This window comes from Podarcis vaucheri (genome assembly GCF_965113315.1).
Source record: "Podarcis vaucheri genome assembly, chromosome: 2".
In the NCBI taxonomy this organism is placed as follows: domain Eukaryota; kingdom Metazoa; phylum Chordata; class Lepidosauria; order Squamata; family Lacertidae; genus Podarcis; species Podarcis vaucheri.
The window spans coordinates 74,709,986-74,830,168 of NC_138760.1; the positions used below are offsets into that span (position 1 = coordinate 74,709,986).

At 43.5% G+C, this 120,183-nt stretch overlaps 2 protein-coding genes and 2 long non-coding RNA genes across 12 annotated transcripts; 2 read left to right on the forward strand and 2 right to left on the reverse strand.

The window, feature by feature from the left end:
* Window positions 1–563: 563 nt before the first annotated feature.
* On the forward strand, window positions 564–36,043 carry KDM3B (lysine demethylase 3B). Of its 4 annotated transcripts, none has more exons than XM_082213255.1 (24): window positions 564–863; window positions 5,265–5,456; window positions 5,934–6,047; window positions 7,450–7,555; window positions 9,096–9,220; window positions 9,821–9,889; window positions 11,069–11,644; window positions 12,960–14,205; window positions 15,165–15,366; window positions 18,194–18,408; window positions 19,588–19,740; window positions 21,212–21,319; window positions 22,154–22,281; window positions 22,967–23,246; window positions 24,531–24,787; window positions 25,517–25,783; window positions 26,924–27,095; window positions 27,341–27,431; window positions 27,542–27,672; window positions 29,079–29,198; window positions 29,920–30,059; window positions 30,395–30,571; window positions 33,749–33,883; window positions 34,811–36,043. In XM_082213255.1, exons 1-24 carry the CDS (start codon window positions 684–686, stop codon window positions 34,889–34,891), a joined length of 5,265 nt encoding a protein of 1,754 aa, XP_082069381.1. In that variant the 5' UTR covers window positions 564–683; the 3' UTR covers window positions 34,892–36,043. The 4 variants fall into 4 exon arrangements, with proteins under 4 accessions (XP_082069381.1, XP_082069383.1, XP_082069380.1 ...); XM_082213257.1 differs by having other exon boundaries at window positions 5,289–5,456; XM_082213254.1 differs by having other exon boundaries at window positions 565–863; window positions 22,964–23,246.
* A 4,573-nt stretch (window positions 36,044–40,616) lies between these two features.
* Window positions 40,617–64,950, forward strand: REEP2 (receptor accessory protein 2). 6 transcript variants are annotated; one of them, XR_014217015.1, is made up of 9 exons: window positions 40,617–40,793; window positions 41,390–41,462; window positions 46,717–46,793; window positions 48,183–48,303; window positions 52,855–52,968; window positions 53,421–53,568; window positions 54,509–54,669; window positions 56,781–62,195; window positions 64,588–64,950. XR_014217015.1 is itself a non-coding variant. In XM_082213258.1 (8 exons), the coding sequence occupies exons 1-8, from the start codon at window positions 40,762–40,764 to the stop codon at window positions 56,853–56,855; spliced, it is 801 nt and encodes a 266-aa protein (XP_082069384.1). In that variant the 5' UTR covers window positions 40,617–40,761; the 3' UTR covers window positions 56,856–64,950. The 6 variants fall into 6 exon arrangements, 1 of the variants encoding a protein (XP_082069384.1); XR_014217016.1 differs by having other exon boundaries at window positions 56,781–56,971; window positions 57,802–64,950; XR_014217017.1 differs by having other exon boundaries at window positions 56,781–56,971.
* Window positions 64,951–72,366: 7,416 nt separating this feature from the next.
* On the reverse strand, window positions 72,367–76,970 carry LOC309526769. Its single transcript, XR_014216911.1, has 2 exons — window positions 76,781–76,970; window positions 72,367–73,543 (listed from the first exon to the last, which is right to left on the reverse strand). It is a non-coding gene; the product is annotated as an uncharacterized lncRNA (long non-coding RNA).
* A 38,258-nt stretch (window positions 76,971–115,228) lies between these two features.
* LOC309526309 lies at window positions 115,229–119,253 on the reverse strand. Its single transcript, XR_014216718.1, has 2 exons — window positions 118,195–119,253; window positions 115,229–117,004 (listed from the first exon to the last, which is right to left on the reverse strand). It is a non-coding gene; the product is annotated as an uncharacterized lncRNA (long non-coding RNA).
* Between the last annotated feature and the right edge of the window lie 930 nt (window positions 119,254–120,183).

Consider the following 120,183-nt stretch of genomic DNA (forward strand, 5'->3'; position numbering starts at 1 on the left):
TCTTTGACATCTGGTGGGAGGGCGTTCCACAGGGAGGGCGCCACTACCGAGAAGGCCCTCTGCCTGGTTCCCTGTAACTTGGCTTCTCGCAGTGAGGGAACCGCCAGAAGGCCCTCGGTGCTGGACCTTTAGCTGGTGAAAGCTCCCTCCCGCACTGTGAGTGCGGGCTGAGACCTCGTCAGTACAGTAATATGACTCATAACACCCAAAAAGAAGAGGGCAGTCCTTCTTGTACCTCAGGTCAACCAAGGCACGGCAGGTGGCCATTCCACTTTCCCCATCAGGTGTGATGTGCCTTGTGGGGCGGGGGGGAGGCTTTAAGGTTCTGTGCTGCATGTATCGGGGCCTATGAAATGAGTCCCCTGCAGCGCCCCCTACAGGCTAAACCGGACAACAGGCACCTAGGACAAGAGCGCGACGACTGCGGTGCATGCCGGGAGCGGAGGAGTAAATAAATAAGGGCGCGCGCAGGGCACGCTGGGAACTCGAATCAGGGGCGGGGCCTGCTGGCTGGCCGGCGCGGGGCACGCCGGGATTGGAACGGAGGTTCTGGCGCGGGGCACGCCGGGATCAGGGCGGGCTGGTGTTCGGGGGGCCCAGCGCAGGGCCGTCGCTCACTCGGTGTCTCCGGCGGCGGCTGTTGGGCTCGGAGGCGCGACGGAGGCTGCTTCTGCCCGGCGGGGATGGCGGACACGGCGGCCTCCCCGGTGGGGAAGCGACTTCTGCTGCTGCTGGTCGCGGGGCCGGGCGAGGGCGAGGCGGCGGCGGTGGCGGGGCCGGAGCCTGGGCCTGCACTGCCCTCTCGAGCCTGGAGGAGCGGGACCGTGCGGGCCATGAGCGGGGCCGTGCCTCAGGACTTAGCGGTGAGCGCCTTCCTCGGGGGCGGGGAGCTGGGGTCCGTGTGCAAATGCATGTCCTGCGTACGTGTGTTTATGTATATCTCTCTCTCTGTGCCTGGGTGGGGGTGGGGTGTGTTGCTGAGCTTCTGCTTGGACTCCGGAGGGGAGGGGGAGGGGTTTATCCGCTTTCCTTCTTCGGCCGAGGTAGCTCAGCCTCCCTGCTCCGCCTCTTCCTTATCTGGTGGCAGCTGCCGCTGCCGCTGAAGGATCTCTTGTTACGCTTGGATCTCGGGTTTCGGTTGCCGCATCTATGGCCGTCCTTGGTGTTTCCCCCCGTCGTGAGACACTGCGCGGTGCTGCACCCGAGCCCATTTACCTCGGGGGTGGGATGTACTGAAGTGGCGGGTGGGAGAAGGAAGTATGCTGTGCGTTCCTGCTAAGGAATGTTTGTTCATGGTAGTTAGGATTAGATCCCTTAACGGTGGGTATCCTGGTCTCTCTCTAGCTGCAGCGCGTTTGAAGTCTTGGAGCTTTAAACGTTTCGTGTTTTACAGCTTGGATCCCGTACTTTCCTTAGTTGTTGGGATCGCTGCTTATGTTTACTTCAGTGCAGTGTTGTGTTTTCCGTATGCCTTGCAGTTTTATTAGGTAGAAAGGATAATCTAAACTTCGAAGATGCTTCCACAAAAGTACAAGGTCGAGGGCTGCCAAGTGTTCCAAATAGGGAAGGTTGAGGCTTGTGCGTTCATTTCTTAATGCAGCCTTCTATGGTATATATATATTTGTGTCACTGGTCAAAAGCCAGCACTGATAATGGGTACCAGTTCAGTGCTGTTGCTATTGCGATTATGCTGTTATTGTCTGTGAAGGATAGCTGCCAGTGTGATTATTTTTGAAAACCCCATTATCCACAGCACTTAGCTCTTGATTTCCAAGATTCAAAGTACTTCAGCTAAAGTGCATGAGGAAGTTGTGTTCCAAACAACTGTGAAGCAACTACTTTTTGTACCACTTTGTGCTATGCTAGTACTATTGCCTTTTTTACATCTGCCATCATACCTTGGTTGCCTGTTCTGGCACTGTAAAATAAAGATAGGATGTTTGGAGAACCCCTTTAGGCCATAAAAGCAGAGTTATTTTTCAGATTACCCCCAATTTTTAAAATTTAAGGTGACTTAATTATTCAGAAACGAAGTACATTGAAGACCCGGAGAAGGCTCTTTCCCATCTGGATGATAGAATCAAATTGATTTGTCGTTCTGTTGCTCTGTTATTAAGCAGGGTGCAATACAATTTGGAATAAATTATCCTACAAGTATGAAAACATTGAATTAGTTGCAAATAATTGCCTAGGAAAGAGATCTTGGGAGTTTCTAAAAAACCCTGAAAATATCAGCTGAAACTGTTTAAATAATCGACAAATCATGTGGGCTGTGTTCATATATGAAAATAAGAACTCTGCTGGAACAGATCAAACACTAACCTACGACTCAGCTATACAGCTGCAAATAAAACTTTTAAAGTCTGTTTTAAGTACAATATACCATGTGACACTAGATGGCAATGGTGAGCCTTGTGGAAAATTCAGTGTATTTTTAAAAATGCTTTTTTAAAAAGCATTTTCAGAACGGTTTTTATATGTGTATAGATTCCACCCTTGACTAGCACCCTTTGTCTGTAGTGCCCATTACTTATGAGACACCCACAAGCAGGGCATGAGAGCAAAACCCTTATGTTGTGGCTCTTCCCTGCAACAGGTATTCAGAGGTATACCTCCTCTTATTCTGTAGTTGTATATAGCCGCTGATAGCCTTTTTCTCCCATGAATTAGTCTAATCCCCCTTTCAACCCAAATTGGTGACCCATCAACATCTTGTGGAAGTAAATGTTGTAGTTTAACTGTTTGAAGAAGTCCGATTCTTTTTTCTGATCTTATTCTCCCACAGTTCCACTTAGCTGGATTCCCTGGGTTCTAATATTTTAAGAAGGGGGAGAGAAACATTCCCCTCTCTGCTCTATGTCATGCAAATTTTATTCACTTCTGTAATCTGCTCCCTTGCTCAACTTTTTCAAAAACTGAATAGCCCAAATCTTGTTATCTCTTAGGTATATATTCCAGTCTCCTGATATATTTTTTCCCTTTTCTGTACTTTTCCCAAGCTCTACAATAACTGGGCTCCTGAGCCCCACAGGGGTGCCGCAGAAAGAAGGTAGTTGGTCAAGGGAGCCGTGAGCTCACAGAGCCTCTGCCTTATGAGTACTTTTAATTTAGAGATAAGGCGATTAATTGGTGACATGAAAGAAGTTGATAAAATTAGGCATGGCATGGCAAAGTTTTTATCCTTTCATAACACAAGAACTCGTGGACATCCAGTGAAGCTGAATGTGGGAAGATTCAGGGCATACGTGGTGCCATTTGGTGATTAGCTTATATATTTTGAGTTTATAACACTGCATCGAATCCTCATTAAAAGTCCCAGTATAACTGACTAGATTTTCCAGGAAAGGCATGGTCAAATACAGATATGATTGACCTCCCCCTTTCAAGATTTCTGTCCACATTTTTACACTGAACAAACAGGGGCATCTGTACATGCTGAAAAAGAAGTAGCAGTAGATCCCTGTAGCAGTTTCTGCCCATATTGGAGTGTTGAACAGGGAATGGCCATAGTTGGTTGTGCACATGCTTAGCATGCAGAAGAACCTAGAGGTTTATTCCCCTTGCTGGGAAAGAAAGAAAGTCAATGTAGACAATATAGGGCTGCTAGATGGACTATACAGATTTCTGTGTTGGCAAGAACTAGGCCCCTGTATGATTTTTATGTGCAAACATGCTATGAGTGATGTTTTGCACTGTGTTTTGCGGATTTGTTTCAGTGGACCTCTGAGGGTTCCTCTTCCTGAGGCTTTCCCAAACTGTGGTTAATGGACCATCAAGCTTCAATCAGGTGGCCTATGGTGTATCTATGAATTTTTGGTTGAAGACGCAAGATGGCAGAACCCTTGCATTAAATATTCATATTGATTTTATTATTGCTGCTTTTATTATATTGCATTTTAATGTATTACAATTTTAATTCTATGGAATTAAAATTGTAATGCAAGGAAATTGAATATAAAAGAAATAAAAGCAGCAATTAAAATGCAATTAAAATCGTATAGCATCTAGCATGTAATAATTGCTGTAACAAATTGAAACATAATTTAAGTGTTGCACCAAACCCTTGGTAATTTTCAAGTGGTCTGTTTTATCATTCTTAACACTTTTCAGAGTTGTGTTGGTGGGAGTGATAGTCTGAGACAATTGGAACCAGGATGAGAAATTAAGACTTAGATATGTTCAAGTTTTCAGAATACCACGATTTATAATGGGGTGTCGTCTAGGTATTGTTACATAGGGCAAGTTACTTTAGTAAAAATGCTTTCAAAGAGATTTCACATGCTTAGCATGCCTTGTCATTATTTAGTGATAGTGAAAGGCTTACTTAATATGCAGTTGGCAATCTAAAAGAGGATATGTCCCTTTCCAGGGTAACGGTGTGCAATACAGTTACAGTGTGGAAGATCTGCTGGGGAGACTCTTTTTGTCCCATCAGCAGCTGAAGTGCAAGTGAGGATGTGGAAGGGTTCAGCTTAGACTGAGGAGCTCCCTACCTAGGGAAGTCAGTCTTGCCTGCTCTCTTTCTGTTTTCTGTCATCTGGTTAAGGTGATCTTGACCTGCTGGGTTTTTTGCTGACTTTGTGTATCTTATCTTCAAATTTTTAAAACTCTTGTTAGGATTACCAGTAGCTGTTTGGCTATTTTGAAGATGCTACCAAGTGCCTTGATTTTTTTTAATGGAAAGGTGGGATATAAATACATTTAATTATTAAGCAATACTAAATATATAATATAATCAGTATTAAACAGTTAAAAGCCAAAACTTTGCAAACTTTTCATCAAAAATCATATAATATAGTAATTTAATAACCCTCCAGCCCTTTTAAGAATTACAGGAGTCTGAAGTGAGGTGTAATTTTACTTGCACTGGCATTTGTTTGCATAAGAAAGCCATGCACTTCCCTCACTGTTTCCTACCTTATGCATACCTCCATGCATGTAGACAAGACTCTGCCTCTCTCCCGAGCCCTGTATGGGAAAGGGTGAAATCTTGTCACCCTTGCAGCAGAAGAAGAAATGGGTGGGGTGCAGAGGAACCTCTTGTTTTTTCTTCTCTGCACTGCAGCCCAAACTGAAGAGACCCTGGCCTCTTCCAAAAGCCCCCTTTGCTTGCGTCAGAGGTTTGGCAGTGGGGATAAGATAAAATTTGTAGTGAGGACAGGTAGAGGTTTATCTGGTAAGCCAAGCTGATATTTGTAGACCCCTATTCATGACAAGCATGTTGCTGACTGATTGTTGTGACTTTGCCCACATGTGTTTGAAAGAACCCATTCTGGGATCTGTTGCAGATATTTGTGGAATTTGACCGGTGCAATTGGAAGCAACACGCCTGGGTGAAAGTTCATGCTGAAGAAGTGATCGTTTTGATGCTGGAAGGGTCTCTCGTTTGGGCCCCTCGAAATGACCCAGTTCTGCTTCAGGGAACTAGAGTGTCAGTTGGGCACTGGCCTGCGTTGGTGAGTATCTTCATTTAGCTTGTTGCCCTTGATAAAATACATCCCTTATGTCAAAGTCTGAATGCTGGATTGTTTTGTTATGTGTCTCAAGGCCTATTTTGTCCAAGTTTCTTTGTTTCTTATCATTCTTATCTAGGCCATTGTGAAAATGTATTCTAATAAACTGAAACATGTAAGATTAAACCTTAGCTGAGGATTTTTATCCAGCTGAATGATACGGTTTTGGAAACTTTTTAACTTGAAGAGTTACTTGGTGTGCTGTTGTATCTATAGTAACACCCAAGTTATGAAATAAACTCGAGTTTTTCTAGATAGTTGATTGATTCCTTTCAGCAGATGATCGAGTAAGACTTTTTCTCGGAAGCATCTAAGGAGGGTAAAAAGTGAGGAAATACCAGTTATAATAAGCACTTTTAAGAAATAAGTATGCTACCTTCTGTTTTCATGCAGTCGTGTTTTTTATATTCTCATTCACAGACTTTCACTCCTTTGGTCGATAAGCTTGGCTTAGGTTCTGTGGTTCCAGTAGAGTCTCTTGTAGACCGAGACCTGAGATTCCTGTCTGATGCCACTGGACTACGTCTCTTCCAGGTATATTGTTTGTTTGTTTGTTTGTTTGTTTGTTTGTTTAGTTATTTTAGTTATTTTAATTTATTACCTGCCCTTCACCCTAAGGTCCAGGGTGGGTTACAACAATTAGCAGTGTTAGAGATACATGTGGTAGAGATATCATGACTTCAGCAATATGGTCCTGGAATTCTCTCGCTTTTAGCATTCTCTTCCATGCCAGTTAAGCAAGCAAAAAGGGAAGCAAGGCAATAAGCAGGCAGAACACTTACACAGCTAATTCCATTAGACCAAGAGGACTAAGGTCCGACAAAGGTCCGTATAGTTAAAGCTATGGTTTTCCCAGTAGTGATGTGTGGAAGTGAGAGTTGGACTATAAAGAAGGCTGATTGCCGAAGAATTGATGCTTTTGAATTATGGTGCTGGAGGAGACTCTTGAGAGTCCCATGGACTGCAAGAAGATCAAACCTATCCACTCTTAAGGAGATCAGCCCTGAGTGCTCACTGGAAGGACAGATCCTGAAGCTGAGGCTCCAGTACTTTGGCCACCTCATGAGAAGAGAAGACTCCCTGGAAAAGACCCTGATGTTGGGAAAGATTGAGGGCACAAGAAGAAGGGGACGACAGAGGATGAGATGGTTGGACAGTGTTCTCGAAGCTACAAACATGAGTTTGACCAAGCTGCGGGAGGCAGTGGAATACAGGAGTGTCTGGCATGCTCTGGTCCATGGGGTCACGAAGAGTCGGACACGACTAAACGACACCAACAACACATGGTCATTGGCTTTTGATTTCAAAAGTGGCTTGCAATATGGCATGAGGATCTGCAATGAAAACAAAGGCATGGGAAAATCCCACCTTGTTGTGCCTAAAATAGTTCTTTAGATTACGAATTTAATTTAAAGCACTTTAGTGCTAATGAAATGAAAAACAATTACATGTACCAAGCTTAGCTTTGTAGGCCTTCATAGTTTTTGATGAGGTAACTGACACTCAGGACTACTTCTCACATTATTTTGTGCTGGAAAAGTCTATTCTGTGTGATGTGCATTTGAGCAAGTTGCTTTTCTCTGTGATAGGCAAAGTACTTCCAAGATATTTAGTATATTTAAGACCATCTGGCTTTAAAATCTTGCATTATGGAATGTAGTAGTTTTGGGATTTGCACTGGCTGGGGTATAAATAATAAAAATTATAAAATTATAATGCAGTGGTGTGTGCTGTAGAAAAGTAGCCTGAGTACACTATGTTTCCTTAGAATTTAAATGCAGGATAAACATTAAGAAATAAATCCGTACATTTCTGTCACTATGGGGAAGGAACATCAAGAAACGGGGGAAATAAATCATAACAATCTAGGCCATATAAATTATGCTTTTACCCCGTTCTTGAACAGCTATTACATATATTAAAAAATTGTTTGCAGATGGCAACTGAAAGTCAGAACCAAATTCTCCAACAACAGCCAATATTGAGGGAAGCTGTCAATTCATTGGTCAGTGATCAGAAGCTTCAGGAGATATTTAGCAGAGGTAAGACCAGCTGGTTTTAGTTTTTTAAGGAACCTAATTGGTTCTCTTGGAAATTATATTCAGCTTACAGCTGCTTCTTAAGATCCTAAGACCTGTTCCAGCTTTTTCATAGGTCTGTTACGTATGAAGTTTCAAGCTCTTGAAACTGAGGAATTAATTGAGCTTTGCTGTGAAGGAGAAAGCTCATTTTTTCCTAAAGTTTCATTTCCTTAACACTGTTTTCTTGTTTGAATCAGTTTTGTTGTTTGAGTATGAACTTTAGCTACCCTTTCCAGGAGAAAAAAATGTTTATAGTCCTTATTGTAATAGTACTCTGGCATGCTAGAGGAATGCAAGAAATCAGTAGGGTAGAACAACTATATTAATCAAGTCAAGAGAGAAGAAGAGAATCAGTCATGGAGAACCACTATCATTAGTCAAAAATTAATGGCTAAGACAGTTATTATTAATCAAAGGTTAATAAAGAAAGACATTGAAGAACGACTATATTTAATTATATATTATTAAAATAAGAGTTGGAGAGAGCTATTCAGAGGAGCTTAAAGGTTCCTGACTGGCTTAGATTTGAAGGAGTTGATTTCAATGACTATCAAATGTCATATTTGAGCTATACGATTGACGACTAGTATTACATGTTTGGCACAGAAGGGATCCAGAATACGCTGGCCAGAATATTGACAAGGGGTACTGATCAGAAGTATGTGATCCTCTTGTTGGAGCACCTCTACTAGATTCCAGGTTGTTTTGGGGCACAGTTCAAGGTATTGGTAATGAATTTGAAAGGCTTTGAATACCAGTGCAAAAAGATCTGAAGGAGAGATCCTTCCGGCAACACTGGATTTGTGTTTGGTGGGGATACAAGAGAGTACCTTGCACCAAGGTGGCTGCACCAAGGTCCTGGAACTGCTTTCCTTTCTAGGAACAGCTATCCAGCCTGCTCTCTGGCCATTTTCTGACAGCTGGAGTCCTTGTTCAGACAGACCTGTAGGTTATTGAACTGAGGGTATTTTGCTGCTGCTAGTTTTTAATTTAACTGACTACTCTTACTCGCTTTGCTTCTATTTTTATCTGCTCGTATGTTTGTAACTGTAGATTTACAATGTTAGCCTACTACATTGGGCCACTTACTGTGGCAAAGGAGGGCTTTCTCCAAGCATTCATGGAGTAGTCACAGATATCGAGCAGCTATTGTGTTTGCACAAATGGTTTGTTAACTTGTAGGTGCAAAAACAAAAGCAAGAAGAATTCATTAAGTTGTTAGCTCTTGAGTTATATGTTTCCAATATGACGTAACTAAATTCAGAATAAACATGTCCACCCTTTACTGGAATTTTAGAAACAGACATGTAAATGAAGACACAGAACTCCACAGTATTGTGGTGATTACTTTTGTTATCCCTTCTCCCAAAACAAATCCTAATAAAGCTTTATTTGTGTGTTACATTAAGAAACCAATGCTTTAAGTCCATGCTCACTTTTAATTCTTGGTGCAGTGGCACTGGTTTGGCTGATAGCATTCTCGCTTGGGGCTCTTTCCCAGGTCCTTGCAGCATCCAAGGTCAAAGAGTGAAGGTGTACCAGCCAGAGGAGGAAAACAGCTGGGTCTCTGCTGTTGTGAGCTGTCAAGATCCTATCACCTGTCTGATGGAGGTGGTTTTGACTGAGGTGTGAAGCTTTTCTTGCGGTTTCTTGATGCCTGATTTCCTTTCTTCATTTAGCTACCAACAGTTATTTACATGGTCTTAGTTATGTTGTGTGGACTGTGACATTTAATACAAGCACACTCAGCATAAGCAGAACTCTGACAGTTTTCAGCATTTAAGCAAATTCTAGTCTTTTATAGTTGCAGCCAAGAAAAGCAGTCGGAGTGGAATATTCTAATGGTTAGGGAATGCATCATTTTCAAAGTACAAACATCACCTCCTGCCTTTCTACCCTCTTACATTTATTTCCAGTCCCCTAAGCTTATAGAGCCAGGCTCTTTTACAAGTCCTCCTTAAAGAAAAGATTGCGTTCCATATTTTGCCAAAATCATTTTTGCAACCATGAAAATGTATGTACTATTAAAATGGAATAAGTTATGTAAAATTACTTCAGTTACATTTATAAGACTGAAGATGATAAGGGATATCGAACGGGAGCACAGCTTGCAGGGAAAAGGCAGGTGAAGAGGGACATTGGGGAAGCTGCTTTTATGATCTTGCCAGTCTTTATGATTGACTTTGTCTTCTCTCCCTCTCCCCCTTTGTTGACCACAAAAATCAGACTGGTGAAATCAAGTCAGTGGATCCCCGACTGATTCATGTAGTGATGGACACCTCTGCACTGAACGAGGTACACATACTGTGTTGCACCAGGTCATTATATTAGCAATAATGTTTTAAAGATCTGATCTCAAAAACATATTATGACAGCTGTCTGAAATGTATCTATATTTTCATAGAGCTATTAGTTTGATTTCCCAGTTAAGGCTTCAGTCCGTTACAGACTTAAGCTGAGTAAATTCCATTGAATTCAAGGGACTTATGAATGCGTAGATATGCATACTATCATGCTATAAATCTTTTAAGTATCCTGGTCCCAAGCTGTATAGGGTTTTGCACACTAGTACCGTCACCTTGCTCCTTGCCTAGTAGCTAATTGGCAACTAGTGCCAATTCAGCCCCAGTGAGCAGTCAAGTCACTGCATTCTGCAGTAGCTGCAGCTTTCTGGGCCAACCTTAGGAGCAGCCCTACCCAGAGTGTATAGCAGTACAGTGGTACCTCGGATTACAGACGCTTCGGGTTACAGACTCCGCTAACCCAGAAATAGTACCTTGGGTTAAGAACTTTGCTTCAGGATGAGAACAGAAATTGTGCTCCAGCGGCGCAGCAGCAGCAGGAGGCCCCATTAGCTAAAGTGGTGCTTCAGGTTAAGAACAGTTTCAGGTTAAGAATGGACCTCCAGAACGAATTAAGTTCTTAACCCGAGGTACCACTGTAATAGAGGATAGCACTGTGTGGACAACAGTGATCATCATATCCTGGTCCAGAAACAGCCATAGCTGTCTTACCAGCCAAAGCTGGTAAAAGGCATTCCTACTCAGTGAGGTCACCTGACTCTCTAGTGACAGAGATGGATCCAGGAGCACCCCAAGACTATGAACCTTCCTCTTAGAGTATACAGCTCCATCCAAAGCAGGCAGCTGATGAACTATCTGGATTTGGGAGCCACTCATAGTGCCTCTGTCTTGCTTTGATTCAGCTCATTTTGTTGGCCCTCATCCAGCCCACAACAAAGTCCAGGCAGTGGTCCAGAGCTCTTGCTCAGCCTCTGCTGTTTCAGATGTTACAGAGAAATAGAACTATGTGTCATTAACGTACTAGTGACACCTGACCCCTAAGCCCCTGATGTTTAAAGCAATGTATTCATCGTTTCATGGCCAGGCTTATTTAAAACCTTTGGCACTGGATAGATGAAGTTAATTATTTTGGCTTCCTCTTTGTAGTGATATGTGCTTTTATTTGTTATAGGGAGCTTCTCTAAAGGCGAAATCATCAAAAGGAAAAAAGAAGAGAGAAAGTGTGGAAGGGAAAGATGGACGAAGGAGAAAAAATTCTTCTGATACTGTGTGTGATCATGCTACGAAGAAGCTAAAGGAGAGGGGTGAAGTGGATAGCAATGGGAATGATGGAGGTGAGGCAAATAGGGGAGCTTGGAAAGGATGCAGCAGCAGCGACGTGACTCTGGATCCAAGGGCCAAGCAACTTCCTCCATTTGTCCCTCAAGTTAATCGCAGTATTCGTTTTGCCACATACACCAAGGAGAATGGCCGAACTCTTGTGGTCCAGGATGAACCAGTGGGTGGTGAGCCACCTATGCCCTTTACTTCCTTGTCTTCAACTGCTTCCCAGGCACTGCTGAGTGGCAGTGGTAACCAAGAAATGGCAAAATCATTAGAGCAGGTCAGCCAAGTCCAGGTGCCTGCCCCTGCCATTATTGCTACAGCTGGGCCAACGCCAGCTACTGTGCGGATTCCAGAGGCTGGCTTGTCAGCAGCTACTGGACAAGAAAAACAGAAGGCAGGCCATTTGCCTGTTCAGGGAGAGGTAAGCCGTTTACAGTCAGCATAGTAGTGATAATACGTAACACACATATATATAGCACTTTGCATACCTTGTCTTGCTGTAACTCTTAGAATAGCTGTGTTAAGGATATGTACAGTTGTACAGTTGGAGCATTATAGCGGACTTGAGATCCTTCCCTGTTACGATAGATGCAGCCATCTAGCAGGATGTGGAATACTACGACTGCAGACTTGTGATCCGGTAGGGTCTTACGTTTTGCTCAGTGTACAGTGTGTTCCTCTCCAAATTTATACATTAGGGAAAGGGTGCTGGGTTTCACAGTAAAGAAAACTTGAATTCATAGCCTCTGGTTTAGTATATCTTTATTGTCCATACAAACATCCCCCCCCCAAAAAAAAAGTAATTTCTATAGCTACGGGGGGAAGCTCATGGGGAAAATATGGCAACTACACTTACAAGAGAGATCAGTGTGTTTATATTTTAATCTTCTATAGATAGGCAAAACAATCCTACTTGGTCAAGGGAGAGACTCAAAGGCAAACAAAGCACCAAATCCAAAGCCCTGCTGGGCTTTGTAGGAAAGGGGAAAGTGTCATTCCTCTTTTTTTCCTCTTCCACTAGAGGCTTTTTTAAAAAATGATTTTTCCTGCTATTTGGACCATTGGGAGGCAAAATAACTCCGCTAGCCCCAGGGGTAATGTACTTTCGTCCTGTTTCAGGGGCATGTCGGGATCCAGAGCCTCCCCCAGTCCACCTGCAACACACTCCTCAAATACCCCCTTTTTGCTTTCTCTGCCATCAGATCAAAAGCAAATGAATGACAGCCATGGAATTTTCGGCACTTGCAAGGCAGCCCCACCCATAGCTCTCCCTCTTCCTCACATAAAGGGAGATCTGCAAAGTCCTGGGACACCTAGGGACCATAAGATGGTAGCCTAGAGGGAGCAGTCAATAATTTCGGAATGTTTGTTTTGATACACATGTTGCCATTTTAGAGTAACATTTTAGAAATTGAATTAAAAATATTGAATTTCATTTGTTTTTCTTTTCCATTATACCCATTCTTGTTAGCATTTTGAAGCAAGGTTTGCAGAGATACAATAAACTCATTTAAAATTTTGAAAGTTTTAAATTAATTTGGGCAGCCTGCAGAATCTGGGCATTTTGTCTTATGCCTCGACTGTTGTTGTGCAACATGTAGATTTCTGATAAAGAACAAGCTGCCAAGAGATACTGCAAAGGCAGTATATTGGGGAAAATAAAGCAGCCTTCGGGAAAGTGTTTTGTCCTCTCTTGGGAGAGGAGAACAACTGACTGGTTTCCTGTTTTGTTTCAGATTTCCCCCAATTCAATGTTGGCTTCATCAGGGTTTGGAGTGGCACACTCAGCTGGCTCCCAACCTGTGGTGTTTGACAGCGGGCGAAGCCAGTCCAATGGAGTAATAGCTCCAGAGAAGAAGCCTGTTGGATTTCCATTTGGTAGTAGCACTGGTCATGAGGTCCAGAAAGACTCTGATTTATCAAATAACTTGTTTTTTCAGTGCATGTCCCAGAATCTTCCCTCCAGCAACTACTTCACAGCCTTGTCAGAGAACCTGGCTGAAGAGCCCGCTAGTCAGGACTCGTTAAAAAAAAATTCAGAGAGCCTGAGTGCGGGCATCTGCAAAGGTAAAGCTCTTGCAGGAGAAGCTAAAGCTGGGACTCAATTGGGCAGTTCTGTGGACCGGAAACTGCCAGCGGAATCTATGCCCACGCTTACTCCAGCTTTCCCCCGAAACATTATGAGTACTCGACCTCCAGAAAATCACGAGAATCTCTTTTTGCAACCCCCAAAACTCTCACGAGAGGAGCCCTCAAACCCTTTCTTGGCATTTTCAGAAAAATCAGAACTCAGTCCTTTCAGCAGCTTCGCCTCTTCATCTCAGCCAGGAGCAACTGCTACTCCTTCCTCAGTTCTTGGTTCCAAGGCAGCTTCTGGCTGGCCAGATTTGCACACTGGAGCAGACTCTTTAGCTAAAAAGAAAAGCTTGTTTATAACGACTGATTCTTCCAAGATCCTGTCCAGTGCACCTACTTCAACTCGCTTTCCCGGTGTTCAGAGTTCATCTACTGTGGGGAATGGCCGTTCCACCTCACCTATCGGAAGCTTGACACAACCCATTGAAATGCCCACGCTCTCCTCCAGCCCAACAGAAGAAAAGCCATCTGTTGGGCCTGGGCAGCAGGACAATCCTCTTATGAAAACCTTTTCTAATGTGTTTGGCAGACATCCGGCTGGCTTTTTCTCTTCACAGGCAGAGCTGGCACTGGAGAACAAAAACCCCTTTGAAACTGTGAAAAGGTTCTCTCTAGATGAGCGGAGCATGCCGTCTAAGCAGGATTCTGATTCCAGTACCAATAGCGACCTCTCGGATATGAGTGATTCTGAGGAGCAGCTGCACACCAAAGCTTGTCTGAAGGGAATCCCAGAGCATCTGATTGGGAAACTGGGTCCTAATGGCGAGCGGAATGCGGAACTACTAATGGGCAAAGGAAAAGGGAAACAAGCCCCTAAGGGCAGGCCTCGCACAGCGCCCCTGAAAGGTGACAGCTTTAAAGGAAGGGTTATTTGAGGAAGGCTGAAGGAGGGCTGCTTTTTGTTCTGTACTTCCATATTATCTGTGTGGTCAGCCGTGTGGTGTGTGACCTTCTGTCAAACATGTCCTCTGTGCATGTAGCCAGAAGCAAGGCATCAGAAGAACACACCACCAACCTGAGAGCCTTACATCTGTCTGCATGTACTTGCAGTTCATTTTTTGGGTGAAAGCATTATCTTGCACTCTTCACAGTATAGAAAAACATTTACTCCCCTATTTTCAGGAAATTATAAATGGATACAATCTGGTTGCTGGCAGAAGTATATGTATGAACTGAATGTTAACTTAGAAGGACTGCTTAGGGAGCACAGCAATGTATGTTACTGTACTACTGTGACTAGATGTTTCTGCGTCTTGAAACCCCTAATTAATATTGATACTTTAGAGCAAGTTTAGGAACCCTTGGTATGAATAATTAAGTCCCATGCAGACTTTTTTTTTATTATGGGAAACGCCTAAATGCAAAGTGGGAGTGGAACCATGCCTGCTCCTGCTTTTGCCTGGCTGAAATTAGGAGTGATAGCCATCTTTACTCAGTTCAAATAGAGCCATTGAAAAATGTGGACAGAGTAGTCCCATTAAATCAATGGATAAGTTACTTGAATTTCACTTAACTGATTACCTTATGTTTGCTGAAAGGCATGTAAATATGTAGGCCTGATTGAAGCACTGTCTTTGATATGTAGAGATTATCTGTATCAGGCTTGCATGCTCAGGCCCCTATGCCGATGCCCAGGTCACAAATGTCAAGTACAGACAAGTCCAGTCCTGCTCTCTATCAAACCTAACATCGGTACGGTGCTACATTCTACAGGAGTCAGCATTAAATAAATACTACTTGGGATTTGACATCCTTTCCCCCTGTTGTTCTGTTGAATGCCTCTAATTGTTAACTTTGCTTCATAGTTGGCCAGTCTGTACTGAAAGACATGAGTAAGGTGAGGAAGCTGAAGCAGTCAGGGGAAGCATTCCTCCAAGATGGCTCCTGTATCAACGTAGCCCCTCATCTGCACAAGTGCCGGGAGTGTCGGTTGGAACGCTACCGGAAGTTCAAGGAGCAGGAGCAGGACGACTCCACTGTAGCCTGTCGCTTCTTCCACTTCCGCAGGTAATAAAGCTCCCTGAGCATGTCCTGTTGGTATACTATGCTTGTTGCTGGTTAATGTGTCACTTGGCTTTTAAATATTTTAATGGCAGGATAATGCTAAGTAATTCCATCTCTTTGAAATTGTACATCCTTGTTGCGATGACAGTTGCAATTCCTGCTGTAGCTTCTGAGGGCTCATTGCACTCATAGAACTTTCCATTGAGCAGTGATCTCTGAACCCACTGGCACTTCTGTCCACCTGGCGCTTTTTCTTAGGATCATAGAATTGTAGAATTCAATCCCTTCAATGCAGGAATCACATCTAAATAATCCCCGACAGACCTCTGTTTAAAAACCTCCAGTGGAGAATCCACCACCTTCCAGGTTACTCAGTTCCACACATCATCTGGAAACTGGCCTGTAAAATTGCACCAGAATAACAGGATAGCCATTTAAAGCAAGATTTAAAAGCAAAAACAAAGATGGATTTTTAATTTTAATATTGTTTTTTATATTTTAAAATAACATTTCAGGTACATTGCACTTTAAAAAAAACCTTTCATTCATATTTTACTATAAAATCATTTAAACAAAGTTGTTGAATTTTACACTTAAAACCCAACCCAATACTCTTGTCAGGCATACTAAATTAAAACCTGCTTTTCTATATCATAGAACAAACCATGAGATGAAATATTGTATTTTTAAGGCAAGCAAGCATTATACTATAGGTACTGCAGTATATTAAAAAATACTGAGTTATTATCTGCTAATGTGAACATTTACTTTCCCTGTTACAAAGAGATGGTGTTCTTACAGTGGTGTTAGTGGTATCTAATAGGCCTCCACTGATAGGAGACTCTTTGATCTCATGTAGGTGTCCATCAAGGAACCAGGAGGGGGGTGATTTTTTATTATCCCCCCCCCCCGCACTAGCTCTCCTGCACCACCCCCAATCTGTTCTGGAGGATGGGAGGGTGCAAGAGAAAGGGGAAATTGCCTCCCTTCCCTTTCCCCTGGTAGAAGTTCTTGTTGGATCAGAGAGACTCTAGTAGTGATGGGATACTAACTGGATACAATCCATAGTAATTACCCCCCTTACTTTTAAAATGTTCTGAGGAATTGGTCCATGGACCAACATACCCAGCTGTATTGGATTGTGTCTCTTGTGTTAACAGTTTTGCTTGCATGTGAGCAGAAAACCAAACAGAAACCTATTATTGACAAAATATACCCTCTTCTCTAAACTGAAATAATTGTATGATACCAAAGGCATGTTGGTTGCATGACCAGAGACTTTGAATTATTCTCATAGATAGTACTAAGTACTGTAGTGTTTGAGCTACAAAACAAGATGTGTTGATTATTATAGCGAATAATAGGTGTGTACTCTTATTCTGGAAATGCTTGTATTTAGTTGGGTTGTGTCCAGCTAAATTATTGCACACACAGAAGCTTCCCCCAACCTGCTGGAGCAGATCTGGGTGTGGTGCAGGAAAGAGGAAAGCTCTGTTGTGGTTGAGGAAGCTGTTCCAGACATGCAATTATTTAGTTGAATGCAGCACCATGATCTACATCCATATTTTTTCTTGGTGATTTAAGCTGCATATTAAAATCACCTTAATTTAAGAAATCCGTTCTGAAAAATAGACATCTGTTTCATAAGAGGGTGGTTATATGCAGGCATTTTGTAAACTATGAGTCTGGCCTCACAGAGCTTTAGATTTTAGTGTGCATTCATGAAGGATGTTAATTGTATAAGACACTAATATATATAAAGGACTAAGTTGCTTGGCAGGATGTCAATGTTACAGAAATGTGGTTAAACTGGGTTGGAACTAGTTGAAGTGGCAAAAGATCATGAATTCATAAAACCCACAGTGATGCATACCCTGCTTTAAACCATACTTCTCTGTACGTGTGAGTGCATGTTGTGCTGTTGAGTATCTGTTAACTCATTTGTGATCTAATGAAGAAAAGCATGGGAAAAATAGTAATTATTATTACGAATTTTGCCTTCTAAAAATGGCGGTGTGCAAAATAAAGAAAATAGTTGATTATAATGTTTGTGCATCCTAAATAATGTTGCCTCTTTTTGTTTTGTTTTTAAGAATCCCTCTGAGGCAGGGGGAAAGCATTGCTCAATAGCAGGACATCAGCTGTACATGCAGAAAGTCCCACGTTAAATTTCCAGTTAAGACTAGCCTAGATTTTGGGGGTAGGAGCTGTTTATGCAGAGTGAGTGAGGTGTTGACCAAGGGCTAACCATTTTAAGGTAGTTTATATGTTCTCTGAAAGAAATGGTGACAATTTGACAATTTGTTTTGAAATTCAGATTTCCCCACTTTGTAAGGAGTACTTGCTTCCAAGCCCACTGTCCATTTATTCCCTGCTCTTTAACCAGTTACTGGACCATAATATGATCTGTCATTTTAATCCCATTATTGCTTTGGTTCTCAATAGTTGGTGTAGGGCTTTATCAAAAGTTTCTTGAAAGTGAGTGGACACATCCAGCCCCATGTGCTTATTGGCACTGTCAGATAACTCTAAAAGGTTAGTTTGCAGAAGCCATGCTTGTTATTCAGGAAGTCTTGCTCTTTTATATGCTTGGTAATTTTTATCTTTTAGAAATGCTATCTACCAGTTTTTTTTTCAGAACAGATGTTAAGCCTACCAGCCTCTAATGATAGTTTCTATCAAAGGTTTCTACAGCACCATGTCTTCAGGAACAAATCTATCAATTGTACTAGTTCTAAAGAATAGCCATGGAGGAAACCTCCATTTCATTTGTGTTTTGAAGAGATTGTAGCTAATGTGCTCTTTTAACTAGCTCATAGTTTTGTTTCAGACTGATATTTACTCGGAAGGGTATACTACGAGTGGAGGGATTCTTGAACCCCCAACAGAGTGACACTGACGCTTTGAGCTTGTGGATCCCGTCTACTGCCCCCGCAGAGGGAATTGACCTGGAAACTTCCAAATACATCCTGGCCAATGTTGGAGACCAGTTTTGTCAGTTAGTTATGTCTGAGAAGGAGGCAATGATGATGGTGGAACCACACCGTAAGTTGGTGTTTTCTTTTTAATCCGTGTGTGTAACTGGAACTCGATTATTGAAGAAAAGATACCCAACCCATTACTCTATGGTTTACTCTGCAAGTATAAGTGGATGGTGGCCTCTTTCTCACATATTAGTTTTGTCCAGCCAATGATCTAAAGCAGTGGTTTTCAACCAGTGTGCCCTGGCCCCCTGGGGTGCCGCGGGCAACACTGGCCTCTATCCCTCTTTCCTTCCATCTCTACTCTGATGCCGTCTCGCATCTCTGCTTCCCAAAGGCTTGCTCAGCTGTTTGTTGCAGCTGCCCTAGCTACAGGCTCCGCAGGTGAATGGTGCCTCTGGGGCTAGTCAGGGGGTGCTGGTTGCCAGAAGTTGAGGTGGCCTTGGAGTAAGCAAGCCAGCCAGTCCACCAGCCCTTACTGTTGGGAATGGACAGACAAGTTCTAGGCCCTTGTGGGGCATTGTGAGGAGGCGCACCTCTTTCGGGCAGGGGAGGCAGCTCAGACACCAAGGGCAGCAACTGCGGCTGCTCAGAGGACTCCCAGGAGAAGGGAGAGGGAAGGAGACTGAGGGAACACTCCACAAGGGAGGGTGTTCAAAAAAGGGTGAGAGGCTGCCAGCTCTGCAGGCAAGGGGTGACATAACTGGGCTCCGGAGCCCCACAGGGCAGGAAGAATGTAACTGGTCAAGGGAGCCGTGCACTGAAAAAGCTTTAAAACCTTTGATCTAAGGGATAGTGATATTCATTTTTCTTTTACATATCACTTCTCTGGAACACATGAAATTTATGAAAATGTCTTAATAAAGCAAACCTTGGCCTACTAATCTGTTAGAGGACCAATTTTCTTAAGTCCCATTTTTGCATTATATGCTGTTATGTAACTAGGTGTGAGTAGTTTCCTTAAGTCTTCATATAAAGGAATCTCTTAAAACTTGGCAATAAGAGTATAGGAAGAGCCCTGCAGGATTGGGCATTCAAAGAGGCTTTTTCTTGAGTTTCTCAAACTCTTGTCTCTCACTACCACCATCACTTCTTTCTCTCAAACACATGTTTTCATTTTGAATTTGAACAACTTTTAATAAATTATTGTAAAACCAGGAAATTGTTGTAAACCAACATTACAGCATAGTTCTAATGTATAATCTGTTAACATGTGCCTCCTTCATTTTATTTATTTTAATAGAGAAAGTAGCCTGGAAGAGAGCTGTACGCGGAGTGAGGGAGATGTGTGATGTATGTGAAACAACACTGTTCAATATTCACTGGGTTTGTCGCAAATGTGGCTTTGGGGTGTGTCTGGACTGTTACCGTCTCAGAAAAAGCCGTCCACGCAGTGGTGAGTACTTGATATTTGTCCAAGAATGCTGTAAAGTTTAGATGGGCATTCTGTTTTTGGTGGTAGGATTGGGGAGGAATTGTTCTGTGTGAAGGCTAAGTGATCAGTTTGCTGTGTTGCTAGATAAGATAAAGGATGATATGGATTGAGAGTATTGACCTAATTTCCTCGGCTGCTGCTTCATCCTCCTGCTTCCTCATGGCAGCATAATACAGAATTACCTTCTATGTTGAGCTTAGCCATGCCTTCAAGAACAGGGATGGCATGTATAGGATCATCATGTAGAATGAGGACAGTTGGAATAAGGAAGAACATAGGGAATCGCAGGTAAAATTCCTAATCTTGCACTAGGGATAGCTTAAATAATTCACCAATGCGTTCTTAAGGAACTTTCAATGTGACACAGTTGACCTTTGGAGTAAAGCATGTCATCTAATTGCTAAAGTAGGCCTTTAGTTGTTTTCCAAGTGTCAGGTATTACCATTAAAAAAAAACCAAGGTTTGGCATATTACAGACCCATCAGCCAGGAGCTAAGAAGGTCTTGTATTGAAATAACTTTGGGTTCTTCCATTTCATGTTTCTTTAGCGGGTGGGGGAGCAAGGGGGAAGGTGTGTGAGTCTCTCTCACCCAGCCTCCCTGGAGACAGTTCTGAAGGAAAATAACTTCTGAATAGGTTACAAAAGGCTTTATGGTTGTGATTCATATAACAATCCTTGGCCATGCATAATTTTGCAATACTCTAGGTGTGCTTTTGCTAGTAAAATTGAAGCCCTTGGTGGGGTAGTTTTTACTTCATTAGAGAATGCAAGCCCTTTCAATGCTTTGAAACTAAAACAGGAACTGTGTGCTGACTTAGGACAGATGGGAACAAGGGTTTCTGTCTGATTTTTCTATTTTATTCTGTGAACTGTCCCAACCTGTCATGTCTTTTGTAAAAAGGAAAATGAATATAACGTTTGAGGCAGGATGTTCCATCTTTAAGAGGTAATGTGATAATCTAGCGGAAAAGCAAGCACAAGGCTGCACAAATACATGTTATTGATACACATATAGATTATTGATGCACAAACACATTACTGAAAGGAGTTGTGGAGAGTTTCAAGAGAGCTTGAAAAAACATCTTCCAGTGTGGAAATAGGACAGAATATTGATTCTAGGTTTGTGTGCTCATGTTTTAATCTTGCATACCTAACGGTTGTTGTATTGACACACCTTCCATTAGCACAGCCTTCATTAGCCCTCCAGCTGTTTTGGACTGAAACTCCCATCCAGCTGCGACTGTCTCTGAAGGGTTTTAGTAGCACATTAAGCACCACAACAGACGGCTGTTGCATGTTTTGTTTGACTATGAAGAGAGTGCTCAGCAAAACCTGCCACCTATGAATTTATTAGTTTGAAGCTGTTGTAGTACTGGAACATGCAAGCAAGCATTTGGAAAGTTAAACAATCTAATTGTCTTTCTATTTCAGAGACAGAGGAGATTGGTGATGAAGAGGTTTTTTCATGGTTGAAGTGTGCAAAGGGACAGTCGCATGAACCAGAGAATCTCATGCCAACACAGATAATCCCTGGCACAGGTGAATCTATTTTCCGTGTCCTGTCATGTCTCTCTTCTTTGACAGATTTTATCCCGCTTTTCAGCCACAAAGGTTCCCAGATCAGCTTGCAAATACCAATAATAAGATGGCCTCTGCTCTCAGGCTTACAATCTAAAAGTCAAGGGGAAAGGGTTGAAGGGAGGAGGAGAACAGCAACCTTGGGCATGAGTTCATAGTAACAAATTTCTTATCACAATCAGCAGGAATGGAGAACAGTTTGCTGACAGGAACAAAAAGTTGCTGCTCTCCTAGCTGAGCCAGTGGCATGGCTCTGCTTCCCTCATTGTCCTCCTCTCTGCTACAACAGTTGGTAGGAGCAGCGGCCTAATGGTGCTGTCTTCTCAGCTGAGCTTTATAGGATCCTGCTTCCCTTCACTCCCTCTCTTACAGCCTGAGGTAATGACTGTTGCCACGTCCTTGTTAGGTCGTGGTTCGTTTTTGCCATCCGATCCAGCCAGGTGGATTCATTATTTGAATGCATTTTTGTAACAAGAATGCATCTGCAGTTGCAGAGTTCTCATCGCTTACAAGGATGCTTAATAGGTTATTAAAGCTACTTGAGGCAGTTGTTAAAGAGAGTGTCCTAACAATTAGTGTCATTAATAGTATTGTCACAACAAAGGTAATGATTTTTATACGGACAGAGGGTCTCCCTTCCCAGCCTAAAAGCCATACTCTTAAACATAGGTTCACGCTTGTAAAAAGCTAGAAGATCTACCATTTCAGCCCGTAAACAGGAAGATACCGGTCCTTGCATTTTAAGACTTTCAGATTTTGTTACAAAATTTGATACTAAGGTTTCTCACTTTTCAGCACTCTATAGTATTGGAGACATGGTTCATGCAGCCCGTGGCAAATGGGGAATTAAAGCCAACTGCCCATGTATTAATCGGCAGAATAAATCTGTGCTGCGACCTGCCGTCACCAATGGAATTTCACAGGTATGTGAACTTTTATTATGGCCGAAATCTGTTATGTGATCCTGATAGATATTGTCCACTTCCTCTAGGCATCCTGATCTGGGCTGTTGTTTTTAAAAAGAGTTGTTGGTGTTTTGTGTGTTCAAATATTTATTTGCTATTGCTTTGTGCAATTTGAAGTGCTATGTTAATGAAAATGCAGATTATAAAGAAAAAGCCATTACTAAAGATGTTGTATTTCATACTTATTTTGCCTTTTTACATGGCCTCAGATAGTGTGTCTGCCAGTAGAATACTTATTTTTTCTGAGTTTGGAATATACACAACCTGTTAGTGTCAAATGTTTTTTGTTTGTTTTTGAAATTTGATAGAATAATAATGTACCCTGGTCTCCTTATCCAATATATTGGCTTGTATCCAGAATAAGCTCATGTAATGGATTCATGGAAGCTAAGTCCCCCATACCACTATTCCCCATTGCAGCCCTCCACCCCAATGTTCTACGAAGGGTTAGGGAGACCCTTCTGATCTGGGGGGAAGATGGACTGCCTTAAAGTATTTTGAGTTTGTCTCATGCTTGTGTCTAGTCTTAATATTGCTAGTTTTTTTAAAAAAAACTTTACATTTGTCTCAGTTGTTTAAAGAAATACTTAAGTTTCAGTTACCACATTTTGACTTCCCCGTGTGTGATCCTCTGTTTCAGCAGCTGCCCAGTATGAATCCCAGTGTATCCACACCTGCCAATGAAAGCGCTTTCTCCAGTGGCACAGGGACAACAGAAGGAGGGCAGACGGACACTAATGTTATTCCTAAGTCTGAAGCTACGGAGGACAAAGCTGAGGAGCCTATAAAGACAGAGGCTCAAGGAACCAGTAACAGTGGGGAGACAAAACCTAATAAGTCACTATGTCCAGAAACAAGTCCCTCTTCAGCGCTGCATTGGCTTGCAGATTTAGCAACACAAAAGGCAAAAGAAGAAACAAAAGGTAAGTTATTGGGGAGCTGAAGATTTTTGCTAGAGAGCAGATTATCACCCTGGAGAGAGAGAGATGTTTTTGAAGATGAGAATTTAGAAGACTGAAAAAACCAGGGACACTCCAAGATGGCAGCTTTTTGCATGTCAAGACACATTGTTTTAATACTCTTGATGTTCATAATCCACACTGGGACTGGCAAACGGATAGTTCTGTGAAGTTTCAAGCATGCTGAGGGATTAATTTTGGGTATTTAGCAATTCAGGGATGTTTAAAAGATTACAGCACTAATAAAACAAATGCAGCATGTCACTTTCACATATGCTGCAACTGTATTGGAAAAAATACTTTTTAACATCTCTTGTAATTTCACAAGTGCTGACATCATTTATTTGATGTGAGGGGAGTCATATCACATGGAATTCCATGCCTGTCTGAAAATTTGGTAACTATCCAAACAGTAGTATTGCACCTGCATTTCACATAGAATTGTAGAGTTGGAAGGCACCACAAGGGTAATCTAGTTAACCCCCTGCAATGCAGGAATCTTTTGCTCAACATGGGCCCTGAACTCAAAACCTTGAGATTAAAAGTCTAGGTTATTCTGGACTAACCTATCTGTTTTGGCTTTGTAAAACTGATACATAAATACTTGGTTTTGTCCATTTCTTAGGCCATCTTAGTACATCTTAAACTGGTAAAGAACTTGTGTAAAGGTGTAGTTTGGGTTTTATTTTGCTTGGATTTCATACTGAGACCTCCTTACTGCATTTTTTCTCTCATGTGTTTAATGATCAAATGTATGAGTGGCTGGTATCTGGATAGCTACTAGGATTTTTTTGTAAATCTTCTGGAAGATTTGTGTCCTAACAAATTTAAACTGATGCCGGCTGGAGCATAGCTAAACCTTTGAAGGTCACACATAAAACACTGGCCCTTTGACATTAAGACATTCCATTCCATGCTGATTAAAAAAGCAGTCATAAAGTCTCTTGCTTATGATTACAAGAATTGTATCTACAGTTGAAGAATGTCCAAAGATACACATTAGTATTTATGCAATCTTTTATTTTCTCCTTCCTCTCATACTTGCTATCTTTTTCCAATTACAGCTGCTATTTTGGCTTACTTGTTTTGTCCTCATAAATATTGTAGCGGTAGTTATGATAAGTTTGAAATCTCTTGTTACAATTCATAGTCTCACTTCCCTCCTCTGTGATTGTCAAAATACTTCCTTGGGGGGGGGGCGCGCGGAAATATACGTCTTCTCATGGTGCCTTTTTTGCTCTTTTACAGAAGCTGGATCACTGAGGTCAGTGCTCAATAAAGAATCTCAATCACCTTTTGGATTGGATTCCTTCAACGCCAATGCAAAGGCCTCCCCTTTAACTCCAAAGCTTTTTAATAGTCTCTTATTGGGCCCAGTTGCCTCAAGCAACAAGACAGAAGGTTCCAGTCTTCGCGATTTGCTTAACTCCGGGCCTGGAAAGCTGCCTCAGGCTTCACTTGATACAGGCATCCCTTTTCCTCCTGTCTTTTCTGGAGCTTCCACTGTAAGTAATACTATTTTTGTTTAGAAGTATAGATAGTTGCTTCTTTAAAGTGGTACGATCTCTTTCTACAGTAGGAAAACCTATACTGAACTTTTCAAAATAAGATTTATTTAGGCATATTATTGTTTGTCCACGGGCCCAAAGGTGGGTTCGTGGGAGTGGTTTGGTTCAAGTATACCAAAGAAAGATTTCGAAAATGCCGGAGTGGTCTGGTACTTTATTATAAGAAGGAAATGTAGACTTACAGTGGAGCCTTTACAGACACAGTGAGAGGTTGACATGAGTAATCCGCACCCAAGCAAACAATTACGGTATACATTCTTTATTCATCAGCACTTTGGCCAAGACGTCCCATAATTTCGCCTGAGCAGATGAGGGCATAAGTGGCAAATATCCAAATCTTACAGGTTGTTCCCCTTTCTGGCCCCAAGCCCACAGATGAACATGCCAATTAGCTTCTATCACAGCAAGTGAATATAAACATATATGAGCTCATTGTTACAACAACTACCAGTTAATTGTGGTGTTATCTTGACTACCCAGATGGCGTTTGCAGAGCTTCTGGAACAGTTCCCCTTTGGTTCAACACATTGTTATTCTTTCCTTGGCATTGTTTTAGCCACTTTAGAAAGTGTTTAGTTGGTTGAAAGATCAGAATCTGTGGCACAGGCAGTATATTCTAATTCTTTACCCAAGACCTGGGTTGCTATGTGGATTTGTGTCTTCTAGGGTGCTAAGAATAAGGCCAGCTTGCCAAATTTCCTTGATCATATTATTGCCTCAGTGGTGGAAAATAAGAAGACGTCTGATGCTGCCAAGCGAGCAAGCAATGTGGCCGATACTCAGAAAGAAGTGAAAGAGATGGTAATGGGATTAAATGTGCTGGACCCACACACTTCCCATTCTTGGCTCTGTGACGGAAGGCTTTTGTGTCTCCATGACCCCAGCAATAAAAACAACTGGAAGATCTTCAGGGAGTGTTGGAAACAGGGCCAGGTAAATAAAAAGTTTGTGTGGACATCCTCTCTGCCTGTGGCAAGATTTTCATTGTACTTAAAACAAACTAGCAGCTATTTAATAATAATTATGTTGGTGCAGACTTTGTTAGTAGTTTAAGGTTGAAGGACAAAACACAGTTAATGGCACTTGTCTATGTGTGATACAAGCACAAAAATTCATTTCTGGAACAGGATGTGGTATCCTTAGAACCCTGGGATTCAGTTAAATTCCAGCAACAAGTTTTGGGCCCTTATGGTTGGGAAATTGGGCTAGATAGAATACGGATAATGCCTGATGAACATTCAGAACTTGGCTGGGTTGACCAGGATTTCCAGCAGCCAGAAGCTTCTGTTAAAAAGGTAGATATATTGGGTATTATCAAAAGATGGTCATCAGCCCATAGATTTCAATTTGTATAAAACTAGAATAGCTTTTCTTAGCACAGAAGTTGGACTTTGATTTTTTAATCCATACATAAATTTACGAAACCTCCCAAAATATTAGAAATACATAATCTATAATAACATATAATAGTCTTAAAATTCATCACTATAAGGTATGACCTACTTAACTTGAATTTACATTAATTTTTCTTTTTTATATTGTATTTATACAAAATGATATCTTAGCAACCAGAGCATATTTGTTATTACATCTATTTTGTTGTTTCATACAATCAGTAACTTCCATAGTTGCTTCTGTTTCTGTTGGTGCCTGTAATTATTTTTGCTGCTGTTAAAAGGTCTTCTAATTTTGAACGCTCCATCCTTATAACTTCTTTAAGGCAGCCAAGTAAAATATACAGAGGATTAGTGGAGAATATATGTTTATTTTGTTTATCTGAGTTGCAGCCTTCCTGCAGAAATTGTTGTTGTTTTTCTTCTTAAACAAGTCCATCATTTAGGAATCCATTTTTTAAAAACAAAACGACAACAGCTTGGTCCTTTGCCAACATTTCCATCTCTTACATTTTCAGACCAGAAAATCTTTAACAAATAATACTGGAAACATAGTGGTTTCTTATTTTCATTTTGTCTGGTTATAGTTTTATGAAAGATTATACATTAGTAAATAAAAAAATAAAATGCCTTCTGCGAATTGTCATTTTGGAATAATACCTCCTCTTTCTTTTCACAGCCTGTTTTAGTTTCTGGTGTTCATAAGAAGCTGAAGCCTGAGCTCTGGAAACCAGAGGCCTTTAGTCAAGAATTTGGAGATCAGGATGTAGATCTGGTCAATTGTAGGAACTGTGCCATAATCTCAGATGTGAAAGTGCGTGACTTCTGGGATGGCTTTGAGGTCATTTCTAGTAAGTGCCACCTAATTCTGTTGAGACTACTTGTGAAAAGTTATCTATCACATCAGTGTAGTCTCTGCCCCAACTTATGACACTATTAATGTCATAGCTGAACAGGAGATTTAAACCCAGATCTCTCATTATGGATTTAGGTTTCATTCTTCCCTCCCCTACTCCCAAAATATCCTGTAGATTTCATAGGAAAAACAAATAGCGATAGAACGACATACAAGCCAAGTAAAACTATTTCTTTCCAGAGCGTCTAAGATCTGATGATGGACAGCCCATGGTACTGAAGTTAAAGGACTGGCCTCCGGGAGAAGATTTTAGAGACATGATGCCGACAAGGTAAGATCCCTTGTTGCTCTGGGTCTGGGCCTCTGTGAGAATTGTTGGTGTTCTAGTAATGTATTTTTCTTGCCTTTGCCAGTGTCTAACATGGTACTTGCCCTTTTCAGGTTTGAGGACCTAATGGAGAACCTTCCTCTCCCAGAGTACACTAAGAGGGATGGAAGACTGAATCTGGCATCAAGGTTGCCAAGCTACTTTGTACGACCAGATCTGGGTCCCAAAATGTACAACGCATATGGTATGTAGACCAGGAGAGCATAATTTTGTCCCTACTGATACTTTGTGGCTTATGAAAGTATATGGACTGAGAAGTAAATGAGTGAGATGGATTATTACCCATGTTAGTCATAAAATTAATTTGTTTCCTTTAAATCTGTTTGCTTCCAATTAAAAGTATAATGTCATTAGAAGTGGAAGATAATTTGGTAATTGTAGACTAAATGGAATCAGACAGTGTTGTCAGAATCAAAGAGAACTTTGTAAAATGAAATGAAAATGATGCTGTTCAAATCAGGGAAGAGAACTCAAGGACCCATGCCCATCAGACTGAAGAGCAGATGAGTTTTTACACTAGTTTATGTGGCCATATTCAGTTGCATCCATGTGCTCTTAACCTGTAAAAGGACTGTATTCGTCTTCTCATCCCAACGAGAGAAGCCCCCTGAGGTGTGCTGTGATCAGTTTGGAAAATATTTTACAGATAAAATCACTCACATCTGCTCCAACTTGGATTCCAGTGTTGGTGCAGATCTGGGTATGGGATTCAGGAGCATCTGCCTGTCCAGTTTTGATGAGCAGCTTTCAACTACTATTTTCCAAACAAATGGATGTGATTCTTGGGAGAAGAATCCTCAACCCTTGCCCATCTTGGCTGTTAAATCTGCCTGGCCCAAGTTCAATAAGCTTTTGCTAGCTGTGGTAAATAGATCACAGCAGAAGGGGCTACTTCCTTAAGGGGCTAAAGGAAGCATTGATCGTCAACTCTGGAAACATGTTTTGATGCCCCCTTGTTCTGTTGGCTTGGGAAAACCTGATGTTTCGGAATAGACTTTGTTATTGGCTGAAGGTGATTGGCCTGGATTTTCCTTTCTGCTGCTGTTTCTAGGACACCTATTAAGAGCTGAGTCCTTAGTGGCTTTTCTGTGTGCATTTTATTTTTATCAGGTTGTGTACCACTTCAAGTGTGGTAGTGGCCGTGTTAAAAAATATTCAATAAAGTGCATTTGTTGATTTGAAGCAGTGGACCATAACATCTGCTTGTACTAAGTGCTGCAATTACAAAGTGATAGGGAGTTTGCACCTTAAGTCTGGCTCCTTTTATAGTTAAACATGCATAGTAGGTGCCCTTATGATGCCCTCCAGATGTTGCTGGACTACATACCCCCTCATCCTTGACATTTGACCTTAATGTCTGGGACTGGTGGGAGTTAAGAATCCAATAACATCTGAAAGACATCATGTTGGCTACCCTTGATATCTAATCATCAGAGATCAAGTATCTCTGCTACTGTTCACATTATCATGGCTAATAGCTGAATATTCTCTGTGTGGTGATATACTTTGAATGTAGCATAAAAAAGCATACCTATAACAAGCAGCTTCAAGCTTGCTGTCATCATCTCTCTTCTTTGCTGCTTTTCGTAGGACTGATAACGGCAGAAGACAGAAGAGTTGGTACAACCAATCTGCATTTGGATGTGTCAGATGCCGTTAACGTCATGGTGTACGTTGGAATTCCCATCGGGGAAGGTTCTCATGATGATGGTAAACTTCTAAGATGATCTTTTTCAAGGTTTAACTTGAAAAACTTCTGAATCTCCCCCTAGATATGCAAAATATTGCTTATATTAGGCCTGCACCATTTAATTTCTTTTTGTTTTGATTTCTTCTCTGTTCTTGTGTTGCTCTTTGCACATTGGTAATACATATGAACAAAGGTAATCAGAGGAGGGGAAAGATAGTGCAGCTGCAAACTGGAATGCCTAGTCATGTGAATTTACTCATGAGTAGATGTATCAGTTTCTTTTCAAGAGATACCTGTCTAAGAATCATGCGGAACATTATAATAAGCAGAGTACTTCTTTGAGGCGCTAACTCTGCCAGGATGAAACTTGGATGTGGAGTCCTGATTGAAAGTATCGCCTGTGCACAAATGCAAATGTCACCAGTTTGATGTGTTTCTTAGGTTATATATTTGTGATATATGGATAGTGCAAACATAATATATGATTTTTAGGCATACATAAGCACCCTTGCAGGTTTGAACTGATGTGCTCTTGACAAGGGGAACAAATTTAGTGCTTTTTCCAGAATTACTAAAGATAATATGATTTGGTCCTTTCGAATTTCCTAACTGTCCTGTAACATTAAGTAGGATAACTTTCTTAGATAATTTCTTATGGCTGTAGTTTTGTGCTTCCTTGAATTCATTTGATTGTTACACATTACACTAGAAAGCCATGCAACTTACTGATGTGAATTTCAGAGGTGCTGAAAACGATTGATGAGGGAGATGCTGATGATGTTACAAAACAGCGAATCCATGAAGCAAAGGAGAAGCCTGGAGCACTATGGCACATTTATGCTGCTAAGGATGCTGAGAAGATCAGGGAACTTCTTCGCAAGGTGTGATGTTTGAATGTTTCAGGAGTTTAATATTTCACACATTATTCTATACTTTCTGATAAAACTTGTGTCCCAATATTTTAATTGGACTGCCCTAAAAACCTTGTTGAATAGTGGAGTATTAATGCCCTAAATAGTCTGGGAATGGACTAGGGCAGCTGTAATATCTGCTGTGAGATTTTGATTTTTTCCTGTCATACTTGCTTATTGTCTCAAAGTCCACCTTAGCCAAAGCTAAGAATTTCATCATAAAGTAACTTGTGGTTGTTTGCTGAATACAGATTAAGAAGAAATCTGCAAGTAGGGAGCATTAAACTCTGATACATTTGTATTAGGTTGGTGAAGAACAAGGACAAGAAAATCCTCCAGATCATGACCCAATCCATGACCAAAGCTGGTACCTGGACCAGACCCTCCGTAAGCGTCTGTATGAGGAGTATGGAGTACAAGGCTGGGCAATAGTGCAGTTCCTGGGAGATGCTGTATTTATTCCTGCAGGGGCCCCTCACCAGGTGAGTGTGGAGTGCTAGGGCCTGAAAGAGCAGGGTAAAAACTTAAGGGCATAAAACAAGTTGTTCATGGAGCATTCCAAAAAGAGCACAACTTTAGAATGTGACAGAATTTTCAGAAACACTGTACAATTGGTTAGTTTGGTTTTCCTGAGCTTTTTCTGTTGGGGGGCGGGAACAAGTTTAGAGTACTGAAAACCTGCTGACTCTGCTTGGTGAAATTCTAGAAGCTGAAATAAGGAGAACTCTAGTTCTCAGAAGTGTCAAGTTTCAGAACCTTACTATAGAGTTCCATGTCTACTATTCCTGGGTCTCAAGCTCCATATGTTTTTCTCAAAAATTTATTCCAGTTCTTGAAAGGGTTGGGGGGGTCCATATTCCTTGAATACTGGAAACTTGAATAATTAAAAGTAAAATATCAGCATATGCTCTTAGCGTGTTTACTTTAGTGTAAATTCGCTATCTGGGATTCTTAGGTGAAGGAATAAAATGTTTGTTGTAGATTCTGGGTACAGCTGATTATTTGAGTCTCGCAAGGATTCAATAACTTTGTAGTGCCTAGCACCCAGGTGTGAACCAATAATTTGTTTTCAAACTAAAACTGTTCCCTCATCCCAGCTCTGGATCTTGTCTGCTTGCTGCAGTTGTCTCCTTTTATTATTCTTATACCAGGATTGTGGTACCTATGGTGCTCTGAATATTGTTCAATCCTATCAGCTCCACCCAGCATGACCAATGGTCAGGAATTACTGGAGTTGTAGTCCACAAACATGTGGAGAACTGTGGGTTCCTCATTCCTGTTTATGCCATTAAACTCTTGCGTATTCTGTGAACAGAAGAACAGGATATAAATATGTTAAATAAGAATTCAAACTTTATTTACAGTGCAATTCTCCTTGCAAATTTTATCATGCACATCATAAAGCATAGGTGTATGCTAAAGTGGTGATAATTATTTCTGCATGTTTGCCAGTTGTTTCAGGAGGCAGTTAAGCAGCAGATGTCAACTTTGTTTGGCCTAATATGCCAATATATGCACAGGCCTTCTGCTCTCACACGTAGCCTCCTTTTTCCTTCAGTTTGCAGAACACAGCAATTAAAACTCAGAAATCCGCAGTTAACCAGAGTTTGCTGTTCATCTGAACCTGGAAACTGACTCGTGCAAAGTGGCCCCACTAAATTATTCAAGTTTTTCTATCTTTCTCTCATTCACTTGGCACCAAATTCTATGCTAGTCCAGTGAGTCTGTCTGTTTTCAGGAGCAGCTTATGGAGGAGCAGTGGGTCTTGGGGGTGGGGAGCCATAAAGCCCTGATCCAAGAGTCCTTCTCTGGATTGAACCCTGTGCCTACCAGTTTCAGAACAGGGCAGGATTTTAAGCCACTATTTAAATATCTTTGTTTCTTCTGAAGCTGGTAACCATAGTTTCTTGGTTTGGATGAAAAGGGAAGTTGGTTAGTTGGAGACTTAAAAGTTGGAGATTGCAGAATGTCATAATGAGAGGAGTGAGGAGGAGTGCGAGCATGGGCAGAAGGTTTCTGTGCATCCTGACTTATTTAGCTGAGAGACGATTGCCTGAGCTTGGGCATCTCACCATTTGGTCATCATTCAAGGGACAGTGAGAAATTTGTTTTCCAGAGTGATCCGTCCCACTCCTAACTTTTCTTACTTACCTAACACGGGTTTTTTATTTTTCCTATCTTCATTGTGAAGAACTGTTTTTCTCCACTCTTATTTTCTTGGTTTTCTTGATCTTGGTTATTACTGTCATCTTGGTCTTCCTTTAAAAGTATTAACTTGAAGCCTCATCATTTTTTTAAATATAAAATGACCCTAGAAAAAATAATCACACATTTCCCACACAATCTGGCCTGTATTGATGAAAAACTGTTATTTGACTCATAGTGCGAAGTCATTACAGTGGTGCCTCGCAAGACGAAATTAATTCGTTCCGCAAGTCTCTTCGTCTTGCGAGTTTTTCGTCTTGCGATGCACGGTTTCCCATAGGAATGCATTGAAAATCAATTAATGCGTTCCTAGGGAAACTGCCTTCAGACCAGGTCCGGGGACAGTCTGTCCCCGGACCTCTTCTGAAGGCTGGGGGGGGGGACGACAAGGGCTTTTCTTCCCACTCCCAGCATTTAAAAAAAACCCGGGATAGCGGAGGACTTCTCCGCTGTCCGGGCGATCGTAAAATGCTGGCGGGCGGCATTTTAAAATCGCCCTGGGACAGCGGAGGACTTCTCCGCTGTCCGGGGTGATTTAAAAGCCCCTGGGAAGGCAGGCAGGGGGGACAAAGACTTTTGCCCCCCGCCCGCCTTCAGAAGAGGTCCTGGACCTCTTCTGAAGGCGGGCGGGGGGTGAAAGTTCTTTGCTCCCCCCCCCCCCGCCTGCCTTCAAAAGCCCTCCGGGACAGGCAGGCAGGGGGGAGCAAAGACTTTCGCCCCCCGCCCGCCTTCAGAAGGTGTTCCCGCCCCGCCGCCCGGCTTCGGAGCACCGTTCCAAAGCCGGGCGGCAGCGGGAGGTGTTCCCTCCCCACCGCCCGGCTTCGGAGCACCGTTCCGAAGTCGGGCGGCGGCGGGAGGTGTTCCCGCCCCACCGCCCGGCTTCGGAGCACCGTTCCGAAGCCCGGCGGCGGCAGGAGGTGTTCCTGCCCCGCCGCCCGGCTTCGGAGGAGCCTTCTGAAGCCCGGCGGCGGGTGGAGGTGTTCCCGCCCCGCTGCCCGGCTTCGGAGGAGCCTTCCGAAGCCCGGCGGCGGCGGGAGGAGGTGTCCCCGCTCCGCCGCCAGGCTTCGGAGGAGGTCCGAGGACAGTGGGGAAGACGCGCTGCGCTTCCCCACTGTCCCTGAGATTTCCCTATGGGCTGTCGTCTTGCGAAGCAAGCCCATAGGGAAATTCGTTTTGCGAAGCGCCTCCAAAACGGAAAACCCTTTCGTCTAGCGGGTTTTCCGTCTTGCGAGGCGTTCGTCTTGCGGGGTACCACTGTATTTGAATGGAAGGCAGTTTGGAAAACTTACTTTGAACGTCTGATCTCTTTCTACCTGTTAGATGTGGCTAATGAACACATTGAAATAGCATTTACCAATCTTATTTATACTGCAGAAAGCAATATTTTGAATATACATTGGATTGTTGAGTTTTGATGTTTATCTAGCACCCGGTTCTGCTGCTTATTTTTTCAGGTTCATAATCTGTATAGCTGCATTAAAGTAGCAGAAGATTTTGTATCTCCAGAACATGTGAAACACTGCTTCCGCCTAACCCAGGAGTTCAGGCACCTGTCTAACACTCACACAAACCATGAAGATAAGCTGCAGGTAAGCATCTGTTTTCATGGAACAACCTCTAAAGCACATATCAGATTTGGCAGAAAGTATTTGCAAAACTGCATTGGGTTGTTGTTGTTGTTTAGTCGTTTAGTCGTGTCCGACTCTTTGTGACCCCATGGACCAGAGCACGCCAGGCACTCCTGTCTTCCACATGCATTGGGTTAAATTTGACTAAAGTTATAAGCTAGCTGCTGGTCATGTTAGCTAGGGCTGCCATACATTGGAGGGGGGGGATTGACGCATGGGAGGGAATTTCTGAAATGTGGTGCTTTGTCCTGGATCTTGGGCAAGTCAATCAAAAAATCATGGGGGTTTGGGGCATTTTTTTATTTAAGAAAAGGTCAATGAACATGGGTTTTGTTTACTTTTTGAAATATGGCAACCCTGTGTTAGCTGAATGCTTATAAAGTGGGTTGAACCTAAAGAAGGGCAAGAAGAACTCCACTGGGGCTTTCCTGTTTCCTCTTCACTGTAGCCCCCTGCACTTTCAAAAGACTCCTCTGGATGCTCTGGAATGGCTTGCAGTAGGAAGGCTGCCTTGTGGGGGTGCTTTTCCACTAACACACTATACTTTTAGAGGCAATCCAACTTAAACCAGTATCAAAGGCTTAGCCTGTTGCTAAGAAAAGATCATCATAGTAGATGTGTACATGTTTTGCCAAAAAAGGGGGGGGAGGGCAATTAAGGGGTTCTCCTGACTTTGGTTTGAGAGTAGGGATGTAATATTTTATTGGATGCTTTTCGAGTTTGATCCAGTATCCTTGTAAGAAGTATTAGCAGCTCAGACACCTTCCCATATTCATTTATGAATACAGTGAATGAATAATTGAGAAACTCTGGCGTGTCTTACATAGTAGATGAAAATGACTGTTCAGAGTTTTGATTTTCAGTGTCTTCATTTTCTTCTCTTTGCAGGTGAAGAACATTATCTACCATGCAGTGAAAGATGCTGTTGGCACACTAAAGGCTCACGAGTCCAAACTGGCTAGGTCGTAGGAACTGGAGATTCCAAACACCCCCCCTCTGGAGTCATTTTTTTGCTCACAGTATAGAAGGGGAGCGCACATACCTGCCTGTGCAGGAGCCAGATGCTTCTCGCTAAGAGATGCCATGGCATTCATTACACTCTCCAGCCACCGTCTTCTATGCTGCCTCAATACTAAGGAAACTAAAGGAAGGTCACTATAACATGCAAAGTTTCCCACCTAATGAAAGGTGCTGTGTCCCTTTCCTGTGGCCTTTTGCAAATTTAAATTGTATGGAAACCATGTGGTGTTCCTGCCTATTATGAATAGAACGTGTGAACCTTTTTCATGCCTAGTTAGTCTTTCCAAGAAGTTAGAAAGAATGATGTGAAGATGGACATTCTCTTGCAGACTTGAGTAGCCAACTCTGAAAGAGTGTGATCACCAGGAGCCCAGCTGCTGAAGCAGGTCCTCCTAAGTCTGACACAGGCCAAGGAAAGAAAGATGTTCTTCATGCTCCCTTTTTAAGAGTTCGCTATACACTGTAGAAACGCAGAATCGCAGAGAGAAACCACTTTTTCCCTGATGGCTCCAGGATTTAAAAATGTGTATTTAGTGAAAAACTAGGTTTGTAGTGAAACAGTATTTCATGAAAGTAGATATTTTTAGAATTTGAAATACCACAACTGTTCCTGGGTTACAAGGAAAGGCACATTGTGTTTAGTCTTCCTTTCAGTAAAACCTTTCAAGAAATGATTCTTAGAAATAAATCCAAAATAGCACAATTGGCCAGAGGAGAGCTAAAAGAAATTGACTTCCAACACCAGTTTCCACAAATGCAAGGGGGGGAAAGAACTTTTATGTTTTGGAGATGTTGTACATCTCTCCCTAAACTGGCAAACCAGGTAATAGTTCACCAGTTGTCAGTTCTAGATTGGGACTTATACTTCCCAGAGCTAATTTTCAATATCAGCTTTGTCCAGAAATATTTTCAGTAAAATGTTCCTGCTTGATAGAGTTGTATTCAGAATTGTCACCATTGAACTGATGGATTCCATTGTTTGACTGTACATTGGGACTATATCTACCTTCTATCCAGCTGTACTGTAGTGCCACCTGCAGGCCTGTTAATATGTTCACGGTTATTTCATTTTTTAAAAAATAAAAGTCATTTACTGTAGAATCTTCTTTAAACCTACACTGAATCTGTGCAAGAGGAATTGTGGATGGGGCTAAAGAAGTGTCTTTGCTTCTGAGCTCGCACTCCTCTCCCATAACTCCTGAGAGCTGCACTCATGCATATTTTTCAGAGGCAACTTCCAAGGTTTGCTGCACCATTTCCCTTCAGTACCTAGTAATAATGATCTTTTTTTCAGGAGGCAGCAAAACTGCAACATGGTTTCAGCAGTGAACCAGTCAAGCAATCCCATGTGTATTTTATTTCTCTTATATGTATGATGTGGTCAAACGTGACCCATGAAACACTCTGGCATAACACAGACTCCACTCCACAATTCAGAACAGGCTAAACCCTGTAAGAGTTACTATGGGAGAGCAAAAATGTCATAGTTGTAGTCACTTAGAAGAAACCAAGATGTAGCAAACATTGTGTTTTTCCACTTATCTATACCACTCAAACTGGGATAAAGTCTCTGTGTGTGCTTACTCTCAGCTATTTATCTGAATTACAAAGCCCCTTCAAAATGCCTTCAGTTTTCCCTTCACCAACAAAATGTTCCTCATCCATTTACAGCTATACCGTAATTTCGTTGGCAATCTCATTTGAAATCTGCCTCATGCAACCAACGTTGGATACCCAGGTTTGGGCAGCTGGAGCATACAGCGGTGCCCCGAAAGACGAATGCCTCGCAAGACAGAAAACTCGCTAGACGAAAGAGTTTTCCGTTTCGGAGGTGCTTCGCAAAATGAATTTCCTATGGGCTTGCTTCGCAAGACAACAGTGTCTTGCGAGTTTCTGCTGGTTTTTTTCCCTTTCCCCCCCTTTTGCTAAGCCGCTTATCAGCTGATCCAATCAGCAGATAAGCCGCTAATCCGCTAATCCTTCAATGGGCTTGCTTCGCAAGACGAAAAAACCGCTAGACGAAGAGAATCACAGAACGGATTCTTTTCGTCTTGCGAGGCACCACTGTACTTGGGCTCCCATACTTTTGGAGCTGCGTTGGTGCAAGGCCAGAATCAGTGCCATGACATGCAGCTCTGGTCACATCTCTCCACATTTGTTGGGTGACCGAGGGGTAAAATAGCCACTCCCAGAGATCTATTCCCTCATCTCTGCATGCATACTCCCCAACAATTCTAGTTCATCAGCACTGACCATAGGACAGCAGCTGAAATTTCTCAATATATATTCCAGACTGTCAACATGGTCTCATCATTAGAACATAAGAGGCCTGCTGAATCAGACCAAAGGCCTGTCTTGCCCTACATTCTGTGGCTAGCCTGGCCTATGGGAAGCCCACAAGCAGGGCATGAGCAAAACCACACACTCTGGCTCATGATCCCTAGCAGCTGGTATTCATGTCTGTGATAGCTGAAGTTAATACTGCCATCATAACTAGCAATTGGTTTGTCTCATTTGCCCAACATTACTGTACTGGTTATGGTGGGTGACATTAATAGTACTTCCTTTTCTGTATGCTCCAGTAATTCTCTCAGAGCAAGGGAATCTTCTTAAGCAGGAGTTGATGCCTTCCAAACTACACATTTTATCATGGCTACCAAGCATCTAAGCCTCAGGACAAAAAATGCTAGTGGAAATCAGCAACGATTTGAATTGCAAACCCATATTTTATTTGTAGTGGTTTCAAGCTGTCCTGGATTTTAGCTTCTCTCATCTGCGCTCCAGTGACTAAGCATTAAAAATATTGCTATGTTGCACTGTATTTCATAGGATTTTTAATGGGAAATCTCAGCTACTGCTTAGATTCTGAACATTTAGGAAATAAACTTGAGTGTGTATAGTATTTGTATCCTAAGTCATGCAATTGCTACTACTAAAAACATATAGCAGCAATACTAGAGGAGCATGTAACATGCCCTCTCCAAGTTGTAGAAGAAGCCAAAGCAATAAAATTAAGATCCCTGACCTCCTTAGCACTATGTTGAATTCCACCTGTTTGGGTGATAGTCAACCAAATTTTGCTGAGTAGACCTATTAAAATTAATGAATGTTGTTTTATAGTGTGTCTGAACCTTTTGCTGGAGTTGTAATATTTATTTATGAATATGTGTTTAGCCTTAACCTTATGCCCCAAGACGTTCACATGCAAAAGGAATAAAGAAAGATTGATGAACTTGAATATATGTGGCAAAATATATGGATGCGGCTTAAGAAAGCAGGTACACATACAAGCTGGTTGCAAACTGTACAACATAAACATACCTTGGTCTAAAGAGCAAAGAAAGATCCCTATCAAAAGCTCAAAGAGAAATTAAGTGTGACATTTGTCACAGTACCCACACTAAAGCAAAGGGAGGGAGGGAGGAAGAATGGTGTCCTGAAGCAAAGCATAGTGTCAGGCTGGTCCTTGAGAAAGTAGTGTGAAAAGGGGTCCATGAAAGCAAACCAGCCACTGAACATCTGGAGGTTTTTTTTTATTCTGAGCCAACGCTAGGCTATGGAGAGGGTCTTTGGGATTAGTGATTTGTAATAACACCTATATTCCATTGTTACATTATTTCCTATTAAGTTCCTGTCTGTTCCTCATTTTGTTTATTTGGTACTGAAATGATGTCCCCTTACTGAGAAATTACTAAACTAGTTATATTTGTTTCCAGAGTCTTAAGGTTTTCTTAATGTTGTGAAACCCATTCTTTTTACAGGAGATGTTAAAGTTTACTGGTAACACCAGATTACTGTGCTGAACTTTATGTAAAGTATTAGGAGCCCAGGAACATATTTATGGGACATATTTGAGACAGTAACTGGACCAGGGTCAAGGAAGTTCATTTAGGGGTATATTTTATATCAAGTTTATGCCAACTATTCCAATGCCATGATCTAAAAAGTTCAGACTGGCACACACCATTACAACATAACTTAGTCATGTTCATTAATTCAGTGGGTCTACTCTGAGTAAAACTTAGTTGAATAGCACCCTTTGTCCTCTTTCATTGTTCTTCCTAGATGTGCTGGCCAGCAATTACAATTTTTTTGCTGAATAATCCATTCAGGAGGCATTAAGCAGGCCAGCCATGGGTAACTGTTAATCATTTCATCATGGGAGCACATCAAAATACTGTGGCTTTCAGTTCTCCTTTCACATCCTCATTCTTGTGCAGTGAAATGCTTTAGCCAGCCAACTGGCTGTTGAAATGCTTTGAAGGTTTCAGTGAACTCTCTTTCCCTTTTTGGCCTTTTGATAGGCACTTTCCAGCTCTTCCTTTCCTTCTTTCTTATGGCTTATTCAGCTACTGGGGAGCCAGTTAAAAGTAGTAAAGGTTTCAGTATCATTTTTTAGTACATGGCAAAACAGAGTAGTAGACTGACTAAGATATATCTGACACAACCTTACATCTGAGGTTGTGGTAGAACATTTGAAAAGCACAGACTCCAGTGCGCCTTTTCCTTTTTTATGCTTTCACCACTTATCCATTAAATATATATGCTAAAAACATTTTAAGAAGAATGGCAAGGCCACTGAGAATGCATGTACATTTTAACTTTACTTTCTTGGATGTCAGAAAATTGTAAAACAAAAGAAAACGAAATAGGGTTATCTTTTAAACTTCTGGTATCTTATTCGTTGTAGTGCTTTGTTTATTAAGGGGGTTTAAAAAAGACCCACTAGAACAGTGGGACGTGTCTTAAATACTGGAAACAGAAGAACAAGCCAGTTTAAGATAATTTGATTTAATTACATGATCTAACAAACTACAAGAGGTATTCAATCTCAATTCTAATGGAAACGCTGAGGGGATTGGGTGAGAAAGATGGAGTTTTGCTTGCTTTCTGGAAGGGAGCAGGGGTGCAAAAAGACCTTGAGTGCCCCTTTCCAGGGTCTTTGGTTTTGGAGAGAGGGCCACCTGATAAGAATGGGGTAGCTGCTGCCTGAGACACCGATGAGAGCTGTTGGCAGAGGCCCAGACTGGTGTTTCCTCCGCATCCTCAGCCCGGCCCTGAACAAAACCCCAAGGATTTTAGGGATTCCCAATGGATAACGCGGCAACTCTGTCAAATCGAACAGTACCTGAAGAGAGCCCCCCGCCCACACCAATATCCATTGTCTACTTCTATGGCGAGGGGGCCTTTCGGTTATTTCCCGGCCTTGCCCTTTAACGGTTTCGACCAATATAATAAATCCGGAGGCTCTTCTTGCGCACGAATATCTGAAAGACGCAACTGGCTGGCTGAGGCTTGAGGCTGCCTATTCCAGGGTTGAGTTGCGGCGTCGGAAACCGGCTTGCCCACCTGAACCCCGTTTCCCCGAGAGTAAGCCGTACTGAACTCAACAGGACTTACTTCTGAGGAGGCGTGGCAAGGACTGCGCTGCGAGCCCTCTAAAGCGCTGGTCCAGAGACGAGCGCTATTGCGGGGCTGGCTCTGCCCTCTAGGGCGGGGAGCGTGTCGCTTGACGCGAGGCCTGGCGGAGGCGCCGGACCTGCTGCTCTGCCACAGAGAGATGACGCGAAGGCCCAGCAGCAGCAGCAGCAGCAGCAGCAGCAACCGCCGCACTGACGCCGAACCCACCGCCACGCGCCCGCTGCTCTTTTTCCCTCCGACAGGCGCCGCTGGCTCCTCCCCTTTAAGGAGCCGGGGCGGGGCCGCGCTTGCTGCAGGAACCTGCCCTTTAACAGCGCGCTCTCCTTTCCTCGCTGGTACCGCTGCCTAAAGCCAGCTCGCCAGTCCCCGCCGGCCCCCGGAGGAGCCTCGGCCTCGCCATGGTTTCCTGGATCATCTCCCGGCTGGTGGTGTAAGCGCGCGGCGGCGGCGGCGGGAGGAGGGGGGCGACGGCGACGGGGAGGCCCTCCTCGCCCGTTGCTAGGCAACGGGAAGAAGATGGGGACGGGGGTCGTCTGGATGGGCGGCTCTCCCGAATCCCACCCCGCCCGGTGGTGCCCGCTGCGCCCAGCCCTTTTCTCGGCTCCTCGGCTCCTCTGCCTCTCGGGGGCTCCTGAGGCGGACGCCCACCCCCCCACGGCCCCTGCTGCCACCCCGCCCAGCTTAGCCCTGACCCTGACAGGTGACAAGAGCGAGCCCAGGGGCGTCGCCTGGACACCGCGGTCCTTCCCCCCCCCCCCCGCTTATTAAGCTGCTGTCCGTTTAACGGCCTCTGGGCGCCACCACCTGAGGGCTGCAGGTAGGGCACCCAGCGCCTCTGACGCTCTGCCAGCCTTGCAGCCGCTGCGCTAGGCCTGCTCTGCGCTGGCAGCGGAAGGGGAGAAGAGGGTGGATGGGCGGGCTAGCAGGGACCGGGGCTTCTCCGGCCTGGAGCCGACTCTAAGCTGATTGAATAATCTCAGGAGGTTTTTCTTCTTCCTTTCTCTTTTCTGTTTAAATAATATCCAGGCTGGTTTTCGGCACCTTGTACCCAGCATACTCCTCTTACAAAGCTGTGAAGACGAAAAATGTGAAGGAATATGTAAGTGTGAGGCAATTAACCATAAGCTTGGTTTAACATCAACCCTTACTGTAGCTTGTCTCCTAGTGGTGTGAAGATACTAGCGACATAGCTTGTTCAAGCAGGAAATTGGAATTGTACTGCAAAACGATGCTATAGTCCATGTCACCCATATTACACAACACTGAATAGTTCGTCTGACCATTTTCTGCCTTATTTGAGTAAATAATGGTGGAATAGAGCTGAAATACCTATTCTGCTCAGTTTCGGGTTTAAAATTACATTATAGACCCATTTAAGCACCAAGTGACAGAAACTTCAAATGTGAAAATTCCTGAGGTGTCTTCACAATTGACTTTTTTTTAGCTCCTACAAATCCGTGATGTCACTTCACCACAGCTCCAACTAATTTGCATTACCTCTTTGCTTTTTTCTGCAGTAAAGGTTACAGCTATTGCAGCCCACTTGCCTGGTCTGTAGCATGTGCTTCATAAATGGCAAAATCCACTTTCTGCATGGCTTTTAGTCAATTTAAACCAGATGGTTGCACATTTTTGAACACTAAAAACTATGCTTCTATCACTTGCGTGTTTGCACAAAGTGTGAAAAATGTCATTTTCGTGTCATTTGTGAAAATGCAAGTGTTTCTTTTTGTTGCCACTTTCTATTTGCTGCAGTTTCCCTGACATTGCTATCTAGAATACTGTGGCATTTTCAAGAGTGCTTCTTCTGAAAGTTATTGTAAAATTGAAAGCAGCAAAGAGGCATTTTTAATCCCGAATGGATTATTTGTTTTTAAAATGTAGGCCCATCCTTTTAAAATGTGGGACCAAAGACCATCCTTACCCATTACTTGTGAAAATCCTGGCATAATTAATTTAGGATACAGTGCAGCTCAAGCAAAATGATGTACATATGTATAGTTGCTAAATGGGCAAGATATACCGTATATAGTTGAAAAGAATTCGAGAGGGAGTTAATTTAGTCCAAGGGGCAATGCTGCTTCATTTACTTATTTACCACATTTTGTTGCTCTGTGATTCAATTATGAAATGAATAAAATTTCTTTTTTAACTTCTATGACTTTATCACAAAAGTTCAGTTGTGGGGAAATTAACATATTGACTGCATTTGAAAATGCATACTAGGAATGCTTCTGAAGCAGTTTAAGAAAGAAAACCCCTCTTTGGTTTGTGTTCCAGGTTTGCAGAATATTTGAGTTAGATGGCTTTTTAAAGCATTAGACAAATTCCTGAAGGAAAATGAATCAGTGGCTATTAGCAAATGTACAGTGGTGGGGGCCGAGCGGTCTTCAGCCCCCCAGTTTTTCAAGAAGGGGGCTGGGCTCCCTCCAAATCCAGTAGCCTGCTCTGCCGCATCTACCCCACCTATGTCGTGAAACCCTGCTGATGTCATGCGGGGATGAGGAGGCTGAGCGGGGAGCCTGGTGGCCCCACTCTGCCGCCTCCTCCCTGACCAACCTTGTGCAGGGAGAAGGCCAACCACGTTCCCCATTCCCCGGCGGGACACGTCACATGCCATGTAACATGATGCCTCACGAGATGCACCTCCGCCATGTGGGGGGCAAGTGAGTGCCCTTGGCTGTTAGCCATGATAACTAAATGTAACATTCATGTGTCTGAATATCAGTTGCTTGGAATCCAATGACATGGAAGGACTATTACCTTCAAGTGCTGTTTGTTGGCTTTCCAGTAGCACCTGGCAGAACATTGTTAGAAATGGGGTACTAGACTAGAATGGAGACTGTCGGATCCAGCAACTTATGTTTGCTCCACCACTTTGGCAAAAAAGGGAGATTTAACATAAGCTTTCTGTTTCAGAGATCCATGGTGAGATTCTTCAGCAGAGATCTCACTATTGATTGTTTTAATGTAGCAGATATTACAGAATCCCATAGTGAGCATAACAAATAGGCTTTGGAACCTTTCTCTACTTCTTACAGCCCCTTGCCTGCCTGCCTCCAGGGAGTGTGCCGTGCGAACGCCGGCCAAACAGTCATTCAGCAAGAGGGCCCAGGACATGGCAGCAAGGCTAGCCTGGGCTCTGGGGCCCAGAAACCCCAGCAGGGCTTTTATTAGTCAGGGAGGGCAAAAGTTGAACATACATGTAGTAGGTCTCACTCCTCCAAGAACTCTTCCCACATCCATGGATTGCAGATGTATCCAAAATAACGAGGTGTGAAAGGTACATCTGGCTCTGCCCTAACTGTGATACCCAATTTGGAATGGATGTGAGTAGTTTTTTTCTGTGAAGTGTTCAGTGAACGGGTCACAGTGAATTAGTTGAGTGGTCCTCCCCCACCTTTAAGGCCAAACATTGATCACTAGAAGAGTTTCATTGGACAACTGAGTAGATTCAATGGTGGCAGAAAAGTCTGACTTATTTGCTGCCATCACCACCAGGGTGATGAAAGTGAGCTCTAGCCTGTGTGATCACATTTGTCATGAGTCTCCCACTATTGTCATTCCAGTTGTTGCCCATGTTGTTTCATTGCCTTAAGTTTCCCAGACCCATTAGGGAGAAAATTTGGCTCTCTGCTGCGTTCCATGATTCATGCACAGTGATGACCTGCAAATACAAGTTCAGGGATTCGAACAGCCTTGGTCCCAAATAAACAATTTTTGTTGTAACTATTATTATAAGTTGGCAGCCCTTCCCCAACCGCTCCTAAATCCCAGTCTCCCTTGCTCACCCCTGTTCAAGGTTGCATGGTCAGTTATTGAGGGGCTACACGGAGAGCAAAGAATCTTGACCATTGTCCTGCATGAGTTGTATGTACCCTAAAATACCTCATCACTTCTGTGTAGCTGTGCACTGAAAGGCAAATTTTTTTAACAGCTAGCAAGCTGTTTTTTTACTTTGTCTGCCATTACTGATCATTTTGTTGAGGAACCCCTGATAATATGAGGAATGCTGAGGAACACAATTCGAAGGAAAGTACTTTAAAATAGCAGCTATACTTGGATTTGGTGTCACTGGTATTAGTTGATATTAACTGAAAATACATGTTAGTGTCAGTGGGAAAAGGCTGTTTGGATATCCTCAAGCTTTAGTAAGAATAATGCAAGAGCATCAAAAAATATTTTTCAAAAGATTAGTAATAGGGATGCCAAATGTCTGGGCTTTCCTGGACACATCTGAGAATTGCTCAGAAAAATGGCATCCAGGCATATTTTTGCTGAATCGGCAAAATGTCCGGGAAAACCTGGACGTATGGTAAATTTGGGCTGTTTTTATTTTTTTTAATGTTCCTAAAAAAGGCTCAAAAACTCCGTCTGGATTTTCACTTTGGGGAATATGGCATGGGCAACCCTAATTAATCAAGGGTAGACGGTATGAAATCTAAAAAGAAATATTGTTCATAACCATAATACAGAGTGAAGTGGCTAAAAATTGACACTTTCAAATTTCATCGTAGTATAGACCTGCGAGTCACCCAGGTATTTGGAAGGAATTGCAAGTTCAAAGTTACTGTTTAAGAACAAGCTGCTTTTCAGGAGCCAATTTCAGTGGCAATATTTTTTTACATAATGCCTTGTAGTTAAGGAACAGCAGGGGGAGCTAGCTTCTCTTTCTAGCTTGGAACAGGCTCGTTAAATTGTTCAGACAAAGATGAGGGCATAATCTTGGCTGCCAAAATATTCGTACTAGTATTAAACGTTACTGTAGCAAAATTGACATGCTGTGATAAAGGTCAACTCCTCCTTTCTCGTGTGGGGATGCATTGCATTGTTTATACTATTATCCTGGTAATCTGCTTTGATATTGGTAGTCCATCTTATAATTAAGTTGTTCTGTTCACCCCCAACTTTTTTTGCTGAGAATTGTTGATTTGTGGGTAGCAACATTATTTACTCATGAAATGTATCTCTCAGTTTCCTGTGCTGTCTCTCATCCTGGAAATGGTTAAGACTTCCTAGTGAAGATCAGCACAACCAAAGCAGGAGAACAAGGGATAGGAAAATCAGACATGAAAGACTGCCCCAGGTCACACATTGTGGTAAACTATAGTTAATAATTTACCATGAACATGCCAAGCAGGACTATTTTGCTCCTGCTGGCACACGTTTGGAGGAAACAAACCATTATATTTAGATGAGTGTTTAATCATGGTTTGTTCTATTCTATTAAACCATGATCAGTAAGCCATGAATAAACCTTAGTTACAAACTGTGGCTTGTTGGAGTTAAACAAAGCACAATGTATGGTTCAGACACAATGGAAAGCTAGGAGTTGTTGTTTGTTTCTTGCTTGCATGAGTCAAAAAGAGTGAAGTAGGAGTAATACAATTCTGCATGATAAGCCATCACCATGATGTGCAAACAAGGTCTCTATTTTCAAGCACCAGTTGTAAATAGGATGTGCAAGGTTTTACCGTATTTTTCGCTCTATAACACGCACCAGACCATAACACGCATGTAGTTTTTAGAGAAGGAAAACAAGAAAAAAAAATATTCTAAACGAAATAGTGGATATATGATTTTTGTGGTTCATGGTGTGGCCACAGACATGTGATCTGACAGTTTGGAGTAGCCCAATGCAAAAATCCTGAGGATCCATGTGGATCCATGCTTTGTAACCACAGAGGAGGGAAGGAAGGGGAACCATGGATCCTCCGCTCATGACTGCAGCAGATCCCCCCCGCCACGCACAGGCATTCGCTCCATAACACGCACAGACATTTCCCCTTACTTTCTAGGAGGAAAAAAGTGAGTGTTATGGTGCAAAAAATACGGTAATTCCTTTGTGAAGTTAGCACAATCTGGTAAAGAGGGATGGTTGTTCAGAATCTGTTACAACTGCCCAGGTTCCTTGATGGTGTCAGTGCAGATGTTAGAGGAGAAATGTGCATTACACTGTGAACAGGACTGTTGTACTATGTATATCTTAGATCTGCACAAATTGTTCACAAAAGTGCAAAAGTTCCAGGTCATTTGAATTGACAAAAAGGCTGTACACATGGCCAAGTAATGATAAGACGTAAGTGTGGTGAAAAGCTATAGGTGTCTGAAAATTATTGGCAGGCGAACCTTAAAGCAGAATTTCTGTTTTTGGAACTTTCCTTGATGTCTCTGCTACTAGACACTGTTGAAGAGAGAGACCAACTGTTTGAAACCCAGAATTGCTGACATTTGGACATGGGTATAATTATAATGAACTGCTTCAAAATTACAAGATTTGGCATCAGTCAGGAATTTGTTTTAAGTAGGTTGCAGCTTTCAAATGATATGTAATGGTGCTGGCTGTCTTGCAGGTCAAATGGATGATGTATTGGATTGTGTTTGCTTTCTTCACCACAGCAGAGACACTCACAGACATCATTCTCTCTTGGTAAGTACCCTGCCACACTTGCGAAGTAAGCGGGGGGACTACTGGATACTTCAATTCTTTTTCAGTTATCCATCTAGAATTGGTTGCTGTGAGGCAATTTGGTAAGGTATTCAGCTTCCCTGTAGTTATCCTGTGCTTGAGAAAAACAAACATGGTGGTGTTCAGGTTTATTATTTGAATGTTCTGTAGTAAACCATATACACAATGAGTGAAAGTTGTGTTGTTGGCAAAAATGTGTAGTTGTTCTGTTTGTCCTCCCAACCTAGAAAAAAAAGATATAGGGTCTTCTAGAGCAGGGGTTGGCAACCTAAGGCCCATGGGCTGGTAGCAGCCCACGAGGCTTGTCTAACCAGCCCATGGCGACCCCTGCCCCCCTCCGCCTTACCAGCGTGGTGCGTCGCAGGGACCGACTTCTGGGTTGTTGGCGCATGCGCACAGGTGCTCCTCTGACCTGGATGCGCACCGGAAATAGCGTGTGCGCACTCGTGTGGGATGAAGAAGCGCCTGTGTGCATGCACACACACGATTTCCGGTGCACTTCCATGTCGGGAGAGCACCGGAAATAGCGTGTGTGTGCACAGGCACTCCTCTGACCCGGAAGAGCGTGCGTGCGCACATGCTCCGGCCCATCCTCCGATTAAGGTTGCCAACCTCTGTTCTAGAGAGCAAAAAGTGAATGAAGAATGGGATTCTAGTTTTACGAATCTGATTTGTGGAGTGTGAGGGAGAGAAACTATAGGGATAGTTGTAGAGTAATCTTTGAATATTGTGATTCTAGTTCTGATTAAATGTTAGGTTCTGACACTATTGCATGTCTTGTGCTTTGCTAACAAATTTCCAAAGATTTGTTCTCAACAATGTAAATCCCTGTTAGGCAAACATTGAGCTGTATTGTGCTGACTTACTTGTCCTGACTAGAACTGAGGACAGAGATGATGTCCTAATCCTGCAGTATCTGTGTTCAAAACTCCTAGCTGCCACTTTGTCCAGAAGTCTAAAATGAAGGGGATAATTCCTGGGTTGAAAACATCAGTCATTCCCAGGCAGAGGGCCAGTCCTGATGGAACATCCCAATGTTACTCTCTTCCCAATGACTCTCCTCACAAATACTTGAGTAGTGCAACTGCTGGGACATAACTCTGTTTGCAGGGTTGAGGATAACTTTGGATATAGACTTATCAAGGCTATGGCGAAAACTTAAAAAGAGAAGATACATCCCATAAAGGGTATGTGTGGCCTGTTCAATAGCTGGCCTTGTCATGTTGATTCTGTTCCATCTGTAGCTTCTCTCTTCTTCCTTCTGCTTATCTCATCTTTGCTTCTCTCTGGACTGTCAGTCTTTGTTCATCTCTAACCTGAGCTTGATTCTAGCTTTTCCATTTCTCTCAGGTTTCCCTTTTATTTCGAGCTGAAAATCGCATTTGTGATCTGGCTGCTCTCTCCTTACACCAAGGGCTCCAGCGTGCTCTACAGGAAGTTTGTTCACCCAACGCTCTCCAATAAGGAGAAGGTACTTCCTTCAGATTGCCCTACATATAAATCCTGGAAGTTTAGTGACATGAGATCATGATAGATTGCAGAAAAGATACTGGTATTAGCTCTGTCTGTGCTTGATATTAATCATGTTTATGCCTGCTCGTAATAGATGTGTGGCAACTGCTGCTTTTACAGAGCAATAGTGAATTCCTAGTTTGTAACCTGATGAGAATTTGTTAGCTCTAACCTGAATAAAGTAGCTTTATTCATGGCTCCTAACTGTGAGCCAAAGGGCCATGCATGGAGAGATTGAGGGACTCTTTGGAACAACATTTGTTGCAGGGCAGGGGACTATAACCAGAAGAGAAACTACAAACTTTTTCTGTGTGTGCAGAACTGCAGTCCATTCATGCATGAGGCAATATGGATTCTGGCTAATGTTTTCAGCATTTGCTGCTGTATTAATTGATCCTTTATTAATTTTTGGGACCTTTACTCTTTGTAGTCTATCCCTTTGTAGTCTACACTGCGATTAGTGGTAGATGCATAATTACTCTCCTTAATCTCATGTAGTTCTAGCACAGGGCAAAGTATAGACATTGTCATTCATTTAGTTTGAGCCTGCAGATAAGGGGTGACAGTCTCCATCCACTTGTAAGTGCCTTATGCATTTTTACCTTAGGACAGAATTTTTTTGAGTAATATTTCAGCCTTCTGGGAGTAGCATTCACTGGAATATTGAATTTCCTTCCTTTCAAATACTATATGTTAGTGCTGGGCAACACTTTGGGAAACTCAGAGCACTTGCTATACGATCCATTCTGCTGTGCTATCTAATATGTTTTCCTGGATTTCTGGATTTTATAGTTGGCTTCATGATGTTGGTGCAAGAAGGGGTTAGGATTTCAGGCAGAAGTGTCTCGAGATTCTGAAAAATTATGGATACATGGTCATAATGCTAAAAAAGAAGAATGTACTGCACAAGGAAACAAGTTCCATGTACGGCTTTAAATCACATGAACTATATTTAATCCTTTCTCTGCTAATCCCTCAGTGTTGCAAAAGAGAGCTAGGCAGTCCCTAGGAATTAGCAGGCCAAAGGCTGGCTGGCTCTGTCTGAGGACTGCTTCTTACCATACTTTTTATAATGATATTAGTATATCTGCCTTGTGTCAGTTATGATAGCACATGTATGTTTAAATGATGACTGTTATTCACAAAATAAACAGGTCTGATAATTGTGAAATGATGAAGCTAATTCTCACTGTATTTGATAGGGATCCCATGGATCCATGTAAGGCAAAGGTATGCTAACACAAACATTCTCCCAGTCTGCATTTCTTGACAAGCACTGTACACCTCTACATTTTTGGGGAGGGGGCACAAAGCACTGTATTCAATCACAATGTCTTTATGCATACATTTAGTTAAGCTTCCTCTAGCACTGACTTGACTTCTCAGACTGGTGCTGCTTTTTCATGCTGCTTCACATTCCTTCTTGAAATTCAGACTTCTGTATTTCTAAAGAGATCCAGAGCATGAGCATAGCAGGATTTCAAAGTTTTATATTTTCAACTAAATGTTAAATCTGTTCCAAGCATGGGACTGACTAGGACAGTCAGTATCACACATTGGAAAATGTGGCTATGGTGAATTTCCCACTAAATAACACTACGCATAAGGACATTTGAAGAGCCTGCTGGATCAGGCCAATGGGCCATCTAGACATCCTGTTCTCATAGTGACTAACAAGATGTCTGTGGGAAACTGAAGCAGGGGCTGAAGAAAAGAGCACTCGCCTCTTGGAGTTTCCAGCAACTTTACTGCCTCTTAACTGTGGAGGCAGAGCATAGCCATCATGGCTAGTAGACATTGTTAACTTTATCCTCCATAAATTTAAAAGCCACTCAACTTGGTGGCCATCACTGCCTGCAGTGGGAGTGAGTAACATGGTTTCACTAGGCACTGTGTGAATTAGTACTTTCTTTTATCTGTCCTGAATCTTCCAACATTCAGCTTCACTGGATATGAGTTCTAGTGTTATGAAAGAGGGGGGAAACTTTTCTCTAGCCACTTTCTCTATGGCATGCATAACTTTAAATTTCTAATGTGTCACCTCTTTCTTGCCTTTTCTCAAAACTAAAAAGTTCCAAAAGCTGCAACTTTTGTTTCTCTTTCCCCTTGATCAACCACCTGCTGGAGTCAACAATGACTTTTGCACTCGGCTTGCTAGATCATCATAGTTGTGATACAGAATGCAAAATCAAGAAAGGATTCAGTTGCTGAGTATAGAATACCACAAGTGGATATTTTTGTCATGTGTGTCTGAAGTGTGGGAGGTCTTCTTGTAGAAGAGATTTAAGAAAATTGACCCCAGGAAGTAGCTTTTTTTCTGTGGCAGTTTTGGTATATGTGTAATTTGTTTTCTCCTTGATGCTGCTAATGTTGGGGAAGACTGAAATTGGCACAATGCTGAATTTGGCACAACGAAACACAATACAACAATTACATGAGCCTTGATGTTCATTTCCCATTTAAGAACCAAGGGTACATGCTTCCCATTTTTCTCCTGGGGATCAGATTTCACAATAGCAGGACACAGGGGTTTTTTGCTGTGAAGAACCTGTGTCTCTTCTCTTGAGTGGCTAATCATTCAAGTTCTCACTGGATATTAGTATGCTCTTGTGCTCTAAAAAAAAGGAGTATGAGCCAAATGGTCATAGTATACTGTATTGGCCTGAATATAAGCCACACTTTCCTCCCAAATTCCAACAGTGAAAAGTTAAAGTGCGGTTTATTTTCGTGACCTCAAGCTGCCAGCAAAGCGGTGCGGCTCCCCCCAGGAAGCGGCCCGGGTATTGTCTCTCCGCCCGCCCCCCCCCAATTTTAAAGGCGCGGCTTATATTCGGGCCAATACAGTATCTGTATTCTGATAAATAGGAGAGGTCACACTCTCAGTACTTCTAAACAAACTGATGAGGGTCTTGATTCCACCCAGTCTTGGAAGAGATCCCCCCCACTGTTGTTAAAACTAAGAATAATAGTCCTGAAATTTCTCTTATAGTTAATTGGTTAATCTTTCATAAAATTTGGCTATTTTAGAATCAGACTAGACATGACAAGTGCAGCTATTTTTGCTTATTGACCTGCTAGCTATGTTTATGCCTACAGGTGAACAGTGAGTTCCAAAGTCCATACAATTCAATTGTTTCTGTAGATAGAGTGATTTGATAGCAGCCACCTTTAACAATAACTAGCCCATGCATTTATAGAGTCTATCAGGGCTACATTCTCTCCAGGTTGGATAGACAAAACATTCTCTCCATTTCAATAGACTAAAATGCAAATCAATCAGTGACAAAATCTTCACCAGACTCATAATCCAGATGAGTTTAGCTCAGCCTCTGATGTATGTAAGTCATTGAACCAGTGGTGTAAGAATTTCTTCCTGTGTGTTTTTTGGAATGGCAGTGGAGGAAAAATTTCCATTTTATAAGGTGATTAATATCAGTGAATGAATGTCAACATAGCATTAGACAGACTTAGAAGTTTCCAAGTTTTTAGTTTTGTTTACAAAATGCATATAAAATAAACATGCTAAATTAGATAAATTTTCTGTATGTCCTAGAAAATTTCCAATGCAAACAAGGTTTTCTATTGCTAATTACCCAAAATTGCATAGGAAATTTTCCAAAAAGCTTTCCAGAAAAAAATCCAGAAATGTCCTATTTAACATTTACTGGAAGTCAACATGTTGACATTGATCTTGACATTGAAGTTAACATTTACTGTTATGTCATGATACTTTAAAACTGGCCTTTAGAATTATGCTTCATTGCTGCCAGAACAAGTTACTGCTTGATCTTAGTCTTACTTAAAGATATATTCTTCTATGTGAGTAATTGTTTAAGCATGTTTTTCTTCTCCTCTTACTTGGGTTGCCTGTGTTAAGATGTGATGGGTACTTCTAAGTACATGATTCTCAAAATGAGAGGTGTTGGTTTTTCTGTTACCTTGTCCTGCTGAACTATTTTTGTACTCTGTAATCTAGTGTATTGTTAATTAATGCGGCTGCATTTGTTCTGTTGTGTGTATAGGCATTGATGATCCATAGGTGATTCTTTTTCTCATTCCACCATGCAAGCTGTCGATGGATAGTTTATAACCTCTGGAAAGATTTACTTAGTCATTAGAGAAAGTTTGAAAGTTTTTATAATTAACAAAAGTAAAACATTATGATGACTTTGAGAACTTCTGTTCTGTTTTGTTGTTCAAACCCTATGGACTTGGACCTTCTTGCCTTATACCTAGTTGGACTATAAGTCCATCTAGCCAAGTATTGTGTACACTGACTTGCAGCCTTCGCCAGGGTTTCAGACAGGCAACATTCCCAGCCCTTCCTGGAGGTACTGAGAATTAAACCCTAAGCAATTCAGTATTCAAAGCAGATGCTCTACTACTGAGCTTCAGCCCTTCCCCAAAAAACTTCCTCTTAAAAGCTTTTGTGTGAGTATGTATCATTCTTGAGGGCTATAGCTATGCAAATAATTTTTTAATGTGGCCTTCCCCACCAATTAAATCCTAGGAAATCGATGAGTATATCAGCCAGGCCCGTGACAAGAGTTATGAAACTATGATGCGAGTTGGCAAGCGAGGATTAAATTTGGCAGCCAATGCAGCAGTTACTGCAGCTGCAAAGGTAACTCCTTATATACCTATGTGCCATATCAACCCTGTTCCCTTCTGTTGGACTTTTGGTGTCATAACTCTATCCCACTTCCCCATCTCCATGCTGTCTGCTAAGCTGTTCTTTCAAGTTAGACATGAGACAAACTCATCTGCAGCTTGCCATCTGATTGGATTTTATTCTGACCCTGATCTGATTTTAGGATGTATTTTAACTGATTACCTGATTTTATGTTAATGTGTTATACATTTGATGTTAGGCACTCTGAGCCCGGTTTTGGCCGGGGAGGGGGGTATAAATAATTTTGTTGTTGTTGTTTTTGTTACCTGACCCAAGCTGTGTCCCTCTCATCTAACTGCTGTCGTGTGTTCTTTTCCATTGGAAGCTGTTTTAGCATGTCCTCTGATGTGTTCTGAATGGTTCAACTCATGTGAATAGTTACAACTAGAAATTGTGTCTTAAAGGGCCAAGGAGTTTTGTCTGAAAAACTACGGAGTTTCAGCATGCAGGACTTGACTTTGATTCGGGATGATGACACTGTGCATTTACGGAGCCCTGAGCCACGCATGCGTACTTCTGCTACTGGTCATCTTGAAACTGTTGATGATTCAGGTTAACAGCAATCCATTCATATTATTTAATGAGGGCAGATGTCTAAGAGTTGTGGGCTTGGGGCAAATATTGTAGCGTCTAACTTCAGTGGTAGTTAGCTGTGTTTATGTTTTGAACTTGGAGTTCATGCACACCTATATTTCATGCAGTACTCACAATTGCAATGGACATGCTGCTTAAAGAAAGAATTCACATTTTCCCAGCAGCAAGATATTATAGCTTGGGCCATGCTACTCATGACAGCAGCAGGCCCGTATTTTTAAATGTGGGTATTTTCCAGTAATATATAAAGCAAGGCGTGGAAGCATAAAAGGAGGTTTCTGTGTTCACATACACAAAACAACTTCTTTTATCTTTATCTTCTATACCTCTCTGTAATTTTCATTCAACCAGTGATCCTAGCTAGAAGATAGACTGGGGGAGGGGAGAGGATGTGTGCAAAGGAAGGGTTTGATCTCCTCTACACCTGGGCACCCCTTCTTCACTTTACACTGCACACCACCAATCCACACTGGTCTGGATTGGGGGAGGAACCAAACTCCTGTTACTTTTGTTACAAGGGGGGTGGGGAGGTGAATCCCAATAAAGTGATTCAAAGAGTCATTTAAAGACGCTGAGTCTTTTGTCACCTTGACAGTTTGATTCTCCACAACTTTCCATAGACATCTGAAGGCTCCCCTTTTTGGGAAGTTTTTAATGTCTGATGTTTCACTGTGTTCTGTTATATTCTGTTGGAAGCTGCCCACAGTGGCTGGGTCAACCCAGTCAGATGGGTGGGGCACGTGTGTGTGTGTAATATATTATTAGTCGCCTTAGTATTAGTATTATTTATTTTCTCCTTTCCTTCAAGAACCCTGGTATCAGAGATGGCATTTTCGTTTTCTGCTCCTCCTCCATATTAAAAAATAAGGGGCATCTCTGTTTTTGGTTTTCTCCTCAGGTGCATCCTGTTATTCCTCATCGGAAGAGATGACTCTGTCTCAAAGACATAATGGGGCCCAGTCTGATGCCAGAACAGACCCATCAGATGACGATACAGGAGACAAAGTTCCCAAACGGACCCAGAGCCTTAAAGCTCCTAAGAAAGTGACAAAGACTGAGGTGAGCTGGATGTAATTGTTTGGAAAGCTTGCAGCTGGATCCTGCCTCATGTACAACTTGTGTGCTTCAGCTTGGCACATAATCCCTTTTAATAGCTGCCCCTCCCTTGCAAGTGTGCTTTGCTTGCCTGCCAGATATCTTTCACTACATTTTGAAGTATTGGACAGGATTCAACTAATAGGTCCCATCAGCAGAAGCCTGCACAATAACTTGTACAAAAGGGCTTTCTCCCCTGCATCCCCCAAAATTGGCTCGGAGGGGATCAGGAGAACACCCAGAACTGCTCACGAGAAGGAAAGAGGGATCATTCTGTTTGGCAGGCTGAAATGTTTGCAGTAACAGAACAATCAGAAGAGTGTGATGTTGAATTCCTCCTGTTGTTTCACATTCCTATTCTGTCAATAATTTAAATGCCTCTTTAGTAAGAATTTAAGGCATTACTAAGGGCTGAAAGTAGATGTGATGGCAGTAGCAACTTGTTTGTTCATTTGCACCATTGCTATGCCAAGCAGAGAGTGGATAGTGTCTCATTTTTAAATGAGAATGTGCATGACCAGCTGAATACTTCTTCATTCATTTGCTTACCTTCCCATGCTCTATTGTCCCCACTCCCCTCTTGCAGTACTGGAAGTTGGCTGAGCTTTGAGAAAGGGCTTGGGGTGTTGGAGCATGGGAAGGAAAGACAGAGGAGGGGAGATTCAACTTCCTTCTCTTATGTACTCCCTTTTGATGTTAAAGTTGGACTCCCCTGCTTCATTTGTGAATGCATAGGCACATGAATGAATAAACATGAATGTGCTACTGCCGCATCTTATTTGGCACTCAGGATGCATCCAGTTTTATGAGTTTTTGCATGATCTGCTGCTGACATTAGGGGCACAGCCTGCAGACATTCCATCAGCTGTTTTTGTTTGGGCTCCACTTCTTGATTTTTCCAGTGCCAAAATATATTATATAGTATGGTTTTATGTTGCAAACAACTGGCTCAAATAAGATTTTCTGTGTGCGCAGTTTGTGCACATGTCCACGCATCCAGCTTTTAATCTTAGATTTTTCGTAGGAATTCCACTGTATCAGGTCCACGCCACACCTTGAAGAAATGTTTCCATGCTGTGGTTTTCTGGCCTCTCCCTTCAATAATTGCTCCCTTGTCCTTCAGTAACCTTTTCTGCTCTGGGTATATACACAACTATATGGGGATATCAATTTTCATTTTGTTTGTAAAAATCAAAATTAAATTACTATTTTTAGGGGGAAAGGCCCAACCAAAAATGCACTAATGAGCTTCCATATATATTTCACATTAAGAGGGAATTTGGATTAAATGTCAAAAAGCATAGGCTGGCATTTTGATGATGACAGTCTCCTGTGGACTGTGCAAAAATACTTGTGTGCACGGACAGCACCAGTTTCACAATAAACCTTTATCTGGAAGCACCCCTTGTTAAAGAGCTAAAAAGTTTCACATATTTGACATTAATTGAAATTTGGTGGTGGTCTTGCTGGCCACATGCAGCACATCAGGTCATTTAGTGTAGAGTGTAGAGTGTAGAGTGCTGTCCTGGCCCCCAGCTAGATTACAGCTGATGGTATATCATTGGGTGGCAGGAATTGGCTGTGGCTGGCTTCCTTCATGAAGTTTTGGGTTGTATCTGAATCAAAGGTTTCCTACACATCTGGACATGCCTTCAAGAGTAGCTGAAATTATACTGGTTACTCAGTTTGATTGCTCAGGTTCTGTTTCTGGAAATAATTTTGAAGGAGCTGGTAAAGAGCCAGGAAATGGCTGTGTAGGAGAATAACCTATTTTATTTGAGTGCCCTCTGCTGACTGCTTTATAGGTTTGTTTTATTTTTTTGTCATTTTCTGTTAGTGCTGCTGTACCAGAAGTATTTCTTATTCTGAGGTTACTAATTGAATTGATTCATTAATAGAATTACAGAAGTAAGAGGGCTTAAAATTGGATAGCAATCAGTTCCTTTTGTTCTAGAAGCAGGAGTTCAGTGAATGATCTGAGGTCTCAGCAAACATTTCATCAAAGCTCTTTCTTTTTTAAAACTCCTTGTCCTGCAACTAGTTTCATGTTATTTCTCTCCTCTCTTGCTTTCCAGCCCCCACAAAAGACTGTCAAAGCCCGTCCCAAGAAGAAAGTTACAGGTTCCAGTGCTGCTGGCGAGTCAGCCTAAGGACATCCCAGCCTGTCTGTCCTAGGGCTCTTCAGACTCTTTGATGAGCACTCTCCAAGGAAAGGGAGCTGAGATCATGTACATAACAGCTACTGCTTTGTAGAGCTCATTCCAAGGCAAGAGGGTGACTGAAATTTGGCACACAGATTAGAGGATGGCCATCCTCAGGAATTATTTACACTTCATCTCTGTGATGGAGAGAATGCTAATCTGTCTGTACATAGCCTGTGGTTTTGGGATTCCCTCTCTGTGTGTAACCCTAATAGGGAAACTCTTTGCTGGAACAACTCTTCAATTAGGGTTAGAGCCATCTTTGACAGAGAGGCTGGAAGAAAAATAAATCAAGACGGGTGCCACTGAAATTCTAATTGGAGGTGGGGAGCTCCCCAATAATATTTAAGCATTTCACTGGTTGTCATGCTGTAGCTGCTGTGGGGAATTGTTAGGAAGTGCCTGGAGCAAAGTGACTGGTACTGAGGGAAAGTGTTATCTAAACTCATTTGGGCAGAAGCAAGAGACAAAAGTGTAGGTTTGCTTGGTGCTTTGCTCCATGGGCAACTGCTTGCCTGTGGGATTGGGTAAAGTGGTATTTTTTGCAGGGAGTCTGTAGATGTTTGGGAGAGGGGTGGAAGGTGAGAATGCAAGTGGCTGGCTTCTTTACCACTATCTGGTGCCTATTTCTAAGCAGCCTCTTTTGCTTGGTTGAAAGCGTTTTAACTCTGCTCATGGTAGATGTTGCGATGGTAGAACTATTTGCATGGTTTTTTTCAAGTAGAATAAGGCTGGGAGGAAGGTGACGAAGCTAAGAGGACCACGGTTGGAGCAGGGGGTGTGAGGGTGCCTCGGCACACATCAGTCTCTCCAAAGAGTTGAAATCCTGAATTGCCACTGTCTAAGAACCAAACACTTTGGCCCCCTGCTTCAGAGTTGCCTTTATATTTTACAGGTCAGTCTGTTTTCTGTAAGAATTGTTTGGAAAAGGCATGTGTATGGAAGAAGCTGGAGGAAATATGGATGGTACCTTAAGTTTCTGCTGTGTTCTTAATTATGCTTTATTTGCACTGGGAATATAAGGTTGGAGCTCGATCAGTGTAGCCTGATAAGTAGGCAAAAAGTAGCAACCCTTTTTGGAGCTTTTCTGGCATTTTGTAATGAGGTAAATAAGTGATGGGACATTCCTAAATGATTCCATGGGTGGATAAAGGATAATGTTACTTGGCTCTCAGGAACTACTCATTTCTGCCACCACTGACTTCCATCATTCCCTCTTAACTCTGGTTACATTTTGGAGCCAATATTATTTAGTGTTTGAGGCTATCATAGAATTGTAGCATTGGAAGCGACCCTGAGGATCATCTAGCCCAACTCCTTGCAGTGCAGGAATATGCAGCTGTCCCATACAAAGATCAAACCTGCAACCTTGGCATTATTAGCACCACGCTCTAACCATCTAGCATTCTCTGAAAAACTGAATTCAGTTTTGTATCAAATCAAATGGATAAATAAATAATGATAAACATTTCTGTTCCAGACAGTTTAACATATACAGATATGACTGTCCTGATCTAGGGCTATAGTGCAGGGATACTGAGACACATAGTATATAGATAAACGCTGCTGTTCTCTAACCTAGCCCTTTAATAAATTATCCAACTTCTGAATATGTGCCAAAGCCACTAGTCTTTTAAATAGTGGAGCAAATATATGAGATCTAACAGTGCTGGAAACAAATTTCAGTTGCCTTCATCTACTATAGGTTAAAGGCAAATCGGGCTGATGTTGGGTATGCAACATGCCCACGCAGCTGCTTCACTATGCAGTTTAAATCCTTTTCACTACAGGCTGACATGTACTGCTTCCTAAATAAGTTTTTTAAGAAGCTAACCTCCATTGAGTTCTGTGAGACTGCTTCCTAATCAGTGTTCTTTAGGATTGCACCTTTAGGCACATTTTTAAATTTCTATATTTTCAGAGCAGAGAAGGCTTATCATTAAGATTCCATAGTTGAAGAGACTCCTTTTATCCTCTTCCAAATCAGTTACAAACCTGCACTCGTGTGCTGTACTTCTCTTCTGGACACCTGATAGTTCAGCCTATGCAAGTTCAAAGAAAATGAATCACAACATTTTTGCCATTCTTTTTGGCAGCGGCTGTTTAATGCCAAAAAATTGGCAAGCTATAATTACAAATTACATTTTGTAATTTGTCAAGGATGCAGACCCTAAATCTCAGATTAGGTTTTTACTATTTGGAAGGTACTTTGGTTTGCTGAGTGTGAGAATGTAGAAACATACTGTACTTTTTACACAGCTGATCCCTCTCTCCTAGTACCATGCAATTAATCTTCAGTAGTTTTGTTTGAATCAAGTAGGGGTTTACATGTGAAATGGCTGCACTTCCTTATGCTTGGAATATGTATGGCTGGGGAAAGTGCATTTGAATGCTGGGCTGGCTGTAAATGAGACATTTGTATTGCTGTAGTATATGAAAGGGAAAGCCTTTCTGTTTCACAGAGAAAGCAGCACTACTTTTATCAACTTGTTTGCTTTTATCAACTTGTGTTTCAGCAGCACACTGTGGTTGTTGCTTGTAGGTACTGCCTTGTGTTTTTTACAGCACATACATCAAACTCTTTCCAGCATCCTTTGTATGAGGCAGTACTTTTGCATAGAAGTTGATAAACTGGGATCAGGGTTAGCACTTCTCCTAGAAGTGTGCACAGTTTTTCAGCAGTTCTTCCAGTGAAGTATAAGGATGGGATGATGCTAAATAACTTGAGCCCATTCCCAGAGATGCTTAAGTCCTGAGGCAGTTTCTACCTTTTCATATTAGCCTGGTTTGCTTCTCAGTCCCCATCTTCTCACCACATCCTGTTGGGTCAGTTTTAATTGTAGTCCAATTGGGTGTTTTACTTTTATTATACTTATTAAAGTATTTCTAAACCACTGGCTCATAAGAAAATATCAGGATGGTGTGCAATGTGTAAGTATTCAAACAATCTAAAATACAGAACAATTGACCTACACTGAATCAGATTAATCCTCTGAAAACAATTGTCATAAAAGAAACGTTTTCAGCAGGCAACAAAATATCTAAATTGTTAGGCATCTGGTTTTTGTTGGTTTGCTTTTGTGTAACACCATGTGGTCTTTTCATATTTGTGTCCCTTAATTATTTTAAATTTCCTATCAGTTTTATGTTTAAGAACATCATTATCCTGCAGCTGGGCTTCATATTCAGCTTGAAGATCAAATATATATGGGAACCTGCCAGAGGCCCAATAAACTTATTTTTGATGCATACTTCAGGCTGCAAAAATTGAGTCAGAGGTTAGATAGCTGGCAGGCCCTCGTATATGGCTGGTGGGCTGCATTTGGTCTGGTGGCCTATGCTGCACACACCTGTCAGGGGACATAATATTCCACATCTTACCTTTCTCGGTTGTTCTTCATAGGATAGTTTCTAAGATCTTGATCCATTTATTTACTGTTCTGTCATATATGGGAGGAAACAGAGTGACTCAAGATACGGTACTTCACATGACTGCTTTTTCCCCTAGTCCCTTTTTCTACACCATGTATTATTTTATACACCTCCGTAATATTTCCCCACTTTTTCTCCCTTTTTTTGAAACAAAAGTTCCAAATGCTGTAATATTTTCTCATATGGCAGTTTCTCTAGCCCCTTGATCATTTTAGTTGCCCTTTCCTGCACCTTTTTCAACTCCTATGCTACAGTCCCAACAAAAATACCCCCCATTCAGCTGCTGTTTGGCATAGGAGGAAAGCTTCTGTTGGCAGCAGTGAGAACTCCCCTCATATGCCAAATAGCTGTCCGCCCGCCCGCCCCCCCCCCAGTGAGGGCAGGTATCGGAACTGCAGTGTGGAAGGAAAGGGTTAAACCTCCTCCCCATGCACCTGATCCTGACCAGTGGTTGCTATTTACAATCTTTGGAGCAGGAGATATGCAGGATGTTAAACCATGTGATTAACATCATGTGTAGCTGGCCCTTGGGTAGCCTGTTTAACAATTCATGGGGGGAGGGGATGATAGAGCTCCTTGAATGGAGATATTCCTCTCTAGTGGCTGCTCTTATTCTTAAGAGACTTTATCACAATAAGGCCATGATCCTATGTACACTTGCTTGGGACCACTAAGACTTATCTCTATGTAAACATTATAGGGTTGTGCAATTAATGGCTCTGTGATGAAAGAGTCTGATATTGAGACTATCATAGGACAGAACAAACACCATATAAATAACATGGTAATCTGAATTCTTTTCTTTTCTTTAACCTCTCTTTACCTCTTACGTGTTAGGAGGTCCACGATGGAAGAATTCAAAACTTGTTTTTAGTCAGGTGCAAAATGGAATTGCCACTTAATCAGTTTTGCGGTTTTTTTCTACAATCAAGCATTGTATACATCTTAGGAAATAAATAAATAAACTTTATTGTAGTACAAAGAACCTTGGATTTAGAGTGTGGTAAGAATGTGCTCCTATTTTTGCATCCTTCCCACAGTCTGGCTCTGCTGTTGTAAGATTAGAAGAGTAATAGCAAGAGAACCCATGTAGCTAGCAGAAGGCTCTAATAATGCTGTTATTCAGAGGCAGAATATAGCTGGAAGAGACTTTTATCATGAAATCTGGGCTCTTCCCCATTCTAGGCAACAGTGTCTTTCAACATTGTGTAGCGGTGAAATGTTTCTTGTTTCTCCAGGAATTGGGGGGGGGTTGTTTTTCTTTTCTTGTGTTGTCATGTTGGACATGGTATTTAGAACCTCTTCGGGATATTATCCTTGCACCAGAACAACAGCTGGTCTTATCCGATGGCCTTCTCTTCAACCAACTTCTGTTGAAGTGCCAACTCCTACTGGTTGAACCCTTCTCTCTCAAATGTAAGCAAATACAAGCCTTGAAGTTTCACAGAGCCTTTCCATTGGGAGCAGCTTGCTTACTGACAAGTCACTCCTCTGCCACTGTTGTTACGTAGATCCAGTTCTCCAGCAGCAGCAGCAGTCTGTGTTTGCCTCCTTTCATCAGGATTCTTTTAATCTAAGCTAGCCTTAGTACTTGCATTCTCTGATTTCTGCTGTGTAAAGGGGACAGTGCTGCTGTCATTCTTTTGCAGACATTCACAGTGACTGATTTGAATTTGCATGGCAGGTCTGGAGGAGAGCCAAGAAACGGAGACTCATTAGGTTGAATGCCAGCCATTTCCCTTGTTTGTTGAACAGGCAGCAGTAGACGTGACAAGGATAGGATGCTATACCAGTGTATTCCCTTCTGCCTGCTAGAGGAACAGCAGTCAGTCAGTAAGAAGTGGACAACAAGATTGGGTAAAGCAAACTTATTTAAAGGTCTTAATCCTGCTGCCCAGTCAGTCAGATCCTTGCCATCATAGTTCAGTTACAGCTGTCATTGGCAGCTCCAGTACCTCTTCGGCCACTGTGTCAAGTCTTCAGTGAGTATACTGGCTGAGGGTAAGCAATAGCTTTTCAGAGAACAGGAGGCAGCATTTTGGAGTGACCATTGCCTATATGACATACCATCTTCTTCTGATCTCTGGTCAAACTAGTTTTGCAGACTTTGTAGCATTTCAAGCGGTCTAGGGGAAGTTGAAGCAACCTCGTAGCAGAAGAAACACTAAATATGCCCATTTTAATGTGACCTCTGTAGAAACAATGTTCATTATAAGGAAATGACACTCTTGCAGAGCCTCTTCTACCATTAGGCTAAGTGGGGATACTTCATCAGAAAGCAGATTTTGGGTGGCCTGAATTTGCAACTAATTTTTACTTCTAATTTATGATTGTATTTTGACTGCCAAGTAGAGGTGATTGTAGGATTTTGTGTCTCTGGTGAAAAAAATAACTTGGTCAGCCTTGGGTACTGCACACTTTGTTTGGGTTGGAGGGTATCTGCTGTTCCACCTCAGGCAGCAAAATAGCTTGTGCTGAGAGAAAAAAATATTTTGTTCTTATAAAAAATAAATGTCCCCTTAGGAGTGAAATGGGCTAGAGCAGAAGATCGGGTCTAGTCAGCTTTACTCCTGCTTGGGCTTGTAGGGGACTGTAGGAAGCTGCCTCTGTCAGGAGTTAGACTCCAAATTGAATAAACAACTTTTCCCTTCTCAGCAGGGTTACCTTCCTCCCCACATGTTGTTTTGTGCTGTTGTCAAGCTGCCAGTGTTAGTAGCATTAAAAAAAGGGGGGGGGACTGCTTGCATTGCTCCAGAGAAAGAATAATCCGTACACAGCAGCTATCTATACACTGGTGGAAAGATGAAGAGTATCTTAACTTATGAACAAGGCGGGACAGGACAGGGTGCTGTTAAGCAAATGACTAGAAGAGGTCCTCCCACAGGATTTATGTGACTAAACTGAGAAAAGGAAAGGGGATTTCCAAGGAGATGGGATAATAGCCAGTTATTCTCAGGATCTGGTGAGACTCCAAGGATGAGTCAGCTACATGAACTAATAGAAACATATCGGTAGGCAGTCTGAGCGAAGCCATTTCCTTGTCTTATTGAGAGAGATGAGCCCAGCTGCTCACCCTCAACCTTATCATGTTTTGCAGTTTAATGGGAAATGGAAAGCTCCTCCACCATATTCTGTCTACCAAGGTATTTCTTATGTATACTGACTATGCTAAGACTGCCTGTTGAGATCAGATAGATGTTCAGGAAACAATTCATCCTGGATGCTGCACCATTCTTTGTACCCACCTTACTGGCAGCTGCTGTTTTCAGACTTGGATTGTCGCCTGCATCTTTCATCTTGTAGTGAGCTCTTCACGGTACCGCTCTGTCCAGCACAAATTATTTTACTACCCCTGGAAAGATTGCTCCGTGATCTCTTGCTTCCCTAGGAGTCCATGTTCTGTCTCACTGGAATTTATTCAGAAACATGCATCTCCCCACCACCACCTCATGAATAGAGGATGTTCACAGTCAGGGGCACCTCTTAAGAAGGAAGCTACGTACCTCAGCACCCCCCACCCCCCAAAAAACCTATTTCCTGCTGCCTTGCAGAAAAATCATTGATCTCCTATGGAGAGAACACACAGTTCTCTTTTATTGCCGGATATGAAGTTGCTGTATTACAGAAAAAAACTTAGCCCTGCTCTGTGGGAAACCACCCTCTTATCCCTGTTCTCTTTTAAGTGGCAATCTTGTTACCCGGTTGAGCCATAGCATTGTGCAAATGCTCTGGAATCTGTGCTTACACTTCAGGCACCTGCATCAGACTCTGGAAGTCTGGGTGTCTTGTTACGTATCAGTGTAAGTATCCCAGAGCCTCTGTATACATGCATTCATCAGTATTACTTTGTGAACCCTTAGTAGTATTTTATCTGGGTTTTTCAGGCTCTTGGTGACTGGCAAAGGCTCCTGCTAGATAACCTTGTATAATTTTACTCTACCAGAACAAATTGTTGTTATTCCTACTTGAACCCTTTATAAAGTTGTGATCTAGTAAGAAGAGGTATCTAACATGTATTTGGGAACAGTTTGCATGGTTATTTGAGTGTTTTTACACTTTATGTACTAACTGAAATCATATCACATGAAAGGTTGAGGAGAGCAGCAACAATTGCATTAAAGGTTTGTTTGAAGGCCACGGAATGTACTTCAATCAATCAATTGGCCTCCAGCACAGCTTCTGCACCATTTCTCACTAGGTAGATCATGACTATATTCTGTGTCTCTTCCTGTTTTTTCACCCCAAGCAGGCCTTGAATTCTCTTCATTAGAATATTTGTCACTTCAGGACAATGGTGGTTGAATTTCCTCCTTCCTCAAAAGAGTATCGTAGCTGCAGAGAGGTTGCAGCCTGGGACCCAAGTATTGGGACCAGTGGGACCAAATGCAGTAAGATTCCAGAGGAGAAAAAGTTTACAGCAGCCACCTGAGACTGTGAAATTGACCTTTCCTGGAAATTCTCTGGCCTGGAAGAATGAACTTTGATGTTAGACCTTTGAGAATTACAGATATTTGAACAAGTGTTTGTAGCAAAGTCCAGTATCAAAGCTGCTACTGTTTTATTTGCAATGACAAACTGGAATCAGAAATAATATGGAATGTAGACAAATTTATATTGGCCTCTTGTCTCTTTAATTTTTTAAGTACAGTAAACACGAATCTTTCCCCGTTCTTGGAAGGGCTGTTCGTAACTTGCTTCCTTCCACCAATTATTGTATTGTATTGTGTTGTGATTTCAGAATTTGGGCTCTTTCTTTCAGGAAGCTACTTCCACACTGGAAATATGCCAAAGACAAGTTGTTCAAAATGAGTAATCAACATTGATTTATGAATGTTTCTGCTCTTTTACACAGAAAATAGGGATATGTGAGGAGACCATCTTTCCCTGCCACTATTTTCTATGAACAAAATTGTTCATAGGGCTTTCATAAAGATTCCAAGCAAGAGCTCTCTTTTCATGACACTTTTCAAATTCTATAAATCATGTACTAATAAAAAAAATCCAAAGCTTTACATATAGTATGAATTTTATAACTTGTGAGCATTGCCATTGACTATTTTTATATGTCTGTTGATTCAACAGAAAGGCAAGAGGCAATACGTCCCAAGTTTGTTCTTCCCATAGTCCAGTGTTGGCTAACCTTTCTTTGGCTGAGGGCCACATTGAGGATTGACCAAGCTTCAAAAAGCTCCATGCCAGTGCTGGGTGTGGCCAAAGTACTTTAACTTTCTTATGGACATGCACTTGCACACATATAGTGCACATAGAAAGCACTCATGCACACAGTATATTCCAAAAGGTGTTTCATATGTTGCATATTGCTTTTTACAAATATACACCCCCTATTTACAAGTCTTAAGCTTCACCTCTTAGTCTAGCATCTGAATGTTGCTGTTTCTGCAGCTGCTACAGGCAAAAGATCTGCAGCACCCTAGTGTCCCATCATTTTCTCTTGTATAGCAACCCTGAGTTGGGGCCCAGTCAAAGTGCTTTTCCATGCTAGGCTAGTGCCTGGAACGAAAACAGTCAAGAAATATCCTGACAAGATGTTCTAGCTGTTCAAATACTTTGACTATTGAACTTGATTGTTATTCTATTGTACGTCACTTCTAAGCCATTGCCTTAGCATGCAAAAATGGTCATAAGGTCTACTCACAACAGTTCCCAAACATTTTCCCAGAATGCCTAAAGTGGAATTTTGACTTAAAAAACAAACAAACAAACCCCATAGTGATCCTGAATTCAGCCATTCTACCAGTTTATTAAGTGTTTGTGGGTCACCCTATAACAAAATTCTGAGGGCTGTTCATAAGAAGAAATAATTTGAAATTCGGTAACAATAGAAAATAAAGTACGAAAACAGAAAGCACAGAGGGGAAATGGAGCTTCAATCTAAGACAGTGTTAAAATCCTGGGGGAATTAAAAGGTTATTGCTTGATACCAAAGTAAGCACCTTTGGTGCCCCTTAGATGAGGGAATTCCACAACCACCACTGACAAGGCCATATCTCCTGGACCCACCACACCATACTCCAGAGGACCCTCCAAGGGTCTGCATTGGTGTGGGGAAAGGTGGTCCTTTGGATACTCTAGTCCCAAGCTGTGAAGGGCCTTAAAGACCAAAACCAACCCCTTGAATTGAATCTGTGACTGGCTCATTCTTAGTGCTGTAGCACTCCTAAAACCTCTTCGGGGGTCATGCAAACTCCTGAACCACTATTTGATAACTACCATGGGAATTTTTGGAGAGAGGAGGAAGAAAAGTGAGCATATCAACTGAAGGGAGTTGGGTATTATGCTGCAAAACAATTTTTTGCATTCAGTGATCTGGTGATTAACTCATCTGAAAAAGGGCCTTGTAAAAACAAGAGCCTGGATGAGAGGAAATATAAAAGCTTTGTGAAGACAAAACATAATGTGTGCCAAATGGAATGTATCTTCTTCTTCTTTGGCGCTCACTCGTAGCCGAGTAAGATTGTCTTCCATAAACACGGTTTTAACAGTGAGTCCGTAAGTGACTGTGGATGCCAATTCTGGATCCACACATCATTCCACAGCGGGGACATAGGTTTCTGGGCGGGAGTTGATCACGGTGTGAATTTGCCAAGCGTGCCTTCCTCTTAGCACATTTCTCCCGTGCGTCCTGAGTTCGAGTGTCTTCAAAACCCATTACACCTTTGGTAAAGGCTGTTCTCCAACTGGAGTGCTTGCAGGCCAGTGTTTCCCAGCTGTCAGTGTTTATACTACATTTTAAAAGATTTGCCTTGAGACAGTCTTTAAACCTCTATTGTTGACCACCAGCATTACGCTTTCCATTTTTAAGTTTGGAATAGAGTAGTTGCTTTGGAAGACGATCATCAGGCATCTGCACAACATGACCAGTCCAATAAAGTTGATGTTGAAGAATCATTGCTTCAACACTGGTGATCTTTGCTTCTTTCAGTCCACTGGCATTAGTTTGCCTGTCTTCCCAAGTGAAGTGTGAAATTTTTCAGAGAGACCGCTGATGGAATCTTTCAAGGAATTGGAAATGGTGTTTAAGTGGTCCATGTTTCACAAGTGTACAGGAAGGTTGGTAGTACAATGGCTTTGTAAACAAGCATTTTGGTTTCTCTGTGAATGTCCTCAAACACTCTGAACTTCAATTGGGAGAAAGCTGCACTCGCAGTTTAGGGTGACTAACACTGCCTTAATTCCAAATACAGGAATATGGGATTAGAAAATGATCATTACAAGTCAGTCCATCTCTGATGCTTAAGGTAAAACCTCTGCCTATTCCAGGAATCTTTGTGCTTTGCTTAAGGCTTGGGACTGATCAGGGTTACAAGCCTGAAAGTTACTCACAAGTGGGGAAAGCAGCCATTGCTTTTTTATTCCAGAATTCTAGGTGTGTAACCTGGAACCTGTCTGCAATCCCTGTCTTGGAACTGAGTCTACAAACTAACCCCATAGCTACAACATCAGTCTAATTTTTGTACTCCTGTTCCCCTGCGCTGCCCCCTGCATTGTGCAACACCTTGCCTGTTGAAGAGCGCTGGAGAACTTGAAAACTTGCTACACCTTTGTGACACTTGGTCCCAACTTGCCCAACTAAGATAAAATTTGTCATCTGTGAGATAAGCAATTGTTTCCTGGCAACAGATTGCAGAGCTTTTATTAGCATAGAAGAAAATAACAGCTTGTAGAACTAGCTTTAAAGGTTTGGAGAACCAGTTCTAAAACATGAGAGCTAGTGTTTTGAAGGAGTCCTTTGTTTACCCTTAGGTTTAACTCTGTCACCAATGAAATATAATAACGGCACTTAAGATAGTATGAGTTTTAGTCAATTGCTGTATTAAATCTGAAGAAATGTACATGAGAAAATAGTTGTAAAGAACATGTACTGGTTTTTAGATTATGCATAAATGTGTTGCAGCAGACGTCGTCGCAGAAGATTGCTAAATTGTTATATAAGGCAAGGTTACTTACTTTTCAGGACCAGAACAAGAGGCTATCTATTGATCAACTGCATAGAAAAATGAGCTTTTTTAAAAGCTTGCAACCAAAAACAGCATAAAAAGTAATAACATGAAATATAAAAAAATACATAATGTCCATAATTTGGTTGTAAGTCGCTTTGGGTTGCCTTGGACAGGATAAAACGATGAACAAATTTAATAAACATTATTATTATTATTATTATTATTCCTCCAGTATTGGATAGAAGTGAGAACAGCCCTCCTTCCCAGAGAACTCAACAGGCCGGAACCATTTCTACAAGTACTTAAATTTAAATAATTATTTTAAACAGCTGACTGATTTAAGCAGGGACATATTGTAGTCTGCCAAATCTTTTTAATCACATAACTAAGTAATTGACTAAACATTGCAGCTCTGATAATTTTGCCGAGTGCCTATAAGAATTAGGTGGTGTATAGGAACTTGTTTTTAAAAAGACCAAGCTCCACACATTGGCAAGACTTTTATTAGGACTGACAAGAAACGTTGCAAAATGTGCGCATCCGTAAAGTTCTCCAGAATGTTTCGTCAGTGTTATAAGAAAAAAACTGCTCTTTTCCCCTTGTGGGGTAGCCAAGCGCCCATATAGAGTCCTCTTTTTAGCTTCTCTATCGGGAGGAGAAAATAACAGAGGCCAACCAGAGAATATTGAGAAGCAAGGCAGCTAGTAAGCTTGATCTTTATTAAAGCTGCTGCAACATGGTGCTTCACAACCACATGCAGGAGAGAGGAGGGACCCCGAACAATGGCATGCAAGCCCTTATATAGACATTTTAAATTGCCCACCTTCAAACTCCAGACCACTCCCAGAAACATCATACACACATCACAGAAGAGGCGGTCTAAAACAGAATCCTGAGTGTGTTGTTTATCTCCTGTCTGGCAAGTTATCCGATTGCATTATCTGGGTTTTGGCCATTCTTTTGTTATTATAACTACTTAATTCCTGAATCTAGGTCACAGGTCACAGGCTCACCCTGTTCATATCTTGAATGTGCTCTTAAGGCAGGATTTGTGAGGAAAGAGACATTGGGGAGGTTTCCCACTTTGACCTTGCAGAGAAATATTTGAGGTCCATTTGTTCAGGACTTTTTTTGTGGGGTTTCAGACATGTGGTTTATATATACAGTTATGAATATATATATTCACGGGACGCAGGTGGCGCTGTGGGTAAAAGCCTCAGCGCCTAGGGCTTGCCGATCGAAAGGTCGGCGGTTCGAATCCCTGTGGCGGGGTGCGCTCCCGTCTTCGGTCCCAGCGCCTGCCAACCTAGCAGTTCGAAAGCACCCCCGGGTGCAAGTAGATAAATAGGGACCGCTTACAAGCGGGAAGGTAAACGGCGTTTCCGTGTGCGGCTCTGGTTCGCCAGAGCAGCGATGTCACGCTGGCCACGTGACCCGGAAGTGTCTTTGGACAGCGCTGGCCCCCGGCCAATAGATGTGAGATGGGCGCACAACCCTAGAGTCTGGCAAGACTGGCCCGTACGGGCAGGGGTACCTTTACCTTTATATATATATATAATCACCTTAAAATTCTTATAAGTCAGGCTGGATGTTACATGAAGCAAAAGTTTGTGAGGCAGATAAGGGGGCACCCCCCCCAAAGTCCCAAAATTGGGCTAACTGTTGAAGTCTTGAAGCCTGAAGATGGAGACCGCAGGCTGGCGAAATTACGGTAGTCCCTGCTAGGTGCTTGCAGGTATCAGGTTTCACCCAATGGCTAATCTCCATTTTGGAAAAACCATAAGGCCTGCCTTTTATTTTTCCCAATTTGAACTATAAAATGGTGATTTTCTTGAGTACCCCTAAACATTTTTTTGGGAAAAAAACACTAAGTATTCCTATTGTTTTACTTGGTATTGTGGGGCGGGGGGGGGGCTGCGCCTCTGCCCTCCCCCTTTAGCTACGCCCATGGCCTGTGTGCTATTTTGTGACATTTTGGTAGTCCTAATAAAAGTATTACCCAAAGGTAGATTCTGGCATATTTTTTTTACCAACATGGTTGTCTTGGGATTTGTTTTGATTTGTTTTGTTTCTGATGAACTTGACAAAGGACAGAACGTTCTACAATTTTAGGCAGCATTCTAAAACAAGAGAATCCTGCCTAGAATTGTACAGTGTTCTGTCCTTTGTTACGTATTTTCCCATGGATGTCTGAACACTGAGCTGAAACCACACTGAGCAAAGCCTGAGTAGGGCAATAATTTGAAGCAAAATAAGAGAGATGCTGCCTCTTCTGAAATTCAGTTAATCCCCAGTGACTGGAAATTGGACAGCTCTAAATTAGAATATATGATTACTCTTTATGCTGACATTGAGGAATTAAGGTTTAAATACTGTTTATTATACCTTAATCACCTGCCTGTTGTGATTTGACATTCACCTAAAATTAAAGCAGGAAAACTCGGCATTGTTATCTTTTGTCCACCAGAGGGAGTAAGTATCACACACCTGCTGAAACTTTGCTCAAGTGCCCAACAGCCTGGAAGTAGATGAGAGTGATTTGAATAATGATGCCGGCTGAGAGTCTGAAATAGCTTTTATGTAAAGACTGTATCCTTATGTGTAAAATTACGGGTTTGAAAGTCATGGAGGGACTGTAGAATGAAGTTAGTTTTCGCCTTTGGCTACAAAAAGCCTTTCCAGCTTTATTGGTGCTGTTAATGAAAGGCTCACCAGTTAAGCATACTTAAAGTGTTTTTCATTCCCATTATTCCACATGTTTCATTCCAGCAATATCCAATCAGCCTCTTGGATGCCGTCTCTACAGGGAAGGGCATCCTGCAAGGATTTGTTTGTCTTGTAACCTACTTGTAAATGCCGCTTACACTTGTAACTGTGCTGTCATTGTGTGTGCCCCCGCCCCCCGGCCCCTGCCCAATGTGATTCCCTGGGACAGGGTGGGAGGGCAATGCTGTTAACTGTATCCATCTCCTATGGGAAAGGAACCAATTGTGAAATTCTAAAAATATAGAAAATATCTAATGGTTTCCAGGGTAATAGGTGACCATGGTAACTAAATGCTAGCTTTGTGATCTGATGGAGGACAGTTAAAAAAAGAAAGGAAAAGGCATAGCCAATTAACTGTGCAGAAATGTTTCTGGGGGAAATATTTTTTGCATTAACCCTGCAGGTGCCAGGGAGGCAGCATTTATGACATGCTCAGATTGAAATATTGTGATGCGGTGGCTTTAAATTGGCGTCTCGGTGTGTGTGATGGCAGGCTGTTTGCTATGACGTTGGCTGGAGAGATTTCTGCTCTTGGATCATAGCACCCATTTAAAGCTCGCTGTTGCCTCTCAACCTTTTGTTGATGCTGTATGCACTATACAGACACACCTTTCCAAGCAAAATTCGGAATTTTCTTATTGCATTGGAGAGCAATAGAAAGGAACATAAATTCTCTTAACAAGATCACTGTATTGTTGCTGCATTCCTTTCTGACCTAGATATTTATTGAGAACAAGCAAAAGAAAATTCCAAACCACAATTAGGAGATGCAGTTTGCTATAATTTCCTGCACCACTAGAGATACGTGCTTGCATAAATGACACTCTGCTTCTCTGAACACTTCTGAGCAGGGAAGCAAAGATCAGGCTTTTTTGAATAGGACTTTTAAATAAGAATGTTTACTCTCTTGACCCACTTCTCATAAAGCTGCTGTAAAACATGCTGATAAACTACCCCATGAATCTGAAACCAAATGATTTCAGATTTGTGGAGTAGTTTATCAGTTTACAACCGTCCTCTAGCATCTTTGATGTGATGCACCTTAGGGCTGCTTCTGATGTTAGTTTTCTCTTTCTTATACTGAAAAGCAGTGTGTGGGGTCAGATAGAAAATGGTCATAGATGCCCATCTTCAAACAGAATGGGAATGCTGAGATAATGATCTCAAGGGCAATTCTAAGTGACAGCAATGCAAAAGAGGTGCTGGAACTCAGAACCGGTGAGTTCCGACTGGGGAAAATAAGCCTTGCGTGGCGAGTTCCCGCCCCCCACCAGGATAAATAAAGACACGAGACACCATAATTTAAGGTTAAATGGGCGAATTAGGCCACAACTTTATTGAATCCAGGAATGAGAGGCATTGGCTTAGGCATTGGTCCTATTGACTATCCGGCTCCAGCCCATTTGCTGGAGACACGGGGAAGGGTTAACACTATATCGGGGGAGTCTCCTGCTGAGGCACGTCGACTAGGAGCTCCCCCGGGTCACTGCTTGGGGGCGTGCCTTTGGCCCACACCTCCATAGGCTTCGGACAGGGCCACGCCCCCCGGAGTCCTTTAACGGACCACCCTTCTGACATTGTTTAAAACCACAGTTTTCCTCCCAGTTCCCTCCATCCTTTAGTCAGACTTCTGCCATTGTTTTAAACCACTGCTTTCCCCCTCTCAGTGGTGCAACCTTCCTTCACTTTTGCTCCTTTTACCCCGCCGTGACTTCATGCAAATCCAGGACTGTGATGCAGCACTACAAATCCTCCAATAGAGGCTGTGTGATGACATTCTTACATTTTTATTAGATAAAAAGAGATAAAATAATAAATACTATGTGTTTTGCATGAGATGTTAGATTACTAGACCCCTTAGCTATAAGAAACACACCTGTCCATTTAAATATCTGAAATACAGACAGGTATAGTCAGATTTGGCTAAATGCTGTAGTTGTTATATGTAAATATTAGAGATTCACTAGTGTTCACTAATTTAAATGGGGGGGGGGGTTTGGAAAATCTAGTCCACATTTCCAGAGTTCTTCTGTAGGTCTGAAGAGGAATTCCTATATCCTTCATTAAACATGAATATTCTGTGTACAGGAACAAAAAGGAACACAGAAGTAGAGGACATATTTTAAACTGCTTCCTTTCAGTGTCCATAATGGGGGGGGGGGTCTTTGCCATAGCCAGCCAAAGAGGAAGCAAATAGATTTGTGTTTTGTGTGTTGCGTAAGATGGCGTGCTGGGCTGCCACACTGCGAGTCAATGGATGGAAGTTACTTAAAGGCATCTTGGGCACTTTCTCTTGATTGAGCTGGAATTCCTTGGCTTTGAAATTCAGTCTAGGATGCTCTCTATGAGCCTGGCTTTCCCCTAGAAGCTTGTATAGAAGTGGAGACCCTTTCCCAACCTGCTCTTCTCTGTCACTGACTGATGCCTCATATCCTTTCTGTTGGATGTGCCAGCTTCTCCCCTCCACAGGTGTTCTCACTGTAAGGAAGCAGGTGTGCAGATGTAAAAAACAGAATTCACAGCAATCGCTCCCAACTGAGAGAGGCAACCTGCTTAAGGGAGCAAGCCAATGCTTTGGTGCATTTCCTCCTGGCAAGTGTGTTAAGTGGGTGCATTTTTAATGCATTGCATTCATGGGTGTGTACATTTGGTTCTGCGCATAGCACAGATGCACACAGCCCCAACCCAAAAGCATATCCTTTTTTATGCACACACGCATTTACTGGCATACTATAATGGAATATATTTGGACATTCAACACCCAGGGACAAAACTATCATGACACTGTATTGAGCAAGATGAGAAAACTGTAAAAAAAAAAACCAAAAAAACCCACCCCCATTTGCTGTTGGACTCCAACTCCCATCAGTCTCAGCCAGGGACAAGGGACAAATTTGATTCTGCTTACATTTTGAAGCCAATTTTATCAGATCTGCACTTTCCAGAACAATATGAGAACCAAAACACAGCCATCCTTCAAAATTAGCACTTATCCAAATTCTGCCATGCACTTCTCCAACCAAGCAATGTTTATAAAAATGCATATACTGGGAGGAAATGCATTTTAAAATATATTTGTGAAAATAGAATACAAAAATGCTTTATATTAAGTTGCTTTCAAAAATGTGAAAATTGCAGGTACAGATGCGTGTGTGTTTTTAGGAGAGATTCGCACTAAAATACTGAAACATTTTCACGAGGACTTAAAAAAACAAACCCACAAATATGGAGAACTGAACTTAAGATTAGAAAAATGAGACGCTGAGAGAACTGAAAATGACAGATCCTTCCATACTTGGAGAACAGCCTTTACCAAAGGTGTCATGGGCTTTGAAGACACTCGAACTCAGGACGCAAGGGAGAAACATGCTAAGAGGAAGGCACACTTGGCAAATCCACACCGTGATCAACTCCTGCCCGGAAACCAATGTCCCCACTGTGGAAGGACGTGTGGATCCAGAATTGGCCTCCACAGTCACTTACGGACTCACTGTTAAAACCATGTTTATGGAAGACAATCTTACTCGGCTACGAGAGATCGCCAAAGAAGGCAGAGGCATACTTAGGGGTTGGCGAAACCAGCCCCCACCGCATGTTTTGTGCCAGAATGCTCAATAAACAGGTTGTCAGAAGTTGGGAGTCCTTTCCTTATGGTAAATGGTTTGACCAGATAATACATGGCCCTTTCTACTTAAAAGGTTCTACTTATGCTTTATCAGAACATTACAACATCTCTTAACATCTGCATTCAAAGAACATTTGCATGACTGAGGGTGAGTGTATGAGCACATTATACAAGCAATTCTGAGTTACTGAATTTGTTACAGGCCTGTTGAGTGCTTCTGTGGAGAAAATTACTCCTGTTCCTAATACACTTATCATTTATTGCAAATGTCTGGGGCAAGATGTTGGTATTTTCTACTACATTTATTCTTTATTTGACAGATTTGGTATCATATGTGGTAGAGCTGCATCTGATTTTTACCTTCCCTATTCACATTCTGAAAATTGCTCCTCCTAAGTCAACCTAGCAGTTCGAAAGCACGTCAAAGTACAAGTAGATAAATAGGTGCCACTCCGGCAGGAAGGTAAACACCATTTCCGTGTGCTGCTCTGGTTCGCCAGAAGCGGCTTAGTCATGCTGGCCACATGACCTGGAAGCTGTATGCCGGCTCCCTCGGCCAATAAAGCGAGATGAGCGCCGCAACCCCAGAGTCGGCCACGACTGGACCTAACGGTCAGGGGTCCCTTTACCTTTACCTTTAAGCTTATCAGAGAAGCACAGAACATGAATGAAGGAATGTAAATTGAGTGAGGTGAGCCCACTGTGTAAGTGCACTCTCAGCATTTTGAGCATGTGAACAACCTGCTCCCTAAAATCAAGCTAAGAGTAAAGCTTGTTATAATGGGTCTCAGCAGAGGCTGGATTTGCACAATGCTGCTTAGCTGGTCCCTTGTGTCAGTCATGAGACCTTTTCCTTAACTTCTTGGCACATGCCTGTTTTTCACATTATCCATTCCACAGCCAAGTGGCAGCCCACATTCTGCCCCCCTCCATTTAATTTTGATTTTGCCAATAGTGTGTTAAGGAGAGAAGGGAATACAACATAAAATCATGTTACCCAGCTGTGGATGTACTGAAGTGTATTGTGTGGGCCTTTCCCCTCCCCCCTGTGTGTGGTGATGTTTTCCTAAGTGTCGTCTGTCACCACACCTTCTACTTCCATATGGGAGATACTCCTTGATGGATTATAGGTGGGTCTAGTCATGACACATGCATTATTATTTTTTAAATAACCCATTCTTTTGTACAAGTCTGGCATGTCAGAATTTTTTTTTTCTCAGATTATTATGTTTAATTAAATTGGCCGCCCACCCACGTAAATAATGCTTCTAAAAAACATATCAAATGTCATCTATTTATTTATTAAAGGAATTTGTACACCTGCTTTGCTGGTGTCCTAAATAGGTGCTTAGTCTGTCTACTGGGTAATCCAACCCTGGGGAGATGGCATGTATCACCAGCTGTTTATCACCCTCAGGTACTGTTATCAGAATTTTAAGGTCATATATTTTTTTTAAATGTTCATGACTGTATATATAAACCACATGTCTGAAACCCCATAGACAAGGTCCTGAACAAATTGACCTCAAATATTTCTCTGCAAGGTCAAAGTCAGAAACGTCCCCGTTGTCTCTTTCCTCACAATTCTCTTCCTCACAAATCCTATCTTAAGCGCACATTCAAGATATGAACAGGGTGACCCTGTGACCTGTGACCTAGATTCAGGAATTAAGTAGTTATAATAACAAAAGAGTAGCCAAAACCCAGATAATGCAATCAGATAACTTGCCAGACAGGAGATAAACAACGCGCTCAGATTTCTGTTATAGACCGCCTTTTCTGTGATGTAGGTATGATGTATCTGGGGGGTGGTCTTGGGCTACTACACCCCTTCTTTGATGTCTGTATGATGTTTCTGGGGGTGGTCTGGAGTTTGAGGGTGGGCAATTCCAAAAGTCTATATAAGAGCGGGCACGTCTTTGTTCTGGGTCCTCCTCCTGTGGGGGGGGGGAGCACCCTGTTGCAACAGTTAATAAAGATCAGGTTGGTCTCTGTTATTTTTTCCTACTGATAGAGAACCTACAAAAGGACTCTATATCTTGGGTACCCCATGAGGGGAAAGGAGCAGTTTTATCACTTATAACAGGTACCTTGACTGTAAATCTTTCTGCTGAGGGAAGAGAAGGCAGCATCTCAGCTTAAGAGAAAAGCTCTTCCTGTAGATTCATTTTGGATCACTTGGGAAGCCACCACCAGCACCCCAAAACAAGCTGGCCAATTTTCAAAACATTAACTTCCCCTCTGTTAGCCATAGAAAGCTGTTTAGCAGGCAAGCTAAGTAACTGCAATATTTATAGATTCAATTTCCACATCAATTTCCCTGATAGGCAAATGCAGCCACAACGTCACTCCTATTAGGAATGCAGGCAGCAAACACACTGTTGCTATGGCGATTTTTGCCATCACAGCAAAGGCAGCCCGTGTGCATTGCTTGTGTATGAAGCTTTCTGGCAAAGCAGCTAGTCTTAATTAATCTGAAAAGGCGACACATTTAATAAATGGCGGGAGCAGTGATGGTGTTGGGAGGGAAGTATACTGAGTCAAGCAAACTTCTCTTTTGAAAAGGAATTGACCTTGCTTGGAGCCCAGAATTTCTAGGAATGGACAGGCCTTGGACAAACTCTGTGTACCAAATGTTGAAACCAGTTACATATCCGAGCTTGCCAAGGGGAATCTGTCGTTTGAGTGAGTGGCTCTTTACAAGATAGGGTAATTGAAATGTGTTTCTTCATTCTTTATTTATTCATTCATAGTACTTCTATGCCACCATACCAGTGAGGTTCTCTGAGTGGCAAACTTCATTTTAAACATTCAGTATAAAACAGTAAAAAAAAAAAATCCAGTTCCAGTCAATATCTTTGTGTGGGGCTAGCTGCACCGTGAGAGAGAAAGGAGGCATGCGAACCAACCAAATCAACCATTTCTTCTTATGGCCACCAGATGGATATCTCCCTGGCCAGGGGACCAACTCCTGGGGGCTGAGCCCTTTTGGGTACCTCAATATTTTGAGGTATTTTGAGCCCCAATGTTCAAAAGGGGCAGAGAAGTCCAAACATGGAGCTGAGCGCAACACAACTTCTCCTTCTCTTCCTCTTCCTGCCATGGTAAGAAAGGAGCAGGTAAGCAGCTCCTGGCCGTGGCAGCAGGAGGAGGAAGAGCAGCCGACCATTGAAGCCATGCTGCCCCCCTGATTGGCTCCGCCCCTGGCTCCTCCCAATGTCCTGCTATCACATGCATGACATTGTCCCGCCCCTTCTACCTCAGAAGTTGCCGCCTCTGTCTCTGGCATGGACCCACACCCACTCCTAAGGGATGTTTCCAGCTTTCTAGAAAACTGTTCCAGCTCTTCTAGCTGTTAGATTCACCAGTTCCAGCTTTTCCAGCTAACTGCTCTCTTTTACATCCTGACTTATGTATCATATTTTCACTCCCCTTCCCACTCATTAGCCAATCGGTAGAGTCCTGGATAAGTTTATATTTCTCCTCAATTGCCATATTCCGAGGATGACTCTTCGAGCTTCCAATGCAAAACTTCCTCCGGTGAGCATTTCTGACTGTGGTACAAAATAGAACTTATGTGCATTTTTAACCTTCCTGTGAACATTTGACCCTCTTGCACATTATATCATCCTGTGCTGAATAACCTTTAAAGCAAAGTCAACAATTTCATAAGAACCAAGCAGAATGCAAAACAGTGGAACAATTTCATTCCTGAACACCATATTTTGGACTAGCTGGAATTTCTGAAGCACTTTCAAATACATATACAGTGTATTGCCTTCATCAAAAAGGGGTACTTGAACAAGGATTATGGTAGCCAAGTTATCTCTGTCTGGGTAGAGTCACAGTTGGTTTGTAAGCCAAAGCTGATAAAAGGTCATCTGTGTCTCCCGTGACAACACTGGGTCAATTAGTACTATTCTCTATTTCACAGTGATGTCCAATGAGCCTCACCAACTTGGGAGAAATCCAAAAACACTCCTGAAAATGATCTCAGTGACTGAGCAGGGATATTTAGGTGGGCAGTAAGGTAGACTGGACCTAAGTTGTTCTAGGCTTTGCAAATCAGGACATGGACCTGGAACCTGGCTCAGTAGTAGATGGGCATTGGCCTAATATTCATGACATCCTTCTCATGCCATTTTAGTTGTGTGAATTAGTAGTGACTGACACTTCATGGTGTCTCACCTCCTAACAGACTCCATTCTGATGGTCTAAGGAACAATGCACAATGGATGTAGTACCAAGGGAGATGTCTCCCCTGAGTATCCTACACAGTGTAGCCAAAGCCATCTCTAAGGAAGATCTATATCTTTCCGAAAAGATGCCTAAAAAGAAAAAGAGAGAGCAATAATTCCACCAAATACTGAACAAGTGTTGATGCCTTTGTTGATAGGCGATGAACTGGTAGTCTTCGGTACAGTGTACTTTGTTTTCTCATGTGTTCTGCTTTAAGGCACATGAGATGTTCATATAGCCCAAATTATTTTGACTAGTCTGTAGGAAGTGTTAGATTTGGAAGATTAGTATTGTTCTAGTTTGTTCCCCAGCAACACTGCAGTTGCAGCAATTCTATGAATAGGAAAGAAAGCAAAGGTCATATCGTGTGATTGTTTGACTCTAAATGTAAGATTTTACCCTTCATGCCTTTGAGTTCTCATTTTTGTTGCCAATACAATGACACCTTCAAAAGATGAATGCACTATGGTGATTTGTAGGTTGATCTGTCACATGAGCTGTTTGTTTCATGCTCTATGTACAGCATTTATACTGCTATGTTGTTGAGCTAGTAAGCAGTTTCTATTTTGGTCTCCTGGTCTCTTGACATCACCATCTCTTAGCCTTTCGCTTCCTGTGTAACTCTCTCACAATGAGATTATTTTGCTAATCCCCCAGATAGCAGCATATTCCCCACCCTTTATTCCCTAAAACTTTCCAATGTACCTTGAGTGCAGATCCTGAAATCAAGGAGATTCCGGCCAGCCACAGGATCTGCTTCCCCCCACTCCTTTGCTTTGCCTTTCTGTGCTCCAAATTAGCATATATATTCCATTAATTGAATTCCAAATTGATTTCCATTCTTTTTTAAGCATTACATAAAACAGTGTTTCCCAACCTTTTTTGGGCAAAGGCACACTTGTTTCATGAAAAAAAGTCTCGAGGCACACCACCATGCCAGATGGGGAAAGGTCACTTTTTACTTATGTAAAAAAAAATAAAAAAATAGTAACAGCATAGAAGGTAATGGTTAGGCTAGCATCCCTCTTCCAAATATGCTAGGTTTTTATTTGCAGGGACTGTTCTACATGGGAAAGCATTCAGCACTGTCATTCTCCCATCTGCCATCTGAATTTGTACTATTCTGTTTTTTTTTTTTTATAATAATTTTTATTGCATTTTTTCCAAATTACAGAAAGAACAAAAGGAAAAGCAGAACAGAAGAAAAAAAGAAAAAAGAACAGAAAATCACATCCATTTCAACAGCTTATTTCAAATTTCCATTGGACTTCCCCACATCTCCCGCATAATGCATTCTTGATAATAAAGTCATCAGCAAATTATACCCTTATTTCGTGTGTTTCTTTATATTTTCAGTTGCAATTTAAGTTTAAATCTCTTATTCTCCATTTACTCTAAAGATATAACATGATGTCATTTTTACCCATTTAAACTTTGATTCTTTCACAAATGTTAGCAATTTCATAGATAATTAAATTTCATTGCTGGGGCTAACGTTCCAAATCATACGACGTCTTATGTTTCATACAACTTATAATACTTTTGCAAATAGTCTTTAAATTTTTTCCAGTCCTCCTCCATTGCCTCTTCTCCCAAGTCTCGGATTCTTGCAGTCATCTCGGCCAGTTCCATGTAGTTCATCAATTGCGTCTGCCAATCCTCCAGTGTGGGCAAATCTTGGGTCTTCCAATGCTTGGCGATAAGAATTCTTGCTGCTGTTGTAGCATACATAAAAAAAGTTCTATCCTTTTTTAACACCTTCTGGCCGACAATGCCCAGAAGGAAGGCCTCTGGTTTCTTGGGGAAGGTGTACTTAAACACCTTTTTTAACTCGTTATAGATCATTTCCCAAAAGGCCTTCAATCTTGGACAAGTCCACCAGAGGTGAAAGAATGTCCCTTCAGCCTCCTTGCATTTCCAACATTTATTGTCAGACAAATGGTATATCTTAGCGAGCTTGACTGGGGTCATGTACCACCTGTATACCATTTTCATAATATTTTCTTTCAAGGCATTACATGCCGTAAATTTCATACCGGTGGTCCATAACCTTTCCCAGTCCTCAGACATAATGTTGTAACCAATGTCTTGAGCCCATTTTATCATGGCTGATTTAACTGTCTCATCTTGAGTATTCCATTTAAGCAGCAAGTTATACATTCTCGATAATACCTTGGTCTTTGGTTCTAACAACTCTGTCTCAAGTTTCGATTTTTCCACCTGGAATCCTATTTTTTTATCTAGCTTAAAAACCTCATTAATTTGGGCATAGTGTAGCCAATTTTGCACCTTGTCCTTTAATTTTTCAAAGCTCTGCAACCTCCAATTACCTCCAATGTTTTCTATTATTTCCCAATATTTCGGCCAATATGCCTCCATATTGGATGTTTTCCGAGCTTTGGCCTCTATTGGTGAAATCCACCTCGGAGTTTTACTTTCCAATAAGTCTTTGTATTTTTTCCAGACCATATATATTGCTTTTCTGACAATATGGTTTGAATTTGTACTATTCTGGGTCAACTTACTCTGCTGCATGTGTAGATGAAAATGGCACCAAGTGTGGGGGAGGGGGCAGAACAGGTTTCAGATACAGGATATTAAGCATACACGTACTTCAGATTGAACTGGTTGCTTGCTTTGCGAGTTTTCATTTCCCAAATGACTGCCTTGGCAAGCACAATACCTACCAGGCTCAACGCCGGTCTCGCGCTGCCGCTTCCCGCGCTCTCAAGGACCCGGGAGGAGGAAGGCGTGAAGGGAATCCCGAAGGCGCGAAAACCTCGCGCATGCGCAGGCCTTCTGCCTGCGACAGCCCAGTAGGCCGGCCGAAGCGAGCGGCGATGGGATGTGGGGAGCTCGCTCGCCGCCCCGCGTGTGCCTATGTGGGGCACGTTACAGCCCCGTGACGTCAGCGCCACGCAGGCAGCCAGGCAGGCAGACGGCGAGAGCCCCGCGCTGGGCGGCCTCTCCTCGCCGCTGCCGCCCCACCTCTCGCCGCCCGACTCGCCCGCCTCCCTCCCACAGCACACCAGGCAACGTCTCGCACCGGTTGGGAAACACTGGTTTATCTCTTTGATGTCTGATGGGAGGGCATTCCACAGGGCGGGCGCCACTACCGAGAAGGCCCTCTGCCTGGTTCCCTGTAACCTCACTTTTCACAGTGAGGGAATTGCCAGAAGGCCCTTGGCACTGGATCTCAGTGTCTGGGCTGAACGATGGTGGCGGAGACGCTACTTCAGGTATACTGGACCGAAACCGCTTAGGGCTTTAAAGGTCAGCACCAACACTTTGAATTGTGCTCGGAAAGGTACTGGGAGCCAATGTAGGTCTTTCAAGACTGTCGTTACGTGGTCTCGGTGGCAGGTAGCAGCGCTCACAGCTTACGGACTGCACCGTGTAACAGGTGTCTGGCCCAGCAGCCTAAGGCGGACAAGCCACTGAAACAGGCATTCAGAATCCATTCATTTCATAAAACCTGCAGGGCTCAATCTCTGTGTTTGTGTATGTGTGTGTTTCTGTTTTGCCCAAGGGTCTGGGGGTGGGAGAGAGCTCTTTAGCATGATGCTTTTAAAACAATTAAATTATCAACAAACAAACCTGATGATACGAATAGCAACGTCAGGTGCTACGGGGGGGGGGGGGGAGAAGGGGGCCTACTCGGAAGTAAATACTGCGTCCAGGCGCAATTAGCGCTGATTTAAGGTGGGAGAAATAAGAGCATGCTGCCTGCGTCGGATACACACTCGCAGCCTCCCCAGCTCAGGGAGCAGGTGGAGAGGGGATTAGACGCACACCCTCCGCGCTACACGGCGGAAGGGGGAGGGAGGAGGACAAGGCCATTCTCCATGTACAAAGCGGGAGGGGGAGCAGAAATGCGCGCCTCTCTCCCAGCCCCACATTCAACAAGAAGAGTCCCTCGCAGAAAGGAAGGGGGAGAGGCCCGCCGCCGCCGCCCCACCACCGCCACCCTCCCATTCATAGCCACACACTCGGCGGCGTCAGGCTGCGACGCTGGGTCCCCGGGGACTGAGGCGCGTAGCAACCCCAACACCCAGAAGCCCGCGACTAGGCCTCCGCCCTGAGAGGCCGGCACCAGCCGAGCGAGTCCCGCACGAGCACCAAGGCGCCGCTGGGGCCGCCGCCGCCAGGGCCCCCTCCCCCCACCCAGCCAGGCGCACGGCAGCGGCAATGCGGCTCCCTAGGCTGCGCTCTCACCCAGCGGCGGGCAGGGCCTAGTCGGGTCCCCCGGGAAGGGGGGACTTCGAGGGCCGCGCGCGCACACAAAAGTTGGGAGAAGTTAAAAGCCCGTCGCTAGCGGCCGCGGAGGAGGGAGAAAGAGAGAGGAGGCGACACCGCCGTCCCGTCACTCCACCCACCCACCCCAAATCTCGATTCCTTCCGAGGCGATGGTCAGGCAGGCGCTCCGCGCAACTCACTCTCTTCCCTCGGTTGGAGCAATCGTTTTTCTCCACAGAAAAAACGATTGGGGTCTTGCCACACAGTTCTCCCCCCCCCCCCGCTCCGAAGAAGAAGCCACACAGCATTCTCGCCTGGAGAAAAGGAGAGACGGTCCCTCTCCCATCTCCCCCCCCGCCACCCCCATTGTCAGCCACGCAGCTGCCACCCCTTCAGTCCTTTCTATCGAGGAACGACCTTCCTCCATCCCTCGCTTTTTTCCCTCTCTTTACTTTTTTAAAAAAAATATTTTCTCTTCCCCTTCTTTTTTTCCACCCTTTCTTTTTTCTCTTTCTCCTCCCCCTCCCCGCCCTCCTGCCTTGCTGGGTTAAAGGATTTGAGCAATGGGTCTGGAGGTGGAGCTCATTGGAGGATTAGCCCGCCTCGCCCGCCTCCCTCCCACGGCACACCAGGCAACTTCCGGCGGCACACTACTGTGCCGCGGAACACTGGTTGGGAAACACTGACATAAAAGAATGTGGAAGACAGGAGTGCCTGGCGTGCTCTGGTCCATGGGGTAACAAATAGCCGGACACGGCAAAACGACTAAACAACAACAACAAACATAAAAGAATAAACAGTTTATTCTGAACGCAACACTTTGCTGCATTTATCTTCACTTGCCAGGGCTGGTGTGTGCCCATCGGAGAGATGGACACAATAGGAGTATAGCATCTAGATCAGTGTTTCCCAACCTTTTTTGGGCAACGGCACACCTGTTTAATGAAAAAAATCTCGCGGCACACCACCATTACAGCCCCGTGACGTCAGCGCACAGCGTCACGCCGGGAGGGACGCACGAAAGTGAAAGTTTTTTCCCTCCCCCTTGCCGGGGAACCTCCAAGCTTTGGGGGTGGGAGGAGGCAGCAGAGCGAGGGACTGAGGGACGGCGGCAACTGAGGCGGCGGCGGCTGTTGTGGTGGTGGCGGCGATAGCGGGCGGAAGAGGGGGCGGCGGCGGGGCTTGAGGAGCCGTCGCCGGGAGTTGCTGCTGCTGTTGTTGCTGCTGCTGCCCGGACATGCCGGCCTCCTCCTCCTCCGCTGTCTCGCGCTCCTCCCTTTTGCACGCGCTGCCCCGCCGCTCGGCACCACCACCGCAGAGCCGCCCCCAGCTCGACGCGGATCCTCGCCGCCGCCGCCTCTCACCGCCCGACTCGCCCGTCTCCCTCCCACGGCACACCAGCCAACGTCTCACGGCACACTAGTGTGCCGCGGAACACCGGTTGGGAAACACTGATCTAGATCAAGGGAAGTAATAGTGCCACTGTATTCTGCTCTGGTCAGACGTCACCTGGAGTACTGTGTCCAGTTCTGGGCACCACAGTTCAAGAAGGACACTGACAAACTGGAACGTGTCCAGAGGAGGGCAACCAAAATGGTCAAAGGCCTGGAAACGATGCCTTATGAGGAACGGCTAAGGGAGCTGGGCATGTTTAGCCTGGAGAAGAGGAGGTTAAGGGGTGATATGATAGCCATGTTCAAATATATAAAAGGATGTCATATAGAGGAGGGAGAAAGGTTGTTTTCTGCTGCTCCAGAGAAGCGGACATGGAGCAATGGATCCAAACTACAAGAAAGAAGATTCCACCTAAACATTAGGAAGAACTTCCTGACAGTAAGAGCTGTTCGACAGTGGAATTTGCTGCCAAGGAGTGTGGTGGAGTCTCCTACTTTGGAGGTCTTTAAGCAGAGGCTTGACAACCATATGTCAGGAGTGCTCTGATGGTGTTTCCTGCTTGGCAGGGGGTTGGACTCGATGGCCCTTGTGGTCTATTCCAACTCTATGATTCTATGATTCTATGAGGACCATCTCTGGAATGAATATACCTAGCTCACAGGGGTTGCAGCAACAATGAGGTTCTCAGAATCTTAGGCAGGAGCTGATACTCTGAATGCAACAGGTGGTAGGTTCTGCTCTAGCGATCAGGTGGTCAGGCTCTTGGCAGTTAGTCCAATCTAAAGACCTAATACAGTGGCTATTGTTGGCATCTCTAGTTGCTCTGAGATGAAGCTGTAGGCTTGAATCCTGAGCACTTTACTAGCCTGAAAGGCTCAAGACAAGCCTTTATTCAAGGAAGCCCAAGACATTTTGGCCCTTGGGGCAAACCACAAAATGGTGCCCCACACCAATTTCCAGGGAAGAAGGGGTGTATGAAGATCCAAATCAGGAAGAAAGATCTGCATTAGGATCTGTTTTCGATTGACTTGTCTAAGATCCAGGACAAAGCGCCGCCTTTCAGAAATTCCCCCGGACATCAATTTCACCTTTGAAATCCCAGTGATGTCTGGGAAAATCTGGACGTATAGCAGCCCTGTTATTGGTATTCTTTTATGGAAAAACTCACTGTAAATACACCACCTCAACAGTTGTGTGATTTATTTTGGGGAAGCTGGGATACTTATTTCCAGTGCTTTGGACCTGCTTGGTCAACTGCTACCTTGTAGCTGAATGCCTGAGGCTTTGCAAGCAGAAAGTGGATCCTCAGCTCTTGCCTTGCTGAATCTGCAGTGACATCTAGAAAGGTCTGAGGATCTCCTACCACAGACTGGGAGACAATAATGAGTGGTGGCAGTCTACTGTTTTTGGTAGAGCTTTGTTGGAGGGCTTGTGGGGGGTGTGTGTGAAGGCATAGGCCCCAAACAAGATTTTCCTGATTTCCAGAGCTTGGGGACCAGGTTCAGATATTGACAAAGGGTCACAATCTTTGAGATTCATAGTTCCAAGCCCAAGATTTCCTGGTATTAATGAACTTTTCAGCAGCTGACTGTAGATGGTTCATTTTAGAATTAATAAAATGTGTCTGAAATTCTGCAAAGGGCGGAGCGGATGATTTTATTAAAACTGGGGGGGGGGGGGAGATACTAGATCACGTTGACTTCACTCTTCCCACATCTAAACACAAGAAGCCATAAATATGCATCTACAGGGAGTAAAGCGGAAAGGACAAACCAATTCAGGATAATTTATGAGAATGCTCCAGAGATGTCTCATCTCTGTTAACTCATTTTTAGTGCTAAAGCATTTATGATTCTCCTCATCTTTAGTGACATGTTGTGGCTACTGTTTTGTGCCTGAAACCAAAGTAAACTGCAACAAACTCTTTATGGTCATGTCACCAAGACAACACTCAAGTCAACTAAATTAAATGCCTCCCAGCTGGTCTTCTCTGTCCCTGTGAGTACGATCACACTCTTCTGCTTCATTTCACTGTGTCCTCTAAGGCTGCAGACATTTGTCTCTAGCCAGGTTGTGAATACCTTAGCATAGGGTAAAAACATCCCCACCCTGTGAACAGCCCCTGGTGTGTACACAATTTCCGCCTTCCCTTCCCCACAGGTGGGCGGGGTTTGTGGCACTGGGCGGGGGCTCACCTGGGCGGGTGCCTCACACTTGCTTGGCCGGGCCTTTGACCCACCCTTGGCCAGGGAGAACAATGGACGGCCGGCCAGGGGTAGGGCTAAGGCCAAAGAAAAGAGGCTTACCGGTACCTCTTTGTCCAAGCCTCTTTTGGTTTTCTTCCTTCCAGGATCAGGATCATCAGGAGCATGTCCTGGCAGCCAGATTAAAGTAAGTTCTGGCCTGATTGGAAGAAAACAAAAATGGATCTGACACAAATGAAGCTGTGCTGATGTGAATAGCTGGGCGGGAGGTGGAACGCTGTGATACACACCAGAAAAACAACAACAACTTTGCTGCATCCTAAGGCAGTCATGGAAATACACCCATAATCTAGGAGCTAGGCTAAAATCAAGTACTATATGGGTTCTGGAAATGCTCTGCTTCATGTAACTCCCACAGTCCTGTGTCAATCTTGGATCATTATTATTTTTCAGATCAAAGAGAAATGATTAACTGGCTGTGGCAGTTGGACTTTAGCTTGATTTAAAAGGTAGATTTACCTGCGTGCCAGCGCCCTTTGAATCCATTGCTACACACAACTTAACTGTGAATTGTACATTCTCCCTTTTTGTTGTTGTAGCCAAAGTGGAGGAAATACTGCTGTTTGACAGGCTGATAAAAGGCGCCGCAGCAAATGTGGAAGGCTGATGCTTTGCAGAAATCCTAGGCAGCCTGCACTGAATCATCAAATCCCAGGAGCACAGAGACATTTTATAGAAATGTCACACAGGCCTCCTAGCATATTAATCAGGAAGCAGTGGGGAGCTCCCATGCTTTTTCAGTAAGGCCTCTGCTTAGTTGAGCGATCAACTTCTATCTTTGTGCAAGAGGTTTTTTGCTGCTTGGCTCTTACAAGTTGTCTCCATCCTCCAATACATGTTCCCTTGTAGGTGGACATGCCTTCAGGACACTGATCCATAGGAAAGATCAGGCAACTAGTTATCGAACAACTGCCTAGTCCTATTCAGAGTGTAGAATTGGGTTGATAGCTGCCTGCTTTCTCTAGAGGCTATGGGCAGGGTGGGAACTCCTCATTCATCGTGTCTGGCACAAAACAACTTCTTCACAGAGTCTAGTGGGGGTCCTATGTAAGCTTTGGTGGTGGGGCAGTGTTGGCTTGTTGTGTTGTGTTCTCAGAGTAGGTCTGTGGATGCAGTATCAGCTTAAAGTGCAATGAGGTTGTTCCCCTGTGCCATGTGCTTCAAGTCAAATTTGCACATCATCGCACATATCATAGAACTGTAGAGTTGGAAGGGACCCCGAGGATCATGTTGTCCAGCCTCATGCAATCGCTGGTCTTTGATGTGCTTCCATGTTCCTTGTCCACACTAGGGGGGGGGAGAGGGGATGTCTTCACCTGATGCAGATTGCTCAATTGGCTTCCCTGCCCCAGCTCTGTGCAGCTGTCGTCTTACTTCCAAGTAAATGGGAAAGCATAAGACGGCAGCCTGACAGTGCAACCATGTGCATGGCCACTCAGAATTAAGTCGCACTGTGCTTACTAGGGCTTCCTCTCAAGGACAGGGAGGGGTAGGATTTCAATTTAAGGTGGCACGCTTACTCTTCTTACCGGAGGGTAAGCCCAACTGAATTAAACAGGGCATATATCTGAGCAGACATAGCTAGGATTGTGTTGCTGGCTATGCAGGAAAATTCATTGTTGCCTGTACTGCAAGGCAGTCCTAGAATGCCAATGAACTGGAATGTCTGTTTTTAATGGGAAGCCATGTTTTACACACGGGGGAGGCAGGGGAAGTCAATGGGCCATGCTGCCAGCAGCCACAGCAACCATTTGGCCCCCTCTCCCTTGAGGTGCCAGGGGCAAGCAAGGAGGGTAGAGCATGAGACTCTTAATCTCAGGGTTGTGTGTTCGAGCCCCACAATAGGCAAAAGATTCCTGCATTGCAGGGGGTTAGTCTGGATGACTCTCATGGTCCCTTCCAGCTCTACAGTTCTATGTTTCCAAAGGATGCTCCTTGCTTGTGCCCCTAGCATGGAATGGTAGGGGAGCCAATTTGGATGTTTGGGGGGCAGGGAGGTAGTCCAATGCAGGGGTAGAAATATCATTATCACTGTTAGTGTCATCATTTCCTCAGATACCCCTAATTTTGACATAAGGTGCAGGTGGTGAACAGGTGGGAAGTGGCAGGCTCCTCCACAGGAAACACCCACACTGATGTCAGGCATGTAAAACCACCCACCTGCAGGAAACCTGCAGAATCAATGCAGGTACCATTTTCAAGTTGGATTGAAGCTGACTTGAGGTAAGGCACATAAAACTACGTGTTTAACAAGAAACAATGAGCTGCCTCTCGATCATTAGTAACATTGTGTGAACACAGATCCAAATATCTGTGGTGGGAGCGCACTGGAGTCAGAGTAAACAACATTGTGTACACAGGCTGGTTCTTAGTAGAACCAAGGAAATGTCACTCAATATGGCAGATATTTGGTTGCTAGGTAACCACAAAGTGCTTCCTTCTTCCCCTGGGACAAAATGGACGTGATTATGGACATATTCTGACTTCTAGAAAGAAGGATTATGGTGATGGAGTATTTAGTCCTTGAACCAGGACAAAAATTATTACCATATGTGATGAATAATACTGCACGTGATCTTTTTTTTTGTAAGTTCTACACACCAAGAGATGGAAACTAGGTGGTAGGCCTGCAGCAATCACAGAGTTTTGGGTATAATAACAATTTATGTAACTCTTATTCAAAGTCAGTGCAGCCATGCAGCAAGGAGAAGCCAGCTGCTCAGGCCAGAGCCCCAGAGTGATTTGCGTGACCATCCAGTGTCCACTGTGAGATGCTACATCATTGCTTCTGGCCCAGCCAGAACTTCCTTTGGGTAGCAGGCTGACACTGATAAGCAACCTGCCACACCAATAATAGCTAAATACAGATACACATAGATAAGGAATTGGGGGCTGCTCCTCAAACTAAGCTATGTGCCACCCCAAATGATAAAGTACAACTCCATCAAAGCCACGTTGGAGGGTCAAGCAACCCACTTGAATGATGCCTTGTGCAAGTTCAGGTGCCTTCAGCTTGTGCAATGAGCTCTCTGGATTCTGCCACATCTCTTTAACGCATGTAAGCATGTTTATACTGGAGCCTTCAGAAGTCATTCATGGGACTGTTTCATTGTTTATGGAATGGGTCTGTTTGCATAGCAGCAGTTGTGATGCAAGCTGAACTTTTTGTACCTGGTACAGATCTGGTGCCATGAAAGCTGATTTTGTTGCACATCACACACACACAAAGTACATCTAGTCTTTCCAGAATGTCTCCCAGCTGGTCATAGATGAACACTGTGGCAATTTCCCATTAATTGTCATGCCACAATATTTCCAAAATCAGAAGGTTAATCTGAACATTGTTGCTGTGAGATCCACATAACTTTAGATAACACATATATAACATATATATAGCCATGAAATATGTTTTTTTGGGAGGGGGGAACCAATCATTTTGTTTTTTCCAATCTATTTAAATCATAGAACATCTGTCGGAAGCAGAAGCATGATGAAAGGGAGCAAGGGGAAGAAAGATAAATCTTTTCTTGCTAAATCAGGGGCCGACAGCCAGCTCACAGCAGCAGTGACTGAACTATGCTGTACTCCTTGAAAAACAACAAGTTGGATGTCCTTCTCATTTGTGACTTTTGACTTCTGAGTCATTTATTTCCATGGTGACCTGGTGTCCTGTCCCCCCCCCCTTTTATTTGCTGAAACTGGATGTTGCCCCATATTGACTGTCTTAAACAAGACTCTGACAATCTAAAAATAAGAGTAGTGTCACAGGAAAGATTGAAATTGTCAGCCTTTGCTGCAAAAATGGAATTTACCTAGTAGGTGACTGCAGAAAACATGTGGACTTGCCACTCTTTTAATTGTTGGTTTTTAACATTGCTCTGTTCTAGGCACAGGCAAACTCCGGCCCTCCAGATGTTTGGGACTACAATTCCCATCCTCCCTGACCACTGGCCCTGTTAGCTAGGGATGATGGGAATTGTAGTCCCAAACATCTGGAGGGCTGGGGTTTGCCTATGCCTGCTCTATTCCATGTCCCCTAAATCCAACATCAGGCTTGATTTTCTTTTCTGGCAAGGAATTTAGGCTCTTGGCTTTCAGCTGGTGCCCATAATGGGCTGAGGCCTGACCAGGAGCTCTTCTCACAGTTCCCTGCAGAGGGGACCTGTAGAAGGTCTTCTCTGTGATGGGACCTCAACTCTGAAACAATCTCCAGCACTTCTATTGCCCTCATTGTTGGTCTTCAGATGTCAACTGAAGACATTGTTGTTTACCCAGGATTTTGTAGTTTGATAATAGGCAGCAATGTTTGATTCAGTGTTGTAATGCGAAGTTTATTCTTCTTTTTGGCTTTGTGCTAATATTAAAGGTTGATAGTCAATGCCAGTCCTACTCAGAGCGAAAACACTGAAGTTAATAGACATGACTAAATTAGGTTCATTAATTACAATGGATCTACTCTGAGTAGGAATATGATTGTTGTACATTGATTTGAGCTCCTTTGGAGCAAAGATGATTTGGAAACGGTATGTATAAACTAACTAACTAACTAACTAACTAACTAACTTACTAACTAACTGTTGTCCCATCAAAAACAGCAAAAGCATATTGTGGCATGTTAAAAGATGAATGTATTTTCATGGACCATAATCCACTTTGTCATATGCTGCAGTCCGCAAAAGCTTGCTCCAGAATACATACATTTGTCTTCAAAGTGCTGTAACATTCCTCACTGTTTTGGACAAAAAAATGTTAGTATTCATTAGTGCCTCAGGAATCCATGACAGTGGTTCAGATTTGAACCAGGCACTTCCTACATTCCAGCTCCTAGAGGGAATAGAAGTACAGTCATACCTTGGTTTTTAAACAGCTTACCGTATTTTTCCGTGTATAACACACACACCCCGTGTATAAGATGCCCCTTATTTTGGGGGACTCAAAATTAAGAAAATGGGGGGGAGATTTCCCCAATGTATAAAACTACCCCCCCCCCTTTAACATTATTTTAAAGTAAAAAAACCTAGTCCTATACACGAAAAAGTACAATAGTTCTCAGATGTTTTGGCTCCTGAATGCTGCAAACCCAGAAGTGACTGTTCTGGTTTGCAAACTATTTTTGGAAGCCGAACAGGGCTTCCACGGCTTCCAATTGGCTGCAGGAGCTTCCTTCAGCCAATCAGAAGCCATGCTTTGGTTTCTGTACGTTTTGGAAGTCCATTTGACTTTCAGAACAGATTCCGTTCGACTTCCAAGGTACAAGTGTAGTGCTAAGCAGATCGCTCTGTCAGCACAAGCATGTCTGCTTCCTTGATGGAATTATCTGCCCTCTCCTACCCCCATGTGCTGTCCTGATGGTTCTCCTGATTCCCCCAAGAGCCAGTTCCAGGGGGCATAGAGGGAGGAGAGGGAGGAGAGCTCTATTGCACCAATGGAAGTCACTGCGCAGATGTCTGCTGGGGCGGCTCAATAGACAAATCCCCCCTTAGTCTGTTTTTAGTCCCTCTGCCAGTTCTAAACTTTAATTTAAACTAAACTCTGAACTGCCCTTTTAGGAGGGCTGTGCAAACAGAATAAAAAATGCTGGGCTTCTCAAAATAGAAAACATAATCTTCCTGGCTCAGTGACTTCTGATGTAAAAGTACTGTGGAAAGGACAAGTGTCAGAGGGAGGAGGAAGCAGCAGCCTCCAAATCCTTTGCATCTTACCTGCTATGGAGTCCAACTCAGCCCTAGTGAAGGGGTACAGTTAGGGTTATCCCAGAAAGCCCTAAAAACTGTTTGTGAATCCCCCCCCCCAAGCCAGGCCTCAGCGTATGCATTTTAAAAACTGCATATTCCTCTAAGACAAAAAGCACGAGCTAAGCAGTCCTCTCTGTAACAAAAACGCTGTAACAAACCCAGAGCTGAAAACAGAAAAGCTTTTCGCTTCCCAGATCCAAGATTACCTTGTCCTGGTACATTGACTTGCAACATACTTCCGGGAACAGAGCCAGAGAACGAAAAGCAACATTTCTATGTAAGAATCTGTGAAGGGGGAGAGGAAAAAAAGGGGTTTGAAAAAAGGATAAAACCTGCTTGTAAAATGTTTTCGGCCTGTCTTTTGTGAACTGAATCACACAGGTGCCTCTGCCGCCCCCCCCCAATGGCAGAATAAAACGCTGTTTCTCTCGTTTAACCCCTTGGTGTCGTTTGGCTCCTTTTGTCTCTGCTCGGGTGCAACAATTATTCCGACCCATGGATTAAAAAAAAGGCTACATATTTCTGGTGCATTGGCCGGGAATAAGCACGTTCCCCGAGATCGAGGGACAAAGAGGTCCAGGGTGTCACTGCAAGGCGAGCAGCTTGGGATCCCGGGTCAACAGTTCCGGCGCACATCCTGCCAACTTCGTGGGAGGGACTGGCCACCCGTTCCTGAGTGGACATGCGACAAGTGACGGAGAGAAAGAGCAACTGAGGCATCAGGCATAAGCCTGCATTTTATTAATGTTTGATCAGGACTTGTATATTAAAGAGAGAGCTTAAAGATTTTCAAAAGTTTCATGCCAGGCAGACCAGCTGTTTTCCTCCTAGACAAGGGGGCCCCTTTGATTTATAGCAGAAAACAATTCTCAAAGTCATAAAAGCTGAAATTACAGACTGAGTGAGGACACTGACCCTACATGTTACAGAAGATATAAAAGGCAGAGATGAACATAATTAGGAATGAGTAAATAGTAAAATAATACCAATGTGCCTCCCAGTAAAATGAGCCAGATCTTCTTTCTAAGGTTAAAAGGCCAAGACCAAATGGAGAAGCATCTAGCTGGCAGAAAGAGAGCCTTTTTGGGAAGTCTTTTTAAAGCATTTTTGGGAAGTCTTTTTAAAGCTGTTTCTTTCTTAAACTGAGAGAGTTTGAGGGCAATAAATGTTGGGAAGAGCTAATGGGAAAAGCAACTGGCTGGAGAAGGGGGGGAGTGTAAACTGAAGAGGCTTCTTTTGGAACTGCTTTTTTTACTGAGTTCCTTTTCTACTTTAAAAAGGCCTTATTCCTTTTAAGAGGCTACCTGTGTTGTGTATTAAATATATTGGCTTAAATGTAATTATGCAAAGGATTTAACAAATGCTAGATTCTTATTTCATATAGTTGTAAGAGTTGTAATTAAGTCAGCCACCAGTCTAGCCCCCCTTGCCAGACAAGAGACGCCATCCAAGCAGTCCTGATATATTAGTTGTCAGACATTTGTTTAGAAACCTTCAAATGAAGGAGATCTTTCAATGTTGATGTGAAACTCAAGATCCTTGACATATGTTTAAGATAAAAATTTAAGATTAACCATTTGTTTTAGAAGGCAATAGGGCAAGGAGGGCAAGAGGTGAGCTGGTAATTAAGATTCCTTGTTGAGACACATGTAAGATATATTACTACTTATTTGTCATTTATAGATGTAACAATATATAGCTCTTTGTGTTCCATATAAGGACAGGAGGATATGGGTGTATCTTTTAGGATTGGTTATAGCAATCAGCCAATAGGAAATCCAACCAGGCTGATTGGACAGAGGCAGCCAAAGGAGGAGCAAAGGGGGCTGGATTAAGGGAATATAAGTGCTGGCCATAATGGCAGGAGGCCAGGCCAGAGCTTGGTAACCATATACCACTGTGCCTCTCATTTATTTGTCTGACAAATAAATAATTATTTTAAATTCTCTATTGCTGCGTTGAATATTTCATTCCAGCTAAGCGTTAACCACAAGCAGGGTGCTACACAACGGCCGTGCAGAAATAAGGTACCTTGAGGAACAAGGTAAGCTCCACAGGGTATAGGTGGGAGCAAGCTCCACGGGGATAGGTGCGAGCAAAAAGAGAGTTTGATCAACTCCGCCAGCAGGGTAGAAGAAGTGCCACTGGTTTTGGTGTCGCCCAGAAAAAGCAGTAAAGGGTACTGCTGGGCCCCGGTCGAAGTCTAAGCGCTGCCGGTTGTGGTTGGTTGTTGGTTTTGTGCCCAGAAGAAGCAGTAAAGGGTGCTGCTGGGCCCCGGTCGAAGTCGTGAAGCGCTGCCGGTTGTGGTTTTTGGTAAAAAAAGGGGATTGAGGGAGGTGCATGGTTTGAGGGAGGTGCAGGGCTTTGACCTTCCTTTCATGCACGTTCTCGCCAAACCTGCTTCAGAGGGTTGAGGGAAACCTTAAAACATATTTAGGAGGTACTGGGGGGGCGGGAGAGAGAGCTGTGCGTCCCATAGCACAAATGGAAATCTTTCAGCTGACAGGACGTCATACTCAGCAGCACTATTTTGGAAACACCCCATTAAGTTTCCTAGAGTGGGCAACTGTACAAGTTGTGTGGCTCCACATATGCAGAAAGAAGTCCAAGGGACACCACCAGCTGAGAAGGAGACCACTGCTACCCCTTTGGGTCACTGCCCTGTACACACTATACCTTTAAAGCACATTGAAAGCATGATTCCCCCCTCTGGGTTGCTGGGAATATTAACTCATGGAATCTTTTCTTCCTCAGAAGCTTTCAAGATTAGCCTCTGCATGGTGCCTTGCAATAGTTCAGACTTTTGATCGCTCCAGCCCAGTGTGATTATCTAACTGACTTGGACTTGGGTAAAGGTCTTTCCCATCACCTTTTACCTGGATTGGCCAGGGAATCAAACCCAAAGCCTTCTGAACCTAAAGCAGCTGCTCCACCATTGAGCCACAGTCCTGCTTCTAAGTGTCGAGAGAAGAGTTGGTGAACACTGCAGATAGGGACCAACGGGATTTTAATAAGTGCTGATGGCATTCCATCTGTGCATACATTTCTTGATTCATGCAAATAACTTCAAAAATGCTTCCTCTAATGCTAAGTGATAGATCTGTTGCGTCATATGTAACACTTTGAGTTTTGCTTTCTTGGTTGCCATGAATGGGCTTATCACTATGGTTTCAGCTGACAAACCAATGGGTAATCAGACAAAAGAACCTTATTGCTCCTTAATGACTGGGGATGTTTTCCTTAATGACCTGGAAATCTCTCTCCTCTGCTTTCAGAACGTGACACTGATCAGTAGAAGTCTGAAACCAAAGAGCACAGTAAGCAGAGCGCTGAATTTAGATGGAATGGTAATAGCAAAGGAAGGATCTGTAGGGGCTGTTACAAAAATGTATCAGCATTTTTGCTGTCTGTTGTAGGATATATTCATTATATAAAAATTTTTAAACCAATCAGACAATTTGGCTATCTACATACATACATACATACATACACACACACACACACACACACACTGCCCAGGCTTAGATCACTTTGGTCCTCCTCACACAATGGTTTGACTTCACCCCAGAGGCACACACCATTGACTCTTGAGACAGACGGATGGCAACGACAACACAGGTGCTCTATCTGTTGTTGTTGGCATCCGTCTGTCTTGGGAGACAATGGAAGAGTGTGCCTTCAGGGGGTGGAGAGTTACAATGCCTGCTGTGGCTATAGAGACTGATAGAGAGACATGTTTTGTTGCAGCTGGGGCAAATGTTGGTGGGGCAATATAAAGTGTGATGTTTTTAAAAGTCAGAGTTTTGCACCTGTGGAATAGCACCCGGTTTATCATATCTGTGGAATTACTTACAGACAAGGGTTATAATACATACAGAACGGTGTGCTATAATTCTCATTTAAAGAATGTCTCTCTTTTTCAGCCATGCAATTCTTGATCATTCACACAGTTCTGTGCTCTGCTCTTTTCCAAAGCCTTCATCATGGGGAAGGGGAGAGAGAGCACTCTTACCTGATCACAGTTATTACTGTCAGGAAAACTGTTGTAAACTCTGATCACAGGGGTGCACATGGCAATATAGCTACAGTTGTGTTCAGCTATAACAGTATTATTTAGTAGGAAGATACGTGGAGCCAAGTCTGATACAATAAGAAAGCAAACAGGCAAGTGAGTCTTAGTTTGCACAAACCCCTGGAGTCATAAATCTTAAGAAATAGGCTTCTGGGTTTTTGTATTTTTTTGTATTTTTTTGTTTTTTACAAACAAGGGCAACCTATTCTGATGTCTGCCTCCAATATAAAATTCCAGCTCCTCTCCAGCTCTGAAAGTACAAACAAAAATCAGCAGCGATGGTATAGTTAAAATGAATCTGCTTCCCCAGAGCAATTAGACAAGATTTCACTCTCATTCTGTTCTTCAGAAGGGACACATAAAATCAACAAACCTGATTAAAATGGGATTTCCAGACTCTGACGTCAGAGGGAAGTGCAGCCGTGCTTCCTGAGACCCTGCTGCTCTGGCTGCTTTGAATAAGAGCCTCTGCATGACTTTATTGAGCACAGCAGTAAGAAACTGCCTGGGAGGAGGCATAAATATGTATAAGGCAGAAATAAATTGCATCAGTGTGTGTGCATTGAAGCTAAAGGAGGATTGAACAGTGTTCTTGAGGCTGCAAGGACATTTATGTGTTTTTGCTACTGAATAGAAATATGGGCCTTATCATCATACTAGAGCTGCAAATCAGTATTACTAAAGGATGCGCTCGTGGGCTGTGAGGCTGGAAATTGCAGGTGGGGGTTTGCACATATCATGCTGAAGATATGAGGAAACTGCAGGGTCAGGTGGGAGGAAGGGGGCATGGGAATCTGCAGAGCCACTGCACTTCCTCAGGCGACCCCATGCCTTCCTTTGCAGAGGAGAGTCCTCTGTTTACAAAGCTGTCATGTCCAAGTCTAAGAAGGGAGAGCAAGAGGGGCCTGGAAGATGCCCACCAGCAGGTAGATTCCGGAAAGCAGTTTCCCCCACTATGCTGAGATCACATACTGCATTTCTGTTTAAATTATGTACTTATTTCTATATTTGCATCTGTACCTATAAAGTAGCATATGCAAATCTGTGCCTTTGAAGTTTTGTTTTTTTTTACATCTCCCCTTTGTTGGGGCTTGCTTTGGGTTGGTTGCTGAAACTACGCAAAAGGAAGGTTGACAGAGAGATCCAGAAACCAGCCTTCTGGTCTTATCCTCTCGGACCATATAAAAAGCACACAGCTGCACAAGTCAGCCTGGAGAGGAAGCATGCTTCTTTACTCTGAAATGCATGTCACCCAGTTTAATGGGGCTTTGCTGCCGAGTAAGTGTGATTAGGGCTGCACCTCACTTTGTTCCAGTTCCTGTGCAGCAAGGCAACACCAGAACTTTTCTCAAGCTTTTTCTTGGGATATGGAGGAATCTGCTCAGTTCAAAGCTGTCTGCCTCCACCTTTCTTTCTACCGGCTGCTCCGAGACACTGCAATCTCTTGCAGAGTCCCTAGAATGGGACCCCCCCATGGAGCAGAGGAAGGGAGCGGACAGCCTTATTCAGTGCCAGATTTCCGTATAAGCTAAACATGCTCTAGCAGGGGTAGGCAACCTAAGACCCGTGGGCCAGATGCAGCCCAATCGCCTTCTCTATCCAGCTCACGGACCATCCGAGAATTAGCATGTTTTTACATGAGTAGAATGTCTCCTTTTATTTAAAATGCATCTCTGGGTTATTTGTGGGACATAGGAATTCGTTCATTTCCCCTCCCCCAAAATATAGTCTGGCCCACCACATGGTCTCAGGGACAGTGGACCGGCCCATGGCTGAAAAAGGTTGCTGACCCCTGTGCCCCACTCTCTTGGGGCCCCCAAAAAATTTAAAGGAAAAAAACCTGGATGTACTATTCCAAAATATAAGATAAAAAACAAATAAAATAAAACCTACATACAGCAACAGTGTTTTGTGTTGTGTAGGCTCCTATGCCTACACATAGGAGGTAAGTAAGTAATACATATTTTGTTATGTGCAAATGGCTTTAGATACCTATTAGGTCCATAAATTACCATATAGTATACATTCAGCACAAAAACAGCGACAATTTGTTGTTGACAAAGGGCAGCTGGACATATAAAGGGCCCCATTACCTTCAGTAGCTTAGGGTCTCATCAAACCTAAATCCGGCTCTGGCCTTATTGGATTAATCCAACCGTTCATATTTAGCCCCCTCACATTGCCAGACTCAGGCGTTTCAAAGGAAGAGTCCATAAGTGCCAAGGTCACAGTGGAATTCTCCACCCATCCCAGAGCTCCCTAGTGCGCACAGACAGACACTCTGAACAGCAGCAGCTGTGCCTTGGCCAATTTGACTAATATGGGTTGATACTTCAATCCACCGATCTAATTTGTCTAGGTTTTTTAATATATATTTTAAAAATCCAATTATATTGTCGCAACTTGGAAATGGCTTGTTAGCAAGATTGAGTGTGAGAGGATGATAAGAGCTGTGACAAATGGGAAATGGACACAAATGGCGGCAGAAGAGAAAGCAACCCACTCCCGTCCTCTGATGCCTGCATGGAAATCTTTTCTGGAAATAGGTGAGCTCATTCTCTTGCCCCCAAGAAATCAGCTAATAAAGAAAAGCAAACTGTTGCAGTCATGCTAGTGCCTTTAGTGTAGGGGTGTGGAAGGAGTCCCAAAGTGCACCCACTGCATAACCAGCTACCCCTGCATAGATTTGGAGAAGCTGCTGGAGCATCAGCCTAAAAAGTGTTTTGGTGTGAATTAAAAGCTGCAAAAAAACGGGGGGGGGGAGATTAACATTGTGCTAAAGGTAAAGGGAACCCTGACCATTAGGTCCAGTGGTGACCAACTCTGGGGTTGTGGTGCTCATCTCGCTTTATTGGCCGAGGGAACCGGCGAACAGCTTCCACGTCATGTGGCCAGCATGACTAAGCCGCTTCTGGCGAACCAGAGCAGCGCACGGAAACACCGTTTACCTTCCCAACGGAGCGGTACCTATTTATCTACTTTCGCTTTGACGTGCTTTCGAACTGCTAGGTTGTCAGGAGCAGGGACCGAGCAACGAAAGCTCACCACGTTGCAGGGATTCGAACCGCCGACCTTCTGATCGGCAAGTCCTAGGCTCAGTGGTTTAACCCTCAGCGCCACCCACGTCCCAACATTGTGCTAAAAGGGGGTAAAATACCAATTTCATTTAAGTGCCAGTGCATTGATATTTAAAAAAAATAAAATATAGGCAAAAGGGCATTCTAGCACAAATTTAATTTTTTTTAAAATACAGCATAATGCTGATAAAAAGCTGTCCCTGGGAGAGGAGTGCTGTAGGCTCACCACTTTCCCTACTCCCAACAGATCACTGCAAAATTCATTTCCTTAACTGCTCCTTCTCCAGTTCAGAGAATTATCGGTGTCACCTAGTAGGGCTTCTTAGCTATCCTTTTATGAGGTTTAACTTCCCCTCCCCCTTTTTTTACTGGATATGTGGAATCCAAACACAACTCCTACATATTGTATAAAATGTGCATTGAGCTTAGTTAACACCTCCCACTTTCGCTCCCATGTTTACTGCACATGCTTCCAAACAGTGTGTGAAAACGCCGCCAGCCTTTGTGCATATATGTAGTATAACCCCCCCCCCCGAGGGACACCAGTGGATCATTTCCTTGGCCTGTGAAGGGAGTATTAAACTGCAGTTTAAAAGGGATCACGGGCATTAATGAGATCTGACTCCACAGAGTAGTGGTGGGACCTTTTGCTGATGTCATCACAGAGTTGCCATGGTTACAGAAGAACCAGCTGTTCAGAGTAAAAGCTCCAGGTACTGAGGGAAATGAAAGGAGGGAAAACAGTAACTAAGCAGAAAGAGGAAGAGGGACACACACACACACACACACACACACACACACGAAAAGGACTCTCTCTCTCAGAGAGAAAGGAAACGGAAGGTAGATTTGTAAGACCAGATCTGATAGGCTTCTGCCAGATGCTCCCAAATGGCAAAGGGCAAGAATAAACTGTGTTTTTAATTGCCATTCATTAGTTACAATATTCCAAGGAGTATAAATCAGGAAATAAAAGCTTGGTGATGTAAATAATGTTATAAAATCTGGAATACTACAAGATTCTCCATTATAGGAATGTAAAACCAACAAGTGATGTATATACAGTATTTATCAGTAAGCAAAACTTGGCCTAGTCTGGGTTGCCAAGTCTACCTAGAGATTGTACAGTGGTGGATTTATAGATATGCACAGAATTAGGCCTCTCGGCAGTTGGGGGTGGCCCCCAAGTTATTAGCATGCATTGTTAAATGAGAGGATACCTTTGGAACCTGACTACAAACAATGAACTGGCATTGTTGAATTCTAACATTTTCATTTGTTGACTTGTTCACACGTCTCCTACACCCCAATTAAAGTCAGTGGAGGGTGGGGCTCACTAGCCCAGCCCCCATTAAGGCCTTTGCTGGCAGCCCTGAATCCCAATGATTTCAGCTTCAGACTAAGGGTATATTCACATGTTAGTGATATATATCAATACAGAAAGTAGAAGTTGAGCATTCTATATTTTCACCTTGAAAAACGTTTTTCTATGCAACCTATCCCCAGGTATAATTTTCACTGGCCTAGAGGTGCCATTTTTTTTTCTGGAAGATGCTCAAAAGGTGAAGCTTTCCTCCCTCACTGAACCCAATACTGGGAAATGCAATACCTGCCGAATTGCTGCCTGTAAAACGCACAGGAGTCCTCCTGGGAGCAAAAGGTGACAACTGTAGACAGGTGTGAATTGATTTCAGGAGAGATTCTTTTGAGCTGCAAAGGTAGAAATTGCCAATTATTTCTAAGCAGAGGTATTGGAGAGTGTGTTTCCATGGATACCTGGCAAGCAGAAACACTGACAGGCCTCTGCGATACACACTAGAGCTGCCTCAGCTACTGTTCCTTTTACTAAGGTTGTTTTTAATACACTCAGCTTTCTTCTTTGTTCCCTCAAAAAGTAATGGAAAACTGAGGAGAAGGAGATTCCCCCCCCCAAAAAAAAAGTAGTAGTGAAGGGGTATGTTCGCATTAGTGGCTTGAAACACAGTGAAGTCATCCTACCAACCCCCTGTGTTTCATGACGCATTTTCATGGAGCTTTTTCATATGAAAGAGGGTGCAGGGATGTCTTCACCCCACACAAATGGCCTCCTTGGTTGCCCTGCCCCTGCAGAAACCCTGGAACCCGGTATAATTCATAGCCAAAGCAGCTTTTAAAGCACTGAGAGGGGTGCGGCTGCCAGGACAGCCTTGGAGCAGCCAGCCTTTTTGCCACCCGGACCCTGTTCTGTGGGAGAGGATGTGTTCTCCATTCACAATGGAGTCAAGGTTGTGGTGGCTGACCTTGCATATAAGCAAGTCCTGGATGGGCGAATACGAGGGTGTTAGTCTCACCCAACTGAGCCCACCCAGGTTCCACTTTAGCATCAAGGTCTCAGGGTTGAGGAGGGTGGGCTGCTGATGTGGTGTTGAGGACCCCTGTCCCAAACTGTAGGTTCTCTGGAGCACCTCAGGACTTCATGGGACTCTTCTGCCTTAGGCAACTATGCAGGAGCAGAAATTCAGCAGGTGAAATCTCCCCATGATGTCTCTTTGTACCGGGAAAAGCTTCAAATATGAATTTCTGCTATTACAGGAATTCTGCAAAAAGAAAAGGGAAAAAGGGCAGATTGTGGGGGGACATGGCATCTAGTTCAACCTCCTGCAGCAAAAGGATTCCCTAACAGAAGGTGTTTGAGTCTCAGTCTTAAAATGTCTGGGGAAAGGAGTTCCACATCTTCTCAGTCCAACTGGCACTCATGGTCCTTTTGAGGGCTGAAATGAGTGCATTAGTCCTTCCTAAGGTTCCAGTTCTTGACTGGCAGTAGGTAGCAGGGAGGGTTGAATAAGACTCCCAGATTATAGCAGATCTCTTTTTCTTTTCCCCCCATATCCATAATCAAAGCCCGGTCCAATTTCAGATGGGATCAACTGATTAACTGCTTTATCTCAAGTGCCAGAGCAGACTGTATTAAATATTCCTCTGCACGACTCTAATACCTGTGATATAAACACTGATGGAAGTAGAATCTTAGTTTTTGTAAATATTACATCTTAAGAAATTGTTGAGAAAATTTAACCCCAACCTTTGACAGAAAGAAGGCAGCAAAGATTCCACCATGAGATCAAAACAGAAGCACGCAGACACAGGAATCAACTTTGCAAAAGGCTACAAATCATCTCTTTAAGCTTCTCACCTCTACATCCAACATCAGGCCCTATTGGATGTTTGTTGTGCTGGAACAAGGAGCTTTTCTTAACATTAAAAAATAATAATAAATGGAGCCAATCTTACAGGGGATCCATACAATCATTACAGTGACTTAAAATACTGCACTGCAATGGCTGAATCTGTGATACGTGGGTGTCATAACCTGGGAACCAGGTGGATGTCATGGCCTAGGAAGTATATCAGAATCCATCGCAAACACACCTACGCTCACACCTTCTGTCACAGAACACATTTCTAATAGACAACTGACCCCAGCCTGCTAAGTGTTGAGTCTGCATAAACACATTATCACGGTCACAACCACAACCACAATGTAGCTGTGCCCTTGTCCTGTAGTGGAAATGTATTGGAAATAGCTATCTCTCTCCTGCCTACTTATTTTGCAAATAGTTCAGTGGTACCTTGGCTTTGAACTCCTGACAGCTCGTTAGTTTGAAGTTGCTTTCTGGTTTAAACTACTCTTCTCCCTGCACCCCCACCTAGGAACAGAAGCTGCATTTTTTTCTTTTTTTGCTAGCATAGCACCCACTATAGACCTCTTGCTTCACCTTATCAGGATAGTAAAGGATGCCAAGAACTCACTGGCCTTCTGCAGAAGATGGAGGGCTAGCATCAAAGTCAGGAGAGCAATACATTTTCTTGACCCAAAATAGGCTTCCTGTAACAGATAGAAGAAAAGCAACATTTTGTATGAGCTTGCTTAAAGATACCTGTTGCCATAGTAATTAGGGGCAGGCTGTTCTGAACAATGAAATTAGTTTTAGCGGTCCACAAGCTGTCCATGCTTTCAGTTATCCAATCATATTGCTGAAAAGGATCGTGCGCAAGGTGATCACACATGTAATTGTCATAAAAGTATCTTGATTTTTCTATTCGGGGTCCCATCTTTTCGGAGATAACCACTGGGGCCTCTAGATTAATGCTTCAGCAATAAAGATAAACACTGAGTTTGTCTTCTTTTGGCTGACGGGTCAGCGTTTTTATTCCACCCTCCCTTGTAGGGTAACATGTGTAGGTTGAATCTATAAGGTGGTGGAGAAGTTGATTAATTTCCTTTGCAGATAGAGACAGATCTTGCCTTTAGCACTGTTCACTCAGTGAATTCATCAGACAATATTGTTCATGCAGAAGTTCCCAACATCTCAAGACTAAGGGAGCAGTGAAAGGTTGAACCACTGTCGTGATATAAGAAAAACAAACTGATCTTTTCTCCTTATGGAGTACCCAAGAGCCCATATGGAGTCCTTTTGTAGGTTCTCTATCAGTAGGAGAAAATAACAGAGACCAACCGGAGAATATTGAGAAGCAAAGCAGCTAGTAAGCCTGATCTTTATTAATTGTTGCAACAGGGTGCTCCCCCACACACAGGAGAGAGGCGGAGGACCCAGAACAAAGGTTTGCCTGCCCTTATATAGACATTTTAAATTACCCGCCCCGGAGTCCAAGACCACCCCATACATACATTACAGAAGGGTTGTAGCCCAAGACCACCCCCCAGATACATCATACCTACATCACAGAAAAGGCGGTCCACAACAGAAATCTGAGTGTGTTGTTTATCTCCTGTCTGGTTGCATTATCTGGGTTTTGGCCACTCTTTTGTTATGATAACTACTTAATTCCTGAATCTAGGTCACAGGTCACAGGCTCACACCCTGTTCATATCTTGAATGTGCCCTTAAGACAGGATTTGTGAGGACAGGATTTGTGAGGAAAGAGACAATGGGAAGGTTTCCCACTTTGACCTTATATTTCTAAGAGGTGTTGAATACCACCTTGGAGCTCAGTGCAAATAAATATTTTCCAAAACGGCACTAATCAAAAGTTGAGTGCAAAGTCTAATTTAAAACAAAGAAAAACAAAACAAAACCAGGAAGTAAAAGTTCCCCTTGCAGTTTCAATTCTGCCAGCTAGATTTGCAGACATTTCAAATCTTTGTGCTGTGTTATTTCTAAGCTTTATAGTCACTGCACAGAGAAAGAGAGGATGTCGAGAACAAGGCAAGGATTGATGCATAGCAATAAGCACAAACCAGCACTCAGGCACAGAGTGATCCTCACAAGGTATAACACATTCCCGTTTTTGTCCTTTCCCCATTTAGCATGCATGAACCTACAGCTTGCCAGGCCCTAATGGGCAATGGGTAGTCTGGCACACATTCCCCCAACCAGCTTTCTTCATCTGCTCATCCTGGGAACATAAGACTGGAGTTTGTTGTTTTTTTATGTGATATATCTTTATTGTTTTAAAATATGCCAGGAAAGCAAACCAACCAACAGACATACAATCAAATAAACTATAAATTGACAAACAGACAATAGCAATATAAGGCTGGGGTTTGTGTTCTGTAAAGAAGCAGGCTGGGCAGGTGTGTAATTCCTAGTGATGGCCCTAGCCTGCACAGCAATGTGGAAGAGAAAAACTTTGCTATGACTTCTTATTTTTGTTTGTACCTCTTACTTTTATAAATTAAATCAGGCATAGGCAAACTCTGGTCCTCCAGGTTTTGGGACTACAATTCCCATCATCCCTGACCACTGGTCCTGTTAGCTAAGGATGATGGGAATTGTATTCTCAAACATCTGGAGGGCCAGAGTTTGCCTATGCCTGAACTAAATGCTGTCCAGAAATGTCAATACATCTCCATTCACACTCTCAAACCACGGAGGAACACCTCAGATGCTGGGGCAGGTGTTGATTGCTTCTCTGGCCTGTTTCAGTTGTACACACGTGGAAGTTAAAGGAAAAACAGAGGACTTGATCTTTTGACTATTTCCAGGTTTGCTATTTGTAGAGACCTGTTGCTCTTAATTTTCTTGGGATTCTTATCTATTTATTTTATTTAATCAAACCAATCAACCATTCGCTGTGGACTGGGGGCAATGTCCCACTTTAACGGTCTGTGAAACATTGTGTTGATGTCACAGATTATTGAGAAGTTTAGGAATCAGAGGAAATTTCCAAAATGTTGACCTTTTGTTAGATCCCAAGACCCAAGTTTCCTTCTTGCCATCCTTCCTCTTCTTTGGTTCCTGAATAAGCACTCAGCATTGACCTTTGTTTCACACCAGTCTGATGAAGCTTAGGCCACTGTGTCAGTTTCTCAGGCAGTTAAATTGCTTGGTTAAAAATACAACAGTGTCATTTGACCCAAGGGCATTCTGAATCACCTACAGAAAGTACATCCACACCACACACTTAAAGCCTTCTTATACCACTTTAACAGTCATGGCTTCCCCCCAAAGAATTCTGGGAACTGCAGTTTGTTAAGATTTTTTCCTAACAACTCACAGCACCTTTAACAAACCTCTGTTCCCAGAATTCTTTGGAGGAAGCTATGACTGTTAAAGTGGTATAAGATGTAAAGAGCATGCTTTGGATGTGACCAGTATCCCACCCCACATCCTTCCCATAGGTCTTTTAGGCTGGCAGCAGTAAGAGTCCTGCTCTTCCATAGGTGGCAGCAGCTAACAATCCATTGAGCCATTCTATTATGGGTTTAACCCCAAGTATCCAAGGTGAAGGGATGTGGGTGGCGCTGTGGGTTAAACCACAGAGCCTAGGGCTTGCCAATCAGAAGGTTGGCGGTTCGAATCCTCACGACGGGGTGAGCTCCCGTTGCTTGGTCCCTGCTCCTGCCAACCTAGCAGTTCGAAAGCACGTCAAAGTGCAAGTAGATAAATAGGTCACCAGAAGCGGCTTAGTCATGTTGGCCACATGACCCAGAAGCTGTATGCCGGCTCCCTCGGCCAATAAAGCGAGATGAGCGCCGCAACCCCAGAGTCGGTCACGATTGGACCTAATGGTCAGGGGTCCCTTTACCTTTACCTTATCCAAGGTGAAGCATTTATATGCCCAGCAAAATCAGTCTTTCTCGTGACCCTGCTCCTGCAGGGGGTGCCAAGGTAAAGGGAGAGCTAAGGGCTCTCTTATATATCACACTTGTGTTAAATCTGTGACACGCCTTTAATCTTCTCAGAGCAAGACAATTCCTTTAAAAACAAATCTGTGTGGTTGATGGTTTAAATAATGCAAGTCGGATATATTTTTAAAGCCAATATTTTTCAAAAGGTTAGTTTTCAAACCTTAGATGTGCTATTGAACTTGAGGAGATCAAATGCCTTTGACAAGTTGAAAGACATTTGGATCTAAAAGAATGCCAAGTAATTAGATTCAGCGGCGCTGACCTACCATGTCAGGGTGTCGTAAGGCTTAATTAATTTGTTTATGCCAAGATCTCAGAGTGCTTGACAGAGGCTCTAAAACGTGGAGGAAATATCTCAATACCCACATTAAGGAGAGGAAGGAAACAGAAAATAAAGTGGCAGCTCAGCTTACCAGGACAAGAAAAACAAGCGTTCCATTAATGTTGAAAAAAGCAATAAAATGGCAGCTCTGAGACTTATTGTAAGTCTGAAGACACAAAGGACCCAAGTCTTGAACCAAAGCCTGTAGATCAATTCTTGCGAGCTTTCTCTGTTTGCCTATGAGTGTTCGACCTCAGAGCCCTTCAGGCATATAAAGAGCCATGGTGTAGCTCTTTAGCCTGTGCAACTGACAGCACTCAGAAGCTTCTGGGTTGGCCCAGCCTAGTATGGCCAGTAGGAGCCTGGCTTCCTTCCCTCCTTAATCAGCACAGCACTTCTTGTTGTACAAAACCAAACCTTTCTTCCTCCAAATGAACAAACACTGACCAACACTCCTGGAACCTGTTGCGGGTTTCCCCCCGACCCTGGATCTGACTGGGAGTTGGTAATCCAAGAACATTTGGAGGTTCGTGGAGGCTCACCAGCCATTTGCCAGATAGTCCGTGTATATCCAGAGCAGCTGCTTCTCATTGATCTGTACTTGCCATGCAAACATTGATAGGATGGAGTTACTACAGTTTTTTGGTGGCGGTTGCTTTTAAGTTGGAAACAAGACACTTTTCATGGCAGAAAAAACTGTCCATTTAATGTCTTCAGTCCTGCTGGTAAAGGGTAATACAGAGTGTTGGGAGGTTTGGCTAACCCTTCTCTGTGGTGTGTGTTAGAGTGTGTCTATTCATAGCTAAGCAAAATGTAATTGCCCTACCCATTAACAGGAACTTCATCAAAATCAGATCAGCAGGGGTTGGGAACTTCTGACCCACAGGCCTAATCAGGCCAGCTAGGCCTCATTTGGCCCATGAGGCGACTTTGGGCCAAGCCATGCCCACCTGCCCATGTGGACAGGTAAAACCTGGCTCAGCCAAAATGGGGCTTGCAGGCACCGCCAATCAGCTGATTGGCAGAAGTCCCGTTCAAATCTCTGCTCAAGTTAGTACTTTGAGAGGGTCTGCCAAAGACCCCTGTAGGCAAAAAGCTCGTGTGATGTCAGGTGAGACTCAGCCTGCATGTCATACTTGGCCTGCGAGAGGTAGGAGAGAAAATGATTTGCTGCCCAGCCAGATCCACTGTCCTACCCCCAAGATAACAGATGCAGATCTTTTTAATGTTGTTTCTGTAGTTTATGAGGTGGTGAGGAGGACTAGAACACAAAGCTATGGCCTCTTTTTTTCAACATATTGAGCAATTTGTGTCAAGAGGGAAATCTGGCCAGAGTATGAATGAGAAGAATAGCACTTCAGACCATGAGTTCTGCAGAAATGGTCTTTGTCAAACTATGGCATCAGGCAGCTAGCCAGAGAGCCAGTGTGGTGTAGTGAATGAAGTGATGGAATGGGGAGACCTGAGTTCAAATCCCCATGTGGCCATGAAGCCAATAGGAGGGCTCTGAGTAAGTCACTATCTAACCCAAGGATAGCTAATGTGTTACCCTCCAGATGTTGTTGGACTACAGTATCCATGAGCCCTAGCCAGCGTAGCCAATGGTCAGGGCTGATGGGAGTTATAATCCAACAACATCTGGAGGGCACCACACTGTCCATCCCTGATCTAACCTGTATACAGACACACCTTTACATTGTGTAGACAGGAGCTGGCTATCTTTTGGTTGGTTGGTTGGTTGTGTTGCTTCTCAACCCGAGCTCTTTGAATAGCCTTGGCTACAAATCAGAGGGAACAAATAATAAATAAATCACAGACATCTACCAGCCCAAGGCACAACTGTCAAATGTTGAGTGTCTCCAAGGCCACAGATCAGAGCTGGCAGCACAAATCTTACGTCTTGTCCCAGTTTGATTGCAATTGGCTTGTTACGTAATTTGCAGAAAAGCAGCGGAGATCTTGGCAGCTCAGCCAGTCTGCACTGTAGTGCTTCAGACCATCTGCTCCTGAGTACATCGAAATGTGACTGGCATTCAGGGATGCCACTGAAAAACAACTATTACCACCAGTTCCTGATGACAATAGTGTATGTGCCATGACCCCCCAAGGGTAGAAAGAAGTCTACATGGCCAATGAGAAAATGTGATCTGATTGAGTAATCAGACCCAAGAAGATACAAAAGGCAGGTTGCTGGCCAGCAGTGATTTAGGGGGCAGACAATAGGAAGGACTCTTCTTTTTTCCTTTCCTTTTGGTATGTCAGTCTGTGTCCTGTGAGTGATGTTTTCCTTTTGTTTTCTTTCTCCTTAAGCTGATCACATTGAATCTTGATTCCCCCCCCCCTCAGACTTGTGGAAAATGTGACAGAAGCAGAGAGCAGCATTTCCTGTGTCAGGGTGACTGAGATGTAGCAAGAAACCACAATGCTTATTTCTGGTGGTGATGCAGCAGTCTGGAAACAAATGTACTGCAGAAGCATCGCTCTTCCTCTTCTTTTTAAAGACCAAACTATTTACGATAACCTCGAGTGGAAACATTTACAGCCCGGCGGAACAGGGCGTGTTGTCCCTTGTACAGACAAAGCATTCAGCCTCATTTCTTTCCTTTGCCATATTAATAGTAAGTTCCAATGCCGCATTTGAGATAAAGGAACAGGTGCCACAAACGGCCACTTACAGATCTAATTTCGAAAGGGTGGGGAGACATTGGCCTGTACCCAGCTCTTCAGAGGCCAATCCTCCAGTGCAGCATCAAGGCTAAGACGACGTACAGGGTCAAACTCCTCCAGACAACACTCAACATTTGACATCCTGCTTTGCTTCCACAAAACTTATGCAATGATACACTATATCCGGTCTTTATTGAGCACTCATTCTGACTGGTTTTCAAGGCACTTATACGACAATGAGCATTCATCCTGATTTGCTTACAGGGGTGTTTTTACTCCTTCACATTAATCATTGGTCATCCCACGCTTTTCACTACATTTCCTTGTCACTTTCCAAATTGCAAACAAAAAACATCAGGGTGGTGGTGGTGCTTTTTAAAGTGGATTTGCTGTGCTAGGACAACAAAGTGCTTTTATCCACTTTAACTGCACAAACCTAAAGTTCCAGCATGCACTTGAACCCCTCCTGCAAAACTCTGGCTGCCTGAAGGCCCCCTGTGGTATCAGAGGTCATCTACTTGTCACAGAAGGCGAATGGTCAGTTGCGCAGGCAGCTAACATGCCTTGCCTGCCGAGTTAGCATCCACCCAGCCAAAACGGCTTCTTTTCATGCTAATATCAGCAAGGTGAGAAAGTGCTTTCAAATGATGCTGGATAGATATGTTTACTGGCTGCTAATGGCCTTGCGGTATTATATGCACCAGTGCTACACGAAACCAGTAACAGTCCATTTGTGTGTCAAAATACATGCCTTAAACGTACTGCAAGGAATTCACAATTGACTGCAGCTTCCTGAGATGCAGACTCATAAGGGAAAGGAAATCAACAAAACCACAGTCAGAAACCAGAGACAGAAAGAGAATAGGAGTAGATAGAAAGTACTGTAGTGTGTCAAACTGAAGAAGCACAAGGGAAGTGTTTATGTAGTTTATAATACGAGCTTCTCAGTTCTGTGATTCATGTTTTATTGTATACTTGCCAGAAATAACAATGATTATGCTGCTTTTATTGTTTTGAATGGTATTTTTCCATATTGTTTTTTGTTCTTTTAATTTTTGGGCAGCCATACATGTACAGTAGATCGATAAATAATATTTTCAAAAAACAGATTGCTCTCTTAGTGGACTGTGGAAATGCAGCAGACATAATGTTATGACAAGTTTCAGGGCTCCCAGTGCCTGCACTGGGCTTGGTTTCCTTGAAATGAAGATCACTGAAGACTGGTGATGTTTTCTGTGATGTTTTCTCACAGAGAAATAGACAGGTATAGAGGCTGAGAGTAAAATGGAAGCATCCCATCATTATCCCTCCAAGAGAAACTGTTCCCACATTGTATTTTTTTTGGGGGGTGGGGACCAGTGGCACCAAAGCCATTGCTTTGGTTTCTCCCAGACAGCAAACCAGGCTTCTCTGTCGAGATTGCTTTACTGTTGCTTTTCTTCAAGCTGCAATACCATCACCTTCAGCCAGGGGAGGAGAGAGAGAGACATGCCCCCTTCAGCTTACCTTCCAGAAGCATCTACAGCTAATTAGCTTCTATCACGCCACTTCCGCTAAAACTTGCATAACCAAGCAGTACTCAACAGAGTACTAGGCTGCTTACTTACCAAAGAAACTGGTCATAATTTTTGCAGTTCCCTTCCAGGAGTGGGTGACCCATCTAGTGGGGCAAAGCCACAGCAACAACATTGCTGCTGTTTACCCTGTGGTGAGAGGTGAAACCTGACACTCACATAGCCCTAACCTTGTTGCCTCTTCCATCCCTTCCTCTCCTAGTGACTGTGATGCTACTTCTAGGAAGCTATTGCTGGACAAAGTGTTCCTGTCCCCTTTTGTGCAGAAATCTTGCAGCTATAGCTATACAATCACAGGCTTAGAGGGGAGCCCCCCAAAGCCATTTAATCCAACCCCAAACATATTATATTCCTCCCTTCCAAAGAAGTCTGCCTCCCATTATCTCTAAAGACAGATGAATGCCAACTCAACTCCCCCCCCCCAAAAAAAACCCCACGTACTGTAAAGCAACAATAAACCTATAGCAGAAGAACCATTTCTCCTCTAATGTACAATGAAATAGATCAATAAACAATAGAAGCATATATGATTAAATACACACAGTCATTGCACAGTTGCATTTCCTAGCACCAACAGAAATCCCTTTCAGGCAAATCTTTTCCTATTCAGACCTCACGTTCACAATACCAAAAACCCCGGCTAAAATCAATTAGCCTTCATCATCTCTCCTGGTGCTCAAACACAAAGGTTAGATTGCTCATTCTGAAGAGCTCACCCAGTCCCCATCACCACTAACAAGGGTAATAATAATAAAAACAGTGTTACAGTAGGTGTCAGATGCTGATGGTGGTTGCTCGTGAGTAACCAGGCAGAACTCCGACCTGTCTTTTACAGGTTTTATTGTGCAAACTATTTACAGTGCAGATCTACAAAGTTCATATCTGTCTTAGTCACTTGCAGAATCCGGGAATGGCCCTTTCCGGCTTCTCCCCCAACATAAGAACTTCGGCACCACAAGCCTCCCCCTCCCCTCCTTGTGTTTCACCCCTCTGCACGAGATGGGCTATGGAAGTGGCGTGCATCCCTTCTGGCCAGCCTGGCAAGGTGAGGCCCTGGGGCTCTCAGCAGCATCCTTGAGCCATTTCCTCGCTTGACTGGACCCTTCCCTCTCTTCTCCACTGGAGGTGTGGCTTTTCCCACCGCTGGAAGAGGAACTGCTCCTCAGGAGTTTCGGAGGCTCTCTGTATCCCAACGGCCCCCCTGCCTCCCTCCCCTGTTCCGATGGCAGTCCCCTGACAGTAGGCAATGGGTATGCCCACATTAGGACCTGCTCCGCATCCAGTGTACTCCCACTACCAGTATTTGAAGCCATATTCATCTTAGCTACAATTCTTGATAGATACTGCTGTTTGATATTTTTTAAACCAAACCAGTGTCATTCCAGCTAGAAAACTGGATGCAAAGTAAACAGTAATGTGAACATACCCTAACAGCTATCGTGCATGCACAGATGAGCACACATACGCAGATTAACAGCTTCATGAATAGGAGTTGGGGGGATGTTGCAGGAACAGGGAAACCAAAAAAAGGTAATGTAGGGTGCAGTGAAGATCCCTTCCCCATTCTCTGATGAAACACAGCAAGGGGAAATGACCTTTCTTCAAGTTGTGGATCAGTAATTTATCATCTTATCATGATCTCAGCAAAGCATTTAACTAAGTGCCCCCATGACATTTAGCTTATGAGCTAGCTGTTTAAAAGGCCTGGGGTGGATGCTAAAAAGACTGTAAGATAGCACCAGACCAGTCTCTCCAGGAAGGCTCTTCCATAACTGGTGTGACACCACCAAAAAGGCCTCCTCTGCCTTGCTTCATTTGGTGGAAGCACCCTCAGAGCAGGGCCTCTAATGAGGATCTTCAAAGATCAGGTAGAGAAGATTATTCTGGCAAGATTTATTCTTGACAAACCCATGCTGGCTGATACTAATCATTATATAGTTATGAAGATGGTTGCTCTGCTCCCCAGCTGAATTTCAGCAAGAAAAAGGGGCTTTCTTTCAATGCAGGAAACCAAGAAGCTGTGTCCCTGTTAATTCTTCTGGATCACTCAGCAGCTTCCATTCTCATCAGCCATCATATCCTTAAGGACCATGTGTCTGAGATGGAGATTGAGGCCATAGTGTTCAGTGGTCCGTTCCCATTGGGATAGCCATTTCCAGAAGGTGGTGCTGAGGAACAGTCGCCTTGGCCCAAGGCATTTTTGCTGTGGTGTGCCAGAATGTCAGGCCTGGACAGGGAATCAAATGTGGCCCTCCAGGCCTCTTTACCTGGCCTTCTGGACTCTCCTCAGGCCATACCCCCTCCTCAGGCCACACCCCTTCTCCAACCCCCATGAGTGTTTCTGCCTGGCGATGTTCTCTCTCCAGTGCTGGAGGCAGCATGTCTCTGAATACGGGTTGCTTGGAAACACAGGTGGGCAGATTGTTGATGCTCTCATGCCCTGCTTGTAGGCCTCCCACAGACATGTGATTGGCTACTGTGACTAGATGGACCTCTGGCCTGATCCGGCACTCTTCTTATCATCTTGTGTGTCCTTTAACTCTTGACAGTACCACTTGCTTCTCTGGTTGGAGAATAGAGAGGGGTGTGCAAGTGGGTGTGTAGAAAGAAGTCTGTGGGACGAAGGGGAAATGAACCTTGATTGCCCTGCCTGCTTTTCCTTCTGGGCCCACCCACCACTGGCACTGACCCCTGGAAGGCTGCTGCCTGGAAGGAAATGTGTCCCTCAATCTACATGAATCTGTTGAGTGAGGTCATCTGAGGATATGCAGCGCCGTGTTATCAGTATGCTGATAATACCCAACCCGTCTCCCTTTCATCAAATTCAGGTGAAACTCTGTAAGCACTGGACCAGTGCCTGGAATCAGTAATGGATTGGATAAGGGCCAATAAACAGAAGTTCAATCCAGACAAGACAGAACTACTGTCAATGGTAGATCATCTGACCTGGAAGGTGGATGGTGGCATTCAACCTGTTCTGGATGGGATTATGACTCCCTCTGAAGGATCAGGTTCACAGTCTGGGGGTATTATTATTAGATCCAACCTTGTATTGGGAGGCCCAAGTGGTTCTCAGGCTATGAAGCATCTCTCAACAGGTTAGGCTGGTACACCAGCTGTGGCTACTTCTGACTAGATAGAAATAGCTTGGTCACAGTTATCCATGCTCTGGTCCTGCTGGGGCTATTGCAATGTTCTGTACACACAGCTGCCTTTGAAGACTGTCTGGAAACCTTAGGTGGTTCAAAACATCGTGGCTGCATTTCTGACTGGGACTGGGAATATGGATCATATATCATCAGTTTTGAAACAACCACTTTGGCTCCCAGTCTGGTTTTGAGCACATATCCTTATTGATTGGTTTTAACATTTGATGTCATTTAAAGTCTGTGACTGGGGTATCTTAAGGGCCAAAGTTTCCCACTTGAATCTGCCTAGGTATTATGATCACCTCCAGAGGCCCTTCTCTGGCTCCATCCACTACCAGAGATGAGGCAGGTGGTGACCTGAGACAGGGCCTTTTTGGTTGTGGTGTCCCATCTCTAACATTTGCTCCCCTGAGAGGTTTGCCTGGAGCTGAGTCTGTTCCCTTTTCGTGTGTGTTAGGTGAAAACTGTTGTTCTCCTGGGAACCCTTGTGAGCTGGAGTCACATGCCTTAAATAAGCAAGATAAAACAAGGCAGTGTTGTTATTCCTATATTAGGAAATGAAGAACAGAAACTGAGAGATGGTAGGCTGCCTAAAACCACCTTATGCTGAAATGAGCTTTGAACTGAGAACTTCATGGTTTGCTCTTAAACTGAACTATGATGCACACAAATATGGGACTGAGTGCTAGTGATTTTTTTCTTTACTCAAAACTGTCAGATAGCCTGGGGAGCAGGCAGTCCCCACAAGACTGGAAATCATCAGAGGCCTACACTTACCCCTTTATTTCAGAGGCAGCATGGTAAGTATGCTACTCCAGAGTAGGAGATCGGGCCACTCTGCTTATCTCTCCCCGAATATAACCAAAGCATGCATAACAGTGGTCAGATTCCGTTTTCTAGTTCAGCTAGCACAGGGATGTCCAACCGGTCAATCGCGATCTACAGGTCATTTGTTCCTGGTCAACTTTGGGTTTGACTCCCCAATAAAAGCTGAACAACTTTGGTTAATCCAGTGAGTAGATCATTGCCAGTGTTTTTATAGTGGGAGTAGATCACAGTCTCTTGGAAGTTGGACATCCCTGAACTAGCACATCATCTGAATGGGGTTTCTCCCCATCCAAAACTGGGGAGAAACACAGGTGTCACCTGAGTAATGCTGAATCCAGCAGGATTCCCAAGCCCCTCTCATACAGTCCCATGCAAGATAGGTCATGCACTCAGCTCTGAATTAGCTGTTCCACTGAACAAAAGTATCTCTGTGTTGACTTGATTCAGTTTCCATTGAGCAATGTAGAACCTGCTTCTGAGTAGACATGCAGAGAATCAAGCATTAGTCATTATGCAACAGTTCTCAGGAAAGGATTCAATGAGGAAGGGACAATAAATCTGAAACACATCAAAAACTGTATTAGAGAAATGCTATTTGTAGGAAGAGCTCAGTCCTATGCTTGCTAATTAACATTATCAACAAATTAGATAATTAGCAAATGCGTTAGAAATCAACAGAGGAAATGGATAAAAGGTTCTGGTCTGCTCTTAAACATGGCATTACAAACAGCCTTAATGGGGTTTTTTTCTCCTCATACCTTTGGGATTTATTATGCTTATTTATTAAACTTATTAGAATGTGACCTGAATTAGGCCAAAAAAATACCTGGCCTAGTTTTATCCGTTTTGTTTTTCAGCACAGGGCACAGGAAACAGGGATTTCTTGGAAGGGGAGAGAGGGGAGCCTCCTGAATCTACCTCTGACAGATGTTACAATGTTGGCAGATGAGGATTTCTTTCAATCCCCCTACAGAGAGATGTAGATGGAAGTGCAACCTTCAGCCTACATAGACATCTTTACAACCAAAGGCAGAATAACAGCCTCCTCCCCTCCCTGCCACACTACAGGAAGCTGCATCCCCAGCCCCTTGCCTAAGAGCAAATGCCTAATCTGCAATTCTCCTGCTCTCCAAGTCTCCTGTCTCAACGACACAAAAGCAGGCTTGGGGCCCTGAGAACCCTTCCCTTCCTTCATTTCCTTTGAGCTACTTCTGGAAAACAGTATGCATGTTCAAGCCTGTCTTTGCATGTTCTCTGTGTTACACACATGTGGCAACTTCCACATCTCAGTGATGTCAGCGACAAAATTTCTTGTTGATTTTAGAAGCTTGTAAGCTTATTGATTTATTTCCCTTGTATCCAGCTCCAACTCAGATCAACTTGCACCTGGTTGCCAGGGCACTCTCCCATCCCAGCAGCTTACAAAGCTAGACCTGTTCAGTTTTCAACAGTGGAATTGCAACTGATGCTTTCAGACCATCGTCTGCACTGTCTGGTTCCATGGGTTAATTTCATGGGTTGCTCACCTGCTTTAGGTAACAAAATGTAAATCTCAGCCATGTGATTGGTCCAGTGGTTGCAACAGTATGGTCATTCTTCGCCCCCTTTTGACCTTTGACTAGGAAGTCTAGAGCAAAAAATATGTGTGTGTGTGTGCTCTAATTTACAGCAAATGCAATCTGTTTTAACTGTCCTGCTGCACAGCATTTCCCTGTCCCCCAATCACAGAGAAGAGTGCCCTCTTCTGGATGGATGGTATCACAGCATTTGACATCTTTATTTCAACTGCATTTGTTTTTGTCTTTGCTTTGTGGTTTATGGGCCATTAAATTAATAAAACACTTTAAAATTTAGTATAAGAATATAGGCTTCCTGTAGTATCAAACAATGGGGAAATGATGAATAAATAATCAGACAGAGTGATATAGCTTTTCTGATATAACTGGAAAATGAATTTAAAATGCAGTGGGTTGGATTCAGAATTCAGCATGCCTGGTGCAAACTGACAAATTCCAGCACAGATCACCTTATAGCCTTTCATGCCTATAAAGCCAAACGTTTTGCTTAAAATACAGAGTCCGTAAAGGGGGGGGATGATATAATCGCTTTAACCACTTATAAAGCAGTTTAAAAATATGCCATGTTACTGTCTAAAGCCAGAATCCTGTCCCGTTTCTCTCACTGCAGCCTGAGTATGTGGCCAGGTGTTCTTGAGGAAGGGCCACTTTCCTTGCACCATGTTTAGGGATAATGTAATGATTGCATGTCATCATATGCAATCCCATCCACGTTTTTCAGAATTTCTGATAGTCAACACACTTTCAGTGTCTCACTATAGCATATTTTAAAAGTTTTATCTGTTTCCTTATTTTTGTTCATGTTTCTTGCTGTACACTGCCCCAAAATCTCATACAATAAAAGATGGTAAAATAGGGGTGTGTGTGGGTGTACACGCATGGCTCCCTCCAACAGCAATCTCATGCTCTGAGTGACGACGACTATGCGGCCAAAACGGGGCCACTGAGAAAGAAGTGGGAGGTTATGTGGGAAAATCCGGAAGTCGGCAGAAGGACAACTTTAAAAGCAAACAAACCCCTAGGGGCTTATAAACAGCCTCATGAGGACTGAGCATGCTCAGTAGCCAAGGTATATTGAGTGTCGTGGCCTAGGGTGGGGAGAAGGAATGAAGCATGCAGAATTAAAGCAGGTTTAATTTTTGCTTAATCTTGACTCTTTTGTTGCAGGTCCCAACTTTTCTCTCTATATAACCGCGGGGTCATCCGCGGCCTGTTCACACGTGTAGATAATGAGACTTACAAGAGTGAATAGTCTATTCAGGCGGGCTCCTTTCGTAAGCAAGGACTCCCTTGGATCATCCCCGGACCGGGATCTTGCAGCGGTATACCCTGCTCTGCAAAGCGTCCCCCTAACGGAGCCGTGTTCAGACGACGCTGCTGAATGACTAATATAACGGAGAGGGGGGTGCCTGTCTGTCTTTCGCCCTGCCGCGGAGGGAAGGGATCCCGCAGCAGCTGCCAAGCCGGGGAGGGAGCCTCCAGAGCCCGCAGAGTGACGTGGCCAGGAGAGTACACGACAAGCGACGACACATAGGGGTCTCCTGGGCATGCGCACTGAGGGAGGAGAAATATTGGGGAGGGGGCGATGCTCGGACGTCTCATGCCAACGAAGCTCGTATGGAGCCATCCTCGCCCAGGTTCTTGCACGCCGGCTGGCTGCCGCCTGGGAATTCAATGGAATCCGTAAAAAAGGGTGATCGCCCCCCAAATCACGCGCCCCTTAAGTTGTGCTGGGGAAGGGGGTGAAATCCAGCCTCACAGAGAGAAGAATGAAGAGAAGATGCTTAGAAAAGGGGAGACCACCCTGCTAACGATCCACTTCCCCACCAAGGGGTTGCCCTTGTAGCCGCGTGGGGCGGGGGGAGGTGGGCAAAGGATGCCTCGGCTTGGGCTGCCTCTGCCCGGCTCGCAGCAGCCTCCGCCTCCCGCCCAGGCTGTGAATGCCGAGGATTTCCCTCCCGTGGCAGGGATTCCTCCGCCGCCGCGGCCCCCGCGCGCGGAGGGGGCGGGGGGGCTGGGCTGCTGATTCCGCGTCTCTCTGCAGCACTAGCCTAATTCCAGCACAGGAGCCTCTCTCCAGCTCCCAGCTCCGAGCCGAGTCTCCGAGGACTGCGGGGGAAGCACTTGCAGAGGCGGCCGCGCAGGCTCAGTGAGATCTCACTGCGTCTCAGGTTCTCTCGCTGGGCAGATGCCAAGAAAAGGGGGGGGGAAGGAAGCGGGGGAGAGAGAGCCAAAAGAAAAAACCCGAAAGCCTGGGAAGCATCAGGGGCTTCTCCTTGGCACCGAGGAATCCCTGGGCTGCCTGCGCTGGGGAGTGGGGCGAATCCCACCTGCTGCTGCCAAGCAGCCTGTTTTGCAGGGCCAGCCAGCTGCGAAGGAGACGCTCCGTCGCAGCTGGCCCTGGGCGCCAGGGGGCAGCACTGAGCCGTCTGCTTTGCAACTCCCCGAGATTCCCCTGCATTTCGCATCATCAGGAAATTCCCTTTGACGAGATGCCTCTGCAGCCTTCTGCAGTGTGCGCGCCCGGGGTGCTTGGCGCTGGCACAATCTCTACTTTCTGTTTCCCTCCAACCTCCCGCCCCCAAACCAGCCAAGCAGATTACAAGGGTAGCCCATGCTGGACGAAGCGCCCGGCTCGGCCTGGAGGAACAAAGGGCACCCCCAAAACTGGCCCCAGAGGAAACAATTGTTTAGCTCGCTGAATATATATGCAAACATCGCGAAGGCCTTGCAGCTTCAAGTTGGTGAAAACGAATCCTTGCATTCGCCTTGGAAATGGGGGGGGGGGGGAGCAAGACCAAAATAAATTGAGGCGGCTCGACCACTTCTCTAAGAGGTCAATTGGGGAAATGAACGCTTGAGGTGAGAATGGGCGCGTGCGAAGTGTCTCTGGCAAGCTGCATTCCCCAGCAAGAAGAAGGTGCAGCAGTGCTACGTGGTCTCAGTGGTTGCCTTGCCTCCGCCATATAGCGCTTATCCGCACAAGGCAGGCTGTCAGCAGCAGCAGCAGCCTCCCCGAAATGTATCGAGAGGAAACACGTGCACGCTACAGCCGTAATGCAATAGGAAAGCATAAAAAGGGAGAAGCCCCAATTCTGGAAAACACCTCAAGGAGCATGCCGATCCACCTAAAATGCATATACAAGATCACATCCGTGTGCATATGCATATCACTAATTTTGGAATCAGAATTATTGCCCGGTTCCGATTGCACCCAGGTCCTCGCAGT

Bases quoted from the DNA above. Each gene is read 5' to 3' on its own strand.
- KDM3B (XM_082213254.1), top strand. From the start codon at position 684: ATGGCGGACACGGCGGCCTCCCCGGTGGGGAAGCGACTTCTGCTGCTG. The intron at 9,890-11,068 runs GTACACATACTG...TATTTGTTATAG, and splicing joins ACACCTCTGCACTGAACGAG to GGAGCTTCTCTAAAGGCGAA. The intron at 22,282-22,963 runs GTATGTGAACTT...CCTCTGTTTCAG, and splicing joins TCACCAATGGAATTTCACAG to CAGCTGCCCAGTATGAATCC.
- REEP2 (XM_082213258.1), top strand. From the start codon at position 40,762: ATGGTTTCCTGGATCATCTCCCGGCTGGTGGT. The intron at 48,304-52,854 runs GTACTTCCTTCA...ATTAAATCCTAG, and splicing joins CGCTCTCCAATAAGGAGAAG to GAAATCGATGAGTATATCAG. The intron at 53,569-54,508 runs GTTAACAGCAAT...TTTTCTCCTCAG, and splicing joins TGAAACTGTTGATGATTCAG to GTGCATCCTGTTATTCCTCA.